Here is a 144,179-nt window from a genome sequence, read left to right as displayed (position 1 = left end):
TGCGATTGTGTTCCCACTTTATTTCCGCCGTTGTGTGTTCACCGTTGCTGGGTGGCGACTAGTTTGGTGGACACACATTGATTCTGTCTCTTTGCTCTCTCTCTTGGGGGCTATCTTGCCTTGCGTTGCTGCTTTTCGTACAATTTCCATCTGGCATTTGTGGCAGCGCAGAGGGTTTATTCCTCTGCACTCCACAGCTCCACCTGCCGGTGGGAATTCCCCTCTACTGGTGCTTGCACCAAAAGCTGGGTTCTAGTATCTTGACACGCTTGTGGAGGACCTCCGCAGTGTCAGCGCACATCTTTGTGTTCTGGCTCCTCGGATTTGACATTGTTAGCCGAATCTAAGAGTGAGACAGCGCTTCGGTTTTGCGAATCTGACTCTGAAACATCTTTGCTGGGTCCAGAGAAAGTTTCTCTGAGCCTGCCCTGTACCATGAATAACAATATGATGTCCAAGCACACTGACATTTGTGAGTCCCTTTCTTGTTCTGAGGAAAGTGCTGATTCTGCACCCTGTACTCTGGATGAGTTAAGATGGCCTTGTTTAGAGTCTCCTGCAGTGTCCCTAGAGGCTCGTCTAGGTATTGCCACTATACTCACCTGTTTTTCTGCAGTTTTGGAGTTGCAAGCTAGTTTGACTGCTACGCAGAATTCTGGGTGCAGCAAGATTGAAGTTAGGGAGTCAGTGTGTGTTCCAGCAAATCTTCCTGTACGTTCCGCTCATGATGATGAAATTCAGTCTCAGTTTATGGTGGAACCTTCCCTGGGACAGCTGCCCTGTCAACAAAATAAAGTTCCAGTTTTGCCCTGTAACATGGATAGTTCAGAATCCTTCTCAGAAAACTTGAAAAATGATGTTCCTGAAGTTTTGTCTGATGTTCTGGAGGTCTCTGAGTTACTCCCAAAGGGAGCAGAACTTGTAGGAGATGTCTCCTGCCTAGTGTTGGGCGAACACCTGGATGTTCGGGTTCGGGAAAGTTCGCCGAACATGGCCGCGATGTTCGGCATGTTCGGACTGAACCCCGAACTCCCCGAACATCCCGCTTTTGGGGGCCCTATGGGGTCGCAGGCATAAGGGGGGAGCATGCCCCGATCGCGGGGCCGAACAGGGGCCCTGTTCGGCCCTGTTCGGCGGCCATTTAGTAGTTCGGGGCGAACCCGAACTTAAAAGGCCGAACACCATCAGGTGTTCGGCCGAACGCGAACATCACCCGAACAGGGTGATGTTCTGCAGAACCCGAACAGTGGCGAACACTGTTCGCCCAACACTACTCCTGCCCCCCAAGTCCTTCTGAGGTGTTGCCCACTTCAGTAGGCATTGCTGTTGTGCTGACTACCTTTGCAGCTCTGGTGGAGCTTCATGCATGTGTAGTCAATGATGATATTGCAATCACAGAAATTTCTGAATTTGAGTCCGAGTCTTCTTTTGAAAGACCAGTGCCTGTAGCCTCTACTCGTGATGAATTTATGCCCGATCCTGGTTTTGGTTTTCTCGTGTCGGACTCTGAGGTTGGCAGTTCCCCATCATGTCCTGAGGTTTCTCCTGTGCTGGTGTACCCCAATGTGCTCTGTGACCCAGAAAGCCCAAGTGTGCCTCGGTTACCAGCATACTCAGATGCTTCCTCAGTGGAGATATGCTCTGATATGGCCTGCCTGGTCGCATGCCCAGAAGTGGTCCCGGAAAGTCATGATCTTGATGGGTGTCTGGGTAATTCTGAATCCAGAATAATCATTGGTTCCATAGGGGTTCTTGGCGGTTCTCCATGTGAGCCTGGTGAGCGTTCTGGCCTCTTGGGATCTCTGCAGAGCTCCAAAGGGTTTTGGGAGATTCCGGGAGAGATTTTGCTTGGTACCCTGGATAGTATCAACAGTAGTGTTGGGCGAACAGTGTTCGCCACTGTTCGGGTTCTGCTGAACATCACCCTGTTCGGGTGATGTTCGAGTTCGGCCGAACACCTAATGGTGTTCGGCCAAACCGTTCGGCCACATGGCCGAACTAATAGCGCATGGCCGAACGTTCCCCGAACGTTCGGCTAGCGCTGTGATTGGCCGAACGGGTCACGTGGTTCGGACCCGAACGCGCTCTGATTGGCCGAACGGTCACGTGGTTCGGGTAAATAAATACCCGAACCACGTCATTTCTCCGCCATTTGTCTGTGGGTTTAGCTTTGGGTAGGCAGGCAGGGTAGTTCTCTCTCCAGCCAGGCTAGCCAGGGTCCCCCCAGTCATTGTGTCGCTGCTGGGAACAGTAGTACACCGCTCACCCACCACTGTATAGCATTGTGCTCTGTGTCGCTGCTGGGAACAGTAGTACACCGCTCACCCAGCACTATATAGCATTGTGTTTACTGCCACTCTGTGTCGCTGCTGGGAATAGTGGTACACCGCTCACCCACCACTGTATAGCATTGTGCTCTGTGTCGCTGCTGGGAACAGTAGTACACCGCTCACCCAGCACTATATAGCATTGTGTTTGTAGCTTTGTGGTCCTTGGCATCAATAATTTGAAGTTTACCACTGCAATTAAACAAATCTGGATGTTTGTGGCCCCGCCCCATTTGAGAATTTGAACCCCAGTCACCCAATGACCGACTGTACCAGATTTCAGGCCTATGCCATTAACAGTGTAAGAATGGCAGCAATGTAAATATTACCCTTGAAAATCAATAGGTGAATTTTGATTGGCTGTTGTAAGCTCAACCCGCTTTCCTGAATATTTATCCCAGTCACCCAGTGGCCAACTGTGTCAAGTATGAGAAGCCTGCCATTAACATAGTAAGAATGGCTCCTGTTTATATTTCCGATGTAAAAAATATAGTTGTTAGCTCCGCCCACTTTTTAAAACCTCAGTGACCAAGTTTGTGAGCTTTGTGGTCCTTGGCATCAATAATGCAAATTTTCCCACTGAAATGAAACAAATCTGATTGTCTGTTTGTGGCTCCGCCCCCTTTTCAGAATGTGAACCCGTCACCCAATGGGCTCGATTCCCTAAAGCGTGATATCAGTTATCACGTATAAATGCTTTTCATGCACAAACCGCTGCGCGTGAAAAGTTTAGCATTTGCGTGATAAGTGTTATCGTGCATACGGCGTTGCGCTTCACGCGGTAACCGCGCTTTTTCACTTGATAAGTATAACGCTTTGCTCGTTAAGCAGATAGAGTTTGGTTGTGAAATCCACAATGGTGCTGTGAACACGTGAGTCTGCGTGATCTGCAGTGATATCACGTGAAAATGATACTTATCACGTGATATCCCGCCTTTGCGTGCAAAGTCATTTGTTATCGCGCGAAAAGCTTTACGCGCATCAAATTGCGCACAAAGCAGCTTATCACAGCCGTGATTGATAAGTGTTATCACAGCTTTGTGAATCAAGCCCAATGACCGACTGCAGCAAGTTTGAGGCCTTTGCCATTAAGAGTATACGAACGGCAGCAATGTAAATATTCCCCTTGAACTTTGATTGGCTGTTGTAGGCTCCACCCACTTTTCTGAATATTAACCACTTGAACACCGTAGCCTTACATCCCCCTAGAAGTGAACCGGCTATTTTTTTTACAATTTAGGCCAATGCAACTTTAAGGGCTCACTGCAGGGCTGTACAGCTGTTGGTTTCTGCCCACCAAGAGAGCTTTCTGTTGGTGGGCTCTGATCACTACTGCCCTGTTTGTTTGTTTTATTTATTTATTTATTTGTTTGTTTTACAAATTTGACTATATATATATTTTTTAATTCTGAACCCTCCATCCCCCCGCCAGCCGATCGCTCCTGATTCTCTGTAGGGGACAGCTGAGTATGGCTGTCTCCAGTACAGCACTGCCTTAGATTGCAGCGCTGTACATTGTAAATAGACGGTTTCGCCACCTAGGAGTCTGATACGGAGCTCGATCATTGAAGTGGAGATGTGTGCGCATCGGCGCACAATCTCCTGCAAAATCCCACCCCAGGACTTCACGCCAAATGGCGTTGAGCGGTCCTGGGGCTCTGCCGCATTCATGCCAATCGGTGTGGAGCAGTCGGGAAATGATTAATCCCAGTCACCCAGTGGCCAACGGTGTCAAGTTTGAGAATCCCGACATCAACAGTGTAAGAATGGCTGCAGTTTCTATTTTCTCATGTAAAAAATGTAGTTGTTGGCTTCGCCCACTTTTTCTGACCTTGACATGCAGTCATTTAATGACCAAGTTTATGAGCTTTGGGGCCCTTGGTATCAATCATTTGTATATTCACATAGAAATTAAACAAATCTGATTGGCTGTTTGTGGCTCCACCCCTTTTCCAGAATTTGAACCCCAGTCACCCAATGACCGACTGTACTAGTTTTGAGGCATTTGCTATTAACCATGTAAAAATGCAGGAATTTAAATATTCTCCTTGAATATCAACAGGTGAATTTTGATTGGCTATTGTAGGCTCCACCCACTTCCCCAAATATGAATCCCAGTCACCCAGTGACTAACTGTGCAAAGTTTGGGAACCCTGCGATTAACGGTGTAAGAATGGCTGCAGTTTATATTTTTCCCATAGAAATTCGTTTTTGGCTCTGCCCACTTTTTGTAACCTTGACACACAGTAACTCAATGACCAAGTCTGTGAGCTTTCAGGTTGCTGACATCAAAAATGTGTGAATGGAAGCAGTTTATCCACCAAAGAAATTTGATTGGCTGGCTCCGCCCCTTTAGTGAATTTAAACCCCAGTCACCCAATGACCATCTGTAGAAAGTTTGAAACCTCTGCCATTAACAGTGTAAGAATGGCAGCAGTTCAAATATTCCCCTTGAAAATCAATAGGTGAATTTTGATTGGCTGTTGTAAGCGCCACCCACTTTCCAGAATATTAATCCCAGTTACCGAGTGGCCAAGTGTTCCAAGTTTGAAAACCCTGCGTACAGTCTAAGAATTGCTGCAGTTTACATTTTCCCATTTAAAATGAATGGCTGAAAGTTAATTGTCTGTTTAATGCTCCGCCCACTTTTCCTGGATTTGTAACCTCGGTCACCAAGTGACCAACTGTGCCAAGTGTGGGGACTTCTGGCTTGATTACTGTGAGAATGGCAGCCTTTTACATTTTTTCCATTGACTTGAATGGGTGTAACGATCCGCTCAGCTGCCTGCGCAGGCAGGCAGCCTTTTGACCATTGTTCAGGTCTGCATTCTGCAGGTCTCTGGAGGAGAGACCTTTTGTCAGTTTGGCAGCTTGCTGCTGAGGGATTTGCATACATTTGTCATGCAGATTGCCTAACTATCTCCTTTTAAGGCGGGCAGTATAAAAGCTTTTCTGGCCCACCATGCTTTGCTGCTCATAGTTTGTTCCTGCTGGACTCACCTGCAGTGTCAGCCACTGCTATCTTAGTATAGTTAATTCTTGGGGAGTGCTCCTTCCATTCCTAGTTAGTGCAGTCAGTTTGTGTATAATTTGTACTGCCTATTCTGTCCTGTCTTGTCTGTCGCGATTGCGCTGTCGCCAGCGGCGGTTGATAGCGAATCGCTCTGTCTTGTTTGGATCGCACTAGCCTCTAGCGGTAGCAGCTGTGGATCCTTCTGATCTGAGTTCCTGGAGTGTAAGCTGGAGCAGCGGTTGCTACCGGCTACCTCATCTTATCTGTCTTGTTTAGATCGCACTAGCCGCTAGCGTTAGCGGCTGTGGATCTTTCTGATCTGTGTTCCTGCTTGGATCACACTTGCTCTGGCGGAAGAGCGGTGGATCCTTTCTGCCTAGTTCCTGTTTCTCGTTTGTCTGTCTTGTCTGATACGGGCGCTTGCTGTAGGCTCGGTGAGGTAACCGTTAAGCAAGCGTTCACGTTCTTTGTTTCGTGTTTGTCTGTCGGTGGTTAGTTAGGCGTGCTTGTCTCTGTTGTGCTTATCACGCGGAGACCGCGCATAAACACGTGCACTGTTGCGAATGAGTGCGGTGTTCGCGTTTAGTTAGCGTTTGTTATTTTCTTTATCATTCTCATTGTATTATTTGCTGTGCCTTTGCTCCTCTCGTGCTCTGTCCTGCTCAGTCTGGTATCACTATTTGGCAATCGCCATTCTTGCGATTGTGTTCCCACTTTATTTCCGCCGTTGTGTGTTCACCGTTGCTGGGTGGCGACTAGTTTGGTGGACACACATTGATTCTGTCTCTTTGCTCTCTCTCTTGGGGGCTATCTTGCCTTGCGTTGCTGCTTTTCGTACAATTTCCATCTGGCATTTGTGGCAGCGCAGAGGGTTTATTCCTCTGCACTCCACAGCTCCACCTGCCGGTGGGAATTCCCCTCTACTGGTGCTTGCACCAAAAGCTGGGTTCTAGTATCTTGACACGCTTGTGGAGGACCTCCGCAGTGTCAGCGCACATCTTTGTGTTCTGGCTCCTCGGATTTGACATTGTTAGCCGAATCTAAGAGTGAGACAGCGCTTCGGTTTTGCGAATCTGACTCTGAAACATCTTTGCTGGGTCCAGAGAAAGTTTCTCTGAGCCTGCCCTGTACCATGAATAACAATATGATGTCCAAGCACACTGACATTTGTGAGTCCCTTTCTTGTTCTGAGGAAAGTGCTGATTCTGCACCCTGTACTCTGGATGAGTTAAGATGGCCTTGTTTAGAGTCTCCTGCAGTGTCCCTAGAGGCTCGTCTAGGTATTGCCACTATACTCACCTGTTTTTCTGCAGTTTTGGAGTTGCAAGCTAGTTTGACTGCTACGCAGAATTCTGGGTGCAGCAAGATTGAAGTTAGGGAGTCAGTGTGTGTTCCAGCAAATCTTCCTGTACGTTCCGCTCATGATGATGAAATTCAGTCTCAGTTTATGGTGGAACCTTCCCTGGGACAGCTGCCCTGTCAACAAAATAAAGTTCCAGTTTTGCCCTGTAACATGGATAGTTCAGAATCCTTCTCAGAAAACTTGAAAAATGATGTTCCTGAAGTTTTGTCTGATGTTCTGGAGGTCTCTGAGTTACTCCCAAAGGGAGCAGAACTTGTAGGAGATGTCTCCTGCCTAGTGTTGGGCGAACACCTGGATGTTCGGGTTCGGGAAAGTTCGCCGAACATGGCCGCGATGTTCGGCATGTTCGGACTGAACCCCGAACTCCCCGAACATCCCGCTTTTGGGGGCCCTATGGGGTCGCAGGCATAAGGGGGGAGCATGCCCCGATCGCGGGGCCGAACAGGGGCCCTGTTCGGCCCTGTTCGGCGGCCATTTAGTAGTTCGGGGCGAACCCGAACTTAAAAGGCCGAACACCATCAGGTGTTCGGCCGAACGCGAACATCACCCGAACAGGGTGATGTTCTGCAGAACCCGAACAGTGGCGAACACTGTTCGCCCAACACTACTCCTGCCCCCCAAGTCCTTCTGAGGTGTTGCCCACTTCAGTAGGCATTGCTGTTGTGCTGACTACCTTTGCAGCTCTGGTGGAGCTTCATGCATGTGTAGTCAATGATGATATTGCAATCACAGAAATTTCTGAATTTGAGTCCGAGTCTTCTTTTGAAAGACCAGTGCCTGTAGCCTCTACTCGTGATGAATTTATGCCCGATCCTGGTTTTGGTTTTCTCGTGTCGGACTCTGAGGTTGGCAGTTCCCCATCATGTCCTGAGGTTTCTCCTGTGCTGGTGTACCCCAATGTGCTCTGTGACCCAGAAAGCCCAAGTGTGCCTCGGTTACCAGCATACTCAGATGCTTCCTCAGTGGAGATATGCTCTGATATGGCCTGCCTGGTCGCATGCCCAGAAGTGGTCCCGGAAAGTCATGATCTTGATGGGTGTCTGGGTAATTCTGAATCCAGAATAATCATTGGTTCCATAGGGGTTCTTGGCGGTTCTCCATGTGAGCCTGGTGAGCGTTCTGGCCTCTTGGGATCTCTGCAGAGCTCCAAAGGGTTTTGGGAGATTCCGGGAGAGATTTTGCTTGGTACCCTGGATAGTATCAACAGTAGTGTTGGGCGAACAGTGTTCGCCACTGTTCGGGTTCTGCTGAACATCACCCTGTTCGGGTGATGTTCGAGTTCGGCCGAACACCTAATGGTGTTCGGCCAAACCGTTCGGCCACATGGCCGAACTAATAGCGCATGGCCGAACGTTCCCCGAACGTTCGGCTAGCGCTGTGATTGGCCGAACGGGTCACGTGGTTCGGACCCGAACGCGCTCTGATTGGCCGAACGGTCACGTGGTTCGGGTAAATAAATACCCGAACCACGTCATTTCTCCGCCATTTGTCTGTGGGTTTAGCTTTGGGTAGGCAGGCAGGGTAGTTCTCTCTCCAGCCAGGCTAGCCAGGGTCCCCCCAGTCATTGTGTCGCTGCTGGGAACAGTAGTACACCGCTCACCCACCACTGTATAGCATTGTGCTCTGTGTCGCTGCTGGGAACAGTAGTACACCGCTCACCCAGCACTATATAGCATTGTGTTTACTGCCACTCTGTGTCGCTGCTGGGAATAGTGGTACACCGCTCACCCACCACTGTATAGCATTGTGCTCTGTGTCGCTGCTGGGAACAGTAGTACACCGCTCACCCAGCACTATATAGCATTGTGTTTACTGCCACTCTGTGTCTGCTGGGAACAGTAGTACACCGCTCACCCAGCACTATATAGCATTGTGTTTACTGCCACTCTGTGTCTGCTGGGAACAGTAGTACACCGCTCACCCGCCACTGTATAGCATTGTGCTCTGACTCCCTGCTGGGAATAGTGGTACACCGCTCACCCACCACTGTATAGCATTGTGCTCTGCCTCTGACTCGCTGCTGGGAACAGTAGTACACCGCTCACCCAGCACTATATAGCATTGTGTTTACTGCCACTCTGTGTCTGCTGGGAACAGTAGTACACCGCTCACCCGCCACTGTATAGCATTGTGCTCTGACTCGCTGCTGGGAACAGTAGTACACCGCTCACCCGCCACTGTATAGCATTGTGCTCTGTGTCGCTGCTGGGAATAGTGGTACACCTCTCACCCACCACTGTATAGCATTGTGCTCTGTGTCACTGCTGGGAATAGTGGTACACCGCTCACCCACCACTGTATAGCATTGCCATTGTGCTCTGACTCGCTGCTGGGAACAGTAGTACACCGCTCATCCACACTATATAGCATTGTGTTTACTGCCACTCTGTGTACACCGCTCACCCAGCACTATATAGCATTGTGTTTACTGCCACTCTGTGTCTGCTGGGAACAGTAGTACACCGCTCACCCGCCACTGTATAGCATTGTGCTCTGTGTCGCTGCTGGGAATACTGGTACACCGCTCACCCGCCACTGTATAGCATTGTGCTCTGTGTCGCTGCTGGGAATAGTGGTACACCACTCACCCACCACTGTATAGCATTGCCATTGTGCTCTGACTCGCTGCTGGGAACAGTAGTACACCGCTCATCCACACTATATAGCATTGTGTTTACTGCCACTCTGTGTACACCGCTCACCCAGCACTATATAGCATTGTGTTTACTGCCACTCTGTGTCTGCTGGGAACAGTAGTACACCGCTCACCCGCCACTGTATAGCATTGTGCTCTGTGTCGCTGCTGGCAATAGTGGTACACCGCTCACCCACCACTGTATAGCATTTCTGTACTGCCACTGGACTGCTGCCAGTCAGCGTGTACTTTAAAGATAAGTAAAATGAGGAAGAAATCCGGTGAAAGAGGGAGGGGCAAGGGAAGAGGTGTTTCCCCTGACGGTTCACGTACAGGCCACAGGGGAGCACCGAAGAAAACCCACTCAATACCGCCCATGTTGTCCAGGACAACAACCCTCACAAATCTAAAAGAACAGGACCAGATAATTACTTGGATGACCTCTCAAGCATCCAGCAGTGGGTTAAGCAGCACCAGCACATCACGCACGAGGTCCGAGTCCTCAGCCAGTTTCAAGGAGCCAGTGGGCACAAAACTGACACAACCGGCAGCAACACCACGCACACAACTGCCAGATAACCAGTCCAAAGAATTACCTCAGGACACAATGGGGTATTCACAGGAGCTATTCCCAGCCCAACAAACTTCCACCTTTCAAAGGTCAATGGAACAGCCAGAAATGTTGTGCCCGGATTCACAACCATTAACTGTGGGCAATGCACCGCGCACTGAAATGCAAGGCGAGTCCGAGGACTTTGAAACCCAAATCCCAGAGCAAGTTGGGCAGGAGGGGTTGCAATTGCAGGAGGTCGGCCGAGAAGATCTGGAAGACGACGTTGGAGTGAGCTGCGCAGAGGTTGTTCTGGGGAGCTCTACTCCACGGCGGCGGCCCCCCACAATGACATATGACAAGTTTGAGGAGATGGAAGAGGAGGGTATGGACAATGTGGACACAGACCCAGATTTTGTATGTGAAGGAGAACATCGCCATCGTAGCAGCACAGATGAGTCTGTTGAAGAACCCACTGCTGCACGAGTTCACCTTGTGCCACAAGGTGGGCGGCGCGAAATTTCAGGCACCACAAGCGTGGAAGTTCCTTTGAGACGCAAAAGAGGCGCAAACAGAAATCGCCAGCAAGGCAGGTGCTCCAAAGTCTGGGCTTTCTTTGAAGACTGCACTGAGGATGTTACCATGGCGATTTGCAAGGTGTGCAAGACCCGCCTGAGCAGGGGGAAAAGTATTAACAACCTCTCCACCACCAGCATGAGCCGCCACATGCTATCCAAACATCCCACTCTGTGGGCAAACGCGGCAGGACAGGGTACCAGCAACACTGCCTCCCTTGGGTTCACCAGACTCACCACCAGACCCGCCTCAGCAGCAGCAGTAGCCCAGCCATTGCGTGGTTCACAACATTCACAAACATCAGACGACGCTGACACTGTCACTTTCCGGACTAGTGATTTTGAGGTCTCCCAGTGTTCATCAAACACAACAACCAACAGCCCTTCAGTGTGCAGCCCTACGGTTCAGTTGTCTGTCTCGGAGATGTTTGAGCGCAAGAGGAAATTTCCAGCAAATGACCCCCGGGCCATGGCAGTAACAGCCAGCATAGCCAAGCTTCTGGCCTGCGAAATGCTGCCATATCGATTGGTGGAGACAAACAGCTTCAAGGGCATGATGTCAGTGGCCATCCCACGTTACGTGGTTCCCTGCCGCTACCACTTTGCGCGCTCTGCAGTGCCTGAGTTGCATGAGCACGTGGTCAGCAAAATAACCCGAAGCTTGAAGAATGCCATTGCCTGCAAGGTTCACCTCACCACTGACACCTGGACGAGTGCGTTCGGCCAGGGTCGATACATCTCCCTTACCGCGCACTGGGTGAACCTTGTGGAGCCTGGCAGCGATTCCTCACCTGCTACGGCGCGGGTGTTGCCCACGCCGCAAACAGCTGCACCGCCGTCCCTCCCACTGGATAACAACAGCAGCACCTACCTCTCTGACTCCTTCTCCTCCAACGCATCTCAAAGCTGTACCTCATCCGGAAACGCTAACCCAGCAGCAGTAGGATCGTGGAAGCAGTGCAGCACAGCTGTTGGCATGCGTCAGCAAGCGTTGCTGAAGCTGATCTGCCTTGGGGATAAGCAGCACACAGGGGAGGAATTTTGGAGGGGAATAAAGGAACAGACGGATTTGTGGCTGGCACCGCTGGACCTGAAACCGGGCATGGTTGTGTGTGATAATGGGAGTAATCTCATTCGCGCTTTAAGGTTGGCTAAGCTGACACACATCCCTTGCCTGGCGCACGTGATGAACCTAGTAGTTCAGCGGTTCCTGAAGACATACCCAGGCGTGGCCGATTTTCTGTTGAAGGTGCGACGAGTGGCCAAACATTGTAGAACTTCCAGTACTGCTTCGGGGGCACTCGCCAAGATGCAGGAGCGCTTCAATCTCCCCCACCATCGCTTGCTGTGTGATGTCCCTACGCGCTGGAATTCTACGCTGCACATGCCAGCCCGCTTTTGCGAGCAGAAGAGTGCAGTGGTCCAGTACATGACGGCGCAGTACCGAGGCGCATCCGGACAGCTGCCAAGCTTCTGTGGATCCGATTGGGCCAACATGTTGGACCTCTGCCAAGTCCTCCAAAATTTTGAGCAATCCACGTTGCTTGTGAGCAGTGACAACTCTTCAGTCAGCATTACCATACCACTGCTGTGTTTACTGAAGAGGTCAATGTTGAAAATCAAGGAAACAGCTGTCATGATGCAACAGGGGGGATCTGAAGGAGAAAACGATCAGCGTGATGGTACCAACATCAGGCCATCCGCCTCAGGAAACTCTGGCCCCAGCAGCTATGATGAAGAAGAGGAGGAGGAACAGCTGGAGTTGGAGCAGGAATTTCATGCCACCACTGACGAGGGCCAGAGCGGTGCACGTTGGACTTCCACAATTCAGCGCGAATGGTCAGCAGAAGCAGACCAGGAAGAAGGTGACGACTATGATGCATCAAAAAACAGAATTCTCACAACTGTCTCCTTTGCACATACAAAATAAACCACTTTAATATTGCCATAGCAGGGTATTACATCACTACTTTAAAAACAATTAAAATCACTTTGCAGCATAGCGCGCTCAATAGAACGCCACAAGCATTTCAAGCATTGCAGTTACTGTGTGTTGCGATCGCCCGGCGTTAACCTATGCAGAAAGCCCACACCACTGCAGCTGATCGCTTGTGGACTATCCACCACCTTATATATACACCCCACACTGTGGCATGCACCTGACCCTCCTCTATCTACAGGGGCAATGATATGTTACAAAGTTTCCATATCCTCATGAGGGCTTGTTGTACTCAACCAATTTCCTCTGCTTTACCCGAATTGAGGCAATTGCCACTTAAGGGAAACTCGCAGACACGACTCTTCTCATTCCTCCTAACAGATGATCTTATCACCACCTTTCCTCCTATGAACCGTGGGCTGTCCGAGTGGCTCCTATACTTGCACGCACTGAGCCTTTTGATCTGCAGCCTTCATACGGAGAGAGGGGTGCGCCGTCATCGGGAGTATGTTTCACTGTCCCCATGCAACGAGGGAGGTGCGCCAAGGATCTACAGCGTGGCTACCGCTGCGGCATCATGGGTTCTCCACCTGACGCTTCACTTCACGTGTAACGGTGGTGTAGAGCTATGCGTCCACTACGCCACACCCACCGACGTTTCGCCCCGCCTAGGGGCTTTCTCAAGGCACACGTTGCTTGTGAGCAGTGACAACTCTTCAGTCAGCATTACCATACCACTGCTGTGTTTACTGAAGAGGTCAATGTTGAAAATCAAGGAAACAGCTGTCATGATGCAACAGGGGGAACCTGAAGGAGAAAACGATCAGCGTGATGGTACCAACATCAGGCCATCCGCCTCAGGAAACGCTGGCCCCAGCAGCTATGACGAAGAAGAGGAGGAGGAACAGCTGGAGTTGGAGCAGGAATTTCATGCCACCACTAACGAGGGCCAGAGCGGTGCACGTTGGACTTCCACAATTCAGCGCGAATGGTCAGCAGAAGCAGACCAGGAAGAAGGTGACGACTATGATGCATCACAACAATCACAACGCCCACAAGAGGATGATGATGGTTCTGGCAGGACTCTGGCACACATGGCTCAATTCATGCTAGACTGCATTGAACGCGACCCACGCATTGTGCGCATTCAGGACAACACCAATTACTGGGTTTATACCCTTCTGGATCCACGGTACAAACACAATGTTCCAAAACTGATTGAAGAAAGAGTCAGACAGGTCAAAATGGAAGAATACCAGCAGGCCCTTGTGGAGACTTTAGAGAGGAGATTGACATCCTCCCCCTCCTCTAGCCAGTTGTATGCCAACAGACTGACTTCCGCAAACCCAGGACGACCAGGAGGGCAGCAAACAACACAAGCCGCAGCTAGTGCCCAAAAGGGAATGGTATCGGCAGTGTCCTTGGAGTGGGAAAATTTTCTGACACCCATGCAGCAGCCCACAGAACAGCAAGCGTGCACATCCACCTCCAACACCGATCGCCTGGAGAAGATGGTCAAGGACTACATGTCAGATGGCGTAGCTGTGTTGAACAATCCATATGCACCCTTCAACTATTGGGTATCGAAGCTAGACACCTGGCACGAACTGGCAATGTACGCAATAGAGGTGCTGGCTTGCCCGGCAGCCAGCGTTATGTCGGAACACTGTTTCAGTGCTGCCGGAGGCATCGTCACAGATCGGCGTATCCGCCTCTCCACAGAAAATGCAGACCGTCTGACTCAAATTAAAATGAATCAATCCTGGATTGGAAACGACTACGCAACACTCCAGGACCCCAACCAAGTAACATGAACAATGAACATCTGTGATGGGTTAGCGTTTCCGGTCCCTGTTTATTGAACCTCTCATCTGTATTACACTTATGACTGCATGGCGGCAAAAAGCATTGCTATATCCGCACGCTTTTTGTCCTCATGCAAGGCCTGGGTGGTTGCGTCTCAAAAAGCGTGGCCTTCTCCTCCTGCGCCTCCTCCTGTTCCATCACGTGTGCTGCTGCTGCTGGGTTAGCATTGCCGGTCCCTGTTTATTGAACCTCTCATCTGTATTACATTTATGACTGCATGGCGGCAAAAAGCATTGCTATATCCGCACGCTTTTTGTCCTCATGCAAGGCCTGGGTGGTTGCGTCTCAAAAAGCGTGGCCTTCTCCTCCTGCGCCTCCTCCTGTTCCATCACGTGTGCTGCTGCTGCTGCTGGGTTAGCGTTGCCGGTCCCTGTTTATTGAACCTCTCATCTGTATTACATTTATGACTGCATGGCGGCAAAAAGCATTGCTATATCCGCACGCTTTTTGTCCTCATGCAAGGCCTGGGTGGTTGCGTCTCAAAAAGCGTGGCCTTCTCCTCCTGCACCTCCTCCTGTTCCATCACGTGCGCTGCTGCTGGGTTAGCGTTTCCGGTCCCTGTTTATTGAACCTCTCATCTGTATTACATTTATGACTGCATGGCGGCAAAAAGCATTGCTATATCCGCACGCTTTTTGTCCTCATGCAAGGCCTGGGTTGTTGTGTCTCAAAAAGCGTGGCCTTCTCCTCCTGCGCCTCCTCCTGTTTCATCACGTGTGCTGCTGCTGCTGCTGCTGGGTTAGCGTTGCCGGTCCCTGTTTATTGAACCTCTCATCTGTATTACATTTATGACTGCATGGCGGCAAAAAGCATTGCTATATCCGCACGCTTTTTGTCCTCATGCAAGGCCTGGGTGGTTGCGTCTCAAAAAGCGTGGCCTTCTCCTCCTGCGCCTCCTCCTGTTCCATCACGTGTGCTGCTGCTGGGTTAGCGTTTCCGGTCCCTGTTTATTGAACCTCTCATCTGTATTACATTTATGACTGCATGGCGGCAAAAAGCATTGCTATATCCACACGCTTTTTGTCCTCATGCAAGGCCTGGGTTGTTGTGTCTGAAAAAGCGTGGCCTTCTCCTCCTGCGCCTCCTCCTGTTCCATCACGTGTGCTGCTGCTGGGTTAGCGTTTCCGGTCCCTGTTTATTGAACCTCTCATCTGTATTACATTTATGACTGCATGGCGGCAAAAAGCATTGCTATATCCGCACTCTTTTTGTCCTCATGCAAGGCCTGGGTTGTTGTGTCTCAAAAAGCGTGGCCTTCTCCTCCTGCGCCTCCTCCTGTTCCATCACGTGTGCTGCTGCTGCTGCTGGGTTAGCGTTGCCGGTCCCTGTTTATTGAACCTCTCATCTGTATTACATTTATGACTGCATGGCGGCAAAAAGCATTGCTATATCCGCACGCTTTTTGTCCTCATGCAAGGCCTGGGTGGTTGCGTCTCAAAAAGCGTGGCCTTCTCCTCCTGCGCCTCCTCCTGTTCCATCACGTGTGCTGCTGCTGGGTTAGCGTTTCCGGTCCCTGTTTATTGAACCTCTCATCTGTATTACATTTATGACTGCATGGCGGCAAAAAGCATTGCTATATCCGCACGCTTTTTGTCCTCAAGCAAGGCCTGGGTTGTTGTGTCTCAAAAAGCGTGGCCTTCTCCTCCTGCGCCTCCTCCTGTTCCATCACGTGTGCTGCTGCTGGGTTAGCGTTTCTGGTCCCTGTTTATTGAACCTCTCATCTGTATTACATTTATGACTGCATGGCAACAAAAAGCATGTTACCTGTGCAAAGAAACATGACATTTTCCGCATTTAAAAGACAGTTTTTCCTTTGAAACATTACAATACATTTTCTCAAAAACTATAAGCTCTTTTTCAAATATTTATTTTTCCTCTTGTACCCACTCCCAAGGTGCACATACCCTGCAAATTTGGGGTATGTAGCATGTAAGGAAGCTTTACAAAGCACGAACGTTCGGGTCCCCATTGACTTCCATTATGTTCGGAGTTCGGCGCGAACACCCGAACATCGCGGCCATGTTCGGCGAACGTTCGCGAACCCGAACATCCAGGTGTTCGCCCAACACTAATCAACAGTGGCTTTTGTGTTGTTAGGGACACTTCGAACAGGTATTGTGGCAGGTTTGGTATTTTCGGACGCTCTCTGGAAGGTGGTGGGTATTGTCTGGAGGGTGTCGATGGCTTCTTCTCTGGCATTCACAGTCCTGATGGGTGTTACGCTGAGACTTGTAGTACTGATGGGCATGTTTCGGTGGCTTCCGTTTCCGATGAGGTCGGTTTCGAGTGGACTGACTCTGGAATTGGGCCTTGTCGGGCTGTCCTGAACTTCATGAGTCTTTTGGTAACGCCAGTTTTGAAAGACGTCTGGAATCCGTCCCTAGAGGGGGGGGGGGGGGGGGGGGAGGGTACTGTAACGATCCGCTCAGCTGCCTGTGCAGGCAGGCAGCCTTTTGACCATTGTTCAGGTCTGCATTCTGCAGGTCTCTGGAGGAGAGACCTTTTGTCAGTTTGGCAGCTTGCTGCTGAGGAATTTGCATACATTTGTCATGCAGATTGCCTAACTATCTCCTTTGAAGGCGGGCAGTATAAAAGCTTTTCTGGCCCACAATGCTTTGCTGCTCATAGAGGTTTGTTCCTGCTGGACTCACCTGGAGTGTCAGCCACTGCTATCTTAGTATAGTTAATTCTTGACTAGTGCTCCTTCCATTCCTAGTTAGTGCAGTCAGTTTGTGTATAATTTGTACTGCCTATTCTGTCCTGTCTTGTCTGTCGCGATTGCGCTGTCGCCAGCGGCGGTTGATAGCGAATCGCTCTGTCTTGTTTGGATCGCACTAGCCTCTAGCGGTAGCGGCTGTGGATCCTTCTGATCTGAGTTCCTGGAGTGTAAGCTGGAGCAGCGGTTGCTACCGGCTACCTCATCTTATCTGTCTTGTTTAGATCGCACTAGCCGCTAGCGTTAGCGGCTGTGGATCTTTCTGATCTGTGTTCCTGCTTGGATCACACTTGCTCTGGCGGAAGAGCGGTGGATCCTTTCTGCCTAGTTCCTGTTTCTCGTTTGTCTGTCTTGTCTGATACGGGCGCTTGCTGTAGGCTCGGTGAGGTAACCGTTAAGCAAGCGTTCACGTTCTTTGTTTCGTGTTTGTCTGTCGGTGGTTAGTTAGGCGTGCTTGTCTCTGTTGTGCTTATCACGCGGAGACCGCGCAAAAACGCGTGCACTGTTGCGAATGAGTGCGGTGTTCGCGTTTAGTTAGCGTTTGTTATTTTCTTTATCATTCTCATTGTATTATTTACTGTGCCTTTGCTCCTCTCGTGCTCTGTCCTGCTCAGTCTGGTGTCACTATTTGGCAATCGCCATTCTTGCGATTGCGTTCCCACTTTATTTCCGCCGTTGTGTGTTCACCGTCGCTGGGTGGCGACTAGTTTGGTGGACACACATTGATTCTGTCTCTTTGCTCTCTCTCTTGGGGGCTATCTTGCCTTGCGTTGCTGCTTTTCGTACAATTTCCATCTGGCATTTGTGGCAGCGCAGAGGGTTTATTCCTCTGCACTCCACAGCTCCACCTGCCGGTGGGAATTCCCCTCTACTGGTGCTTGCACCAAAAGCTGGGTTCTAGTATCTTGACATGCTTGTGGAGGACCTCCGCAACACGGAGATATCCCACAATCGTTACATTGGGTTAAATCTTATTTGCTGTTTGTAGCTCTGCCCAGGTGTGCAGGGGGGACGCGAGACCCCCAGATTATATCATCCCAGGTAGTAAGGGATCTGTATACCAAGTTTCGTTGAAATCAGTCAAGCCGTTTTCGAGTGATCACAGCACACACATACACACATACATCCGATTTTATATATATATATATACTAGCTGATTGCCCGGCGTTGCCCGGGTATGTATTTGGCTGGTGTTGTTCTAACCCTAACACAAAATTGCTCAATGACCAAGTTTATGAGCTTTGCCTTCTTTGGCATCAATAATTTGCATTCAAATGAAAAAATCTGATTGGCTGTTTGTGGCTCCACTCACTTTTCTGAATTTGAACCCCAGTCACCCAATGACCAACTGTACCAGGTTTGAGGCCTCTGCCATTAACAGTGCAAGAATGGTAGCAATTAAATATTCCCCTTGAAAAGCAATAGGTGAAGTTTGATTCACTTTTGCAGGCTCCACCCACCTTTCTGAATATTAATCCCAGTCACCCAGTGACCAAGTGTGGCAAGTTTTAAAACCCTGCCATTAACAGTCTAAGAATGGCTGCAGTTTACATTTTCCCAGTGAAATTTGTATTTGTCTCCACCCACTGATGACCCGGCATTGCTCGTGTATTTGACTGGTGTTAGCTCCGCCCACTTTTTATAACCCTAACGCACAAACACTCCAAGTTTGTGAGCTTTGGAGTTCTTGGCATCAATAATTTGTATATTCCCATAGAAATTAAACAAATCAGATTGGCTATTTGTGGCTCCGCCCCTCTACAGCATTTGAACCCCAGTCACCCAATGACCAACTGTAGCAGGTTTGAGGCATCTGCTATTAACAGTGTAAAAATGGCAGCAATTTAAATATTCCACTTGAAAATCAACAGGTGAATTTTGATTGGCTATTATAGGCTCCACCCACTTCCCTGAATATTAATCTCAGTCACTCAGTGACCATCAGGGCAAAGTTTGGGAACCCTGAAATAAACAATGTAAGAAGGACTGCAGTTTATATTTTCCCAATGAAATTTGTTTTTGGCTCCGACCACTTGTTGTAACCTGGACACACAGTCATTACTCAATGACAAAGTTTGTGAGCTTCGGGGTCCTTGGCATCAATAATTTTTATTTTCCCATGAAATGAAACTAATGTGATTGACTGTTTGCGGCTCTGTACTCTTTTCTGAATTTGTGCCATTAACCGTGCAAGAATGGCAGCTATTTTAATATTCCCCTTGAAAATCAACAGGTGAATTTTGATTGGCTTTTTTAGGCTCCACCCACTTTCCTGAATATTAATCCCAGTCACCAGTAACCAGCTGTGCAAAGTTTGAGAACCCTGCCATTAACAGTGAAGAGGGGCTGCAGTTTACAATTTCCCAGAAAAATCTGTTTTTGACTCCACCCAAATTTTACTAACCTTGGCACACAGTCACTCAATGACCAAAGAAATCTTGCTGTTTTTGGCTCCGCCCCTTTAGTGAATTTGAACCGCAGTCACTGATCGACCGGCTGTAGCAGGTTTGAGGCCTCTGCCAGTAACAGTGTAATAATGGCTGCAGTTTCAATATTCCCATGGAAAATCAGTAGGTAAATTTTGATTGGCTCTTGTAGGCTTCACCTACTTTTCCAAATATTAATCCCAGTCACCCAGTGACCAACTGTGTCAAGTTTGAGAACCCTGCCATTAACAGTGTAAGAATAGCTGTAAAAAGTTACCGTAGTTGTTTTTGGCTCCGCCCACTATTTCTAACATTGACATACAGTCACTTAATGACCAAGTTTATGAGCTTTGGGGTCTTTGGCATTAATAAGTTGTATTTTACCATTAAATTTAAATAAATCTGATTGTTGCTTTTTGGCCCGCACCCTTTTCTGAATTTAAACCCCCGTCTCCCAGTGACTGATTGTACCAGATTTGAGGCCTCTGCCATTAAGAGTGTATGAATGGCAGCATTGTAATTATTCCCCTTGAAAATCAAAAGGTGAATTTTGATTGGCTTCTGTAGGCTCCACCCACTTTCCTGAATATTAGTCCCAGTCACCCAGTGGCCAACTGTGTCAAGTTTGAGAACCCTGCCAATAACAGAATGGCTGAAATCAATCTAACAAATCTGATTGGCTGTGTGTGGCTCCACCCCTTTACTGAATTTAGACCCCAGTCACCCAATGACAAACTGTATCAGGTTTGAGGTCTCTGCCCTTAACAGTGTAAGAATGGTAGCAATGTAAATATTCCCCTTGAAAATGAAAAGGTGAATTTTGATTGGCTGTTGTAGCCTCCACCCACATTCCAAAATGTTAATCTCATTCACCCAGTGACCAACTGTGCAAAGTTTGAGAACCCTGCCATTAACGGTGTAAGAATGGCTGCAGTTTATATTTTCTCAGTAAAATTTGTTTTTGGCTCCGCCCACTTTTTTGAAACCTTGACCCACAGTCACTCAGTGACCAAGTTTGTGAGCTTTCAGGTTCCTGGCATCGAAAATGTGTGAATGGAAGCAGTTTATCTACCAAGGAAATCTGATTGGCTGTTTGTGGCCCCACCCCTTTAGTGAATTTGGGCCCCAGTCACCCAATGACCGACTGTAGAAAGTTTGAAACCTCTGCCATTAACAGTGTAAGAATAGCTGCAGTTTAAATATTCCCCTTGAAAATCAATAGGTGAATTTTAATTGGCTGTTGTAGGCTCCATCCACTTTCTTGAATCTTAATCTCATTCACCCAGTGACCAAGTGTGCCAAGTTTGAGAACCCTACGATTAACAGTCTAAGAATGGCTGCAGTTTACAGTTTCCCATTTAAAATGATTGGAAGAAATTTGATTGGCTGTTTTATGCTCCGCCCACTTTTCCTGGATTTGCAACCTCTTTCACCAACTGACCAACTGTGCCAAGTGTGGGGACTCTGGCTTGATTACTGTGAGAATGGCAGCCTTTTACATTTTTCCCATTGACATGAATGGGTGAACTCTGATTTGCTGTTTGTAGCTCCGCCCAGGTGTGCAGGGGGGGCCGCGAGACCCCCAGAACATATCATCCCAGGTAGTAAGGGATCTGTATACCAAGTTTCGTTCAAATTGGTCAAGCCGTTTTCGAGTGATCGCGACACATACACACATACATCCGATTGTATCTATATATATAACAGTGTGTGTGTGTGTGTGTGTGTGTGTGTGTGTGCGTGCGTGCGTGCGTGTGTGTCGCGATCACGCGAAAACGGCTTGACTGGTTTGAACGAAACTTGGTACACAGATCCCTTACTACCTGGGATGATATGTTCTGGGGGTCTCGCGGCCCCCCTGCACACCTGGGCGGAGCTACAAACAGCAAATCAGATTCCACCCATTCAAGTCAATGGAAAAAATGTAAAAGGCTGCCATTCTCACAGTAATCAAGCCAGAGTCCCCACACATGGCACAGTTGGTCACTTGGTGACCGAGGTTACAAATCCAGGAAAAGTGGGCGGAGCATAAAACAGCCAATCAAATTTCAGCCGTTCATTTTAAATGGGAAAATGTAAACTGCAGCCATTCTTAGACTGTTAATCGCAGGGTTCTCAAACTTGCCACACTTGGTCACTGGGTGAATGTGATTAAGATTCAAGAAAATGGGTGAAGCCTACAACAGCCAATCAAAATTCACCTATTGATTTTCAAAAGGAATATTTAAAGTGCTGCTATTCTTACACTTTTAATGGCAGAGGCTTCAAACTTGCTACAGTCGGTCATTGGGTGACTGGGGTTCAAATTCACTAAAGGGGCGGGGCCACATACAGCCAATCAGATTTCCTTGGTGGATAAACTGCTTCCATTCACACATTTTTGATGCCAGGAAACTGACAGCTCACAAACTTGGTCATTGAGTGACTGTGTGTCAAGGTTACAAAAGTGGGCGGAGCCAAAACAACTTTTACTGGGAACATATAAACTGCAGCCATTCTTACACCGTTAATGGCAGGGTTCTCAAACTTTGCACAGTCTGTCATTGGGTGACAGATTAAGATTTTGGAAGGTGGATGGAGCCTATAAAAGCCAATAAAAATTCACCTTTTGATTCTCAAAGGGAATATTTCATCTGCTACCATTCTCTTATACTGTTAAAAGCAGATGCCTCAAACTTGGTACAGTTGGTCACTGGGTGACTAGGGTCCAAATTCAGGAAGGGGGCGGAGCCACAAACAGCCAGATTTGTTTATTTTTCAATGGGAATATACAAAGTATTGATACCAAGGACCCCAAAGCTGATAAACTTGATAATTGAGTGACTGTATGTCAAGGTTAGAAAAAGTGGGCGGTGCCAACACCTTCATTTTTTACATGGCAGGGTTCCCAAACTTTACACAATTGGCCACTGGGTGACTAGGATGAATATTCAGAAATGTGGGTGGAGCCTACAACAGCCAATCAAAATGTACCTATTGATTTTCAAGGGGAATATTCACATTGCTACCATTCTTACATTGTTAGTGGCAGAGGCCTCAAACCTGATACAGTCAGTCATTGGGTGACTGGGGTCCAAATTCACTAAAGGGGTGGAGCCAAAAACAGCCAATCAGATTTGTTAGATTGATTTCAGCCATTCTGTTATTGGCAGGGTTCTCAAACGTGACACAGTTGGCCACTGGGTGACTGGGACTAATATTCATAAAAGTGGGTGGAGCCTACAGCAGCAAATCAAAATTCACCTTTTGATTTTCAAGGGAAATGTTTACATTGCTGCCATTCAAGCACTCTTAATGGCAGAGGCCTAACATCTGCTACAGTCAGTCACTGGGAGACTGGGGTTTAAATTCTGAAGGGAGCGGGCCAAAAACAGCGAATCAGATTTATTTAATTTCAGTGGTAAAATGCAACTTATTGATGCCAAAGACCCCACAGCTCATAAACTTGGTCATTAAGTGACTGTATGTCAAGATTAGAAATAGTGGGCGGAGCCAAAAACAACTAACTTTTTACATGGGGAAATGTAAACTGCAGCTTTTCTTACACTGTTAATGGCAGGGTTCTCAAACTTCACACAGTTGGTCACTGGGTAATTAATATTCGGAAAAGTAGGTGGAGCCTACAAGAGCCAATCAAAATTCACCTATTGATTTTCAAGAGGAATATTGAACTGCAGCCATTCTCACACTGTTAATAGCAGAGGCCTCAAACCTGCTACAGTCGGTCGTTAAGTGTTTGGGGTTCAAATTCAGTAAAGGGGCGGAGCCAAAAACAGCCAGATTTCTTTGCTGGATAAACTGCTTCCATTAGCACAATTTTGATGCCAGGAACTCAAAAGCTCACAAACTTGGTCATTGAGTAGTGACTGTACGTCAAGGTTACAAAAAGTGGGTGGAGTTAAAAACAGATTTTTCTGGGAAATTGTAAACTGCAGCCCTTCTTCACTGTTAATGGCAGGGTTCTCAAACTTAGCATAGCTGGTTACTGGGTGACTGGGATTAATATTCAGAAAAGTTGGTGGAGCCTAAAAATGCCATTCAAAAATCACATGTCACTTTTCAAGGAGAATATTAAAATTGCTGCCATTCTTGCACTGTTAATGGCACAAGCCTCAAACCTGTTGGTCATTGGGTCACTGAGGTTCAAATTCAGAAAAGGGGACAGAGCCACAAACAGTGAATCAGATTTGTTTCATCTCATGGGAAAATACAAATTATTGATGCCAAGGACCCCAAAACTCACAAACTTGGGCATTGAGTAATGACTTTGTGTCCAGGTTACAAAAAGTGGGCGGAGCTAAAAACAAATTTCACTGGAAAAGTGTAAACTGCAGCCCTTCTTACACTGTTTATTTCAGGGTTCCCAAACTTTGCCCTGATGGTCACTGAGTGACTGAGATTAATATTCAGGGAAGTGGGTGGAGCCTATAATAGCCAATCAAAATTCACCTGTTGATTTTCAAGTGGAATATTTAAATTGCTGCCATTTTTACACTGTTAATAGCAGATGCCTCAAACCTGCTACAGTTGGTCATTGGGTGACTGGGGTTCAAATGCTAGAGAGGGGCGGAGCCACAAACAACCTATCTGATTTGTTTAATTTCTATGGGAATATACAAATTATTGATGCCAAGGACCCCAAAGCTCACAAACGTGGTCATTGAGTGTTTGTGTGTTAGGGTTAGAAAGTGGGCGGAGCCAACACCAGTCATATAAATACCCGGGCAACGCCGGGTCATCAGTGGGTGGAGACAAATACAAATTTCACTGGGAAAATGTAAACTGCATCCATTCTTACACTGTTAATGGCAGGGTTTTTTAAACTTTGCACAGTTGGTCACTGGGTGACTGGGATTAATATTCAGAAAAGTGGGTGGAGCCTACAAACGTGAATCAAACTTCACCTGTTGCTTTTCAAGGGGAATATTTAATTGCTACCATTCTTGCACTGTTACTGGCACAGGCCTCAAACCTGGTACAGTTGGTTATTGGGTGACTGGGGTTCAAATTCAGAAAAGGGGGTGGAGCCACACACAGCCAATCAGATTTGTTTCATTTCAATGCAGATTATTGATACCAAAGACCGCAAAGCTCACAAACTTGGTCAGTGAGTAATTGTGTGTTAGGGTTAGAAAAAGTAGGCGGAGCTAACACCAGCCAAATACATACCCGGGCAACGCCGGGCAATCAGCTAGTATATATATATATATAGATATAGATAGATAGATATATTTATCAATTTTTATGTGGTAACTATGGAAGACAGAGTGGGGGAGGTAAGGGGTTAATTTTAATGGTTATTTATAAGTGTATAATGAATGTAGGGTGTAATTTTACGATTTAGCCACTAGATGCCCCCCCCCCCCCCCCCCACACACACACTTTATCTTCCTGTGCATACAGTTAGTACACTAACAGAAAATAATGCATGTATGTGTCACTTTCTTCTTATGAGTGACCACGGCATCTCATTGATGCCGGGGGTCATTGATCACAGGCACTTAGATAAGTGAATGGGAATGCTCAGCGATGAGAATGTATGCACAATGGCGATCATGGCGGGAGACGTATATCTATTCCCCTGGAATGGGAACAGCCCTCCTGCGGGGCGTAGATATGTATATATACTGTCTTCTTCTCAGCAAACCTGAAGTGAGGAAACACATGTAGAGGGAAAGCTCTGGATGTCATAACACCTTCCTGGTCTTCAGTCCATCCTGGTGCTCCACCGCTGTCCTCCATTGAATTTCTGTGACTGGCTGTGTCTTCAGTACTCCTCAGGCAGCATTCAGCCCCTGAGTGCTTCTGAAGACAGCACATCCGTACGGCGCATGTGAAAACCTGCCCTGCACTCCTGCATGCACAGTATGGATGCATTCGTCTGCAGAAGTACTCAGGAGTGCAGAAGAGGTATAAGACCTAGCAGGTGGAAAAACTTCAACTGGAGACGGCACTGGAACGTTGGGATGGACCGAGGACTGGGAAGGCTAAGTGGCATCCAGAGCCTATCCTCTACATGGGTAAGTATCTAACCTGAAGTAAGTTGCCTCACTTCAGGATCACTCTGAACTTCACATTGTTGAGGTGACGCTGTAAATGAATATTTTGGTAATTGTAATATCCTGCGGGAATAGCACTTATTCTTGTATTGGCAAACTCCACCAAAAACTGCAGCAACGGCAATAAGACAACTGATGCCAACAGCTGTAGCAATTACTGCAACAGAGGGGCCATCATCAGGTTCTGAAAGAGAAACACAAAAGAAACATGGGGTGTGGTTATTATAATTATACATTCATACAGCATTGATATCGTCTGCAGTGATTTACAGAGAAAAATAAACAGTTTTCATTACTAACTGTCCCTCAGCTGGGCTCACAACCTGATGTCCCGCTTAAAGAGACACTGAAAAAAAAATGATGATATTATGATTTGTATGTGTAGTACAGCTAAGAAATAAAACATTAAGATAAGATACATCAGTCTAATTGTTTCCAATACAGGAAGAGTTAAGAAACTCCAGTTGTTATCTCTATGCAAACAAGCCATTAAGCTCTACGACTTTCAAAGTCGTGGAGAGGGCTGTTTTCTGACTTTTATTATGTCAACTGTTATTGAACTATTTACTTTTTCTCTGCTAGAGGAGAGGTCATTACTTCACAGACTGCTCTGAAAGACTCATTTTGAATGCTGAGTGTTGTGTAATCTGCACATATTATAGAATGATGCAATGTTAGAAAAAACACTATATACCTGAAAATAAAAATATGAGAATATTTTCTTTGCTGCTAATCTTCTAGTAATTATTCATAGTACACAACCAATTCATTATATCATATATTTTTTTCGCTTCAGTGTCTCTTTAAGACTAATGCTAGGTACACACGTTGCATTTTTGCATTTGATAGATGCGTTCGATTGATATCATCATGTCCGATATTACTTTTGATCGCTTCACCACTCTATTTCTCATAGAAGTGAATGGAAATTGATAAGAAAAGATAGGAGAATCGAGCAGGAAATCAAGCAGAAATCTGCTGTGAAATCGAATCTGCTGTGAAATCGTTGTGCAAACACAAACGATTGATTTCCATCTGAAATCAATCGTTCCCGTTGATTCCCGTCAAGCCGTCCGGGTGGAAGATTTTTCTTGATCGCCGGCGGGTCTGGAGTGCGTCGATAGCGGCGTTCGACTGCCCGATGACCGACGCAATACAGCGGCAATACATTACCTGCTCCGGCCGGCGCGAGTCCCCATTGTCACTGATGTCTTCTTCTCTGCTGGGTTCCGGATTCCGGACCGGCTGGCTTCACTTCCTGTCCCGGCAGTAAGTTTAAACAGTAGAGCGCCCTCTACTGTTTAAACTTCCCCGGACAGAAAGAAGGGAAGCCAGCTGGTCCGGTACCCAGCGGAAAACATCTGTGACAGCGGGGACTCGCGCCGGCCGGATAAGGTAATGTATCCGGGGGGGGGGGGGGGGGTTGGGGGTTTGGGGTGTGAAGGCAGCGGCAGCACCACCACCACAGATTGTGATAGGTTTTATGCTGAAATCGATTCACAATCTATTTGCAGTAAGGCAGCCATACGATCCCTCTCTGATCAGATTCGATCAGAGAGGGATCTATCTGTTGGTCGAATCTGATGGCAAATCGACCAGTGTATGGCCACCTTAACATGAATACAGAAACTGAAAGCAGAAGTCCACTGTTATTGTCTCACACTGCCCCCTAGTGACAAATGGCCATGAATACACATTACAGCAGTACTATTCAGCAGCAAGCAAATGTAACAAATAAGAAATAATACAAAAATAAAAAATGTGCTAAAATAAATTGGCCTAGAGCACTTGCAAGCCTCTAAATAAATTGGCTGCTAAAGGGTTAATAAAGTTGTTTAATTTTCACAATATTAATTTATAAATTATTTAGTCAGCATTTGCCCATTGTAAAATCTTTCCTCACCCCGATTTACAATGTGAAATTTATCACAGGAGGCAACACATTTACTGTTGGCAGGTGAATCACTGTGGAATGTTTGTTTTTTGCACACTCCAAAGCGGGGCTTAGAAATAATACCTGGTCTCCCAGAATGCTCTGACAGAGAATGCTGCATAGCTTAATTTCCCTGGAATCATGATTATTTCCTGATTTTAGTGTCTGAAAGCGGTGCAGTTTTTCACATGCTTTTAGACCCTAAAAATCATACCATTAGATAGATCTGCGGCAGCCGTGCACATTACTCGCCTCTCATGGATCCAGCTCGGTGTTACCGCTCTGAGCTGTGCATTTCCAGGTTCGAGCCTGACCCAGGGTTAGCGCTAAGGAGGTTAAAAGCCTAGGTTGTGAAATCACTTGAAGAGCAGGATTACTGTATTTTTTGGACTATAAGACTCACTTTTTCTCCCCCAAAAGTGGGGGGAAAAGTCACTGCACCTTATAGTCCAAATGTAGGGACTTCCTGACCTGTGATCGCCTACCAATACAAACCTCCAACCCGCCGCAATGTCGGGGACTCTCTGTACTGTGCCCATGCAGAGGAGGACACAGGGGGACAAATGGAAGACACAAGGAGGACACAAAGGGGCATAGAGGAAGGCACAAGGGGGACACAAAGGGGCATAGAGGAGGACACAAAGGGGCATAGAGGAGGACACAAAGGGGCATAGAGGAGGACACAAAGGGGCATAGAGGAAGACACAAAGGGGCATAGAGGAGGACACAAAGGGGACACAAAGGGGCATAGAGGAGGATACAAAGGGGACACAAAGGGGCATAGAGGAGGACACAAAGGGCCATAGAGGAGGATACAAAGGGGACACAAAGGGGTGTAGAGGAGGACACAAAGGGCCATAGAGGAGGATACAAAGGGGCATAGAGGAGGACACAGGGAGGACAGGGGAGGACATGGGGAGACACAATTGGGACAGAGGAAGACACAAGGGGGACACAGGGAGACACAGGAGGTACAAAGGGGGCATAATCCACAGGGTGCCCCATCATCATGGATGCACCAGGTTTAGTATATACAGTATATTTCCCCTGGTTTATGTCCTCTAAACCTAGGTGCATCTTATGGTCAGGGGTGTCTTATAGTCCGAAAAATATGGCATATACCAATTTACAGCAATATACTGTACTAGCCGACCCGCGTCGTAGCATACGCCGCATCTTCTATCTATCTAATAGAGTACGTGCCTCAACCTTGAAGCAAGAAGAATAAAGGTGGGTACACACATCAGATAAAAGTCTTTGGGAAATCAAAGATCACAGACCAATCTTACCACCCTTCATGTAGTATGAGAGCCATACCTACACAGTCTTTTCTATGGAGCTGAACTCTCCATCAGATAGAAATCTTTTGCAGATACTGATCTTTTGTGTCTGTACAGCATCTGTGTGTGCAGCATCTTGCAAAGATCAGTTCCTGCAAAAGATCAGTTCCTGCAAAAGATCAGTACCTACAAAATACATTCATAGTCTATATCTGCAGATCTCATACACACCTTGTTTAACGGACAATCATCTGCAGATCAGATCAACCAGAATGGATCTTTGGATCTGCAGATGATTGTCTGATCTGCAGATGAATGTCCGTCAAACAAGGTGTGTATTATGCTGGGCATACATGGTACATTTTCTACCGTGTAATCGAGCGCTTTCTTATTTTCCACTCGTTTCTTCTTTTGTCCTGCCCGCTGGTATCGAGCGCAGAATCGATCCGGCGGGGCATCGGACACGTCGGAAATTATCAATCAAGCCATCAGCGGCTCGATTACATGGTAGAAAACATACCGTGTATGCCCAGCATGAGATCTGCAGATATCATAGACTATGAATGCATTTTGCAGAAACTGATTTTTTGCAGGAACAGATCTTTTGCAGATACTGATCTGTTGCATGTGTACAGCATCTTTGTGTGCAGCATCTTGCACAAAATGTTATCTGATGGGGAGTTCAGCTCAATAGAATAGACTGTGTGGGTATGGCTCTCATACTACATGGAAGGGGGTAACATTGGTCTGTGATCTTTCATTTTCCAAAGACTTTTATCTGATGTGTGTACCCACCTTTAGGCTTTCCATTAGAAAATGTATGCGTGCTCAAACACCAAGTTTAACCCTAGCAAGTCTGGCTTTCCAAATCTGGCCTAATTGGCTATTAATGAGGCAATGCTCATGCAAATATGCATTTGCTTTCGCATGCCAAACTATGCAGGGTCAAAAAACCAATACTGCAAAGCGGTCGCCCTGCGAGAATAAGTTCATGCTACATTAGCACTATCCAGGAGCGCCACGGGGAGGATTCCCAATGCCCCCCTTTTTATACAACCGGGGGGACCGCAGGGTCCCAGGCTCTCTCACTGCCTGGGAACCACAGTGGCACCCCGGAGGGGGAGGCTGGGTGGCGCAGCCGACCCCCCCAAGTGTGGCCAGCGCCAGGGAGAGCCGTCCGCACCCACCTCCCAATATTAAAAACAGGCACTTACCTTAAAGTCCATTGCGTTCTGCTACATGCGCATTAATTTTCTCATGGAAAGCATTTTTTGCAGTTTGTATCCTTTGGAGGCAGGTGGTGGATGGCTTGCTCTGGTGGTGTGAGCCCTGGAGTGAGTAGTCTGCGCCTCTCCTCCCCCCCCCCTCTGGAGTGTTGTATGTGAGCCAGCCCTGAGCTCTAAAGCTTGGGGTGACCCATGCTTCACTCCTTTCTCATGCGGTGCCCCCAAGTTAATGCGCATGTAGCAGAACGCAATGGACGTTAAGGTAAGTGCCTGTTTCTAATATTGGGAGGTGGGTGCAGACGGCTCTCCCGGCACTGGCCACGCTTGGGGGGGGTCACCTGCACCACCTAGCCTCCCCCTCTGGGATGCCGTTGTGGTTCCCAGGCAGTGAGAGAGCCTGGGACCCGCGGTCCCCCCCGTTGTATAAAAAGGGGGCATTGGGAATACTCCCTGTGGCGCTCCTGGATAGTGCTAATGTAGCATGTAGCAGTTTCGCATCGAAAATCCCGTTTTCGTTTTTGGCGAATTTTCACGAAGATCTTCAGAAATATTTGCGTTTTCGACCAGCATCGAAAATTCATTGTATGCGGATGCTTATGCCCTTATGCGGAAAAATGTCCACAATAATCCGCATGGAAATTCAGTCTATGCGGAAGTTTATACGGAAAAATGTCCGCAATGATGCGCAAGAAACTTCTCTGAATGCGGACGCTAATGCCCTTATGCGGAAAATGTCAGCAATAATACGCAAGTAATGCGAAAATGACTGGCATTAGGCGAAAATTAACGCGAAAAAATTAGATGGAAAATTTGCTTGTCAAAATGAAATTAGGCGAAAATTCGGTAAAAATTTGTCGAAACAAATTTTTGCATTTTCGCTCATCACTGGCATGTAGCAGGGCGACCGCTTTGCGGTATTGGTTTTTTGACCCTGCATAGTTTTGCATGCAAAAGCAAATTTGCATTAGCATTGCCTCATGAATAGCCAATTAGGCCAGATTTGCAAAGCCAGACTTGCTAGGGTAGGCCTCTTTACCACGGACAGTTGATAGGCAGTAAAATGCCTCTCAAACTCTTACAACTGCTCACTACTGCCCGGTAACAGCTTGCTGCTGCCTGGTAACTGCTTGCTGCTGCCTGGTAACTGCTTGCTGCTGCCTGGTAACTGCTTGCTGCTGCCTGGTAACAGCTTGCTGAGCACACAGCTCAACAGTCCGTGGAAAAGAGGCCTTAAACTTGGTAATTGAGCACGCATAAATTTTCTCATGCAAAGTACTTCTTCTTCTTGCTCCAAGGTTGAGGCACTTAAGGTGCATACACACATCAGACTATAGTCTTTGGAAAATGAAAGATCGCAGACCAATCTTACCACCCTTCATGTAGTATGAGAGCCATACTCTACACAGTCTATTCTATGGAGCTGAACTCCCCATCAGAAAAAAATCTTTGCAAGATGCTGCACACACAGATGCTGTACAGACACAAAAGATCAGTATTTGCAAAAGTCCATTCCTGCAAATTGCAATGATAGTCTATGAGATCTGCAGATCATCATACACACATGATTTAACTGACATTCATCTGCAGATCAAGCAATCATCCGCAGATCTGAAAATCCATCCTGGTGGATCTGATCTGCAGATGAATGTGGCTAGAAACCCACTAGGAGAGCTTTTCTGAGCGCTTTGTGATTTGAAAAGCTCTAGCTAATGTAATGCTATGGGTGTGATCCCACTTGAGTGATGTGATTTTATAAAAATCCCCCATAGCATTGCATTACCAAGAGCTTTTTCAAATCACTCACGCTTACAAAGCGCTTCCAGTGGGTTTCTGGCCTGTCAGTTAAATCATGTGTGTATGATGATCTGCAGATCTCATAGACTATCATTGCAATTTGCAGGAATGGATTTTTGGCAGGAACAGATCTTTTGCAGCTACAGATCTTTTGAGTGTGTGCAGCATGTTTCTGTGCAGCATCTTGCAAAGATTTTTTCTGATGGGGAGTTCAACTCCATAGAAAAGACTGTGTAGAGTATGGCTCTCATACTACATGAAGGGTGGTAAGATTGGTCTGTGATCTTCCATTTTCCAAAGACTATGGTCTGATGTGTGTATGCACCTTTAGTCTATTATATATATATAGATAGGCATAGGAAGTGTTTCTGATGCTGAAAATAGGATAATTAATGTAAAAGTGAATATGCTGAATAATTTACATTCTACTATACAAATTTTGGATTGTGGGAGGAGACCGGAGCTCCGTGCATACATGAGGAGACTTCTGTCGCAAAATATACAGACTACTGTAAATCAGTCCTCACAAGTGAAAGTATTTAAAGTGTACCTGAGATGTTAGAAGATGCAGCATTTATACTTACCTGTGGCTTCCTCCAACCCCATGTATTTAATTTCCTCCCTCGCCGTCCTCCCTCGCTTCTCCGTTTTTCTACAATCTTTCCCGGTATGTCCAGTTCCCATTAGTGCTGCACATACCCTGCCGTGTCTCCATTGCACTCACCATCATTGGGAGCGTTCTCCACCTGAGTAGTTAGTACTGAGCAGGTGCAGAACACTCCCGGCTATGGGAAAATGATGGGAGCCCATGCATGGGCACTGCAACATGACTCACTGGGACTGGACATATTACCGGGCAAGATTGTTGAAGAATGGAGCCACCCGGGAGGATGGCGAGGAAGGCAACAGAATACATGGGCTGGAGGAAGCCACAGGTAAGTATAATTGCTGCATGTTCTAATGTCTCAGGTTTTCTTCAAATATCAGGTGTGAATAAGTGTCATCAGGGATGCTTGGATACCCCTGATCATGAATTTAAGTGATCATGATTCCAACTCCGCCCACTTCCAAACTGACTCATGATCATGATCAAAAATAGAAACGGATATACGATTTGAATGTCTCCAAAGCGAAGAAGAAAAGCCTGTTGGGCACCAGTCTCATGCTTCAGTGAATTTTAATCCAAGGAGGTACAGCAAGATAACATTAGAAACTGAACAAAGACGGCCTGACAGCCGTTTCGCAGGTTCCCCAGCTTCGTCAGATGCCACCTTTGGCCTTTCTAATGTTATCTTGCTGTACCTCCTTGGATTAAAATTCTCTGAGGCATGAGACTGGTGCCCGACTGGCTTTTCTTCTTCGCTTTGGATTGATGTCTTCTACTCAACAGTGGTGAGCACAGTCCTTGTATCTTCGGTATCAAAGTGCTTTTTCAATTAGCAACGGGTGCCAGTCGCCTCTCGTTCTCCTTTTGTTACGATTTGATTGTGGTTTCAAGTCGGATTTCAGCATTTACCTTGTGATCACGAATCGAAATCCCACTGACTTTAACGGTTAATAGCAAAGCCCCCTTACATGCTATCTCTGGTGCCTGGTGGTTCTCAAAACTATAAAGTCTTTTTAAATAAAAAAAATGTCCTCTTGTTCCCACAGTTCTTAACATATACTGCAAATTTGGTGTTTCTAGAATGTAAGGGGGCTTTGCTATTAACTGCTAAAGTCGCCAGATTTTAATGGGTTTCAAGCTCATAATTACGACCAACTTGTGATCACCATTCGAATTTCAAATGTAATCACGAGTGCATTTGAAAAGGGCATTCGTAATTGAAAATGATCACGAATGCCGATTTTGGCCTTGTGATAGCAAAAATCTGCTTTTCGAGTTAGGCCCCATACACACATCAGACCATAGTCTTTTGAAAATGAAAGATCACAGACCAATCTTACCACCCTTCATGTAGTATGAGAGCCATACTCTACACAGTCTTTTCTATGGAGCTGAACTCCACATCAGAAAAAAAATCTTTGCAAGATGCTGCACACACAGATGCTGTACAGACACAAAAGATCAGTATCTGCAAAAGATCTGTTCCTGCCAAAAATCCATTCCTGCAAATTGCAATGATAGTCTATGAGATCTGCAGATCATCATACACACATGATTTAACTGACATTCATCTGCAGATCAAGCAATCATCTGCAGATCTGGAAATCCATCCTGGTGGATCTGATCTGCAGATGAATGTCAGTTAAATCATGTGTGTATGATGATCTGCAGATCTCATAGACTATCATTGCAATTTGCAGGAATGGATTTTTGGCAGGAACAGATCTTTTGCAGCTACTGATCTTTTGTGTCTGTACAGCATCTGTGTGTGCTGCATCTTGCAAAGATTTTTTTCTGATGGGGAGTTTAGCTCCATAGAAAAGACTGTGAAGGTATGGCTCTCATACTACATGGAAGGGGGTAAAATTGGTCTGTGATCTTTCATTTTCAAAAGACTATGGTCTGATGTGTGTATGTGGCCTTAGTCGTGATCATGAGCTCATGATGAGCACCACTGAGTGCCAGCAATCCCACACATATACTGAAAACAATTAGTAGAATTAGCTTTAAACAAATGCAATGTACATACTATCAAGACAGACAGAAACCACATTCACAATTAGCTTCCCCCCCCACCATGTCACTCACCCCATGGGACAGTGAGGGGCTCCTCCAGGCTGCTGTACTCCACATGGCAGGAGTAAGTGTCGCCCTCCCTTGTTGGCACTTTCACGCTGACTCTGGTCTGATAGGTGCCGTCAGGATGGGGGAGGATGGGACTGGCTTCATCTGAAGGAATATGGTCCTCTCCATTCCTCACCCACTTCACATCCACAGCTCGGGGGTGAAACCCGTACGCCAGACACTGAAGTCTTGTCACCCCATCTGGCTGCTGACGGCCCCACACCTTCACCTCCGGCCGCACTGATGAGAGAGAGAACACAGTGAGGGGCTGCTGGGGGCACAGAAGGGGGTGCTGTCAGTGCTCTGTACTGACAGGAGAGAGAACACAGTGAGGAGCTGCTGGGGGCACAGAAGGGGGCGCTGTGTGTGCTCTGCACTGACAGGAGAGAGAACACAGTGAGGGGCTGCTGGGGGCACAGAAGGGGGCGCTGTGTGTGCTCTGCACTGACAGGAGAGAGAACACAGTGAGGATCTGCTGGTGGCACAGAAGGGGGCGCTGTGTGTGCTCTGCACTGACAGGAGAGAGAACACAGCGAAAATCTGTTGGGGGCACAGAAGGGGGCGCTGTGTGTGCTCTGCACTGACAGGAGAGAGAACACAGTGAGGATCTGCTGGGGGCACAGAAGGGGGCGCTGTGTGTGCTCTGCACTGACAGGAGAGAGAAAACAGTGAGGATCTGCTGGGGGCACAGAAGGGGGCACTGTGTGTACTCTGCACTGACAGGAGAGAGAACACAGTGAGGATCTGCTGGGGGAACAGAAGGGGGCGCTGTGTGTGCTCTGCACTGACAGGAGAGAGAACACAGTGAGGGGCTGCTGGGGGCACAGAAGGGGGCGCTGTGTGTGCTCTGCACTGACAGGAGAGAGAACACAGTGAGGGTCTGCTGGGGGCACAGAAGGGGGCGCTGTGTGTGCTCTGCACTGACAGGAGAGAGAATACAGTGAGGGTCTGCTGGGGGCACAGAAGGGGGCGCTGTGTGTGCTCTGCACTGACAGGAGAGAGAACACAGAGAGGATCTGCTGGGGGAACAGAAGGCGGTTGTGCTGTCACAACAGACGGCTCTTCTAATTTTCTGAAAATCCTTTTTACCTTTATGAAGCCAGGGCCATTTCTAATCTCTTTGTCACACTCAGGCAGGCAATCCTGTGTCATACATGATTATCGCATAGGCACTCCAACGGGGAGGTGAGAGCACAGCTTTTGCTGCGTTACACTGTGCATTACACACTGGACTGGGGGAGTATAGGAAGGGAACAAAAGGTGGATGAGAGCAGACATAAAGGAGGCAAAGGGGGCAGGGGCGTAGGAATAGGCCCTGCAGCCCCTGCGCCCGCGGGGGGGGGCCCGGCCCCCCCCCTGGGGCCCGCTCGGGGCCGTTTTGTGGGTGCTGGAGGGGTGGCAGCATGAGGGGAAAGCCTTGCCCACAGTCGGCGGGGAGAGGGGTAGTTCCCCCCTCTCCCTCACCTCGGGGCTCTCCCCTCTGCGCTCCCCTCCAGCTCGTAAGTGTCTGTGGGGCTGTGGTGGGCAGCGAGCGGCGGGCAGATACATACCTGCTTCCGTGCGTTCCATCGGAGACTTCTCCCTCTAGCGGCTGACGTCACTTCCGGAAGTGACGTCAGCCGCTAGAGGGAGAAGTCTCCGATGGAACGCACGGAAGCAGGTATGTATCTGCCCGCCGCTCGCTGCCCACCACAGCCCCCACAGACACTTACGAGCTGGAGGGGAGCGCAGAGGGGAGAGCCCCGAGGTGAGGGAGAGGGGGGAACTACCCCTCTCCCCGCCGACTGTGGGCAAGGCTTTCCCCTCATGCTGCCACCCCTCCAGCACCCCACAAAACGGCCGCGAGCGGGCCCGGGGGGGGGGGGGGGGGGCCCGCTCAGAAAATCTGCAGGGGGGGCCCGGTGGGGCCTAGTTACGCCCCTGAAAGGGGGGACAGAGTGAGGTCAACAGGGAGAAAGGCACAAAGGGAGACACAGAGGAACAGAAGGAGGCGGGGAAGGGGGGGGGGGGGGAGGATATATGATTGTGAGCTGATAAGACTTTCAACTACATATTTCAGCTCTAACCTGGTGCCAGCCTGTTGCTCAGCTAGATTGCTGCAGGAAGGATTTTATGGCTTGATTGTCTCAGGGGTGTAGCTAGAGACCATGGGGAGCACTGCAAAATTTTGGTTGGGGCCCCCCCCAAAAAAAAACACACAGCAGGTTTAGGTAGCCAGAGGTGGGGATGGCCCTGATTAGGAGAACTCGTGGAGAAGCGTGTGATCAGTTTGATCAGCTGATAGATTTGTAAGGTCCTGATTTGCAGTGATGACTTCCTGGTTTAACACATGACCAGGACCAGCAAATCATAGCCTTACAAATCAGCTGCTCAAACTGATCACATGCTTCTCCATGAGTTCTCATAAGCAGGGCCATGTCTAGCCAGAGGGCAGCTCATCAGTATAGGTAGTCAGAAGTGTTCCCCACTAAAGGTAGGCAGAGGTACTCACAATATCAGGTAGCCCCCAGTATGGGTAGTCAGGAGGGGACTCCAGTAATAGCGCCCCAGGGTAGGTAACCAAAGCCTTCCCCAGTATCAGGTATCCCCCAGTATGTGTAGTCAGAAGGGTCTCCAGCAATAGACCCCTGAATAGGGAACCAGAGCAGTCTCCAGTATTAGGTAGCTCCCACTATAGATAACTACTCTTTTTTACTCCGCTTGCACTACTCTGCATCTCAAGGGGTCCACTGAGGATCCCATTATCACCGGCTATTGCCACTGCCCCCCCCCCCCATACCCCCCCCCCCCCCCCCCCCCCCCGATGGTGTGGCTACAGACCCCATAGCAGTCACTATGCCACTGTCTCCTTTTTGGATAACACCACATTTCCTGTAGAAAGCTCTGAATTGTCATTCCTGACAGAAACAACAACAAAAAAAGAACTTAAGGGGAACTCTGGAGCAGGTCTTTTGGTGCCAATTTTTAATGAGAACGGCAAATCCATCACACAGTGTTCTAAAAGCAGGATATCACACTAGTGTGTGACGAGATAACGTACAGATAAATACACAAACAGTACAATGTGGAGTCTAGACCGGTCAGAACTTGTGCACAAGTTTTTAGTGATATCGAGGTACAAAGTTGTTAAGTTAAATCGTATTCAATTCAAGCAGGGTCATACACGTGTATCAGATGTCATTCGTATTGCAGGGGTGCAGCTAAGGTTTTTGTGGCCCCAAGCGGACTGTAGCAAGAGGCCCTATCCTGCGCCGCGGCGAAAAATGGGTGTGGTTATCCCGCATAAGTGGGTGTGGCCATGACATGTGGGTGGAGCAGGAGGGCGGATTGGGGCGGGGCTGTTTGCAGGGAAAAAATGGATGTTGGGGTGATTGAGGCGCGCGTAGCGCGCCGAAAGATGGGCGCGGCCATGACATTGTATGGGCGAAGCTTAACCGTAGCACAGCAAATATAGCCAACTATGACCATTAAATAATAAATGCAGCAACAGTTACCCCAGACACCAGAAAATAAAAACGCAATTTGGGCCACATTTCAGCAGAAATCAAACGCAATTAGGGCACATTTTCAGCCGAAATCAAACGCAATTAGGGCACATTTTCAGCAGAAATCAAACGCAATTAGGGCAGAGTTAAGCAGAAATCAAACGCAATTAGGGCCACATTTTCAGCAGATATCAAACGCAATTAGGGCCACATTTTCAGCAGATATCAAACGCAATTAGGGCACATTTTCAGCCGAAATCAAACGCAATTAGGGCACATTTTCAGCAGATATCAAACGCAATTAGGGCACAGTTCAGCAGAAATCAATCGCAATTAGGGCCACATTTTCAGCAGATATCAAACGCAATTAGGGCACAGTTCAGCAGAAATCAATCGCAATTAGGGCCACATTTTCAGCAGATATCAAACGCAATTAGGGCACAGTTCAGCAGAAATCAATCGCAATTAGGGCCACATTTTCAGCAGATATCAAACGCAATTAGGGCACAGTTCAGCAGAAATCAATCGCAACTAGGGCCACATTTTCAGCAGATATCAAACGCAATTAGGGCACAGTTCAGCAGAAATCAATCGCAATTAGGGCCACATTTTCAGCAGATATCAAACGCATTTAGGACACAGTTCAGCAGAAATCAATCGCAATTAGGGCCACATTTTCAGCAGATATCAAACGCAATTAGGGCACAGTTCAGCAGAAATCAATCGCAATTAGGGCTGCAAAAAGAAAAGAATTTACTCACCTGGCAGGCTGGCACTGGCAGAAGTCTTCTCTCCCCGTCTCCTCTCCCGGCCGGCTCCTCAGGCGCGCAGTTCCCACGGAGCTCCCTCCCTGGCTTCCTCCTCCAATCTCCCGCGCTGATTCATGCAGGGCTACGGGAAGATGGCCACCCGAAGCCCTGTACTGGAGACATAGTCTCCAGAGCAGGGCTTCGGCGGCGGCCATCTTCCTGTAGCCCTGCTCTGCCAGTGCCAGCCCCACGGGGCTGCGGGGAAAAAGTGACGTCACGCTGACGTCACGGAGCCGCCGAGGCCCCTAAGATCGTGAGGCCCCAAGCGACCGCTTGGTTCGCTTTATGCCTCGCGGCGCCCCTGTCGTATTGCAAGGATCAGACAGTAACAGAGTCAGGGACAGGCCAAGTCGGTAACGTAAATCAGATGGCAGCGGTACAGAAGGACTAGACTAGAGCGAGGTCAGGAAACAAGCAAGAGGTCGGTACACAGGAAAATATATACAGTGGGTTGCAAAAGTATTCGGCCCCCTTGAAGTTTTCCACATTTTGTCACATTACTGCCACAAACATGCATCGATTTTATTGGAATTCCACGTGAAAGACCAATACAAAGTGGTGTACACGTGAGAAGTGGATCGAAAATCATACATCATTGCAAGCATTTTTTACAAATAAATAACTGCAAAGTGGGGTGTGCGTAATTATTCGGCCCCCTGAGTCAATACTTTGTAGAACCACCTTTTGCTGCAATTACAGCTGCCAGTCGTTTAGGGTATGTCTCTACCAGCTTTGCACATCTAGAGACTGAAATCCTTGCCCATTCTTCTTTGCAAAACAGCTCCAGCTCAGTCAGATTAGATGGACAGCATTTGTGAACAGCAGTTTTCAGATCTTGCCACAGATTCTAGATTGGATTTAGATCTGGACTTTGATTGGGCCATTCTAACACATAGATATGTTTTGTTTTAAACCATTCCATTGTTGCCCTGGCTTTATGTTTAGGGTCATTGTCCTGCTGGAAGGTGAACCTCCGCCCCAGTCTCAAGTCTTTTGCAGTCTCCAAGAGGTTTTCTTCCAAGTTTGCCCTGTATTTGGCTCCATCCATCTTCCCATCAACTCTGACCAGCTTCCCTGTCCCTGATGAAGAGATGCACCCCCCGAGCATGATGCTGCCACTACCATATTTGACAGTGGGGATGGTGTGTTCAGAGTGATGTGCAGTGTTAGTTTTCCGCCACACATAGCGTTTTGCATTTTGGCCAAAAAGTTCCATTTTGGTCTCATCTGACCAGAGCACCTTCTTCCACATGGTTGCTGTTTCCCCCACATGGCTTGTGGCAAACTGCAAACGGGACTTCTTATGCTTTTCTGTTAACAATGCCTTTCTTCTTGCCACTCTTCCATAAAGGCCAACTTTGTACAGTGCATGACTAATACTTGTCCTATGGACAGAGTCTCCCACCTGAACTGTAGATCTCTGCAGCTCGTCCAGAGTCACCATGGGCCTCTTGACTGCATTTCTGATCAGCGCTCTCCTTGTTCGGCCTGTGAGTTTAGGTGGATGGCCTTGTCTTGGTAGGTTTACAGTTGTGCCATACTCCTTCCATTTCTGAATGATCGCTTGAACAGTGCTCCGTGGGATGTTCGAGGCTTTGGAAATCTTTTTGTAGCCTACGCCTGCTTTAAATTTCTCAATAACTTGATCCCTGACCTGTCTGGTGTGTTCTTTGGACTTCACGGTGTTGTTGCTCCCAATATTCTCTTAGACAACCTCTGAGGCCCTCACAGAGCAGCTGTATTTGTACTGACATTAGATTACACACAGGTGCACTCTATTTAGTCATTAGCACTCATCAGGCAATGTCTATAGGCAACTGACTGCACTCAGATCAAAGGGGGCCGAATAATTATGCACACACCACTTTGCAGTTATTTATTAGTAAAAAATGTTTGGAATCATGTATGATTTTCGTTCCACTTCTCATGTGTACACCACTTTGTATTGGTCTTTCATGTGGAATTCCAATAAAATTGATGCATGTTTGTGGCAGTAATATGACAAAATGTGGAAAACTTCAAGGGGGCCGAATACTTTTGCAACCCACTGTACAATAAGATTAACATCTTATTGCATATATTTTCCTGTGTACCGACCTCTTGCTTTCAATAATATCAGGAGGATATTACAAATGAATTACAATAATAATAATCAATACGAAAATAACAAACGACCGACTATCTGAAGTGCATATATATTGGTCGTCTACACAATATATTAATGTAGCTCAGAGTAGCTAGCTAGGCCAAGAACCAGCGAATTGATTAGTATCAAGACCAGTGAACAACTGAGAGCTCTGGCCTTATATACAGAAATGGTAATTCCTAAGCCCAGCCCCCAGGAGAGGTGTCAGCTGATGACATCACAGCTGACACCTTAGACACGCCTTCTCAGCCTGTAAAGGCTGCCCTGTCCTGCGCGCGGCCGTTCAGTCGCACTGTGCAGCCGTGGATGCCGGATCTCTGCCGCGGGAGTGCTGGGGATGCCTCCAGATGACGTTGGAGGGATGCCAGAGATGCCCTCAGAAGACGCCGGAGTGGAGGTCCTGCTGTCGGAGACGCCGCGGGACCCGCTGGAGAAAGGTAAGATAGTCACACAGGAATTGTAATGGAAAGGCATAGAGGGCAAAGGCAAGTGATGTCAGAGGGAGTTGCTTTTGAAAAGTGATTGATATCATCTTCCTCTTAGCACCAACGCCTGGGTGTGTTTTGAAGGGACTGAACATTCCAAGGGTGCATGTAAGTGGGAGGTGACATTACCTCCTCTAATACCCTCTCCTCAAAGGAGTATAGAAGGTTAGGATTGTCCACACTGAGCAGGGGTTAATATGTGGCAGTGCAAGAATGGCACAGGGCAGGGTGCTATGGGTGCCTCGCCCTGTGTGCCAAGTAGGTGCAATGAGGCCAGGGAAAAGTGAGGGTGGGGGGAGCTCGGAGAGAGAGGCAGGTGCCACAGTGTTGTGGTATGTTATACTATCTTTGGACCATCTTTAAAATTTAACAGAATTTTAACAGACCAATAGGAATCCTCATTGGTCTGTTAACAGACCAACAGGGGCACTGGAAGGAATTTTAACCACCCTGGCGTTCTATTAAATGCGCCAGGGTGGTGGCGCAGCACTAATTTTTGATTTTTTTTTAAATCATGTAGCTAGCCTAGCGCTAGCTACATGATTCCCCCCTCCCTGCGGCGTCCCCCCAGCTTCTCCGATCACCGCCGGTGTGAAGACCCGTCTGGAAATCCCGTTCTGAACGGGATTTCCTTTATGGCTTCCCTCGTCGCATGGCGACGATCGTGATGACGTCATCAACGTCGTGACAGCATCGGGAGTCCCAATCCACCCCTCAGCGCTGCCTGGCACTGATTGGCCAGGCTGCGGGGGGGGCCCTCTTTGGCGTCGGGTAGCGGCGGATCGGCGGTGAGGGGCGGTGATCGGAAGAAACACGCAGCAAGCAAAGTGCTTGCTGCTTGTTTTTTTTTTTTAAATTGTCAAAATCGGCCCAGCGGGGCCTGAGCGGCGCCCTCCGGCGGTCATTGACGAGCTGAGCTCATCAATAACGCCAAGGAGGTTAAAGATGCTTGTTATACTTAGTATAGCAAATCCAGGGCTTGGATCGACGTAAGTGGCGCTGTTTGTCGGTCATCACAGCAGGAATCAGCATGTGTGGCATTCTCCAATGTTCAAAGGTATTGAGAGAGAGGATATGGCGTAGGATCACGTCTGATGATACTGTCGTAAGAGTAACCAAAGGAAAGTACTTATGGTTAATTAAGTACATTAAAGCATTTTTTGTGGTTGAGTTTTTTTAGCTCTTTGTGGGAATGGGTAATGTCCCCTGGTGTTGGGATGGGAATCTAGGGGGCCCTCTTCTTAAAGGGGACTTCCAGATGCCACCATAAACCCCCCTCCCCAGGGCCTACACCCTCTCTCCTCCTGGGCACCAAATGGTGAGGATGAGCCCCTTGTCCATGTATGAAGACAAGGGCTCTGGAGGATACAAAGAGGCTTTGCTGCTCCTCTCTTCCCGGAGCACTCCCATACCATGGACCATGTGGGCTGGTATAGCTCAGGCTGTGAAGCTACATAGACCTTAGGGCTCGTTCAGACTATGCGCGCTGCCGTGCGCATTTTGCCAGCACGCAAGAACGGTAGAAGGGCATAGATAGCCCTTCTACCGTTCCCATTATATGCGCTATCGCACTGCTGCATGCATTTTTGGGAATCGCAGTGCAAATCCCATTCACTGTAGTGAATGGGATTTGCAGTGCAGCTCATAGTAGCACAGATGGCGTGTGATCGCATGCATTGTGTTCCGATCGCACAGCCATCTGCGCTAAATGAGGTGAACGAGACCTTAGAGGTTATAGTCTATGCCTTGTTTCCATCTGTGCACTTCTATCCCCTTCTGTCCGCTTTTTATCAGCACATCAACGTTACAGATTGATAAATGTTGCTGAAAAGTGGACAGAAGCGGACAGAAGCACACAGATGGAAACAAGGGTTAAAGTGAACCTAAAGTCAATGTAAAAAAATGAGATTTACTCACCTGGGGCTTCCCTCAGCCCCCCTGCAGCCGATTGGTGCCCTCGCAGCTCCGCTCCGATGGTCCAGGACCCGCCGGCGAACACTTCCGGTTTGGCCGTCGCCGGCCGACAGGCATGGGAACGCGAGTGATTCTTCGCGTTCCCAGCCTGTATATCGCCCCCTAGAGGTTGAAGAGGCTAGGTATGGGGAGCCTACATAATTTTTTTAATTTAAATTTTAGCGTTCAAATCGTAAGTCTAGTTGCCAGGGGATCCTTATACAGCAATATTGCAGTTGTACAGCAATCCCTGGCCAAAGCGTTGCAAGTTCCACCAGGTTTTCAAGTGGTCATTAGTCACTGCGTACTGACCACTAGAGATGGCGGCGGACAGTATTCTGCAAACTTCTGCTGTTCGCATTTGTGGCGAACAGCGAACATTTGGCGTGTTCGATTTGCCTCCTATACATTATCATTGAGCTAAACTTTAACCCCTTACCTCACAGTCAGCAGACACATGGCAGCCGATTAGCTAGCACCCAAATTTGATGTTCGCGATTTCTACTGACCACCTGGAAACCCCAGTATGAAATTCACTGATCTTTCTTTTGATACATGTAAATTTACTCTACTTTATCTGTCACTAGCTGATTGCCCAGCGTTGCCCGGGTATGTATGTGGCTGGTGTCGGCTCCACCCACTTTTTCTAACCCTAACACACAATTACTCAATGACCAAGTTTGTGAGCTTTGCGGTCTTTGGTATCAATAATCTGCATTGAAATGAAAAAATCTGATTAACTGTTTGAGGCTCCACCCCCTTTTCTGAATTTGAACCCCAGTCATCCAATGACCAACTGTACCAGGTTAACATTAACAGTGCAATAATGGTAGTAATTAAATATTCCCCTTGAAAAGCAATAGGTGAAGTTTGATTCACTTTTGTAGGCTCCACCCACTTTTCGACATAATAATCCCAGTCACCCAGTGACCAAGTGTGCAAAGTTTAAGAACCCTGCTATTAACAGTGTAAGAATGGCTGCAGTTTACATTTTCCAGTGAAATTTGTATTTGTCTCCAGCCACTGATGACCCGGCGTTGCCCGTGTAGGTATTTGACTGGTGTCGGCTTTGCCCACTTTTTCTAACCCTAACGCACAAACACTGAATTACCAAGTTTGTGAGCTTTGGGGTCTTTGGCATCAATAATTTGTATATTACCATAGAAATTAAACAAATCAGATTGGCTGTTTGTGGCCGCACCCCTCTCCAGCATTTGAACTCCAGTCACCCAATGACCAACTGTAGCAGGTTTGAGGCATCTGCTATTAACAGTGTAAAAATGGCAGCAATTTAAATATTCCCCTTGAAAATCAACAGGTGAATTTTGATAGGCTATTATAGGCTCCACCCACTTCCCTGAAAATTAATCTCAGTCACCCAGTGACCATGTGGGCAAAGTTTTGGAACCCTGCCATTAACAGTGTAAGAACGGCTGCAGTTTATATTTTCCCAGTGAAATTTGTTTTTGGCTCCACCCACTTTTTGTAACCTTGACACACAGTCACTCAATGACCAAGTTTGTGAGCTTTGGGGTCCATGGCATCAATAATTTGGATTTTCGCATGAAATGAAACAAATCTGATTCACTGTTTGTGGCTCTGTCCCCTTTTCTGAATTTAAACCCCAGTGACCCAATTACCAACTGTACCAGGTTTGAGTCTTGTGCCATTAACAGTGCAAGAATGGCAGCAATTTTAATATTTTCCTTGAAAAGCGACATGTGATTTTTGATTGGCATTTTTAGGCTCCACTCACTTTCCTGAATATTAATCCCAGTCACCCAGTAACCAGCTGTGCAAAGTTTGAGAGCCCTGTCATTAACAGTGAAGAAAGTCTGCAGTTTACAATTTCCCAGAAAAATCTGTTTTTAACTGCACCCACTTTTTGTAACCTGGACACACAGTCACTCAGTGATCAAGTTTGTGAGCTTTTGGGTTCCTGGCATCAAAATTGTGCTAATAGAAGCAGTTTATCCAGAAAAGAAATCTGGCAGTTTTGGCTCCGCCCCTTTACTGAATTTGAACCACAGACACTTAAAGTGAACCTCTGGACTAAAAATCTACTCAGCAGAACTGAAAAGGCTTGGTGTTTCTTTAACAGTTTCACAGCATCAGAACTTTCTTTTTCTTACCAAAGCATAATTTTTAGCTGCATTTTTAGCTAAGCTCCACTCACCAAAGAAAACTGCCTGGGCTTTTTTTCCCTGATGCTGTGCAAAGCATGATGGGATTTCCTATCTTTTTATTCATGTTGCCTAGCAACTGGAAGGGGTGATCAGCACACAGGACAGTTGGAACTGTGTCTCATGCTACCTGTCACCTCCTTTCAACCAAAAAGATGGCTGCCCTCATGAAATCAAACATTTGCCTGTTCTTTTAAAACAGGGTGGGTAAGAGATTATATTACCTATCTATTTTAATTAACATAAGTAATGTAACTTAATGAGACAGTATGTTTAGGTCCGTACACACACCGGACTGCAGGCAATGACGGGTCTGTCGTCACCTCCCGCTGGGCGGGTTTTCAGCAGACAGTCCGGCGTGTGTACAGTCTGTCGGCGGACTGATAAGGCTGTTTCTGAGCGATCCGCCGGGCATCATTAAGTTGCATTTTACCATTGAAATTAAACAAATCTGATTGGCTGTTTTTGGCCCACCCCCTGCAGAATTTAAACCCCAGTCTCCCAGTGACTGGCTGTACCAGATTTAAGGCCTCTGCCCAGGGGCGTAGCAATAGGGGGTGCAGAGGTAGCAACTGCATCGGGGCCCTTGGGCCAGAGGGGCCCCAAAGGGCCCTCCCTCAACTACAGTATTAGCTCTCTATTGATCCTGTGCTCATAACAATAACTTCTATAGATACTTTGAATAGTAGTAATCATTAACAAACTGTTCCCCATCCCCTTCTTGCAGCTCTGACACTGTATTTGCCATTGGCAGGTTTTGGTGTGCCGTATCAATTGTTATGTATAGAGTGCTTGGGGGGCCCCATTGTAAAACTTGCATCAGGGCCCACAGCTCCTTAGCTACGCCACTGCCTCTGCCATTAACAGTGCATGAATGGCAGCAATGTAAATATTCCCCTTGAAAATAAACAGGTGAATTTTGATTGGCTGCTGTAGGCTCCACCCACTTTCCTGAATATTAGTCCCAGTCACCCAGTGACCAACTGTGTCAAGTTTGAGAACCCTGCCAATAACAGAATGGCTGAAATCAATCTCACAAATCTGATTGGCTGTTTGTGTCTCCACCCCTTTAGTGAATTTGGACCCCAGTCACCCAATGACTGACTGTATCAGGTTTGAGGCCTCTGCCATTAACAGTGTAAGATTGGTAGCAATGTAAATATTCCCCTTGAAAATCAATAGGTGAATTTTGATTGGCTGTTGTAGGCTCCACCCACTTTTTGAATATTCATCTCAGTCACCCAGTGGCCAATTGTGTAAAGTTTGGGAACCCTGCCATGTAAAAAATTTAGTTGTTGGCACCGCCTACTTTTTCTAACCTTGACATACAGTCACTCAATTATCAAGTTTATCAGCTTTGGGGTCCTTGGTATCAATACTTTGTATATTCCTATTGAAAAATAAACAAATCTGGCTGTTTGTGGCTCCGCCCCCTTTCTGAATTTGAACCCTAGTCACCCAGTGACCAACTGTAGCAGGTTTGAGGCATCTGCTATTAACAGTATAAGAGAATGGTAGCAGCTTAAATATTCCCTTTAAAAATCAATAGGTGAATTTTGATTGGCTGTTGTAAGCTCCACCCACTTCCCTGAATGTTAATTCCAGTCACCCAGTGACCACATGTGCAAAGTTTAAGAACCCTGCCATTAACAGTGTAAGAATGGCTGCAGTTTATATTTTCCCAGTGAAATTTGTTTTTGGCTCCGCCCACTTTTTGTAACCTTGACACACAGTCACTCAATGACCAAGTTTGTGTGCTTTCAGGTTCCTGGCATCAAAAATGTGTGAATGGAAGCAGTTTATCCACCAAAGAAATCTGATTGGCTGTAGGTGGCCCCACTCCTTTAGTGAATTTGGACCCCAGTTACCCAATGACCAACTGTAGCAAGTCTGAAGCCTCTGCAATTAACAGTGTAAGAATAGCAGCAGTTTAAATATTCCCCTTGAAAATGAATAGGTGAATTTTTATTGGCTGTTGTAGGCTCCACCCACTTTCTTGAATCTTAATCGCATTCACTCAGCGACCAAGTGTGGCAAGTTTGAGAACCCTGCGATTAACAGTCTAAGAATGGCTGCAGTTTACATTTTCCCATTTAAAATGAATGCCTGAAATTTGATTGGCTGTTTTATGCTCCACCCACTTTTCCTGGATTTGTAACCTCGGTCACCAAGTGACCAACTGTGCCAAGTGTGGGGACTCTGGCTTGATTACTGTGAGAATGGCAGCCTTTTACATTTTTCCCATTGACTTGAATGGGTGAAATCTGATTCGCTGTTTGTAGCTCCTCCCAGGTGTGCAGGGGGGGGGGGCCGCGAGACCCCCAGAACATATCATCCCAGGTAGTAAGGGATCTGTGTACCAAGTTTCGTTCAAATCGGTCAAGCCGTTTTCGAGTGATCGCGGCACGCACGCACACACACACACACACACACATACACACACACATACATCCGATTTTATATATATATAGATTTATAAAAACTTTTTCTATCATACTTTTAAATTTGATTTTCTCACAAACTACAAGGTCTTTTTTGAACATTTCCCCCTTTTCCCCACTGTTCTACATTAGACACCTGCAAATTTGATGAATGTATGTATGGGGGCTTTCCTTCTAGCCGCAAAAGTTGGCGGCCATTGACTTTTATGTTAAACATGAACGCAAATTTTCATTCATGCAAAAGGCAAACAATCGTTTGTGAAACGTTCATGTAAACATGAATGTTTGTTCACGAGGAACTGCCAGTGAACATGTTTGTCTATCACTACCGGTGTATATATGATGTATACAGTGCATATACTGTATGCAGTGTTTATGTTGCACAGTCACCTCTCCTCTCCAGATCTTCTCTCCCATTGTTGATGTTTTTCTTCAGCCACTCAAAACAGGTATTCTCCAAATAATTCTTGTCTATCTCCCCCGCTCTGATGTCCGGTCTATTCAATCTCTGTGTGGTGAGCTGAGCCCCATGCATGACCGGGATGTACAGCCAGCTGTGTGTGTCCAGATACATGAAATCTCTGCCGTCATATCCGAACTGCTGATACACCGCAGTGCTGCCGTCATCTCTCAATTCACAGCCGTAAATCCCCTGCCCAATATGGATCCCTGCGGACAACACAGAACATGTTAGGGTGATGTAGATGGTGATAATATAGGGTGAGGGGCAAGTTTGGATTTACATCACAGGAGCCTATAGGCACAGATGTCCTGGCACCCTAGACTTTGCTCTCCATGAACCTACAAACCCTCACCGAATCACACCACAACTGCGCTGGCTGGTGCCACTTAGTATTAGGTAGCCAGAGAGGTATCCTCAATGTTAAAGAGACACTGAAGCGAAAAAGAAAATATGATATAGTGAATTGGTTGTGTACTATGAATAATTACTAGAAGATTAGCAGCAAAGAAAATATTCTCATACTTTTATTTTCAGGTATATAGTGTTTTTTCTAACATTGCATCATTCTATATTATGTGCAGATTACACAACACTCAGCATTCAAAATGAGTCTTTCAGAGCAGTCTGTGAAGTAATGACCTCTCCTCTAGCAGAGAAAAAGTAATTAGTCCAGGAACAGTTGAGATAATAAAAGTCAGATAACCGCCCTCTCCACGGCCAACTTAGTCGGAGAGCTTAATGGCTTGTTTGCATAGAGATAACAACTGGAGTTTCTCAACTCTTCCTGTACTGGAAACAATTACACTGATGTATCTGATCTTAATGTTTTATTTCTTAGCTGTGCTACACATACAAATCATAATATCATCATTTTTTTTTCGCTTCAGTGTCTCTTTAAGTAGCTAGAGGTTACCCAAAGTATTAGGTAGCTAGAGGTGACCCCAGTCGGGCATATGCAGAAGGGGGAGCTCTGGGTGCTCAGACACCCCTCTTTTTTATTTGAATGATGAAAAAGGCCCCTTCGGCCATGCAAAATAAGCCCTGCCCCTACCGCAATAAGCCCCACCCACTACCCACAGGTAACTCCTCCTCCAACCAGGACACTTGTTGAAAGGCAGCCCACGACAGGAGTCCTTCTCTAGCTAAGTGTGGGAGGAGGTAAGACGCTGATGGCCTTCCTCCTCACCACCCACAGTGACCTGTCCCTCCTCTCACATGCCTTTTGACCTCTCCCTCCTCCATCAGCACCCACACTGACTTTTCCCCTCCCCAGCATGCACAGGGACCTCTCCTGACAGGCACACTGACCTCTCCATCACACAGCACCCACAAGAACCTTTCCCTCCCCCAGCACCCACACTGACCTCTTCCTCCCCCAGAAGCACTTTTACTGTTCCCAGAACCCACAGGGACCTCTCCCAAGCACCCACAGGGACCTCTCCCTCCTCCTGCACCCTGCACAGTATTCACATTTTTCGAGTTTCAACTGTAAAAGGGGTTGAGAGTGGACACAAAAACTGCCTGACACTGCTATCAAGGAAAGGGGGACACGGTCTAATACTGCTTTTGCATAGAATTATACACATCATTTTTCACAATTGATTGGTACCCCTTTTCAAAATTTGAGCACCCCCCCTTTTGAGAACCCTCTGCACGGCCCTGCACCCAGTTGAAGGTAGATCTGGTCAGTGGAATGTTGAGAGTCGGGTGAGTAGCCTCTCATTTACACTCCACTCGGGACTGTGCATAGGGAAGAAGGGAGGGAGGCACTGGGGGGTGCCTTTCCATCATGAGGTGCCTGTAGGCATGTTCCTACAGTGCCTTATGGCTAATCCGGCCCTGGCGAGGGGGAGGGGACATATATTTCTATGGAATCTGTAGAGCATACCAAAGGCATAACTACAGGGAGCAGCTGATGGCAGGGGGGCCCAGAGCTGTAAGGGGTCCCAACTACTACTTCCCTATCTCTAAAAAAGGGGTCCATCTGTAGCTGACGCTGATATTAAGTATGTGTACTACTATGACAATTCAGTGTATTATCTTGTCTCAGGGCAGTGTTCAGCAATATTGTACAGCTTCCAGAATGTTAAAAGAGTTGTATTATATGTTTGCTAATGTTATACATACGTCTTATTGTGGATGGGCCCTTTAATGCTAAGTTGATCCCCAAGTCTCATGAGAACCACAGATCCAAGCCTCACTCTGGTATCTCTACTTGTCCATTGTGCTTACAGAGCCAAGCCTCACTCTGGTATCTCTACTTGTCCATTGAGCTTATAGAGCCAAGCCTCACTCTGGTATCTCTACTCATCCATTGAGCTTATAGAGCCAAGCCTCACTCTGGTATCTCTACTTATCCATTGACCTTACAGAGCCAAGCCTCACTCTGGTATCTCTACTCATCCATTGAGCTTATAGAGCCAAGCCTCACTCTGGTATCTCTACTCATCCATTGAGCTTATAGAGCCAAGCCTCACTCTGGTATCTCTACTCATCCATTGAGCTTATAGAGCCAAGCCTCACTCTGGTGTCTCTACTTATCCATTGAGCTTATAGAGCCAAGCCTCACTCTGGTATCTTTACTTGTCCATTGAGCTTATAGAGCCAAGCCTCACTCTGGTATCTCTACTTGTCCATTGAGCTTATAGAGCCAAGCCTCACTCTGGTATCTCTACTTGTCCATTGAGCTTATAGAGCCAAGCCTCACTTTGGTATCTCTACTCATCCATTGAGCTTATAGAGCCAAGCCTCACTCTGGTATCTCTACTCATCCATTGAGCTTTCAGAGCCAAGCCTCACTCTGGTATCTCTACTCATCCATTGAGCTTATAGAGCCAAGCCTCATTCTGGTATCTCTACTTATCCATTGAGCTTATAGAGCCAAGCCTCACTCTGGTATCTCTACTCATCCATTGAGCTTATAGAGCCAAGCCTCACTCTGGTATCTCTACTTATCCATTGAGCTTACAGAGCCAAGCCTCACTCTGGTATCTCTACTCATCCATTGAGCTTATAGAGCCAAGCCTCACTCTGGTATCTTTACTCATCCATTGAGTTTATAGAGCCAAGCCTCACTCTGGTATCTCTACTTATCCATTGAGTTTATAGAGCCAAGCCTCACTCTGGTATCTCTACTCATCCATTGAACTTATAGAGCCAAGCCTCACTCTGGTATCTCTACTCATCCATTGAGTTTATAGAGCCAAGCCTCATTCTGGTATCTCTACTCATCCATTGAGTTTATAGAGCCAAGCCTCACTCTGGTATCTCTACTCATCCATTGAACTTATAGAGCCAAGCCTCACTCTGGTATCTCTACTTATCCATTGAGCTTATAGAGCCAAGCCTCACTCTGGTATCTCTACTCATCCATTGAGCTTATAGAGCCAAGCCTCACTCTGGTATCTCTACTCATCCATTGAGCTTATAGAGCCAAGCCTCACTCTGGTATCTCAACTCATCCATTGAGTTTATAGAGCCAAGCCTCATTCTGGTATCTCTACTTATCCATTGAGCTTATAGAGCCAAGCCTCAATCTGGTGTCAGCATAAGACTGGACAGAGATAACCCACATTCTTCAGCTGGTCAGAGAGGTAAACACGGCACAGAACACATTTTATCTTTGTTTTGATGCAAATATCTGTGTTAAGAAGTATGAACAATGTGAAATGTTTAGATGTATTCATAATACATATGATGCCTGCACATGTATGATACAGTGTTGCCAACTCATCCCTTTAATTACTGACACATCTAAGTTATACAGGTTCTGGGGCTATTTGCACATAATCAGTGCCTTAACTGCATCTACCTAGCCACAAAACCTGTATAATTCATATGTGTCAGTAATTAAAGGGATGAGTTGGCAACACTGGTATGATAGAATGCCATGCTAAAAGCAAGCATTCTAATGGCTGAAACTAAAGGGCTTTATTGTTTATGTGCAGTTTTCACGGTGTGACAAGGTGTATTACTAGATTTGAAGATGTACCACAGTGTATGAAGATAAATCTGATAAATCAAGGTGTATGGTGCTTCGGAGTTCCATTATATTCCATGGTGATCCATGACAAAGAGGGAATAAATGAACAACTTGTAAAATCAGTATGAAGCGTGGACTCGTTTTGTGACCAGTGGTAGTTACACCATCCTTCAGATCAGATGTTTTTGTGACTACACTTGTTATGGGTGTGTAGATCATGATGGCCACACTTGTTTTATGACCCCTGTACTACTCACTTGTTCCAGCCGCTTGGTCTCCAGAAACATCTTCTCTTCTTCTCCACATCGGGTTTCTACCCCTAGTGTCTGAGAATCAGACACTAGGGAACTCTAGCGTCTGATTTATTCTCCGATGCTAGGAGAGAAGCCCCGAAGAGAAGATGTCTCCGCAGATCAAGCTGCTGGGACAAGTAAGTAATACTACCACCTGCTGCGCACCTCTCCTGGAGGGGTCTGGGGGACATCCGGGGCACCCCAGCCTAGATCCGTAGCACGTGCTATGGATCTTTAGTGATAATGACGCGCCTGTAAAGAAGGGATACGTTTGTACAGAAAGAAAGCTTTCTCTAATAAAGAAAAATGGTTCCTGAATTTAAATTCCAATCACAAGAGACCTTCCTGCAAATATTATATTTAGCTAGAAACTGGGCCGGATTTGCACTCTTTACCGCCCTAGGCCACTGTCACCAGCCACCCCCCTTCAGTATAGGTAGCAAGATGACACCTTCCCTCTAGTATAGGTAGCCTGTTGACCCCCCCAGTATAGCTAGCCAGATGACTCCTCCCCCTTTCCCTCCAGTATAGGTAGCCAGATGACTCCTCCCCCTTTCCCTCCAGTATATAATAATAATAATAATAATAATCCGAACATTTATATAGCGCTTTTCTCCTGTTGGACTCAAAGCGCTCAAGAGCTGCAGCCACTGGGACGCGCTCAGGAGGCCACCCTGCAGTGTTAGGGAGTCTTGCCTTGAACTCCTTACTGAATAGGTACTTGACCTAGCCAGGATTCGAACCCTGGTCTCCCATGTCAAAGGCAGAGCCCTTAACCAGTACTCTATTCAGCCACTGCTGGTGGTTGGTAGGTAGCCAGATGACTCCTCCCCCTTTTCCTCTAGTATAGGTCTCCAGATGACCCCTGCCCTGCCTTCTAGTATATGTAGCCAGATGACTCCTTCCCCCTTTCCCTCCAATATAGATAGCCAGATGACTCCCTTAATCCCTCCTTTTCCCACCCCCCACCTTTCAGTATTGGTAGCCAGCTCGCCTTTACACTGCAGCAGCCATCAGTGTCACTCATTTCTCTGCTCCTCTCCAGTGCAGAAGCTTCCTCTTCCTTTCCGTCTCCAATGCTGCCCAAGTCCATAGCCACCGGCCACAATGCAAACATGCACAGAGAGCAAGGTGGCAGCTGCACAGGCGGCTAGCAGCAGAGTACCGTGGTCAGGCGCTCGCCTGATCTCCTTGCATTGCAGCATTTGCATGCTTGCAAATGCTGCACCAGTTTAGCCTGCTGCTTTGGTGCTCTTACTCATGTGGCACCCTAGGCCATGGCCTAGGCGGCCTTGGCCTAAATCCGGCCCTGGCTAAGAATGGTCATAAAATTCCTTTATACAAAAATGTGTTTTAGCATTGGCTTACCTCCAGTATGGTTTAATGTCTACATCACTATCTTAACTACTTGCTGCATGCCGTGCAGTATATTCACGGCCCTTTAAAAAAGACAGGATGCAGCAGGGCCGTGAAAACAAGTCTGCAGCGGCATGCAGCCGCCGCTCGCTCCCGTTCGCGCGTGCGCGCGCACCGCCGTTACCGCCGCTTAGAGGGGAAGTTAATGAATGGGACCGCAGGTCCCATTCATAAATCTAAGTCCCCGATTCAATGAATACCAGCGTCTACGAGACGCCGGCATTCATTGTATCTTCCTGTGTTACACAGCCACGGATTACTTCCGATTCACGTGCTTACGTACGTGAATCGTAAATGACGACTGAGGACATCTTGTGGCCAAATAGTATATTGCACCAAAATTGCATTTTATTTAATAAAAATCCCCACACTGACTGATATAATTAACTATTTCCCTCCCACACCCTCCCATAATACCCAAACTTTTTTTTTTATTTATAAAAGGGGGAAAAAAATTTCATCAAAAAAAAAAATATATAGGGACTGAACTTTTTAAAAAATTATGTCAAGGCAGTATATTACTATTAATTTTTAATTTATGGGCTTGTAATTAGTGATGGACGCAAAATTGAAAAAATGCACCTTTATTTCCAAATGAAATATTGGCGCCATACATTGTACTAGGGAAATTTTTTGAACGTTGCAATAACCGGGATAAAAGGGCACATAAAATGTGTGGCTTTTATCCACAGTAGAATGTTTTATTTTAACACTATAATGGTCAAAAACGGAAAAATAATGCATTTTATAATTTTTTTTTCTTATTATTCATGTTAAAATGCATTTAGGATAAAATAATTCTTCGCATACTGTACCTCCTAAAGAAAGCCTAATTGGTGGCAAGAAAAACAAGATATAGATCATTACGCTGTGATTAGTAGTGATTAAGTTATTGGTAAAAGAAAGGGAGGAGCGCTGACAGGTGAAAATTGCTCTGGTCCACAAGAGGAAAAATGCCTCAGGTGTCAAGTGGTTAAAATCATTTCTTGAAATATGCCTCCGATCTTCATTTATTCTTGTCTGTGTCTCGAAGTATTCCAGCTCCAGTTTCTTCATCCATTCAGCCCTGGGAAGAGTCTGCTGGGTGTCACTGTTATAATAGGATATCTCCCGATCATCCAAATATCCCACGACAGAGAACTCAGGCAGCCCGGATCCTGGAGCTGAGACTATTATCTCATAATACCGCAGAGAGTGACTGTCTGAGGGGAGAGAGAGTGAGGTTTACCAATCACACCAGGGGTGCAGTTAGAAATCATGGAGCCCCATCAGGGCCACAGTCAGAAATGTCTGGGCCCCATACTGGGCAAACTTACTGGGCCCCTCTCACTCCCTCTGTCCCCTCTCCCCAAAAAAGCAGTTTTTCCCCATAAAGGAAACCTTGGGCTTGATTCATTAAGCTGCACAGTTAAAACAGCGCACCTTAAAGAGGAGCTGTTAGGTATAGGGTCTCAGAGAAAATAAACACATATATCAGTAGCTAAAGATTGGCTGTACTTACATTACATATGCATTTCACTGTCCACGTTTGGATTTCACAGAATTTTTATATAGTATATGCAGAGAATGATGCTCCTGACAGCCCATGGCAGGTTCCATGTTTGTGAAGCCAAATGTGTCGTCATGTCCTGCCTGCTTCCTGATCACAGAAAAGCTCTACTGAATAACACAGTGTGCAGTGAATATTAATTAGCCATGTGGCTAGGAACAATAGCGGACTCCTGCAGTGTACTCTGCCCTGAGATTTATCTGTGCTGTGGCTGGACTGAGTTAGAAGCTGCTGAAACTTGATCCCGTCTTCTCCTTAGCAGCCGAGGGGAGGGCCCCAGAATGCTTTGCAGTATGGAATGCGGCTTGCGTCCTCCTTAGGAGCTTAGCTTTGCTGATAAGCACACATCAAATGTAAGAGAGATTTTTATCTTTAGTAATGCCTTTTTGGCTTCTGTCTAAACTGTTTAACACAGGAGAATAGAGGTTTAAATTAGCTTCTGCAGCCTGACAGTTACTCTTTAACCACTTGAGGACCGTGGGCTTTACCCCCCCTTAAGGACCAGGCACTTTTTTTCCATTCAGACCACTGCAGCTTTCACGGTTTATTGCTCGCTCATACAACCTACCACCTAAATGAATTTTGGCTCCTTTTCTTGTCACTAATAAAGCTTTCTTTTGGTGCTATTTAATTGCTGCTGCGATTTTTACTTTTTATTATATTCATCAAAAAAGAAATGAATTTTGTCAAAAAAATTATTTTTTTAACTTTCTGTGCTGACATTTTTCAAATAAAGTAAAATTTCTGTATACATGCAGCACGAAAAATGTGGACAAACATGTTTTTGATTAACCACTTGAGGACCTAGGGCTTTCTACCCCTTAAGGACCGGCCACTTTTTTTCCATTCAGACCACTGCAGCTTTCACGGTTTATTGCTCGCTCATACAACCTACCACCTAAATGAATTTTGGCTCCTTTTCTTGTCACTAATAAAGCTTTCTTTTGGTGCTATTTAATTGCTCCTGCGATTTTTACTTTTTATTATATTCAGCAAAAAAGACATGAATTTTGGCAAAAAAATGATTTTTTTAACTTTCTGTGCTGACAGTTTTCAAATAAAGTAAAATTTCTGTATACATGCAGCGCGAAAAATGTGGACAAACATGTTTTTGATTAAAAAAAACCCATTCAGCGTATATTTATTGGTTTGGGTAAAAGTTATAGCGTTTACAAACTATGGTGCAAAAAGTGAATTTTCCCATTTTCAAGCATCTCTGACTTTTCTGACCCCCTGTCATGTTTCATGAGGGGCTAGAATTCCAGGATAGTATAAATACCCCCCAAATTACCCCATTTTGGAAAGAAGACATCCCAAAGTATTCACTGAGAGGCATAGTGAGTTCATAGAAGATATTAATTTTTGTCACAAGTAAGCGGAAAATGACACTTTGTGACACGAAAAAAAAAAAAAAAAAGTTTCCATTTCTTCTAACTTGCACCCTAAAAAAATGAAATCTGCCACGGACTCACCATGCCCCTCTCTGAATACCTTGAAGGGTCTACTTTCCAAAATGGGGTCATTTGTGGGGTGTGTTTACTGTCCTGACATTTTGGGGGGTGCTAAATTGTAAGCACCCCTGTAAAGCCTAAAGGTGCTCATTGGACTTTGGACCCCTTAGCGCAGTTAGGCTGCAAAAAAGTGCCACATATGTGGTATTGCCGTACTCAGGAGAAGTAGTATAATGTGTTTTGGGGTGTATTTTTACACATACCCATGCTGGGTGGGAGAAATATCTCTGTAAATGACAATTTGTTAATTTTTTTTACACACAATTGTCCATTTACAGAGTTATTTCTCCCACCCAGCATGGGTATGTGTAAAAATACACCCCAAAACACATTGTACTACTTCTCCTGAGTACGGCGATACCACATGTGTGGCACTTTTTTGCACCCTAACTGCGCTAAAGGGCCCAAAGTCCAATGAGTACCTTTAGGATTTCACAGGTCATTTTGCGGAATTTGATTTCCAGACTCCTCCTCACGGTTTAGGGCCCCTAAAATGCCAGGGCAGTATAGGAACCCCACAAATGACCCCATTTTAGAAAGAAGACACCCCAAGGTATTCCGTTAGGAGTATGGTGAGTTCATAGAAGATTTTATTTTTTGTCAAAAGTTAGCGGAAAATTGATTTGTATTGTTTTTTTCACAAAGTGTCATTTTCCGCTAACTTGTGACAAAAAATAAAATCTTCTATGAACTCACCATACTCCTAACGGAATACCTTGGGGTGTCTTCTTTCTAAAATAGGGTCATTTGTGGGGTTCCTATACTGCCCTGGCATTTTAGGGGCCCTAAACCGTGAGGAGTAGTCTGGAAATCAAATTCCGCAAAATGACCTGTGAAAGCCTAAAGGTGCTCATTGGACTTTGGGCCCTTTAGCGCAGTTAGGGTGCAAAAAAGTGCCACACATGTGGTATCGCCGTACTCGGGAGAAGTAGTACAATGTGTTTTGGGGTGTATTTTTACACATACCCATGCTGGGTGGGAGAAATATCTCTGTAAATGGACAATTGTGTGTAAAAAAATCAAAAGATTGTCATTTGCAGAGGTATTTCTCCCACCCAGCATGGGTATGTGTAAAAATACACCCCAAAACACATTGTACTACTTCTCCCGAGTACGGCAATACCACATGTGTGGCACTTTTTTGCACCCTAACTGCGCTAAAGGGCCCAAAGTCCAATGAGCACCTTTAGGCTTTCACAGGTCATTTTGCGGAATTTGATTTCCAGACTACTCCTCACGGTTTAGGGCCCCTAAAATGCCAGGGCAGTATAGGAACCCCACAAATGACCCCATTTTAGAAAGAAGACACCCCAAGGTATTCCGTTAGGAGTATGGTGAGTTCATAGAAGATTTTATTTTTTGTCACAAGTTAGCGGAAAATGACACTTTGTGAAAAAAACAATACAAATCAATTTTCCGCTAACTTTTGACAAAAAATAAAATCTTCTATGAACTCACCATACTCCTAACGGAATACCTTGGGGTGTCTTCTTTCTAAAATGGGGTCATTTGTGGGGTTCCTATACTGCCCTGGCATTTTAGGGGCCCTAAACCGTGAGGAGGAGTCTGGAAATCAAATTCCGCAAAATGACCTGTGAAATCCTAAAGGTACTCATTGGACTTTGGGCCCTTTAGCGCAGTTAGGGTGCAAAAAAGTGCCACACATGTGGTATCGCCGTACTCGGGAGAAGTAGTACAATGTGTTTTGGGGTGTATTTTTACACATACCCATGCTGGGTGGGAGAAATATCTCTGTAAATGGACAATTGTGTGTAAAAAAATCAAAAGATTGTCATTTGCAGAGGTATTTCTCCCACCCAGCATGGGTATGTGTAAAAATACACCCCAAAACACATTGTACTACTTCTCCCGAGTACGGCAATACCACATGTGTGGCACTTTTTTGCACCCTAACTGCGCTAAAGGGCCCAAAGTCCAATGAGCACCTTTAGGCTTTCACAGGTCATTTTGCGGAATTTGATTTCCAGACTACTCCTCACGGTTTAGGGCCCCTAAAATGCCAGGGCAGTATAGGAACCCCACAAGTGACCCCATTTTAGAAAGAAGACATCCCAAGGTATTCCGTTAGGAGTATGGTGAGTTCATAGAAGATTTTATTTTTTGTCACAAGTTAGCGGAAAATTGATTTGTATTGTTTTTTTCACAAAGTGTCATTTTCCGCTAACTTGTGACAAAAAATAAAATCTTCTATGAACTCACCATACTCCTAACGGAATACCTTGGGGTGTCTTCTTTCTAAAATGGGGTCATTTGTGGGGTTCCTATACTGCCCTGGCATTTTAGGGGCCCTAAACCGTGAGGAGGAGTCTGGAAATCAAATTCCGCAAAATGACCTGTGAAATCCTAAAGGTACTCATTGGACTTTGGGCCCTTTAGCGCAGTTAGGGTGCAAAAAAGTGCCACACATGTGGTATCGCCGTACTCGGGAGAAGTAGTACAATGTGTTTTGGGGTGTATTTTTACACATACCCATGCTGGGTGGGAGAAATAACTCTGTAAATGGACAATTGTGTGTAAAAAAATCAAAAGATTGTCATTTACAGAGGTATTTCTCCCACCCAGCATGGGTATGTGTAAAAATACACCCCAAAACACATTGTACTACTTCTCCCGAGTACGGCGATACCACATGTGTGGCACCTTTTTGCACCCTAACTGCGCTAAGGGGTCCAGAGTCCAATGAGTACCTTTAGGCTTTACAGGGGTGCTCAAAATTTAGCACCCCGCCCACTTGCCAGGACAGTTAACAAACCCCACAAATGACTCCATTTTGGAAAGAATACACAACAAGGTATTCCATGAGGGGAATGGTGAGGTCATTGAAAATTTTATTTTTTGTCACAAGTTAACGGAAAATGACACTTTGTTAAAAAAAAAAAAAATTCTGCTAACTTGTGACAAAAACTAAAATCTTTTATGAACTCACCGTGCACCTCACATAATACTTTAGGGTGTCCTCTTTCCAAAATGGGGTCATTTGTGGAGTCTGTCCTGGCATTTTAGGGTCTCTGCAATCATTACATGTATGGCCAGTATTAGGAGTTTCTGCTATACTCCTTATATTGGGTATACAAGTAATGCACTCTGGGCTGAAAGGAAAAATGAACGGCAAACATACCTTGCTCCACATCAATGGCAGATCTTCCTCCACATCAATGGCAGTGATAACCTCAGGAGAGAGACACCCCGTGCCACCCTGCACTCAGGGTGAGCCACCAACTTATGTGACTGGGCCTCAGAACTTTAGTATACAGCATTATGCCTGTAGGATACAGCAATATGCCTGCCAATAGAGATGACTCTGTGTGGCATTAAAGCATCATCATAGGCCCAAATCACATATAAACCGGGGGTGTCCACACTCAAGGGAAATTCAAACATGCCGTCTTATATCGCCAACCCAGGACAGATCAGCAATATCAAGCATGGAAACCGATCCTTCTTCCCATTTTTATGCTTACCCGTTTGGTCTTCAAGCTTACCTCTCCTCTCCCTGCGACAATGTGCGAAAGACCACTGAGTGTGTGCCTACTCCTGTGTCTGGAGTTCCCTAGGTTCTAATAGTGTACCTGCTCGTGGTACCTCTCAAAACACGGCCCTACGCATAGACCAGGCTGGTCAGGACAGCGGGGACAATAATAAACGGTGTCACTCCTTGTTCCAGCCCTGCTGCAGACACGGCAACGTTTTCTTCGGATGCGTTGACCTGGGGCACACGGAAGCTGATAGGCGTAATGCCTTCCATGCAGTCGGCTAGTTGCATCTGGGGGGGGGGCCTGGCACCTCCTGGATACAGGATGTCCATAATGATCTCTTCCTGAAATTGGAGGAAAGATCCAGTTCTCCCAGCCTTACTGTAGAGAACAAAGCTGTTGTAAACTGCCAATTGAATCAGATAAAAAGACACTTTCTTATACCAGCGTCTTGTTTTCCGGGTAACTAAATAGGGCGCTAACCTCTGGTCATTGAAGTCCACCCCTCCCATGTTGACATTATATTCGTGGACGACAAGGGGCTTTTCAATGACCGCAGTTGCCCGTTGAATTTGGACTGTCGTGTCTGTGTGAATGGTGGACAGAAAGTAAACGTCCCTCTTGTCCCTCCATTTCACCGCGAGCAGGTCTTCAGTACGCAAGGCGACCCTCTGCCCCCGTAAAAGTCTGGTGGTAACGAGCCGTTGGGGGAAGCCCTGGCGACTAGGCCGCGCAGTGCCACAGCATCAGATTCCTTCTAACTTTAAGTGCTGAAAGAGGGCCACACTTGTGTAATAATTGTCCACAAAAAGATGGTACCCCTTCTGGAACAAGGGTGACACCAAGTCCCACACAACCTTTCCACTGCTCCCCAGGTAGTCAGGGCATCCGACCGGCTCCAATTTTGAGTCTTTTCCCTCATAGACCCTAAAACGACATGTATAGCCTGTGGCCCTTTCACAGAGCTTATACAGTTTCACCCCATACCGGGCGCGCTTGCTTGGGATGTACTGTTTGATGCCAAGGCGCCCGGTAAAGCGTAAGAGGGACTCGTCTACGCAGATGTTCTGTTCAGGGATATAAGCATCTGCAAATGTTGATGACAGGTGGTCTATGAGGGGCCGAATTTTGTGGAGCCGGTCATAAGCAGGGTGGCCCTTTTCATGACAGGTTTTGTCGTCGTTGAAGTGCAGGAAGCGCAGGATGGACTCAAATCGTGTCCTGGACATGGCAGCAGGGTACAAGGGAACATGATTTACTGGGTTCGTAGACCAATACGACCGCAGTACATTCTGTTTCATTAGTCCCAAGTGAAGGATAAGGGCCAAAAAGATTTTAATGTCGGAAACTTGGACTGGTTTCCACCCGAAAGGCTGGGCATACATGCTCTCCGGGTGCTCGGTGATGAATTGTGTGGCTTTACGGTTGGTCTCAACCACAATTAAGTCCAAGAGAACCTGGGTGATGAACAGCTGCAAAAAGTCTAGGGCCGTTCCTAGATGAGCTGTCGCCACCTGGACTCCAGACTGGGCGGTGAAAGGGGGCACTACGGGTGCGGCGGAATCAGGGGATTGCCAATCTGGTTGTGCCAGCACCTCTGGGAGTCTATGGGTACTACGGGCCCGTCTTCTTGTTGGTGGCTGCGACGGGGGTACTACTGCACTTGCCACCGTACCAGTTTCAACTTCCATGCTGACGCTCACCACTTCGTCAGGGTCTACGGAAGCACTGGCACTAAGTCCAGGAGATGCTGCGCTGCTGGTGCCTGCCTCACCAAGAAAACTATCAACAGCGCTAGCACCACCCTGCTGCCCTTGAGGCGGATCCTGCGCCACCTGCGGTCTAACGACTTGGGGTCTGGTACGCCTGGCTCTAGCCGGGACCATAGCCTCGTCATCACTATCGGTCAGGGAACCACTGCTTTCTACAGGTTCAAAATCGGACCCGGAAGATTCGACGGATGATTCTTCCCAAAAGAACTCATCCGACTGGTCCATGTACCTGTATACCTCGTCATCGGAAAGCCCCCTTCTTGCCATTTTGGATTGCTAAATTTATGGGGTTTTCCTCCGAGACTACCCAGAAAAAAAGAGCACCTACCTAGCAAAAAGGGAGTATTTGAGAGGTATTGGGGTTGGTGGGAAGTGGGGTCTCAGAGGCAATCAAACAATCACGGGACAATCAAATCCAATTACAGCACAATCGACTCCAATCACAGCACAAGCAGATCTGATGCACTCGGAAGGTGATGGGGGGAGGGTGGGATTGGGTGTGGCGGGAAGTGGGGTCTCAGGCAATCAAACAATCACGGGGCAATCGAAGCCGATCACGGGACAATCAAATACAATTACAGCACAATCGACTCCAATCACAGCACAAGCAAATCTGATGCACTCGGAAGGTGGTGGTTGGAGGTGGTGGGGGGTGGGGTTGGGTGTGGTGGGGGGGAGGGTGGGGTTGGGTGTGGCGGGAAGTGGGGTCTCAGGCAATCAAACAATCACGGGGCAATCGAAGCCGATCACGGGACAATCAAATACAATTACAGCACAATCGACTCCAATCACAGCCCAATCAAATCTGATGCACTCGGAAGGTGATGGGGGAGGGTGGGATTGGGTGTGGCGGGAAGTGGGGTCTCAGGCAATCAAACAATCACGGGGCAATCGAAGCCGATCACGGGACAATCAAATACAATTACAGCACAATCGACTCCAATCACAGCCCAATCAAATCTGATGCACTCGGAAGGTGATGGGGGAGGGTGGGATTGGGTGTGGCGGGAAGTGGGGTCTCAGGCAATCAAACAATCACGGGGCAATCGAAGTCGATCACGGGACAATCAAATACAATTACAGCACAATCGACTCCAATCACAGCACAAGCAAATCTGATGCACTCGGAAGGTGGTGGTTGGAGGTGGTGGTGGGGGGGGGGGGTTGGGTGTGGTGGGGGGAGGGTGGGGTTGGGTGTGGCGGGAAGTGGGGTCTCAGGCAATCAAACAATCACGGGGCAATCGAAGCCGATCACGGGACAATCAAATACAATTACACCACAATTGAATACAAGCGCAGCACAATCGAATACAAGCGCAGCACAGTCAAATACAATGCACTTGGACGGTGATTAGGGGGGGGGGTCTGAGGGCGATTTGAGGGGATGGGGGGTTGATCAGGAGCCTGCACGGGGCAGACTGAGTCCTGATCTGATGAGAGGCAGACACAGGGGGTTACTGATCAAAGATCAGTTAGTGATTGCTGGGGAGGACAGATGTAAACAAACAGCAGGGGATGTAATCAGAAGGGGGGTACGAGGGCAATCGAGGGCCTGGGCAGGTGATCGGTTACCCCCGCGGGGCAGTTAGGGTCTGCTCTGATGGGTGGGGGTGCTGAGGGCTGATGGACAGGTGATAGACAGGTGATCAGAGGGGGATCAGAGGGGGATCAGAGGGTAATGTAGCTGTATACAAATGTATACAGTATACAGGGGGGTAGTCTGGGATGGGGTGTGGGGGTGATCTAAAGGTAGGGAGGGGGGATCAGGGGTGACTAGGAGGCAGTTAGGGACCTAAACTAAGGGGCAGCGTCGCTAGTTAGTGGCAGGTGGGGGGGGTGGGGGTTTTGCAGGGGTGCAAGGGTGCTGGGCAGGGGTCTGCTGGGGTGATCAGGGGGGGTATGAGGCCTGGGGTGGGTGATCAGGGAGGCTGTGGGCAAAATCAAGCTGCGTGCAGTGAGACTTACAAGTGCTTCCTCCTCGCTGGTGGTCTCTGGAACAATGAGACCACGAGGCGAGGAGGAAGCACGTATAAGGCACTTTGTTTACCTAACAAAGTGCCTTATACTCAGGGATTGGCTGATCCTGCGGATTCCTCCGCTCGCCGGCTCTGCTAAGTGGCCGGCGAGCGGAGACAAAATGCCCGTGCTTCGATCCCGGGCGGAGGATCGCGTCACGGATGACGCGATCGCTCCGCCCATGCCCTTAAATGGACCGCCGCCTCTGTGGGTGAGGCCGTCCTGCAGGGCTCCACTTCCCCGCCGCCCCTGTGTAGTGGGCGGTCGGGAAGTGGTTAAAAAAACCCATTCAGCCTATATTTATTGGTTTGGGTAAAAGTTATAGCGTTTACAAACTATGGTGCAAAAAGTGAATTTTCCCATTTTCCAGCATCTCTGACTTTTCTGACCACCTGACATGTTTCATGAGGGGCTAGAATTCCAGGATAGTATAAATACCCCCCAAATGACCCCATTTTGGAAAGAAGACATCCCAAAGTATTCACTGAGAGGCATAGTGAGTTCATAGAAGATATTATTTTTTGTCACAAGTAAGCGGAAAATGACACTTTGTGACAAAAAAAAAAGTTTCCATTTCTTCTAACTTGCGACAAAAAAAAAAATGAAATCTGCCACGGACTCACCATGCCCCTCTCTGAATACCTTGAAGTGTCTACTTTCCAAAATAGGGTCATTTGTGGGGTGTGTTTACTGTCCTGACATTTTGGGGGGTGCTAAATTGTAAGCACCCCTGTAAAGCCTAAAGGTGCTCATTGGACTTTGGGCCCCTTAGCGCAGTTAGGCTGCAAAAAAGTGCCACACATGTGGTATTGCCGTACTCAGGAGAAGTAGTATAATGTGTTTTGGGGTGTATTTTTACACATACCCATGCTGGGTGGGAGAAATATCTCTGTAAATGACAATTGTTTGATTTTTTTTTACACACAATTGTCCATTTACAGAGATATTTCTCCCACTCAGCATGGGTATGTGTAAAAATACACCCCAAAACACATTATACTACTTCTCCTGAGTACGGCGATACCATATGTGTGGCACTTTTTTGCACCCTAACTGCGCTAAGGGGCCCAAAGTCCAATGAGTACCTTTAGGATTTCACAGGTCATTTTTTTTTCAAGACTACTCCTCACGGTTTAGGGCCCCTAAAATGCCAGGGCAGTATAGGAACCCCACTAATGACCCCATTTTAGAAAGAAGACACCACAAGGTATTCCATTAGGAGTATGGTGAGTTCATAGAAGATTTTATTTTTTTGTCACAAGTTAGCGGAAATTGATTTGTATTGTTTTTTTTCACAAAGTGTCATTTTCCGCTAACTTGTGACAAAAAATAAAATCTTCTATGAACTCACCATACTCCTAACGGCTATACCTTTGGGTGTCTTCTTTCTAGAATGGGGTCATTTGTGGGGTTCCTATACTGCCCTGGCATTTTAGGGGCCCTAAACCGTGAGGAGTAGTCTTGAAACCAAATGTCGCAAAATGACCTGTGAAATCCTAAAGGTACTCATTGGACTTTGGGCCCCTTAGCGTACTTAGGGTGTAAAAAAGTGCCACACATGTGGTACCGCCGTACTCAGGAGAAGTAGTATAATGTGTTTTGGGGTGTATTTTTAAACATACCGATGCTGGGTGGGAGAAATATCTCTGTAAATGACAATTGTTTTTTACACAATGTCCATTTACAGAGAGATTTCTCCCACCCAGCATGGGTATGTGTAAAAATACACCCCAAAACACACTGTACCACATGTGTGACACTTTTTTGCAGCCTAGGTGCGCCAAGGGGCCCAACGTCCTATTCACAGGTCATTTTGAGGCATTTGTTTTCTAGACTACTTCTCACGGTTTAGGGCCCCTAAAATGCCAGGGCAGTATAGGAACCCCACAAGTGACCCCATTTTAGAAAGAAGACACCCCAAGGTATTCCGTTAGGTGTATGGCGAGTTCATAGAAGATTTTATTTTTTGTCACAAGTTAGTGAAAAATGACACTTTGTGAAAAAAAAACAATAAAAATCAATTTCCGCTAACTTTTGACAAAAAATAAAATCTTCTATGAACTCATCATACACCTAACAGAATAGCTTGGGGTGTCTTTTTTCTAAAATGGGGTCACTTGTGGGGTTCCTATACCGCCCTGGCATTTTACGGGCCCAAAACCGTGAGTAGTCTGGAAACCAAATGTCTCCAAATGACTGTTCAGGGGTATAAGCATCTGCAAATTTTGATGACAGGTGGTCTATGAGGGGGCAAATTTTGTGGAACCGGTCATAAGCAGGGTGGCCTTTTAGATGACAGGTTGTATTGGGCCTGATCTGATGGATAGGAGTGCTAGGGGGATGACAGGAGGTGATTGATGGGTGTCTCAGGGGGTGGTTAGAGGTAAAAATAGATGCAATCAATGCACTAGGGAGATGATCGGAAGGGGGTCTGAGGGGATCCGAGGGTTTGGCCGAGTGATCAGGAGCCCACACGGGGCAAATTAAGGCCTGATCTGATGGGTAGGTGTGCTAGGGGGTGACAGAGGTGATTGATGGGTGTCTCAAGGTGTGATTAGAGGGGGGGAATAGATGCAAGCAATGCACTGGCGAGGTGATCAGGGCTGGGGTCTGAGGGCGTTCTGAGGGTGTGGGCGGGTGATTGAGTGCCCTAGGGACAGATAGGGGTCTAATCTGATAGGTAGCAGTGACAGGGGGTGATTGATGGGTAATTAGTGGGTGTTTAGGGTAGAGAACAGATGTAAACAATGCACTTGGAGGTGAGCTGACGTCGGATCTGTGGGCGATCTATTGGTTGGGGTGGGTGATCAGATTGCCCGCAAGGGGCAGGTTAGGGGCTGATTGATGGGTGGCAGTGACAGGGGGTGATTGATGGGTGGCAGTGACAGGGGGTGATTGATGGGTGATTGACAGGTGATTGACAGTGATCAGTGGGTTATTACAGGGAAGAACAGATGTAAATATTGCACTGGCAAATTGATAAGGTGGGGTCTGAGGGCAATCTGAGCGTGTAGGCGGGTGATTGGGTGCCCGCAAGGGGCAGATTAGAGTCTGATCTGATGGGTAACAGTGACAGGTGGTGATAGGGGGTGATTGATGGGTGATTGATGGGTAATTAGTGGGTGTTTAGGGTAGAGAACAGATGTAAACACTGCACTTGGGAGGTGATCTGACGTCGGATCTGCGGGCGATCTATTGGTGTGGGTGGGTGATCAGATTGCCCGCAAGGGGCAGGTTAGGGGCTGATTGATGGGTGGCAGTGACAGGGGGTGATGGGTGATTGACAGGTGATTGACAGGTGATTGACAGGTGATCAGGGGGATAGATGCATACATTGCGCAGGGGGGGAGGGTCTGGGGGGGGGGGTCTGGGGAGAATCTGAGGGGTGGGGGGGTGATCAGGAGGGAGCAGGGGGCAGTTTAGGGCATAAAAAAAATAGCGTTGACAGATAGTGACAGGGAGTGATTGATGGGTGATTAGGGGGGTGATTGGGTGCAAGGGGTCTGGGGGGTGGGCAGGGGGGGTCTGAGGGATGCTGTGGGCGATCAGGGGCAGGGGGGGGGGGAAATCAGTGTGCATGGGTGCAGACTAGGGTGGCTGGAGCCTGCCCTGGTGGTCCCTCGGACACTGGGACCACCAGGGCAGGAGGCAGCCTGTATAATACACTTTGTATACATTACAAAGTGTATTATACACTTTGTATGCGGCGATCCGGGTGCTAGTAACCCGCCGGCGGGTTACAGCGCGAGGGGGGCGGAGCCAGTCGCCGGCGGCCGATCGCGTCACGAATGACGCGATCGCGCCGCCCATGCCCATAAAAGGACCGCCGCCATTTGTCTATACGGCGGCCCTTGCGGGGTCCACTTCCCGGCCGCCAATTGTATATACGGCGGTCGGGAAGTGGTTAATGTGAAGGCGTGGCCGCTAATGCATGCCTTACATAGCAGCGCTTACTGCTATGTAAGGAGCGTGTCTTCTAGGGCAGTAGTCCCCAACCTTTTCCGGCCCGGGGACCACTTTCTGAGCAAACTTTTCTCCGGGGAACGGCAGGGGTGGGGGGGTCTGGGGGAGGCGCGGGTGTTTGCGCGACCTAGTGGACAGTGTCGTGTGCAGCGGTTATGGGGGGAGGGGGGCTGGGGTGCGGCTGCATAGCTAGCATAGTTGCCCCAGTATGGCTAGTATAGTTACCCCAGTATAGCTAGTATAGTGCCCCTGTATAGCTAGTATAATGACCAGTATAGCTAGTATAGTCCCAGTAGGGATAGGTAGTGCCCCAGTATAGTGCCCAGTATGGGTAGGTAGTGCCCCAGTATACCCAGTAAAGTGCCCAGTATAGCTAGTATATTGCCCAGTATAGGTAGGTAGTGCCCAGTATAGCTAGTATAGTGCCCAGATAGCTAGTATAGTGCCCAGTATAGCTAGCATAGTGCCCAGTATGGTGCCCAGTATAGCTAGCATAGTGCCCAGTATAGGTAGGTAGTGCCCAGTATAGGTAGGTAGTACCCAGTATAGCTAGTATAGTGCCCAGTATAGTGCCCAGTATAGGTAGGTAGTGCCCCAGTATAGTGCCCAGTATAGCTAGTATAGTGCCCAGTATAGGTAGGTAGTGCCCAATATAGCTAGTATAGTGCCCAGTATAGCTTCCTAGTATGGGTAGGTAGTGCCCCTCCCCCCTCCGCTCCTATTACCTTATCATGAGCGGGCGGCCGCTTGTCCGATTAGATTCCCCCGTAGCCGCTCTCCTCAGTGGCATCTCCTATTACAGCAGCGCGCTCGGCGGCTGCTGTGATGAGCAGGAAGCGGTACAGCAGCTTCCTGTAGCGGCGATATGCATTCCTGCTCATCACAGCAGCCGCCGAGGGCGCTGCTGTAATAGGAGATGCCACTGAGGAGAGCGGCTACGGGGGAATCTAATCGGACAAGCGGCCACCCGCTCATGATAAGGTAACAGGAGCGGCGGGGAGGGGAGGAGCAAGAGGCCAGACCTGCCGCGGCCCGGTGGCACACCAGGCAACATCTCGCGGCACACTAGTGTGCCACGGAACAGTGGTTGAAAAACACTGTTCTAGGGCTGAGCTCTTGGATTCCGAATTTCGAGTTTGGCATCGGAATTGGGCAGTTCCGAGTACCGAATTCGGTTTTCCATTCAAGTCAATAGTGCCAAATTCCGCGGCTAATTGTGAAGCCCCCGTACATGCTATCATCACCAAATTTGGCAAGTATGTTAAGCAAAGGAGTAGGAACATGGAAAAAAAATTGTGAAAAGACCCTATAGTTTTTGAGAAAATCGATTTTAACCACTTGCCGACCGCCCACAGCCCATGGGCGGCGGCAAAGTGGACGCCTAAAGGACCGCAATACGCCTTCAGGCGGCGCGTCCTTTAGGCATGCCGGGGGAGCGATCGCGTCATTGATGACGCGCGCTTCCCCCGGCAACTGGCTCCGCCCACCCGCCGTAACATCCCGCCGGCCATACGGAAGCGCCGGCGGGATGTTAACCCCGCGATCGCCGCTACAAAGTGTATAATACACTTTGTAATGTATACAAAGTGTATTATACAGGCTGCCTCCTGCCCTGGTGGTCCCAGTGTCCGAGGGACCACCAGGGCAGGCTGCAGCCACCCTAGTCTGCACCCAAACACACTGATCTGCCCCCCCCGCCCACTGATCGCCCACAGCACCCCTCAGACCCCCCCTGCCCACCCCCCAGACCCCTGTTTGCACCCAATCACCCCCCTAATAACCCATCAATCACTCCCTGTCACTATCTGTCAACGCTATTTTTTTTTTTATCCCCCCCCCTGCCCCCTGCCCCCTCCTGATCACCCCCCCCACCCCTCAGATTCTCCCCAGACCCCCCCCCCCAGACCCCCCCCCCCTGTGTACTGTATGCATCTATCTTCCCTGATAACCTGTCAATCACCCGTCAATCACCCGTCAATCACCCATCAATCACCCATCAATCACCCCCTGTCACTGCCACCCAACAATCAGCCCCTAACCTGCCCCTTGCGGGCAATCTGATCACCCACCCACACCAATAGATCGCCCGCAGATCCGACATCAGATCACCTCCCAAATCCATTGTTTACATCTATTCTCTCCTCTAAACACCCACTAATTACCCATCAATCACCCATCAATCACCCCCTATCACCACCTGTCACTTTTAACTATCAGATCAGACCCTAATCTGCCCCTTGCGGGCACCCAATCACCCGCCAACACGCTCAGATTGCCCTCTGACCCCCCCTTATCAATTCGCCAGTGCATTAATTACATCTGTTCTTCCCTGTAATAACCCACTGATCACCTGTCAATCACCTGCCAATCACCTATCACCCATCAATCACCCCCTGTCACCCCCTGTCACTGCCACCCATCAATCAGTCCCTAACCTGCCCCTTGCGGGCAATCTGATCACCCACCCACACCCATTAGATCGCCCGCAAACCCGCCGTCAGATTACCTCCCAAATGTATTGTTTACATCTGTTATCTTCTCTAAACACCCACTAATTACCCATCAATCACCCATCAATCACCCCCTATCACCACCTGTCACTGTTACCTATCAGATCAGACCCTAGCTGCCCCTTGCGGGCACCCAATCACCCGCCCACACGCTCAGATTGCCCTCAGACCCCCCCCCCCCTTATCAATTCACCAGTGCATTAATTACATCTGTCCTTCCCTGTAATAACCCACTGATCACCTGTCAATCACCTGCCAATCACCTATCACCCATCAATCACCCCCTGTCACTGCCACCCAACAATCAGCCCCTAACCTGCCCCTTGCGGGCAAACTGATCACCCACCCACACCAATAGATCGCCCGCAGATCCGACATCAGATCACCACCCAAGCGCAGTGTTTCCATCTATTCTCTCCTCTAAACACTCACTAATTACCCATCAATCACCCATCAATCACCCCCTATCACCACCTGTCACTGTTACCCATCAGATCAGACCCTAATCTGCCCCTTGCGGGCACCCAATCACCCGCCTACACGCTCAGATTGCCCTCAGACCCCCCCTTATCAATTCGCCAGGGCATTATTTACATCTGTCCTTCCCTGTAATAACCCACTGATCACCTGTAAATCACCTGTCAATCACCCATCAATCACCCCCTGTCACTGCCACCCATCAATCACCCCTGTCACTGCCACCCATCAATCAGCCCCTAACCTGCCCCTTGCGGGCAAACTGATCACCCACCCACACCAATAGATCGCCCGCAGATCCGACATCAGATCACCACCCAAGCGCAGTGTTTCCATCTATTCTCTCCTCTAAACACCCACTAATTACCCATCAATCACCCCCTATCACCACCTGTCACTGTTACCCATCAGATCAGACCCTAATCTGCCCCTTGCGGGCACCCAATCACCCGCCTACACGCTCAGATTGCCCTCAGACCCCCCCTTATCAATTCGCCAGGGCATTATTTACATCTGTCCTTCCCTGTAATAACCCACTGATCACCTGTCAATCACCTATCAATCACCCATCAATCACCCCCTGTCACTGCCACCCATCAATCACCCGCTGTCACTGCCACCCATCAATCAGCCCCTAACCTGCCCCTTGCGGGCAATCTGATCACCCACCCACACCAATAGATCGCCCGCAGATCCGACGTCCGATCACCTCCCAAGTGCAGTGTTCACATCTGTTCTCTACCCTAAACACCCACTAATTACCCATCAATCACCCCCTGTCACTGCTACCTATCAGATTAGACCCCTATCTGCCCCTAGGGCACTCAATCACCCGCCCACACCCTCAGAATGCCCTCAGACCCCAGCCCTGATCACCTCGCCAGTGCATTGCTTGCATCTATTCCCCCCTCTAATCACACCTTGAGACACCCATCAATCACCTCCTGTCACCCCCTAGCACACCTACCCATCAGATCAGGCCCTAATTTGCCCCGTGTGGGCTCCTGATCACTCGGCCAAACCCTCAGATCCCCCTCAGACCCCCTTCCGATCACCTCCCCAGTGCATTGATTGCATCTATTTTCCCCTCTAACCACCCCCTGAGACACCCATCAATCACCTCCTGTCACCCCCCTAGCACTCCTATCCATCAGATCAGGCCCAATACAACCTGTCATCTAAAAGGCCACCCTGCTTATGACCGGTTCCACAAAATTCGCCCCCTCATAGACCACCTGTCATCAAAATTTGCAGATGCTTATACCCCTGAACAGTCATTTTGAGACATTTGGTTTCCAGACTACTCACGGTTTTGGGCCCGTAAAATGCCAGGGCGGTATAGGAACCCCACAAGTGACCCCATTTTAGAAAAAAAGACACCACAAGGTATTCTGTTAGGTGTATGACGAGTTCATAGAAGATTTTATTTTTTGTCAAAAGTTAGCGGAAATTGATTTTTATTGGTTTTTTTTCACAAAGTGTCATTTTTCACTAACTTGTGACAAAAAATAAAATCTTCTATGAACTCGCCATACACCTAACGGAATACCTTGGGGTGTCTTCTTTCTAAAATGGGGTCACTTGTGGGGTTCCTATACTGCCCTGGCATTTTAGGGGCCCTAAACCGCGAGGAGTAGTCTAGAAAACAAATGCCTCAAAATGACCCGTGAATAGGACGTTGGGCCCCTTAGCGCACCTAGGCTGCAAAAAAGTGTCACACATGTGGTACCGCCGTACTCAGGAAAAGTAGTATAATGTGTTTTGGGGTGTATTTTTACACATACCCATGCTGGGTGGGAGAAATTTCTATGTAAATGGTCAATTGTGTGTAAAACAAATCAAACAATTGTCATTTACAGAGATATTTCTCCCACTTAGCATGGGTATGTGTAAAAATACACCCCAAAACACATTATACTACTTCTCCTGAGTACGGCGGTACCACATGTGTGGCACTTTTTTACACCCTAAGTACGCTAAGGGGCCCAAAGTCCAATGAGTACCTTTAGGATTTCACAGGTCATTTTGCGACATTTGGTTTCAAGACTACTCCTCACGGTTTAGGGCCCCTAAAATGCCAGGGCAGTATAGTAACCCCACAAATGACCCCATTTTAGAAAGAAGACACCCCAAGGTATTCCGTTAGGAGTATGATGAGTTCATAGAAGATTTTATTTTTTGTCAAAAGTTAGCGGAAAATTGATTTTTATTGTTTTTTTCACAAAGTGTCATTTTCCACTAACTTGTGACAAAAAATAAAATCTTCTATGAACTCACCATACTCCTAACGGAATACCTTGGGGTGTCTTCTTTCTAAAATGGGGTCATTTGTGGGGTTCCTATACTGAACTGGCATTTTAGGGGCCCTAAACCGTGAGGAGTAGTCTGGAAATCAAATTTCGCAAAATGACCTGTGAAATCCTAAAGGTACTCATTGGACTTTGGGCCCTTTAGCGCAGTTAGGGTGCAAAAAAGTGCCACACATGTGGTATTGCTATACTCGGGAGAAGTAGTACAATGTGTTTTGGGGTGTATTTTTACACATACCCATGCTGGGTGGGAGAAATACCTCTGTAAATGACAATCTTTTGATTTTTTTACACACAATTGTCCATTTACAGAGTTATTTCTCCCACCCAGCATGGGTATGTGTAAAAATACACCCCAAAACACATTGTACTACTTCTCCCGAGTACGGCGATACCACATGTGTGGCACTTTTTTGCACTCTAACTGCGCTAAAGGTCCCAAAGTCCAATGAGTACCTTTAGGATTTCACAGGTCCTTTTGCGGAATTTGATTTCCAGACTACTCCTCACGGTTTAGGGCCCCTAAAATGCCAGTTCAGTATAGGAACCCCACAAATGACCCCATTTTAGAAAGAAGACACCTCAAGGTATTCCGTTAGGAGTATGGTGAGTTCATAGAAGATTTTATTTTTTGTCACAAGTTAGTGGAAAATGACACTTTGTGAAAAAAACAATAAAAATCAATTTTCCGCTAACTTTTGACAAAAAATAAAATCTTCTATGAACTCACCATACTCCTAACGGAATACCTTGGGGTGTCTTCTTTCTAAAATGGGGTCATTTGTGGGGTTCCTATACTGCCCTGGCATTTTAGGGGCCCTAAACCGTGAGGAGTAGTCTGGAAATCAAATTCCGCAAAATGACTTGTGAAATCCTAAAGGTACTCATTGGACTTTGGGCCCTTTAGCGCAGTTAGGGTGCAAAAAAGTGCCACACATGTGGTATCGCCGTACTCGGGAGAAGTAGTACAATGTGTTTTGGGGTGTATCTTTACACATACCCATGCTGGGTGGGAGAAATAACTCTGTAAATGGACAATTGTGTGTAAAAAAAATGAAAAAATTGTCATTTACAGAGATATTTCTCCCACCCAGCATGGGTATGTGTAAAAATACACCCCAAAACACATTCTACTACTTCTCTTGAGTACGGCAATACCACATGTGTGGCACTTTTTTGCAGCCTAACTGCGCTAAGGGGCCCAAAGTCCAATGAGCACCTTTAGGCTTTACAGGGGTGCTTACAAATTAGCACCCCCCAAAATGCGAGGACAGTAAACACACCCCACAAATGACCCCATTTTGGAAAGTAGACACTTCAAGGTATTCAGAGAGGGGCATGGTGAGTCCGTGGCAGATTTCATTTTTTTTTGTCGCAAGTTAGAAGAAATGGATTCTTTTTTTTTTTCTTTTTTTTGTCACAAAGTGTCATTTTCCGCTTACTTGTGACAAAAAATAATATCTTCTATGAACTCACTATGCCTCTCAGTGAATACTTTGGGATGTCTTCTTTCCAAAATGGGGTCATTTGGGGGGTATTTATACTATCCTGGAATTCTAGCCCCTCATGAAACATGACAGGGGGTCAGAAAAGTCATAGATGCTTGAAAATGGCAAAATTCACTTTTTGCACCATAGTTTGTAAACGCTATAACTTTTACCCAAACCAATAAATATACACTGAATGGTTTTTTTTTTATCAAAAACATGTTTGTCCACATTTTTCGCGCTGCATGTATACAGAAATTTTACTTTATTTGAAAATTGTCAGCACAGAAAGTTAAAAAAATCATTTTTTTGCCAAAATTCATGTCTTTTTTGATGAATATAATAAAAAGTAAAAATCGCAGGAGCAATCAAATAGCACCAAAAGAAAGCTTTATTAGTGACAAGAAAAGGAGCCAAAATTCATTTAGGTGGTAGGTTGTATGAGCGAGCAATAAACCGTGAAAGCTGCAGTGGTCTGAATGGAAAAAAAGTGGCCGGTCCTTAAGGGGTAGAAAGACTGTGGTCCTCAAGTGGTTAAAGTTTCATAGGAAAAATGTTTTTTAAACTGTGTAAAACAAAATGTTGCTTTCTTAAAACAGATAGAATTTGCGATAATTCAGGTATAAATATATACGACTATTTACTTACCGCCGACAATCGCGATTCCCCACCGTTTCCGTTCGCCATCGCTGCATCCCTGTTCTTCTGTGATCGGGGAATGAGAATCATCTATTCTCAGCCCCGATCACCATGCCATTATGAATAGTGTTGGGCGAACACCTAGATGTTCGGGTTCGCGAACGTTCGCCGAACATCGCCGCGATGTTCGGGTGTTCGCGCCGAACTCCGAACAAAATGGAAGTCAATGGGGACCCGAACTTTCGTGCTTTGTAAAGCTTCCTTACATGCTACATACCCCAAATTAGCAGGGTATGTGCACCTTGGGAGTGGGTACAAGAGGAAAAAAAATATTTGAAAAAGAGCTTATAGTTTTTGAGAAAATTGATTGTAAAGTTTCAAAGGAAAAACTGTCTTTTAAATAGGGATGGGACGAATCCACAATTTCTTCGAATCCGAATCCGGATCCGAATCTAAAAAGGTTCTCGAATATCTCGAACCTTTCGAATCCCGAATCTAACGAATCCTGCACATACGAATTGTGCGATCCGTGGTATAGTTGCCCGCAGTATAGGTAGCCAGGCATAGGTAGCGAGGTAAAGGTGCCTTCAGTATAGCTAGCTAGGTATGGGTGCCTTCAATATTGGTAGCTTTCAGTATAGGTAGCAAGGTATATGGGCCTTCAGTATAGGTAGCAGGGTATATGGGCCTTCAGTATAGGTAGCAGGGTATATGGGCCTTCAGTATAGGTAGCAGGGTATATGGGCCTTCAGTATAGGTAACAGGCCTTAAGTATAGGTAGGTATGTAGGTAGGTATAGGGGCCTTTAGGTAGGTAAAGGGACCTTCAGTATAGGTAGCAGGGTATAGGGCCTTAAGTATAGGTAGGTATGTAGGTAGGTATAGGGGCCTTTAGGTAGGTAGGTATAGGGGCCTTTAGGTAGGTAGGTAGGTAGGTAGGTACGTATAGGGGGCCTTTAGGTAGGTATAGTGGCCTGAAGGTAGGTAGGTAGGTATAGTGGCCGGTAGGTAGGTAGGTATAGTGTCCTGTAGGTAGGTAGGTAGTTAAAGGGACCTTCAGTATAGGTAGCAGGGTATAGGGCCTTAAGTATAGGTAGGTAGGTAGGTAGGTAGGTATAGGGGCCTTTAGGTAGGTAGGTAGGTACGTATAGTAGGCCTTTAGGTAGGTATAGTGGCCTGAAGGTAGGTAGGTAGGTATAGTGGCCGGTAGGTAGGTAGGTAGGTATAGTGTCCTGTAGGTAGGTAGGTAGTTAAAGGGACCTTCAGTATAGGTAGCAGGGTATAGGGCCTTAAGTATAGGTAGGTATGTAGGTAGGTAGGTATAGGGGCCTTTAGGTAGGTAGGTAGGTACGTATAGGGGGCCTTTAGGTAGGTATAGTGGCCTGAAGGTAGGTAGGTAGGTATAGTGGCCGGTAGGTAGGTAGGTAGGTATAGTGTCCTGTAGGTAGGTAGGTAGTTAAAGGGACCTTCAGTATAGGTAGCAGGGTATAGGGCCTTAAGTATAGGTAGGTATGTAGGTAGGTAGGTATAGGGGCCTTTAGGTAGGTAGGTATAGGGGCCTTTAGGTAGGTAGGCATGTATAGGGGGCCTTTAGGTTGGTAGGTAGGTATAGATGCCTGTAGGTAGGTATAGGGGCCTTTAGGTAGGTAGGTAGGTACATATAGGGGGCCTTTAGGTAGGTATAGGGGCCTGTAGGTAGGTAGGTATAGTGGCCGGTAGGTAGGTACGTATAGGGGGCCTTTAGGTAGGTATAGGGGCCTGTAGGTAGGTAGGTATAGTGGCCGGTAGGTAGGTACGTATAGGGGGCCTTTAGGTAGGTATAGGGGCCTGTAGGTAGGTAGGTATAGTGGCCGGTAGGTAGGTAGGTACGTATAGGGGGCCTTTAGGTAGGTATAGGGGCCTGTAGGTAGGTAGGTATAGTGGTAGGTAGGTAGGTGTCGCTCCCCCCCGTGCCTCCTCCGCTCACCCCCACGGCCTCCTCCGTCCCCCGTGCCTCCCCTCCTCCGTCCCCCGTGCCTCCCCTTGCATAGAAGTGAGCATTGGCTCACCTAACACCTCGCCGGGATTCCCTACCTGCCGCCAGCGCAGAGCCGCAGACCCGCAGACCTCTTGCTTCCTCCTCTGTTCCCCCTAGTGATCGGCATTTGCATACGCGTCATCACTGAAGCGTCGGGCGGTTACTAGAGAGAACAGAGGAGGAAACAAGAGGTCTGCGGGTCTGCGGCTCTGCGCTGGCGGCAGGTAGGGAATCCAGGGCAGGTTTTAGGTGAGCCAATGCTCACATCTATGCAAGGGACAAGCGGAGGAGGCGCGGAGGGGTCGGAAGAGGACGAGCGGGGGATCGGCGGTTGCGCGCGGGGATTCGGCGGATTCGTTAAGGGGGAAATGGCGTCGGGATTCGAATCCACGAATCTCGAATATTTCCCAATATTCGAGGGATTCGTGGATTCGCCGGATTCGTCGTCCCATCCCTACTTTTAAATGTGGAAAATGTCATGTTTCTTTGCACAGGTAACATGCTTTTTTTCGCCATGCAGTCATAAATGTAATACAGAGAAGAGGTTCCAGGAAAAGGGACCGGTAACACTAACCCAGCACCAGCAGCAGCACACGTGATGGAACAGGAGGAGGCGCAGGAGGAGAAGGCCACGCTTTGAGACACAACAACCCAGGCCTTGCATGAGGACAAGAAGCGTGCGGATAGCATGCTTTGTACCGCCATGCAGTCATAAATGTAATAAAGATAAGTGGTTCAATAAACAGGGACCACGCGGCAACGCTAACCCAGCAGCAGCAGACGTGATGGAACAGGAGGAGGCGCAGGAGGAGAAGGCCACGCTTTGTGAGACACAACAACCCAGGCCTTGCATGAGGACAAGAAGCGTGCGGATAGCATGCTTTGTACCGCCATGCAGTCATAAATGTAATAAAGATAAGTGGTTCAATAAACAGGGACCACGCGGCAACGCTAACCCAGCAGCAGCAGACGTGATGGAACAGGAGGAGGCGCAGGAGGAGAAGGCCACGCTTTGTGAGACACAACAACCCAGGCCTTGCATGAGGACAAGAAGCGTGCGGATAGCATGCTTTGTACCGCCATGCAGTCATAAATGTAATAAAGATAAGTGGTTCAATAAACAGGGACCACGCGGCAACGCTAACCCAGCAGCAGCAGACGTGATGGAACAGGAGCAGGCGCAGGAGGAGAAGGCCATGCTTTTTGAGACACAACAACCCAGGCCTTGCATGAGGACAAAAAGCGTGCGGATAGCATGCTTTGTACCGCCATGCAGTCATAAATGTAATAAAGATAAGAGGTTCCATAAACAGGGACCGGCAACGCTAACCCAGCAGCAGCAGCAGCACACGTGATGGAACAGGAGCAGGCGCAGGAGGAGAAGGCCATGCTTTTTGAGACACAACAACCCAGGCCTTGCATGAGGACAAAAAGCGTGCGGATATAGCAGCAATGCTTTTTGCCGCCATGCAGTCATAAATGTAATACAGATGAGAGGTTCAATAAACAGGGACCGGAAACGCTAAACCATCCCAGATGTTCATTGGTCATGTTACTTGGTTGGGGTCCTGGAGTGTTGCGTAGTCGTTTCCAATCCAGGATTGATTCATTTTAATTTGAGTCAGACGGTCTGCATTTTCTGTGGAGAGGCGGATACGCCGATCTGTGACGATGCCTCCGGCAGCACTGAAACAGCGTTCCGACATAACGCTGGCTGCCGGGCAAGCCAGCACCTCTATTGCGTACATTGCCAGTTCGTGCCAGGTGTCTAGCTTCATGCCCGGTTTCAGGTCCAGCGGTGCCAGCCACAAATCCGTCTGTTCCTTTATTCCCCTCCAAATTTCCTCCCCTGTGTGCTGCTTATCCCCAAGGCAGATCAGCTTCAGCAACGCTTGCTGACGCATGCCAACAGCTGTGCTGCACTGCTTCCACGATCCTACTGCTGCTGGTGCTGGGTTAGCGTTTCCGGATGAGGTACAGCTTTGAGATGCGTTGGAGGAGAAGGAGTCAGAGAGGTAGGTGCTGCTGTTGTTATCCAGTGGGAGGGACGGCGGTGCAGCTGTTTGCGGCATGGGCAACACCCGCGCCGTAGCAGGTGAGGAATCGCTGCCAGGCTCCACAAGGTTCACCCAGTGCGCGGTAAGGGAGATGTATCGACCCTGGCCGAACGCACTCGTCCAGGTGTCAGTGGTGAGGTGAACCTTGCAGGCAACGGCATTCTTCAAGCTTCGGGTTATTTTGCTGACCACGTGCTCATGCAACTCAGGCACTGCAGAGCGCGCAAAGTGGTAGCGGCTGGGAACCACGTAACGTGGGATGGCCACTGACATCATGCCCTTGAAGCTGTTTGTCTCCACCACTCGATATGGCAGCATTTCGCAGGCCAGAAGCTTGGCTATGCTGGCTGTTACTGCCACGGCCCGGGGGTCATTTGCTGGCAATTTCCTCTTGCGCTCAAACATCTCCGAGACAGACAACTGAACCGTAGGGCTGCACACCGAAGGGCTGTTGGTTGTTGTGTTTGATGAACACTGGGAGACCTCAAGAGCACTACTCCGGAAAGTGACAGTGTCAGCGTCGTCTGATGTTTGTGAATGTTGTGAACCACGCAATGGCTGGGCTACTGCTGCTGCTGAGGCGGGTCTGGTGGTGAGTCTGGTGAACCCAAGGGAGGCAGTGTTGCTGGTGGTACCCTGTCCTGCCGCGTTTGCCCACAGAGTGGGATGTTTGGATAGCATGTGGCGGCTCATGCTGGTGGTGGAGAGGTTGTTAATACTTTTCCCCCTGCTCAGGCGGGTCTTGCACACCTTGCAAATCGCCATGGTAACATCCTCAGTGCAGTCTTCAAAGAAAGCCCAGACTTTGGAGCACCTGCCTTGCTGGCGATTTCTGTTTGCGCCTCTTTTGCCTCTCACTTGAACTTACACGCTTGTGGTGCCTGAAATTGCGCGCCGCCTACCTTGTGGCACAAGGCGAACTCGTGCAGCAGTGGGTTCTTCAACAGACTCATCTGTGCTGCTGCTACGACGGCGATATTCTCGTTCACAAACAAAATCTGGGTCTATGTCCACATTGTCCATACCCTCCTCTTCCATCTCCTCAAACTCGTCATATGTCATTGTGGGGGGCCGCCGCCGTGGAGTAGAGCTCCCCAGAACAACCTCTGCGCAGCTCACTTCAACGTCGTCTGGTTATCTGGCAGTTGTGTGCGTGGTGTCGCTGCCGGTTGTGTCAGCTTTGTGCCCACTGGCTCCTTGTAACTGGCTGAGGACTCGGACCTCGTGCGTGATGTGCTGGTGCTGCTTAACCCACTGCTGGACGCTTGAGAGGTCATCCAAGTAATTATCTGGTCCTGTTCTTTTGGATCTGTGAGGGTGGTTGTCCTGGACAACATGGGCGGTATTGAGTGGGTTTTCTTGGGTACTCCCCTGTGGCCTGTACGTGAACCGTCAGGGGAAACACCTCTTCCCTTGCCCCTCCCTCTTTCACCGGATTTCTTCCTCATTTCACTTATCCTTAAAGTACACGCTGACTGGCAGCAGTACAGTGGCAGTACAGAAATGCTATACAGTGGTGGGTGAGCGGTGTACCACTATTGCCAGCAGCGACACAGAGCACAATGCTATACAGTGGCGGGTGAGCGGTGTACTACTGTTCCCAGCAGACACAGAGTGGCAGTAAACACAATGCTATATAGTGTGGCTGAGCCGTGTACACAGAGTGTCAGTAAACACAATGCTATATAGTCTGCTATATAGTCACCCCGAACGGGGTGATGTTCTGCAGAACCCGAACAGTGGCGAACACTGTTCGCCCAACACTACTGGGAACGCAGATTTTAGTACCTAAACACACGATACAACATGTTTTCCGGGGTCGGACTCTGAGGCACATACAGATGGTCCCGATCATCATCCTCATCATACAACTCTTCTCCTGAGTCTGACCCACCCACCACCTCTGCCACCCCAACATCCCCAGACACAGACCCCTCATCGTCCTCAACATTAACTTGGGATGCTGGCCTGAGCCAGACCTCCTCCTCCACATCAGGCCCCATCATCTCCTCAATGGCAGCCCTCATTAATCGCTCTGGCGACGGACCGATGGACACAACGTTCTCCTCCGGGGAGGGCTGCTGCTGACCACTGGCTGCTGGGGTGGATGTTATAGCTTGCGTGGGGCGTTGGCTGTTGCTGTTGTTGGGAGTGCTGCTCACAGCGGAGGTCTCTGAGGAACTCATGGTGAGCTCATATAGTGGTTGGTTGTGAGTGGAGTATTACTGATCCCAGCAATATACACACTGACTGGCAGAGTACGCAATGCTATATAGTGTGGCTGAGCGGTGTACACAGAGTGGCAGTACACACAATGCTATATAGTCTGGCTGAGCGGTGTACACAGAGTGGCAGTACACACAATGCTATATAGTCTGGCTGAGCGGTGTACACAGAGTGGCAGTAAACATTGCTATATAGTGTGGCTGAGCCGTGTACACAGAGTGGCAGTAAACAATGCTATATAGTCTGGCTGAGCCGTGTACACAGAGTGGCAGTACACACAATGCTATATAGTCTGGCTGAGCGGTGTACACAGAGTGGCAGTACACACAATGCTATATAGTCTGGCTGAGCGGTGTACACAGAGTGGCAGTAAACAATGCTATATAGTGTGGCTGAGCCGTGTACACAGAGTGGCAGTAAACAATGCTATATAGTCTGGCTGAGCCGTGTACACAGAGTGGCAGTAAACAATGCTATATAGTCTGGCTGAGCCGTGTACACAGAGTGGCAGTACACACAATGCTATATAGTCTGGCTGAGCGGTGTACACAGAGTGGCAGTAAACAATGCTATATAGTGTGGCTGAGCCGTGTACACAGAGTGGCAGTACACACAATGCTATATAGTCTGGCTGAGCGGTGAACACAGAGTGGCAGTAAACAATGCTATATAGTGTGGCTGAGCCGTGTACACAGAGTGGCAGTAAACAATGCTATATAGTCTGGCTGAGCGGTGTACACAGAGTGGCAGTACACACAATGCTATATAGTGTGGCTGAGCGAGGTACACAGTGGCAGTACACACAATGCTATATAGTGTGGCTGAGCGGTGTACACAGAGTGGCAGTAAACACAATGCTATATATAGCGTGGCTGAGCGAGGTACACAGTGGCAGTACACACAATGCTATATAGTCTGGCTGAGCGGTGTACACAGAGTGGCAGTAAACACAATGCTATATATAGCGTGGCTGAGCGAGGTACACAGTGGCAGTACACACAATGATATATAGTCTGGCTGAGCCGTGTACACAGAGTGGCAGTAAACAATGCTATATATATAGTGTACACAGAGCGAGGTACACAGTGGCAGTAAACAATGCTATATATAGTGTGGCTGAGCGAGCGGTGTACTACTGTTCCCAGCAGCGACACACAATGACTGGGGGGGGACCCTGGCTAGCGTGGCTGGAGAGCGAACTACCCTGCCTGCCTACCCAAAGCTAAACCCACAGAGAAATGGCGGAGATATGACGTGGTTCGGGTATTTATTTACCCGAGCCACGTGACCGTTCGGCCAATCAGAGCGTGTTCGGGTCCGAACCACGTGACCCGTTCGGCCAATCACAGCGCTAGCCGAACGTTCGGGGAACGTTCGGCCATGTGGCCGAACGGTTTGGCCGAGCACCATCAGGTGTTCGGTCGAACTCGAATATCACCCGAACAGGGTGATGTTCTGCAGAACCCGAACAGTGGCGAACACTGTTCGCCCAACACTAGTCAAGACCGAGGAGAGAATCTCCAGACCCGGTAGGCGATGCAGCACACCCATCACAGACAGCGCATTCATCTCAATAGAATCCTTCCCAGCAGCAGACACAGCAGCTACACAAGCCTTTATCAAGGACATTCTACTAACATTCCGTTCCTCCCTCATGGCAGACTTTTGCCTCACTTACTGCTAATATGCAAACAGAACTGGCTTCTCTGGGGAACAGAGTCAACATGACAGAAGATAAAATGGGAGAAGTGATCACTGAACATAACACTGTGGTAGACGGATCAGTGAATAATGGCGCACAGAGCCTATGCATAAAAATGGCGCCGCATTAAAAAGATACGCTTATCGCTATTTATCGTTAGTACTGTATAATAATGGCGCACAGGGAAAAAAGAAGAAAAACGGCACACACTAACGTTATTTATCAATAGTGGCACACACTAACGTTATTTATCAATAGTGGCACACACTAACGTTATTTATCAATAGTGCAGTTCATTTGCCAAACAGCAGACATTATTGCGCACAGTAACGTTATTTATCAATAGCACCCTACATAAGCCAAACTGCAGACGTTATTTAACTGCAAAAAGGTGATTGGATTTAATGTAACACTGTCAAGGTTAGGGTTAGGCACCATCAGGGGGGTCTTAGGGTTAGGCACCACCTGGGGTGTGGTTATGGTTAGGCACCACCTGGGTGGTGGTTAGGGTTAGGCACCACCAGGGGGGTGGTTAGGGTTAGGCACCACCAGGGGGGTGGTTAGGGTTAGGCACCACCAGGGGGGTCTTAGGGTTAGGCACCACCTGGGGGGTGGTTAGGGTTAGGCACCACCTGGGGGGTGGTTAGGGTTAGGCACCACCTGTGGGGTGGTTAGGGTTAGGCACCACCAGGGGGGTGGTTAGGGTTAGGCACCACCAGTGGGGTGGTTAGGGTTAGACACCACCAGGGGGGTCTTAGGGTTAGGCACCACCAGGGGGGTCTAAGGGTTAGGCACCATCAGGGGGGTCTTAGGGTTAGGCACCATCAGGGGGGTGGTTAGGGTTAGGCACCACCAGGGGGGGTTTAGGGGTTAGGCACCACCAGGGGGGTGGTTAGGGTTAGGCACCACCAGTGAGGTGGTTAGGGTTAGGCACCACCAGGGGGGTGGTTAGGGTTAGGCACCACTAGAAAGGTCTTAGGGTTAGGCACCACCAGGGGGGTCTTAGGGTTAGGCACCTTCAGGGGCGTTTTAGGGTTAGGCACCACCAGGGGGGGTTAGGGGTTAGGCACCACCAGGGGGGTTTAGGGGTTAGGGATAGGTACAGAGAGGGTTCTGTGTTAACGCTAAATAACAATAAGGCTTTAACGCTAAATAACAATAAGGCTTTAACGTTAAATAGCGATAAGTGGCAAACGGATTAGCGGCAACACCATGCTCCATTATTCGCAGGCTCCATTTTCAGATGGATCCGTGGTAGAAGCTTCAGCTGCCAATACCTCAGATATACAATGGCTGAAAGCCAAATCGGCTGACTTAGAGGACAGAAGTCGCCATAATAATCTAAAATTCAAACAAATTCAGACAGCAGATCTGAAACATTACCTGCAAAACCTTACTAAATCTGTCCTGCCTGACACCGCAGAAATCGAACCTGCTATTGACAGAGCCCATCGGCTCCCTAAACCCCCTCATCTAGCTGACTCTGTGCCTAGAGATGTGATTGCACGCTTTCTGTTCTTTCATGTAAAAGAGGGTCTTGTGATGGAAACTCGCAAAGCAGGCGGGCTGCCAGAGCCATACAATCATATCCACTTATATGCCGATCTGTCTGCTACTACTTTAAACCTTAGAAGAGACCTGCAACCTTTCACTAAGGCGCTCCAACATCTGAATATTCCATACAAATGGGGATTCCCCACGAAGCTCCTTTTCTCCTTTAAAAACAAACATTATTCTGTGACCAAAACAGAAGCAGGATTTAAACTGTTTAAACAACTACAGATCCAAGCACAACAAGCCCAGACACCACCTCGCCCTTCAACTAGAGCCAGCAAACTGACACCGGATTGGCGCAAACAAGGAAAACGCTGAGTAGCTTATGTCAGGGCCACTGGACTTTAAGAGTCGATCTGCAGTCTGCTTTCCTTTGCTGCCAGCAAAATTCCTTCTTTCTCCCCCCACCACTTTATGTGGGCCTGGAACTATGTCTCACATTACTTACTGAAGGCGTCTCTGCTGTCAATTGTGTTAAATCACCTGAGTTTTATTCTGTTATTAATGTTAAGGTTAATGTTATCTAGCTCTTCTATAACAAGTTCAATATTACAAGTTGTTATACTTCTGATTGTACTACTTGCTAGAGATGGGCCGAACCTCAGATTTTCGGTTCGCGAACGGTTCGGTTCGCGAAAAAGTTCGCGAACCGCAATAGACTTCAATGGGTAGGCGAACTTTGAAAAAATTCTACTGGCTGGAAAAATGATAGAAAACATGTTTCAACAGCTCTGATACCTGGAGGCCCACCTGATAGAGTGAAATACACATCACTGCTGGAGGACCCACCCTCCCTTCCTTCCTCCCTCCCTACTCCAAGCTAGGTCCTTATACCATCTAACTCAGTTGTCTGCCTACACTAATTAGTTATGGGACAGCTGCTACACACTCTGCTAGGGAGATTTTAATTAGCCTCCCTCCTACCCTTTTACCTATTCCCTCCTACCGGAGGGAGGAGGGTCTCTTCTGCCAGGGAATTATACTATTTTAAAAACCAGTATGCATCATACCATAGCTGGGAATCGAACACAGATCTCACTGTGTGATAGGCAAGTCACCCTAACCACTGTACCACTACAGTAGTAAGTGAAGCTGGCCTAAAATTCACCATTATGCTCAATGCAATAGAAACATTAGGTTGCTTAAAGGAGAACTGTAGTGAGAGGTATATGGAGGCTGCCATATTGATTTCCTTTTAAGCTATACCAGTTGCCTGGCAGCCCTGCTGATCTATTTGGCTGCAGTAGTGTGAATCACACCAGAAACAAGCATGCAGCTAATCTTGTCAGATCTTACAAAAATGTCAAACACCAGATCTGCTGCATGCTTGTTCAGGGTCTAGGGCTAAAAGTATTGGAGGCAGAGGATCTGCAGGATAGCCAGGTAACTGGTATTGCTTAAAAGGAAATCAATGGTAGCCTCCATATACCTTTCACTACAGTTCTCCTTTAAAGGGAACCTTAACTGAGAGTGATATGGATGTTTCCTGTAAACAATACCAGTTGCCTGGCAGTCCAGCTGATCTTTGTGACTGCAATAGTGGCTGAATCACACCCTGAAACAAGCATGCAGCTAATCCAGTCTGACTTCAGTCAGAGCACCTGATCTGCATGCTTGCTCAGGGGCTGTGGCTAAAAGTATTAGAGACACAGGATCAGCAGGCGATTCAGGCAACTGGTATTATTTTAAAAGGAAAAATCCATATCCTTCTCCGTTTAGGTTCCCTTTAAGGATTTGTAGCATAAAAGCCAACTCATATTGGCTGGGATTTGAACCTGGGTCTCACTGTGCGGTAGGCAAGCACACTAACCACTGTACCACTTCAGTAGTAACTGAAACTGGACTAAAATTTACCATTTATGCTCAATGCACCTGGGTCTCACTGTACTACCATTGTGTATGGTTTATGCTATGCCAGCTTTAGCATGTAGTGTGGTTCATGGTCTAGAGGGTAAGACAGATACCTACTACACACTGAGTCCTTGGTTCAAATCCCAGCTATGGTATATAAGCATGCTTTTCGAAAAGTACAAAGTATTGCAGTCACAAAGATCAGCTGGACTGCCAGGCAACTGGTATTGTTTACAGGAAACATCCATATCACTCTCAGTTAAGGTTCCCTTTAAAAGAGAACTGTAGTGAAAGGTATATGGAGGCTACCATATTGATTTCCTTTTAAGCAATACCAGTTACCTGGCTATCCTGCAGATCCTCTGCCTCCAATACTTTTAGCCCTAGACCCTGAACAAGCATGCAGCAGATCTGGTGTTTGACATTTTTGTAAGATCTGACAAGATTAGCTGCATGCTTGTTTCTGGTGTGATTCACACTACTGCAGCCAAATAGATCAGCAGGGCTGCCAGGCAACTGGTATAGCTTAAAAGGAAATCAATATGGCAGCCTCCATATACCTCTCACTACAGTTCTCCTTTAAGCAACCTAATGTTTCTATTGCATTGAGCATAAATGGTGAATTTTAGGCCAGCTTCACTTACTACTGTAGTGGTACAGTGGTTAGGGTGACTTGCCTATCACACAGTGAGATCTGTGTTCAATTCCCAGCTATGGTATGATGCATACTGGTTTTTAAAATAGTATAATTCCCTGGCAGAAGAGACCTTCCTCCCTCCGGTAGGAGGGAATAGGTAGAAGGGTAGGAGGGAGGAGGGAGGAAGCCCACAAGAGGCTAATTAAAATCTCCCTAGCAGAGTGTGTAGCAGCTGTCCCATAACTAATTAGTGTAGGCAGTCAAATGGTATAAGGACCTAGCTTGGAGGAGGAAGGATGGGCGGGTCCTGCAGCAGTGTGTTTGGCAATAACATGTCTGCTGACAGTGATATGGAGGCTCAAAGTTTTGCTCAATACAGCATTATGGGGCGAATCGAACTTCCGCAAAAGTTCGCCTGATTAAGGCGAACGCGAACCCCCAAAGTTCGCCTGGAACCGTTCGGCCCAACTCTACTACTTGCCCTCAAGAGGTTCAGACTCGTGTATGCTTACCGTAGCTTTAATGTATGCTCAGTTCAATACCTAAATCCTATTAATGCACTTTCTAAGTTGATATGCCTTTAAAAATTACTTCTTTGAATGTTCGGGGCCTAAACTCCCCATACAAGAGACATCTATTGTGGAAAGAAATCACAACACAGAAATCGCAAATTCTGTTTATTCAAGAGACCCACTTATTAGGGAAAGACACTCCCCTCTGCTCTAGCGGGAACTTCCCGCTAATTTACCACAGCACTTTTAAGAAAAAGAAAAGAGGTGTAATGATGGCATTTCACAAACAGTGGCGGCTCCAGGAATTTTTTTAGGGGGTGCTATGCAGGTGCTGGACCAATTTCCGGGGGAGCTGACGGCAAAAAATGGGTGTGGCTACAACCTGCGGCGCGGCGAAAAAATGGGGGTGGTCATGACCAGATGAGGGCAGGGCTAACTGTAATTTAAAGTGAACCCAGGGTGAGAGTGATATGGTGGCTGCCATATTTATTTCCTTTTAAACAATTCTAGTTGCCTGACAGCCCTGCTGATCTATTTGGCTGCAGTAGTGAACTGAATTACACCAGAAACAAGCATGCAGCTAATCTTGTCAGTTCTGACAATATTGTCAGAAACCCCTGACCTGCTGCATGCTTGTTCAGGGTCTATGGTTGAAAGAATTAGATGCAGAGGACCAACACGGCAGCCAGGCAGCTGGTATTGCTTAAAACGAGATAAATATGGCAGCCTCAATATTACTCTCACCTCGAGTTCCCTTTAAAAGTGCAACGCAAAGACAGAGGGCCCAAGTTTTGGTGACCCTTTCCCGAGAAAATTCACATAATTGTGCAGGTTTTCTCAAGAAAAGACAACTAATGTGAGCAGATTTGAACAAAAAACACGTCCAATAACCCCAACATGCACAATCGTTATCAGATATGACCCCAATATGCACAATCGTTATCAGATATGACCCCAATATGCACAATCGTTATCAGATATGACCCCAATATGTACAATCCTCAGCACATCTGACCACAATATGCACAATGCCCAGCAGATCTGACCACAATATGCACAATGCTCAGCAGTTCTGACCCCAATATGCACAATGCTCAGCAGTTCTGACCCCGATATGCACAATGCTCAGCAGTTCTGACCCCAATATGCACAATGCTCAGCAGTTCTGACCCCAATATGCACAATGCTCAGCAGTTCTGACCCCAATATGCACAATGCTCAGCAGTTCTGACCCCAATATGCACAATGCTCAGCAGTTCTGACCACAATCAGCAGCACCACCTGAAAAAGAAAAGAAAAACCCATTTACTCACCTAGTCAGAAGACCTCCTGTTCCGAGCTCCTCCTCTCCCGACCTCCTTGTGGCGCGCAGCTCCCACGATCCTCTTCCTTCACGTGACTTCCTGCCTGCAGCCTGCATTACCCGGCGAGCAGGGCTACGGGAAAATGGCCGCCCGAAGCCCTAGAGCAGGGCTTCAGGCGGCCATCTTACCGTAGCCCTGCTCTGCTGCTTTGGGCTGCCGCTGTGAACTGACTCGGCGAACTGACGGGTGCTTTGGAGCCTCCCTTTGCTGAATCTGTCATTTAGTTTGGCACTGTTATTGGCCTGAGGAAGCGGGCTCTGACCCACGAAACGCGTTGCCTGTGCTACTAATAAAAACCTTTGTAAAATACAAAGATTTTTTCGTCACTGAGGTAAGCCACCTCAAATTTATTTCCCGTTTTTAAACTGTTTTTAGATGCTTTTATTACACCAGGGCGCCTCTTATACCCTTATTGTGCAATTTTACCCCTAACCTTGATCTGAGAACTTGGAGAGATGTAGGCATTGAACACCTGCAAGACATTATAGACGAGGCACAAATCAAGACCTTTGCAAAACTAACCAGCCAATTCCCACTACCACAATACCAACTGTATACATACCATAGAATCTTCCATCTGTTTAAATCTCAAAAAATTTCCATTCCGACTCTCCCACCCTCCATCATAACAATGTTAAATTGCAAAGGCCCATTTTCAGGCGGTATCTCTATATGGTATAACTATCTCTGCCTAGATCAAACCCCCCCGCTGAACAAATACGCCTTAATATGGTCTGCAGATTTAGGCTGCAATATTACAGTCAATGAAAAACTCTATTATACCAGTGCATGCCTTTCCTCTGTACCTGTGTGATAGCACATTGTATTATTATTATTATTATTATAAATCCTAATAATAATAATAATAATAATAATAATACTACAGTGTGCTATCACACAGATACAGAGGAAAGGTATGCACTGGTATAATAGTGTGCTGTCACACATATACAATGAGAAGGTATGCACTGGTATAATAGAGTGTGCTACAAATCCCAGATGGCCTGGCTGGCAACTGTCTGTGGGCTGTATCTATATGCAGTGTCACCCACAAGACAGCTATGCTTTAGTAAGTTAAATCACAAATACAGTGAAAAGATATGCAATTGTATGGTAATACAGTGTGCTGCCAGTGGTAGGACTACAAATCCCAGTTGGCTTGGCTGGCAACTGTCTGTGGGCTCTATCTATGCAGTGTCACCCACACGACAGCTATTCTTTAGTAAGTTGAATCACAAATACAGTGGAAACATATGCATTGGTAATACAGAGTGTGCTGGACCTGGCACAGTACAGCAACTAGGCGCAGCTGCGACAGGACTGTATCTATGCCTGTCTGTGGTCACACACAAAAAAAAAAAACACATCAGAAGAATATTAGCTCTTAAAAGAGCTTTTGTGGGGTGCTTTCAGCAACAAAATTCAGTGAGGAGCAAGCTAACAGCCTTCCACTCATCTCTCTCCCTTCCACTCACTACAGCATCAGCAGACTGAGAACATGGCCGATGCTGCGGCATTTTATAGGGGGATGGGGGTCTGTGGGTGACTGCAGCCTGATTGGCTGTCATGTGTTTGCTGACTGTGATGTAGAGGGTCAAATTTTAGCCCAATGACGAGATATAGGAGGTGGGTCAAACGCGCTATGTATTCCCTACCCGCCGCAGGCGTGGGTAGCTGATATCTGCACAAACTACCTGCCAGGCGAACCGTTTGGGCCATCTTTAATGTAGATACGAGCCTACAGGCACCTGATGATGGAAAGGTGGCTCATTCCCCTACCTGAGTGCCACCCTCTATTCCTATGCAGAGTCCTGATGAGAGTGTACATGAGGGGTTACTCACCCTGCTCCAGGGGCGTAACAATAGACCCTGCAAGGGATGCCTCCGCAGGGGGGCCGTGGGGGGAAAAGTTTGAGAGACTGACAGCTAAGGGCATGGAGAGAAAAAACGTATTCTGCTCTCACACCATTGTTATATTGACTGCATGTGTCCACCACACAAATAAAGACTCATACACACTTTGGAATGTGTACACTGTCCCTGCTCCCTAGGGTTCGTAAAAAACATCTGTCTCTCACTGCTGCAAAGTTCTGATGACTTCATGTACAACCTTACAAACAAAGGAGTCACATTTTGAAAAAAAAGTTGTAGACTTTCCCTTTACAGCAATCACTCTGAAAGGATTCCTAGATTCTTATCACACACATTCTAATGACCTTATGGCCTCTGAATACTTTTACAACACAATGGAGTGGAGATTGATGTCTTACTGTTGCTGCTTCATTGGGAGTTTGTTGTCTCAATGAAGTCCAAGATCTTGTAATAACAGTGAATACTATATCTTATGTTTAGCATGTCATTGTTATTCCTCCATATAGCATGTGCTCTCATGTAGTAAAATAATACAGCTGTGTGTGTATGTGTATGTATGTACTGGGAGCAGAGCTGCAATGAGGGACTTGTCAGCTGCAAGGGGCTGGAAGAAGCTGTGCCCTTAAAGTGTACCTGAACTCAGAGCTTCCTCTCTCCTCTAAAAGATAAGCAACAGCATAATAACCTTTAAAGAAAAAACATTTATTTGTTGCTGGGCATTTATTTGTTACGCCGGATCGACTCCCGCCGCGTTTTCGCGCATCCCTGCCGGCGGCCAGATCGATTCCCGCTCGTCCACGCGAGCGCTCCTTATCTTCCGCTCGATACCCCACTATTGTCCGTCCGCGGGGATCGAGCGGGGTCATCGGGCCTATCGGAAATTATCAATCGAGCCATCAGCGGCTCGATTGATAAGCGGCCTGCCTGCCATGTATGCCTAGCATTACAGCTCATACAAATCCTGCAATAAATCTGCAGTTTCTCTACTTCCTGCTTTCATGGAAGCAGACATAGGGTTAACATCTTGTGTTTACAAATTAGCTGCTCTGCCGTGGTAGCAAGCTGACACAGCTGAGGATCACATTACATTTATGATTAGATTAGGACTGATTAGTCACAGTCCTGTAGATTGTAAGCCTTTGGGCAGGGTCCTTCTCCTTTTGTGTCCTACCTGATCTTGCACCTCCATTACTTTGAACCCATGCTATGCATCTGAGTGAACCTAACTTGCCTAATCTCCATGCTCCATCCAGTGTCTGACTAAGCATTACCTTGTATTCCTACTGTGCTGCGTGATCTGGTTTTCTTGTATTCCTGTATTGTCATATTGCTGTATGTCACCCCTAAATATTGTCTGTAACCTTAACTAATGTCCAGCGCTGCGTAATATGCTGGCACTTTATAAATACAATAAATTAATAAAATAATAGATGAGGATGAATTAAACAGGCTCTTCCGTCTAAATACACACAGGGGCATTTCTCTCTGTTTTCCTTATGTCTTGTGAAGAGTTCAGGTGCACTTTAATTTGCCATAGTGGCAGCCACTTTTTGCCTTTGTCTACTGTGTTTGAAAAACAATATATGCAGCACTTAGGTGTCATAAGTAATTAAAATGTTATGGCTGTATCAATTGTGATGAATGTCAAAAGTACCAGGAAAGTGAACTAGTATAATCTAAACTCGTATAATGATCCCTGTAATGCAGCTCTCCTGCTGCTGCTGTCACCTCTGGAGCACCGCCTTCCAAAATCCGCTCAGTTAGGTCGGACGGTCTATATCAATGTATTTGGGAAGGGTTTAAGAAACCTAGACGTGCCAAATGCAACTCCCTTCTAGGTTCAGTCAGGAACTTCCCAGCACCGCCATATATGGAATTGACTTCCTCACCCCTGGTAATCCCCTGTGACTTCCTGCTTATTATCTGTTTTTCCCCTTGCCTGCTAATAATAACTGTCAGTAAGTGACCTGACTTCATTTATACATTAATGAGATAAACAGTGGATGTCTATCAAGTTATCAGGACAACTTAATGCAATACATTAATGCTGATGAATCTATTCATGTTCCTGGCAAACAGGCTTGTGTTAATAATTAAGTATTGATAAAGATAGTCTTACCAAATCTTCTTGAGAAATACTGCGCTCCACTGGAAATACCACACTCACAAAGTCAGGGGATCGCAATTACAAAAGGTTCACTCCACCTCAATCAGTAGTACTTGGATTAATCACTGCGCATACTTCAATCCCTGTAGAATCATAAAATGCATATAGTGCCCACTGCCCAGTATTGATAAAGATAAACAAAACATTTCTAAAATACATAAAAACATTTTTAAAATGCGTGTTAAAAGAATAAAATATAAGAGAGAAGAGGGAGACTAAAGAGAATAAGTGTGTATGGAGAGCACCAGTATAGAAGAGTTGGGACAAAATTATACCTCAACAAGATCCAGTAGGAATGGCTGAATATTTGACACTAGATCATTGATGTTTCCCAATATAATATACATACAGTAGTTAATTACAAAATCATGAATCTTACACCAAGAGACAGTCTGTTATCACAGCACAAAGAAACCATCTTACCTGTCAGAGAGATGAGATGTCCTGCATCACCAAGAGACAGTGTGTTATCACAGTGCAAAGAAACCATCTTACCTGTCAGGAAGATGTGATGTCCTGTATCACCAAGAGACAGTGTGTTATCACAGTGCAAAAAACCATCTTACCTGTCAGGGAGACAATATGTCCTGCATCACAACACATCAGAAGGTACAGCTGTAACTATATGGGACAGAATATTCTTATCATTTTCCTATGCTTTTTCCCATACCTGTCTTTATGTCAAATATTTTACCAATGTTGTAGTAATCAGGAGGAGGCATATGACATTTGGCACCTTGTCCCGCATTGGTCCCCATACTGCGAGGGTTGTGAGTGGTGAGTTTTTGCTGCCTCTGCCCTTCTCACTACCGCAGTCCCCCCTCAGGTCCACCACATATGTGGTGGAGTGGGAGGTGTGGTTTGTCCGCAGTCTTAGGAGCTGTCACTTACCCCATGTGACTGTAACATTGGGAAGGAGGCGCATGGCCACCCAACTTATCCAATCCTGAGTTAGTTCCCCATCAGGTCTGGCTGGACCTGAATGATTATGATAGGCTGACTCACAATCTGTCTAGCTATATATTTGGAGAAGAGAAATGTACCATGTTTCCCCGAATTTAAAGTGAACCTCCGGACTAAAAATCGACTCAGCAGCACTGAAAAGGCTTGGTGTTTCTTTAACAGTTTCACAGCATCAGAACTTTGTTTCTCTTATACAAGCCTCATTTTTAGCTGCACAGAAGAAAACTGCCCGGGCATTTTTCCCCTGATGCTGTGCAAAGCATGATGGGATTTCTGATATTGTTGTTCTCATTCTGCTGTTTTGGTGCAATTTTTTTTTTACATTTTGAATTTGACATTTGAAGCCTAGGTGTGCAGCTGGGAGGGGTGATTAGCACACAGGACAGTTGGAACTGTGTCTCCTGCTCCCTGTCACCTCCTTTCAACCAAAAAGATGGCTGCCCCCATGACAAAGATGGCAGCCCCCATGAATCACAAACATTTGCCTGTTCTTTTAAAACAGGGTGGATAAAAAATGATATTACCTATCTATTCTAATTAACATAACTAATGTAACTTAATGACAGTATGTTTGTTTAGGCTGAAGTTCCCCTTTAAGACATCCCCTGAAAGTAAGACCTAATATATACTTTGAGTATGCTTGAAATATAAGACCTAACCCTAAAATAAGACCTAGTGGCTGTCAGACTGCATCGCCCTAAAAGAAGTCTTAAGCAGCAGACCTGTTCTCCCCCTACTGCCACAACCCTTCACCCCAACCCCCCCCCCCCCCCCCAGGCTGCCTGCAGGCTCTCTTTACCTCCCCCGCTGCTACGGCTCCTGTGGTAAAGGCATCTAATCTATCCAATAAGAGCGCTACCCTATACAGGAAGTACAACGCTTCCTGTATAGGTCAGCGCTATTACTGGATACATTAGCTGCCTTTACCACAGGTCACCGCTAATCTGCGATGTGTGAATTATACTGGGAGGGAACAGGAGGATGTGGATTATCTGCAGGAAGGGGCCAGGAGCGGTAGCAGCAAGGAGGTAAAGCAAGCCTGCGGGTGGCCGGGGGAGGGGGGGGGGGTTACGGGGAGAACAGGTCTGCCACTTCGGACTTCTTGTAGGAGGATCCGGACTTTCTGCAGCTGGGAGCCAGGTTCTGGAGCAGTGGAAGTAGCAAGGAGGGCAGGCGGGGGAGAGCAAGTCTACTGCTTAGGGCTTCCTTTAGGGGGATCCGCAGGTCTGACAGCCACTAGGGCTTATTTAGCAGGGAGCAGAAGGGAAATCTGCCTACATACACTAAAGGTGATGGTTACCCCCAGAATATATAAGACCTCCCCGAAAATAAGCCCTAGCACATTTTTTGAAGGGTAAATTAATATAAGACAGTGTCTTATTTTCGGGGAAACCTGGTATGCTTGTTTGAGGTGCAGCTAGACTTGAAAAAGGAATCTTTCTCCGAAACGTCAAGCTGTGTGTGCTGTGCTACTGAACCTGATTTGATGCAATAAAAAAAGAGCTTTGAATTTACTACACTGGGTGGTGCCAGTCTTCATCTACAATACCGTGAGAGCATCGGGAGTGTTGCTGGATCAGCTGAGGCACATCATATTGGACAATACAGGAGTGCTCCACCACCACTTTTCACTTACTTATAACACCTTAGTGACCGATACCTCGTTTTGTTTTTTGTCGGGGCAAACTAGACTTTTTCTGGGTGCTTTTCCCCTGAGGAATTGTTTTATTTCCTATGCATTTTCTCAGTTTTCACCTATTATTATTTTTAAAATAAAAATTGCTACTATAGATAATAAATAAAGATGGCCCAAACAGTTCTCCAGCGAGCACTATTCATGCTTTCTGCGAGCGGCGAGCACATGGCGCTATTACACCCGCCTCCATACATCATCGTTTGGCTAAACTTTTACCCCTTACACAGGGCAGTTTCTAGGCTAAATTGCACCCAGGGCGAGGGTGTCGAAAATGCACCCCCTTCCCCCCCACCCCGTGGACTCGGGAACCCTTACTCTTTAGGAACAGAAACACAGCCACAGGTCACAAGTAGATCTGCCTACTTACTGGTGACTAGAGATGTGGCGAACGGTTCCCGAACCGTTCGCCGGCGAACATCTCTAAATTCATGGGCCTCTTACTACTTCCGGGTCGCAATGACCCGGAGTAGTACGCCTGCGCTGCCCGGCGGAGCGCGTCCTAGATCGCGCTCCCGTTGCCGGGCACTCTCTGCGCATGAGCGTGACGTCATGAGTGATGTCACGCTCATGCGCAGAGAGTGCCCGGCAACAGGAGCGCGATCTAGGACGCGCTCTGCCGGGCAGCGCAGGCGTACTACTCCGGGTCATTGCGACCCGGAAGTAGTAAGAGGCCCAGAGAGGTTCGCCAGGCGAACTGTTCGGCCCAACTCTACTGGTGACCAGCCGCTCATCCAGGAGGAAGCAGGAAAACACCCAGGTGAGGAGAGCCTGGAAAGCCGACTCCTCCATGGGTGCCGCGCACTCACAGCCTGCGGTACCGCTACAAGACATCAGGGGCCATATGCAATTCCCTTTTTCACCTGAGTTTTCTCCTAGGAGATAATTTTTCATCTTCAATTTAAAATAACTTTCCAGCACTTTTCAACTTTAAATATTTTTAATAGTACTTTCTCACCTACTTTTTGAGTATTTTCTTGCTTACTGGTGGCTTAAAAGAAATTTTATTGGCAAGTTTAAAATTATCACCCAGGAGAAAACTCAGGTGAAAAAGTGAATTGCATATGGGCCCAGGTGTCATCACGTGGTGGTGACATGATGATGACTTGAAGTCTGATGCAGGCAGCCTAGGAGGAGTCAAGGAAGGTGATCGCGCTGGTAATCTTCTTTCTTCTTCCATTTGGCTGCACCGCACGTCACCAGCTCCCTAGCGGTAATGTCCTTTTGCCTGCGCCCCCCTTCATCTACTTGCTGGTTTGCGCCCAGTGCGGTCGCCCTGCCCGCACTGCCCAAGAAACGGCCCTGCCCTTACATCACAGTCAGCAGGCACATGGCAGCCAGTCAGCCTGCACTCCCTCATGGACCCCCCGCCCCCTATAAGAACGCACCTGTGCCCGCCATGTTCCAGTCTGTCTTCAGCTGGAATAGAGAGAGGAAGGGACAGACAGGGATGCTCAGCAGAGCTCGAATATTCGAGTAGCTCGAATATTCGAGCTCTTTTTCAGCTATTCGAGCTTGGTATTCGAGCTCGAATAGCTGCAGCTATTTGAATGGGCTATTCGAGTGAACTCGAATAGCCCACTCACTATTCGCGCTATTCGAGCAAACAGCGCTATTCGAGCTCGAATACCGAGCTCGAATAGCGTCACAGCCCAGATTGATGTCCTTAGAGCCAATCAGAGGGCTCCCAGGCCCTCTGACGGCAGCCAATCACAGAGGGGGACCCTGGCCAGCCCCTACCCTATAAATAGCGGCCGCCATGTTCGGTTTTTCCGTCCTTGCTTGACTTGTACAGAGAGAGATCTGCTCCTTTGTGCTTTGGCTTAGCAAGTGCTCTATTGTGGTCAATCACCTAGCATTTTTGCTCACATACACCTGCTATATACACCTATATTGTTTTTAGCTAGATAGAGATTGTATTTTAGTTAGTAGCTTGTGTGTTACATAGAGACAGCTGCTGCTGCAGGCAAGCTTACACAGCTTTAGACCTCAGGGCCTTGCCTGTGTGGGCAGCTGTCCTCCTGTCCTCTGTTAGTTTATTTCTCATCTATACCAGTGTTTCTGCTGTGTATTCTACCCTGTCTTGTCCTTTACTACTGAGTGATTATTGTATTTTGTAGTTATACTACTGTACTAGGGACACTCACTGTTACTGTTGTTCATAGCTCCTGCGTGTGTGTGTGCGTGCACTGTCTGTAGTGTACATACACAGTACACAGTATTCTCTTCTACTGAATTATCTGATTACTACTGAATCTGATTATTGTATTTTCTAGTTGTACTTACTGTACTAGGGACACTCAGTCACTTTTCATAGGCTAGCTCCTGCGTGTGTGTGTGCGTGCACTGTCTGTAGTGTACACACACTCTATTTCCTTCTACTGAATCTGATTTCTACTGATTATTGTATTTTCTAGTTAGTGTACTAGGGGACACACTCACTGTTCACTGTTCACACTTACTGATTACTGATTATTGTATTTTGTATTTGTACTGTACTAGTAATCACTTAGCGATCTAATCACTTAGTGATTAGTGTCACCTCACCCACCAACACACTCCATTAAAGTACCCCACTTTTTCACCCGCCCTTTTAAAAAACTTTTTTGTTTACGCCCAAAACATCTAAGATGTCTGGAAGTGGCAGCCAGTGCGGTTTGGGCAAGGGGAAGGGCAGCAAGGGAATCGGGAGGAGAGGGAGCAGCATTGTGGCAAGCCGCGCCACCATGCACAGTTCTGCAGCAGCAGCAGCTGCGTCAGTGGCTAACATTCCGCCTATAGCCACTGGCCGTGGACGCCTTGGGCGCCGCCCAGCAGGAGCATCTGCAACTCAAGCTGCACAGACACAGCAGCAGCAGCGTGTAGTACCTGCTCCTATTTTCCTCCAGCCGGGTCGGAAATGTCCCATTGAGGAAAAGGATGGAGCCACTGTGGTGCAACTGATGACGGAGGATGAGCAGCCCGCCATCAGCTCTGCATCTGAGGCCTCCACCCTCACCACCACCACCACCCCTGTTGGCAGCAGCCGTCCAGCAGGGCCTGGGGAGGAGGCCAGTTCACCGTCAGTTGGCGACCTGTAATTCAGCAGTCTTTTGACCCCAGGCATCATGAGTCAATTGACTGCTGTTGTTGGCGATTTTGAGGAGGAGATGCTGATGGGCACTTTGGGGGAGGAGGGATTGGACAGCAAGACTGTGGCGACAGTCAAGCAGCCCATCCATGCATCAGGAGAGGAGTTTGGGGGGTCATCATCCCAGCAGGACATGTTTCAGGAGGGGGAGGATGATGATGATGATGATGACAGGGTGACAGACAAAGACTGGGTGCCACCACCAGCACCTGGGCATGTCATCATCAGCAGCTCTGAGGAGGAGGAGGAGGATGCGCTTGTGGGCCTTGCAAGGAGGCACATCATTGCAAGCATTGGCAGCAGTAGGCAGGTCCCACAGCCTGCTGGTGTCTCAGGCTCAGCAGCAGCAGCAGCAGCATCTGCCAGTACCACCACCAGCCGCACCCAAGCCCCCCTCCCCAACCACCACAGGGAGACAGGCAGCAGCGGCTCCAGGCCGTAGGGGGGTTTTCTTGTCACCAATCTGGCAATTTTTCACCATGCCCACAGTTTACAGCAAGTACGCCACTTGCAACCACTGTCAGCGGAAGTTGAGCAGAGGTGCAGACCCCTTAAAGTTCAGCACCAGCTCTCTCATCAACCATCTTGCTGCTAAACATTACCACCAGCATGAGGAGTTCCAGAGGCTGAAGGCATCTGGTGCTGGCAGTGGCACCACACCCATCACTGCACAGCCTTCAGCAGCAGCAGCAGCAACAGCAGCCACCCGCCCTCCTGCTCCTCCAGCACCACCAGCAGGAGTGCAGAAACGCACTGCTCCTCCCCCCTCTGCAACTCCTGCCGCCGACACTGAGGCCTGTTCTGGCAGCCAGTCCTCAGTGGCCTCCTCTGCTGTCTCCGCTGATTCCCGTGCTAGCAAAAGGCGACGCCAGAGCCTTTTGAGTGAGTCCTTCCAGGGGGTGGTTAGGGCTCTGCCTCCCAGCAGCCGTCGCGTGCGGCAGCTGAACGGCTTGCTGGCACGGGCCATGTGCTCCCAACTCCTGCCGTACACGCTCGTGCAGGAGGGGAGCGACATGCGTGCGCTGCTTGCTTGTGCAGCCCCAGACTGGCAGCTCCCCAGCAGACACTTCTTTGCCCGCCAGGTCATGCCTGCACTGCACCGCTTTGTCATGGCCAATGTGGAGCGAGGGCTGGAGCACGCGGTTGGTGAAAGGGTCCACGTCACCATGGACTCCTGGAGCAGCCGCTTCGGGACAGGCCGCTACCTGTCCTTCACTGTCCACTGGGTCAGCTTGGTGGAAGGGGGTGAGGATGGGAGAGCAGCAGCGGGCACAGCAGCAGCAGCAACACAGTGGGTGGTGCCACCCCGCAGGGTCAGGGGAACTGCAGCAGGTTCCTCCGATCCTCTGCCATCCTCCGGCACACCTGGCCAAACCCCCCGCCTCAGCAGCAGCGTGAAGCCACGCCACTGCCAAGCGCTGCTGCAGTTGGTCAGCCTTGGGAAGACCAAACTGACGGTAACCCATGTGTTGGCCAAACTCCAGGAGCAGGAGAGGATTTGGCTGACCCCCAGAGGCCTCAGAGTCGGAGAGGTGGTGGCCGACAATGGGGCCAATCTGGTTGCCGCAATCGACAGGGGAAACCTGACCCACATCCCCTGTCTTGCCCACGTGCAGAACCTGGTGGTGCAGAAGTTCTTGCGCACCTACCAGGGGATGGGCGAACTGCTGGAAACGGCAAGGAATGTTGTGCGTCACTTCCGGCGCTCGCCTGCAGCCTCTGCGAGCCTGGAAGACGTGCAAAAGGAGCTGGAGCTGCCACGCCATCGGCTGATCCTTGACGTTCCAACTCGCTGGAACTCCACCCTGGCGATGTTGGAGCGTCTGGTTGAACAGAAGCACGCTGTCAACCAGTACCTTGCCCTGGCCACTGTGTCCGCCTCTCAGAAAAGGGACAAGACCAGCAACATCCCGTCCATCGTCCCCGATGACGACTGGGGGCACATGCAGCAGGTGTGCTTAGTGCTGGCTCCCTTTCTGCAGGCCACCAACATGGTGAGCAGGGACCATGCTATGGTGTGCGAGTGGGTGCCCCTGGTTTGTCTGCTGAACAGGGCCCTCGATGCTTTGCTGGAACAGGGAGCGGCAGCCTTGGCCCAGCAGGAGCGGCATGCAGCTGCACAGTCCACCTCTGAGGGGGAGGAGGAGGAGGAGGACTTGGTGGAGGTCCCTGACCTTGCTGCTGATGAGGGGGATCAGCACAGTGCAGCTGAGTTGGTGCGGGGGTGGAGAGAGGATGAGGCGGCAGAGGAGGAGGATGAGGACAGCACTGCCGTCGATGTGCCAGCACACGTGGCCCGCCTCTTCCCAATGGCAGCGCACATGCTGACTAGTGTTGGGCAAACACCTAGATGTTCGGGTTCGCGAACGTTCGCCGAACATCGCCGCGATGTTCGGGTGTTCGCGCCGAACTCCGAACATAATGGAAGTCAATGGGGACCCGAACTTTCGTGCTTTGTAAAGCTTCCTTACATGCTACATACCCCAAATTTGCAGGGTATGTGCACCTTGGGAGTGGGTACAAGAGGAAAAAAAAAATTTGAAAAAGAGCTTATAGTTTTTGAGAAAATTGATTGTAAAGTTTCAAAGGAAAAACTGTCTTTTAAATGTGGAAAATGTCATGTTTCTTTGCACAGGTAACATGCTTTTTGTCGCCATGCAGTCATAAATGTAATACAGAGAAGAGGTTCCAGGAAAAGGGACCGGTAACGCTAACCCAGCACCAGCAGCAGCACACGTGATGGAACAGGAGGAGGAGGCGCAGGAGGAGAAGGCCACGCTTTGAGACACAACAACCCAGGCCTTGCATGAGGACAAGAAGTGTGCGGATAGCATGCTTTTTACCGCCATGCAGTCATAAATGTAATAAAGATGAGAGGTTCCATAAACAGGGACCGGCAACGCTAAAACCCAGCAGCAGCAGCAGCACACGTGATGGAACAGGAGGAGGCGCAGGAGGAGAAGGCCATGCTTTGAGACACAACAACCCAGGCCTTGCAGGAGGACAAGAAGCGTGCGAACCTAAACACACGATACAACATGTTTTCCGGGGTCGGACTCTGAGGCACATACAGATGGTCCCGATCATCAGCCTCATCATACAACTCTTCTCCTGAGTCTGACCCACCCACCACCTCTGCCACCCCAACATCCCCAGACACAGACCCCTCATCGTCCTCAACATTAACTTGGGATGCTGGCCTGAGCCCGACCTCCTCCTCCACATCAGGCCCCATCATCTCCTCAATGGCAGCCCTCAATAATCGCTCTGGCGCCGGACCGATGGACACAACGTTCTCCTCCGGGGAGGGCTGCTGCTGACCACTGGCTGCTGGGGTGGATGTTATAGTTTGCATGGGGCGTTGGCTGTTGCTGTTGTTGGGAGTGCTGCTCACAGCGGAGGTCTCTGAGGAACTCATGGTGAGCTCATATAGTGGTTGACGTTGAGTGGAGTATTACTGATCCCAGCAATATACACACTGACTGGCAGAGTACGCAATGCTATATAGTGGTTGACGGTGAGTGAAGTACTACAGATACACAGTGACTGGCAGTACAATGGTATGGGTGGGTGAGCAGAGTACTAAAGATCCCAGCAATGCTATATAGTAATGGGGTGACTGAGTGAGCGGCAGTGTACTACTGTTCCCAGCAGACACAGAGTGGCAGTAAACACAATGCTATATAGTGTGGCTGAGCGAGCGGTGTACTACTGTTCCCAGCAGACACAGAGTGGCAGTAAACACAATGCTATATAGTGTGGCTGAGCAAGGTACAAAGAGTGGCAGTAAACACAATGCTATATAGTGTGGCTGAGCGAGCGGTGTTCTACTGTTCCCAGCAGACACAGAGTGGCAGTAAACACAATGCTATATAGTGTGGCTGAGCGAGCGGTGTACTACTGTTCCCACCAGACACAGAGTGGCAGTAAACACAATGCTATATAGTGTGGCTGAGCAAGGTACACAGAGTGGCAGTAAACACAATGCTATATAGTGTGGCTGAGCGAGCGGTGTAGTACTGTTCCCAGCAGACACAGAGTGGCAGTAAACACAATGCTATATAGTGTGGCTGAGCAAGGTACATAGAGTGGCAGTAAACACAATGCTATATAGTGTGGCTGAGCGAGCGTGGAAGTACTGTTCCCAGCAGACACAGAGTGGCAGTAAACAGAATGCTATATAGTGTGGCTGAGCGAGGTACACAGAGTGGCAGTAAACACAATGCTATATAGTGTGGCTGAGCGAGCGGTGTACTACTATTCCCAGCAGACACAGAGTGGCAGTAAACAGAATGCTATATAGTGTGGCTGAGCGAGGTACACAGAGTGGCAGTAAACACAATGCTATATAGTGTGGCTGAGCGAGCGGTGTACTACTATTCCCAGCAGCGACACAATGACTGGGGGGACCCTGGCTAGCATGGCTGGAGCGCGAACTACCCTGCCTGCCTACCCAAAGCTAAACCCACAGACAAATGGCGGAGATATGACGTGGTTCGGGTATTTATTTACCAGAACCACGTGACAGTTCGGCCAATCAGAGCGCGTTCGGGTCCGAACCACGTGACCCGTTCGGCCAATCACAGCACTAGCCGAACGTTCGGGGAACGTTCGGCCATGCGCTCTTAGTTCGGCCATGGCCGAACGGTTTGGCCGAACACCATCAGGTGTTCGGCCGAACTTGAACATCACCCGAACAGGGTGATGTTCTGCAGAACCCGAACAGTGGCGAACACTGTTCGCCCAACACTAATGCTGACGTGCCTGCGCAGGGACCCCAGGGTGATCCAGATGAAGCAGAGGGAGGACATCTGGATCAGCATGATGTTGGACCCGCGCCTCAAGGGGAAGTTGAGCCAGTTCCTGCCTCCTACAGGAGGAGACCCAGCGCAACAAATAAGGAGCTTGCAGCAGGCCCTTGTTGAGCGCTTGGAGGAAGCCTTCCCCCAGCCTTCCACCCCCACTGTCCAGCCAGCACAGAGGCAGCAGCAGGTGCCTGCATCCAGCAGCAAGTGCCCCACAGACCTGCTGTCTCTCAGCAACGAGCTCTACAGGACTGTAGAGGCTCCAGCAGTGACTAGAGAGGAGGTGCATGCAGCAGCATCCTCCTCCGGTCACAGCCAGCGCCTGACCCGCATGGTGGCTGACTACATGGGGTCCTACAGCGGGCTTGACAGCGATGCCCCTGTTGATCCCATGGAGTATTGGGTCAAGCGCCTGGAGATCTGGAGCGAGCCGGCGCAGTACGCCCTGGAAGTGCTGTCCTGTCCCCCTTCCAGCGTGCTATCCGAGCGCTGCTTCAGTGCAGCTGGTGGCGTGGTCACCGAGAAACGCTCACGTCTGTCTCACAAGTCTGTGGACAGACTGACGTTTCTCAAGATGAACCAGGCGTGGGTGGCAGGCGAGTTCCTGGCCCCTGTTGTCGGCAAGAGGGGGACATGAACTGGCTGACGGAACCATCGTTAATATGTATTGCCACCCTTTACCACCTCCTGGCTCCTGCTCACTACTAAGCCAGCCTGGTTCAGTTTGACTATTACGTCGCCTGTAGCCACACATTTTACACCTACAGTGGGCTGCTGTGTACTGCCCTTCTGCTATCTGTCTGTGTTTCCCACTGCCAGGGTACACAGATTTACCTTCTGCTGCCACTCTGCCACCAGCTATTACGTCCAACAATAGCTATATGTGTAATTTGCTGTAAAAAAAAAAAAGGTTTGATTTTTCTGAGGTGCCCGGGTTGAAAATTGTGTTGTCCCAGTTGTGTATTGGACACGATGTGGGCTGCACGACCGCTGTCTGGGACCTCCTGTTGTGTTTATTTACAGCCCTGGTATCACCGCTAGGTACCAGGGCTATTATGTCACGCTGCCTACCTGCTGCCACACTCACACTACTCCTCCATTCCTCCTGCTGCTGTCGGTCTGTGTTTCCCACTGCCAGGGTACACAGATTTACCTTCTGCTGCCACTCTGCCACCAGCTATTACGTCCAACAGTAGCTATATGTGTAATTTGCTGTAAAAAAAAAAAAAAAAAACATTAAAAAAAAAAAGGTTTAATTTTTCTGAGGTGCCCGGGTTGAAAACTGTGTTGTCCCAGTTGTGTATTGGACACGATGTGGGCTGCACGACCGCTGTCTGGGACCTCCTGTTGTGTTTATTTACAGCCCTGGTATCACCGCTAGGTACCAGGGCTATTATGTCACGCTGCCTACCTGCTGCCACACTCACACTACTCCTCCATTCCTCCTGCTGCTGTTGGTCTGTGTTTCCCACTGCCAGGGTACACAGATTTACCTTCTGCTGCCACTCTGCCACCAGCTATTACGTCCAACAATAGCTATATGTGTAATTTGCTGTAAAAAAAAAAAAAAAAAAAAAAACATTAAAAAAAAAAAGGTTTAATTTTTCTGAGGTGCCCGGGTTGAAAACTGTGTTGTCCCAGTTGTGTATTGGACACGATGTGGGCTGCACGACCGCTGTCTGGGACCTCCTGTTGTGTTTATTTACAGCCCTGGTATCACCGCTAGGTACCAGGGCTATTATGTCTCGCTGCCTACCTGCTGCCACACTCACACTACTCCTCCATTCCTCCTGTTGCTGCTGCTGTCGGTCTGTGTTTCCCACTGCCAGGGTACACAGATTTACCTTCTGAAACAATGGGACACAGCGCAAAGTTCAAAGAGTGGTGTGCAGCTACAAGGTGGGGGCGAGTCCCAAGTCCCAAAAGTAGAAATAAAAAACAACAGTATACCTAAGCGCACCAATGGACAATAGATGGCTTTTCCTGCGGGTGTGTTACTGCCTCAACAAGTCAGCCGGTGTAATAAGCATGAGGAGCGATACAGTACGTCTTCCAGCCGTGTGTGCGATAGATGGTACCTCTCTCTGTGTACAAATCTTGCTGTAATCCCGATATCCAGGAGCGCGATGCCGCTCTGCTCAGCGTGGATGGAAACTGACCATGTGATCCCCTGGTCAGCTGATGCCCGAACTTCCTGTTCCTCCTGGCTTCTCTGCGCTCCAACAGTGGCTCCGGTCCCAATGGCAGTGAAGGCAAACAGCGGCGCTTCCTGGCTGGGGGAAAAATGAGCAAACAATAGTGTACACTGTGCGCTTAAAGGAGCCACGCAGGGGGTTACCACTTACTGGATAAAAGCTTGTTTATTTGCACATAACAATCTGCAGCCTCACTTCCCGACTCGAGTTTCGAGATTTACCTTCTGCTGCCACTCTGCCACCAACTATTACGTGCAACAATAGCTATATGTGTATTTTTGCTGTAAAAATAATAAAAAAAAAACCATTAAAAAAAAAAAGTTTTAATTTTTGAGGTGCCCGGGTTGAAAACTGTGTTGTCCCAGTTGTGTATTGGACACGATATGGGCTGCACGACCGCTGTCTGGGACCTCCTGTTGTGTTTATTTACAGCCCTGGTATCACCGCTAGGTACCAGGGCTATTATGTCATGCTGCCTACCTGCTGCCACACTCACACTACTCCTCAATTCCTCCTGCTGCTGTCGGTCTGTGTTTCCCACTGCCAGGGTACACAGATTTACCTTCTGCTGCCACTCTGCCACCAGCTATTACGTCCAACAATAGCTATATGTGTAATTTGCTGTAAAAAAAAAAAAAAAACCATTAAAAATAAAAAGGTTTAATTTTTCTGAGGTGCCCGGGTTGAAAACTGTGTTGTCCCAGTTGTGTATTGGACACGATGTGGGCTGCACGACCGCTGTCTGGGACCTCCTGTTGTGTTTATTTACAGCCCTGGTATCACCGCTAGGTACCAGGGCTATTATGTCACGCTGCCTACCTGCTGCCACACTCACACTACTCCTCCATTCCTCCTGCTGCTGCTGCTGTCGGTCTGTGTTTCCCACTGCAAGGGTACACAGATTTACCTTCTGCTGCCACTCTGCCACCAGCTATTACGTCCAACAATAGCTATATGTGTAATTTGCTGTAAAAAAAAAAAAAAAAAAAACATAAAAAAAAAAAAAAGGTTTGATTTTTCTGAGGTGCCCGGGTTGAAAATTGTGTTGTCCCAGTTGTGTATTGGACACGATGTTGGCTGCACGACCGCTGTCTGGGACCTCCTGTTGTGTTTATTTACAGCCCTGGTATCACCGCTAGGTACCAGGGCTATTATGTCACGCTGCCTACCTGCTGCCACACTCACACTACTCCTCCATTCCTCCTGCTGCTGTCGGTCTGTGTTTCCCACTGCCAGGGTACACAGATTTACGTTCTGCTGCCACTCTGCCACCAGCTATTACGTCCAACAATAGCTATATGTGTAATTTGCTGTAAAAAAAAAAAAAAAAACCATTAAAAAAAAAAAGGTTTAATTTTTCTGAGGTGCCCGGGTTGAAAACTGTGTTGTCCCAGTTGTGTATTGGACACGATGTGGGCTGCACGACCGCTGTCTGGGACCTCCTGTTGTGTTTATTTACAGCCCTGGTATCACCGTTAGGTACCAGGGCTATTATGTCACGCTGCCTACCTGCTGCCACACTCACACTACTCCTCCATTCCTCCTGCTGCTGCTGGTGTTGGTCTGTGTTTCCCACTGCCAGGGTACACAGATTTACCTTCTGCTGCCACTCTGCCACCAGCTATTACGTCCAACAATAGCTATATGTGTAATTTGCTGTAAAAAAAAAAAAAGGTTTGAGTTTTCTGAGGTGCCCGGGTTGAAAACTGTGTTGTCCCAGTTGTGTATTGGACACGATGTGGGCTGCACGACCGCTGTCTGGGACCTCCTGTTGTGTTTATTTACAGCCCTGGTATCACCGCTAGGTACCAGGGCTATTATGTCACGCTGCCTACCTGCTGCCACACTCACACTACTCCTCCATTCCTCCTGCTGCTGTCGGTCTGTGTTTCCCACTGCCAGGGTACACAGATTTACCTTCTGCTGCCACTCTGCCACCAGCTATTACGTTCAACAATAGCTATATGTGTATTTTGTTGTAAAAAAAAAAAAAAAAAAACCATTAAAAAAAAAAGGTTTAATTTTTCTGAGGTGCCCGGGTTGAAAACTGTGTTGTCCCAGTTGTGTATTGGACACGATGTGGGCTGCACGACCGCTGTCTGGGACCACCTGTTGTGTTTATTTACAGCCCTGGTATCACCGCTAGGTACCAGGGCTATTATGTCACGCTGCCTACCTGCTGCCACACTCACACTACTCCTCCATTCCTCCTGCTGCTGCTGCTGTTGGTCTGTGTTTCCCACTGCCAGGGTACACAGATTTACCTTCTGAAACAATGGGACACAGCGCAAAGTTCAAAGAGTGGTGTGCAGCTTCAAGGTGGGGGCGAGTCCCAAGCCCCAAAAGTAGAAATAAAAAACAACAGTATACCTAAGCGCACCAATGGACAATAGATGGCTTTTCCTGCGGGTGTGTTACTGCCTCAACAAGTCAGCCGGTGTAATAAGCATGAGGAGCGATACAGTACCTCTTCCAGCCGTGTGTGCGATAGATTGTACCTCTCTCTGTGTACAAATCTTGCTGTAATCCCGATATCCAGGAGCGCGATGCCGCTCTGCTCAGCGTGGATGGAAACTGACCATGTGATCCCCTGGTCAGCTGATGCCCGAACTTCCTGTTCCTGGCTTCTCTGCGCTCCAACAGTGGCTCCGGTCCCAATGGCAGTGAAGGCAAACAGCGGCGCTTCCTGGCTGGGGGACAAATGAGCAAACAATAGTGTACACTGTGCGCTTTAAGGAGCCACGCAGCGGGTTACCACTTACTGGATAAAAGCTTGTTTATTTGCACATAACAATCTGCAGCCTCACTTCCCGACTCGAGTTTCGAGATTTACCTTCTGCTGCCACTCTGCCACCAGCTATTACGTCCAACAATAGCTATATGTGTATTTTGCTGTAAAGATAAAAAAAAAAAAACATTAAAAAAAAAAAGGTTTAATTTTTGAGGTGCCCGGGTTGAAAACTGTGTTGTCCCAGTTGTGTATTGGACACGATGTGGGCTGCACGACCGCTGTCTGGGACCTCCTGTTGTGTTTATTTACAGCCCTGGTATCACCGCTAGGTACCAGGGCTATTATGTCACGCTGCCTACCTGCTGCCACACTCACACTACTCCTCCATTCCTCTTGCTGCTGTCGGTCTGTGTTTCCCACTGCCAGGGTACACAGATTTACCTTCTGCTGCCACTCTGCCACCAGCTATTACGTCCAACAATAGCTATATGTGTAATTTGCTGTAAAAAAAACAAAAAAACAAACAAAAAAATAAAAGATTTAATTTTTTTGAGGTGCCCGGGGTTGAAAACTGTGTTGTCCCAGTTGTGTATTGGACACGATGTGGGCTGCACGACCGCTGTCTGGGACCTCCTGTTGTGTTTATTTACAGCCCTGGTATCACCGCTAGGTACCAGGGCTATTATGTCACGCTGCCTACCCTCTGCCACACTCACACTACTCCTCCATTCCTCCAGCTGCTGCTGCTGTCGGTCTGTGTTTCCCAAAGCCAGGGTACACAGATTTACCTTCTGCTGCCACTCTGCCACCAGCTATTACGTCCAACAATAGCTATGTCTGTAATTTGCGAAAAAAAAAAAAACATTAAAAAAAAAAAAAAGGTTTGATTTTTCTGAGGTGCCAGGGTTGAAAACTGTGTTGTCCCAGTTGTGTATTGGACACGATGTGGGCTGCACGACCGCTGTCTGGGACCTCCTGTTGTGTTTATTTACAGCCCTGGTATCACCGCTAGGTACCAGGGCTATTATGTCACGCTGCCACACTCACACTACTCCTCCATTCCTCCTGCTGCTGTCGGTCTGTGTTTTCCACTGCCAGGGTACACAGATTTACCTTCTGCTGCCACTCTGCCACCAGCTATTACGTCCAACAATAGCTATATGTGTATTTTGCTGTAAAAAAAACCAAAAAAAAACAAACATTAAAAAAAAAAAGGTTTAATTTCTCTGAGGTGCCCGGGTTGAAAACTGTGTTGTCCCAGTTGTGTATTGGACAAGATGTGGGCTGCACGACCGCTGTCTGGGACCTCCTGTTGTGTTTATTTACAGCCCTGGTATCACCGCTAGGTACCAGGGCTATTATGTCACGCTGCCTACCTGCTGCCACACTCACACTACTCCTCCATTCCTCCTGCTGCTGCTGCTGTCGGTCTGTGTTTCCCACTGCCAGGGTACACAGATTTACCTTCTGCTGCCACTCTGCCACCAGCTATTACGTCCAACAATAGCTATATGTGTATTTTGCTGTAAAAAAAAACAAAAAAAAAACAAACATTAAAAAAAAAAAGGTTTAATTTCTCTGAGGTGCCCGGGTTGAAAACTGTGTTGTCCCAGTTGTGTATTGGACAAGATGTGGGCTGCACGACCGCTGTCTGGGACCTCCTGTTGTGTTTATTTACAGCCCTGGTATCACCGCTAGGTACCAGGGCTATTATGTCACGCTGCCTACCTGCTGCCACACTCACAATACTCCTCCATTCCTCCTGCTGCTGCTGCTGTCGGTCTGTGTTTCCCACTGCCAGGGTACACAGATTTACCTTCTGCTGCCACTCTGCCACCAGCTATTACGTCCAACAATAGCTATATGTGTATTTTGCTGTAAAAAAAAAAAAAAAAACATAAAAAAAAAAAGGTTTAATTTTTCTGAGGTGCCCGGGTTGAAAACTGTGTTGTCCCAGTTGTGTATTGGACACGATGTGGGCTGCACGACCGCTGTCTGGGACCACCTGTTGTGTTTATTTACAGCCCTGGTATCACCGCTAGGTACCAGGGCTATTATGTCACGCTGCCTACCTGCTGCCACACTTACACTATTCCTCAATTCCTCCTGCTGCTGTCGGTCTGTGTTTCCCACTGCCAGGGTACACAGATTTACCTTCTGCTGCCACTCTGCCACCAGCTATTACGTCCAACAATAGCTACATGTGTAATTTGCTGTAAAAAAAAAAAAAACATAAAAAAAAAAAAAAGGTTTAATTTTTCTGAGGTGCCCGGGTTGAAAACTGTGTTGTCCCAGTTGTGTATTGGACACGATGTGGGCTGCAGGACCGCTGTCTGGGACCTCCTGTTGTGTTTATTTACAGCCCTGGTATCACCGCTAGGTACCAGGGTTATTATGTCACGCTGCCTACCTGCTGCCACACTCACACTACTCCTCCATTCCTCCTGCTGCTGCTGCTGTCGGTCTGTGTTTCCCACTGCCAGGGTACACAGATTTACCTTCTGCTGCCTACCTGCTGCCACACTCATACTACTCCTCCATTCCTCCTGCTGCTGTCGGTCTGTGTTTCCCACTGCCAGGGTACACAGATTTACCTTCTGCTGCCACTCTGCCACCAGCTATTACGTCCAACAATAGCTATATGTGTATTTTGCTGTAAAAATAAAAAAAAAAAAACCATTAAAAAAAAAATGTTTAATTTTTGAGGTGCCCGGGTTGAAAACTGTGTTGTCCCAGTTGTGTATTGGACACAATGTGGGCTGCACGACCGCTGTCTGGGACCTCCTGTTGTGTTTATTTACAGCCCTGGTATCACCGCTAGGTACCAGGGCTATTATGTCATGCTGCCTACCTGCTGCCACACTCACACTATTCCTCAATTCCTCCTGCTGCTGTCGGTCTGTGTTTCCCACTGCCAGGGTACACAGATTTACCTTCTGCTGCCACTCTGCCACCAGCTATTACGTCCAACAATAGCTATATGTGTAATTTGCTGTAAAAAAAAAAAAAACATAAAAAAAAAAAAAGGTTTAATTTTTCTGAGGTGCCCGGGTTGAAAACTGTGTTGTCCCAGTTGTGTATTGGACACGATGTGGGCTGCACGACCGCTGTCTGGGACCTCCTGTTGTGTTTATTTACAGCCCTGGTATCACCGCTAGGTACCAGGGCTATTATGTCACGCTGCCTACCTGCTGCCACACTCACACTACTCCTCCATTCCTCCTGCTGCTGCTGCTGTCGGTCTGTGTTTCCCACTGCCAGGGTACACAGATCTACCTTCTGCTGCCACTCTGCCACCAGCTATTACGTCCAACAATAGCTATGTGTGTAATTTGCGGAAAAAAAAAAAAAAAAACATTAAAAAAAAAAAAAGGTTTGATTTTTCTGAGGTGCCAGGGTTGAAAACTGTGTTGTCCCAGTTGTGTATTGGACACGATGTGGGCTGCACGACCGCTGTCTGGGACCTCCTGTTGTGTTTATTTACAGCCCTGGTATCACCGCTAGGTACCAGGGCTATTATGTCACGCTGCCTACCTGCTGCCACACTCACACTACTCCTCCATTCCTCCTGCTGCTGCTGCTGTCGGTCTGTGTTTCCCACTGCCAGGGTACACAGATTTACCTTCTGCTGCCACTCTGCCACCAGCTATTACGTCCAACAATAGCTATATGTGTATTTTGCTGTAAAAAAAAAAAAAAAAACATTAAAAAAAAAAGGTTTAATTTTTCTGAGGTGCCCGGGTTGAAAACTGTGTTGTCCCAGTTGTGTATTGGACACGATGTGGGCTGCACGACCGCTGTCTGGGACCTCCTGTTGTGTTTATTTACAGCCCTGGTATCACCGCTAGGTACCAGGGCTATTATGTCACGCTGCCTACCTGCTGCCACACTTACACTATTCCTCAATTCCTCCTGCTGCTGTCGGTCTGTGTTTCCCACTGCCAGGGTACACAGATTTACCTTCTGCTGCCACTCTGCCACCAGCTATTACGTCCAACAATAGCTATATGTGTAATTTGCTGTAAAAAAAAAAAAACATAAAAAAAAAAAAAAAGGTTTAATTTTTCTGAGGTGCCCGTGTTGAAAACTGTGTTGTCCCAGCTGTGTATTGGACACGATGTGGGCTGCACGACCGCTGTCTGGGACCTCCTGTTGTGTTTATTTACAGCCCTGGTATCACCGCTAGGTACCAGGGTTATTATGTCACGCTGCCTACCTGCTGCCACACTCACACTACTCCTCCATTCCTCCTGCTGCTGCTGCTGTCGGTCTGTGTTTCCCACTGCCAGGGTACACAGATTTACCTTCTGCTGCCTACCTGCTGCCACACTCATACTACTCCTCCATTCCTCCTGCTGCTGTCGGTCTGTGTTTCCCACTGCCAGGGTACACAGATTTACCTTCTGCTGCCACTCTGCCACCAGCTATTACGTCCAACAATAGCTATATGTGTATTTTGCTGTAAAAAAAAAAAAAAAAACCATTAAAAAAAAAAAGGTTTAATTTTTGAGGTGCCCGGGTTGAAAACTGTGTTGTCCCAGTTGTGTATTGGACACAATGTGGGCTGCACGACCGCTGTCTGGGACCTCCTGTTGTGTTTATTTACAGCCCTGGTATCACCGCTAGGTACCAGGGCTATTATGTCACGCTGCCTACCTGCTGCCACACTCACACTATTCCTCAATTCCTCCTGCTGCTGTCGGTCTGTGTTTCCCACTGCCAGGGTACACAGATTTACCTTCTGCTGCCACTCTGCCACCAGCTATTACGTCCAACAATAGCTATATGTGTAATTTGCTGTAAAAAAAAAAAAAAACATAAAAAAAAAAAAAGGTTTAATTTTTCTGAGGTGCCCGGGTTGAAAACTGTGTTGTCCCAGTTGTGTATTGGACACGATGTGGGCTGCACGACCGCTGTCTGGGACCTCCTGTTGTGTTTATTTACAGCCCTGGTATCACCGCTAGGTACCAGGGCTATTATGTCACGCTGCCTACCTGCTGCCACACTCACACTACTCCTCCATTCCTCCTGCTGCTGCTGCTGTCGGTCTGTGTTTCCCACTGCCAGGGTACACAGATTTACCTTCTGCTGCCACTCTGCCACCAGCTATTACGTCCAACAATAGCTATGTGTGTAATTTGCGGAAAAAAAAAAAAAAAAAATTAAAAAAAAAAAAAGGTTTGATTTTTCTGAGGTGCCAGGGTTGAAAACTGTGCTGTCCCAGTTGTGTATTGGACACGATGTGGGCTGCACGACCGCTGTCTGGGACCTCCTGTTGTGTTTATTTACAGCCCTGGTATCACCGCTAGGTACCAGGGCTATTATGTCACGCTGCCTACCTGCTGCCACACTCACACTACTCCTCCATTCCTCCTGCTGCTGTCGGTCTGTGTTTCCCACTGCCAGGGTACACATATTTACCTTCTGCTGCCACTCTGCCACCAGCTATTACTTCCAACAATAGCTATATGTGTATTTTGCTGTAAAAAAAAAAAAAAAAAAAAAAAAAACATTAAAAAAAAAAGGTTTAATTTCTCTGAGGTGCCCGGGTTGAAAACTGTGTTGTCCCAGTTGTGTATTGGACAAGATGTGGGCTGCACGACCGCTGTCTGGGACCTCCTGTTGTGTTTATTTACAGCCCTGGTATCACCGCTAGGTACCAGGGCTATTATGTCACGCTGCCTACCTGCTGCCACACTCACACTACTCCTCCATTCCTCCTGCTGCTGCTGCTGTCGGTCTGTGTTTCCCACTGCCAGGGTACACAGATTTACCTTCTGCTGCCACTCTGCCACCAGCTATTACGTTCAACAATAGCTATATGTGTATTTTGCTGTAAAAAAAAAAAAAAAAAACCATTAAAAAAAAAAGGTTTAATTTTTCTGAGGTGCCCGGGTTGAAAACTGTGTTGTCCCAGTTGTGTATTGGACACGATGTGGGCTGCACGACCGCTGTCTGGGACCACCTGTTGTGTTTATTTACAGCCCTGGTATCACCGCTAGGTACCAGGGCTATTATGTCACGCTGCCTACCTGCTGCCACACTCACACTACTCCTCCATTCCTCCTGCTGCTGCTGCTGTCGGTCTGTGTTTCCCACTGCCAGGGTACACAGATTTACCTTCTGAAACAATGGGACACAGCGCAAAGTTCAAAGAGTGGTGTGCAGCTTCAAGGTGGGGGCGAGTCCCAAGCCCCAAAAGTAGAAATAAAAAACAACAGTATACCTAAGCGCACCAATGGACAATAGATGGCTTTTCCTGCGGGTGTGTTACTGCCTCAACAAGTCAGCCGGTGTAATAAGCATGAGGAGCGATACAGTACCTCTTCCAGCCGTGTGTGCGATAGATTGTACCTCTCTCTGTGTACAAATCTTGCTGTAATCCCGATATCCAGGAGCGCGATGCCGCTCTGCTCAGCGTGGATGGAAACTGACCATGTGATCCCCTGGTCAGCTGATGCCCGAACTTCCTGTTCCTGGCTTCTCTGCGCTCCAACAGTGGCTCCGGTCCCAATGGCAGTGAAGGCAAACAGCGGCGCTTCCTGGCTGGGGGACAAATGAGCAAACAATAGTGTACACTGTGCGCTTAAAGGAGCCACGCAGGGGGTTACCACTTACTGGATAAAAGCTTGTTTATTTGCACATAACAATCTGCAGCCTCACTTCCCGACTCGAGTTTCGAGATTTACCTTCTGCTGCCACTCTGCCACCAGCTATTACGTCCAACAATAGCTATATGTGTATTTTGCTGTAAAAATATAAAAAAAAAACATTAAAAAAAAAAGGTTTAATTTTTGAGGTGCCCGGGTTGAAAACTGTGTTGTCCCAGTTGTGTATTGGACACGATGTGGGCTGCACGACCGCTGTCTGGGACCTCCTGTTGTGTTTATTTACAGCCCTGGTATCACCGCTAGGTACCAGGGCTATTATGTCACGCTGCCTACCTGCTGCCACACTCACACTATTCCTCAATTCCTCCTGCTGCTGTCGGTCTGTGTTTCCCACTGCCAGGGTACACAGATTTACCTTCTGCTGCCACTCTGCCACCAGCTATTACGTCCAACAATAGCTATATGTGTAACTTGCTGTAAAAAAAAAAAAAACATAAAAAAAAAAAAAAAGGTTTAATTTTTCTGAGGTGCCCGAGTTGAAAACTGTGTTGTCCCAGTTGTGTATTGGACACGATGTGGGCTGCACGACCGCTGTCTGGGACCTCCTGTTGTGTTTATTTACAGCCCTGGTATCACCGCTAGGTACCAGGGCTATTATGTCACGCTGCCTACCTGCTGCCACACTCACACTACTCCTCCATTCCTCCTGCTGCTGCTGCTGTTGGTCTGTGTTTCCCACTGCCAGGGTACACAGATTTACCTTCTGCTGCCACTCTGCCACCAGCTATTACGTCCAACAATAGCTATATGTGTAATTTGCTGTAAAAAAAAAAAAAAAAATCCATTAAAAAAAAAAAGGTTTAATTTTTCTGAGGTGCCCGGGTTGAAAACTGTGTTGTCCCAGTTGTGTATTGGACACGATGTGGGCTGCACGACCGCTGTCTGGGACCTCCTGTTGTGTTTATTTACAGCCCTGGTATCACCGCTAGGTACCAGGGCTATTATGTCACGCTGCCTACCTGCTGCCACACTCACACTACTCCTCCATTCCTCCTGCTGCTGCTGCTGCTGTCGGTCTGTGTTTCCCACTGCCAGGGTACACAGATTTACCTTCTGCTGCCACTCTGCCACCAGCTATTACGTCCAACAATAGCTATATGTGTAATTTGCTGTAAAAAAAAAAAAAAAAAAAAACCATTAAAAAAAAAAAAGGTTTGATCTTTCTGAGGTGCCCGGGTTGAAAACTGTGTTGTCCCAGTTGTGTATTGGACACGATGTGGTCTGCACGACCGCTGTCTGGGACCTCCTGTTGTGTTTATTTACAGCCCTGGTATCACCGCTAGGTACCAGGGCTATTATGTCACGCTGCCTACCTGCTGCCACACTCATACTACTCCTCCATTCCTCCTGCTGCTGTCGGTCTGTGTTTCCCACTGCCAGGGTACACAGATTTACCTTCTGCAGCCACTCTGCCACCAGCTATTACGTCCAACAATAGCTATATGTGTAATTTGCTGTAAAAAAATAAAAAAAAACATTAAAAAAAAAAAAGGTTTAATTTTTCTGAGGTGCCCGGGTTGAAAACTGTGTTGTCCCAGTTGTGTATTGGACACGATGTGGGCTGCACGACCGCTGTCTGGGACCACCTGTTGTGTTTATTTACAGCCCTGGTATCACCGCTAGGTACCAGGGCTATTATGTCACGCTGCCTACCTGCTGCCACACTCACACTACTCCTCCATTCCTCCTGCTGCTGCTGCTGTCGGTCTGTGTTTCCCACTGCCAGGGTACACAGAATTACCTTCTGATACAGTGGGATACAGCGCAAAGTTCAAAGAGTGGTGTGCAGCTTCAAGGTGGGGGCGAGTCCCAAGCCCCAAAAGTAGAAATAAAAAACAACAGTATACCTAAGCGCACCAATGGACAATAGATGGCTTTTCCTGCGGGTGTGTTACTGCCTCAACAAGTCAGCCGGTGTAATAAGCATGAGGAGCGATACAGTACCTCTTCCAGCCGTGTGTGCGATAGATTGTACCTCTCTCTGTGTACAAATCTTGCTGTAATCCCGATATCCAGGAGCGCGATGCCGCTCTGCTCAGCGTGGATGGAAACTGACCATGTGATCCCCTGGTCAGCTGATGCCCGAACTTCCTGTTCCTGGCTTCTCTGCGCTCCAACAGTGGCTCCGGTCCCAATGGCAGTGAAGGCAAACAGCGGCGCTTCCTGGCTGGGGGACAAATGAGCAAACAATAGTGTACACTGTGCGCTTAAAGGAGCCACGCAGGGGGTTACCACTTACTGGATAAAAGCTTGTTTATTTGCACATAACAATCTGCAGCCTCACTTCCCGACTCGAGTTTCGAGATTTACCTTCTGCTGCCACCCTGCCACCAGCTATTACGTCCAACAATAGCTATATGTGTATTTTGCTGTAAAAATAAAAAAAAAAAAACCATTAAAAAAAAAAAAGGTTTAATTTTTGAGGTGCCCGGGTTGAAAACTGTGTTGTCCCAGTTGTGTATTGGACACGATGTGGGCTGCACGACCGCTGTCTGGGACCTCCTGTTGTGTTTATTTAAAGCCCTGGTATTGTTATGATCATGTCTGCAGCGTTTACTGCTGGCTGCAGTGGTATTGTAACCCAAGCAGTTCTGATGTCATTACATGCATTTTCTTGCATAGTTTGGTTTGCACTTAAACTAGTTGCTGATTCCATCTGCAGTCACTCTGAAATTAATGACAGTTTAACATGCTCTTGTGTAAACAAACATTGTCTGCTGCAGTGGAGGGGCAGTCCCTTTCCTGCAGGCTGCATATCATTGTCTGCCTTTTCCTGCTATCAGCCTGTGATTAATTACCATTCACTTGTGTGGGAATCTGCAGGTCTGCTCCCATTGGATGACCTCAGTATAAAGAACTGCTTCCTGCAATGTCTCATGGGCTATCATAGTCTCAGACTCTATCTGTTACTCTGCTCGTGCCCCACCTCGTTCCTGGTCCGTGTGGACTGCGCTGACTCCTGCGAAGGGGTCAGCGAGTCCTCCTAGTTCTGCTCTTGTTCTAGAAGTTGTTACTTGCTTGTCTTGTGTCATATATTGGTTCATCGCCAATATATACGCATACTTGCGCATTTTGTTATTTTCCTTGTATCCGTGTTACGTTGATATATCAGTGTTGCTGATATATACGTACACGAACTGTTTATTCCCTGTGTTCAGTTAGTCAGCTTTCCAGCACGTTTTGGTAGTTTGCGCGTATCGTGAACACCCGTGCTGAGCTAGTTATCCTGTTCCTGGTCCTGTTTGTGGATTGCGTTCATCTCTGCGAAGAGATAACGAATCCTTCTGAATCCTGTTCCTGGTCCTGTTTGTGGATTGCGTTCATCTCTGCGAAGAGATAGCGAATCCTTCTGAGTCCTGTTCCCTGTATTACTTCAGTCTTAGTCAGAGTTCCTGCTTATGTCATATATCGGTTCATTGCCAATATATACATACGTTAGTCAGACGTTACGAATAGTTTCATTGATAGCTGTAATTGTAATACGCTAGGAAAACATACTTATTGTATATTTATCTGTGTTACGCTCATCTATCTCGATCCTGCTATTTCCTGTCTCTCCTGTCCTGTCTTTGTGAGGCACGCCATCGCCGCAACGCATTGGCTGCCTCATTCCAGTCTGTCTGGTTTTGGACGCTTGCTGTCGCTAAGTAATCGCTGGCTGGCAGGCGTTCATTCTGTCTACCTGTCCTGGTCTCCTCAGTCCTGGTTTATGCGCTCAGCGCTACTTTGCGCTGAGACGTTATTACGAAAGTGTTTGTGGCTGTTCGGATCTGCACCGGCTCTGTGCACCACAATCTCCTATTGGAGTCATTCCTCTCCTCCACTAAACTGGGGATATCCTGATCCCTTGTGCTGGTGTGTGTACCTCCTTCACGTCAGCTTATGTGTTGTATGCTGACTGTGGAGATTACACCTCCAAGCGTGACATTATGATAGCCCCATTACCAATCCCTATTGTGGGGGGAATTTTCAGAAATTATGACACTGTTTGTCAGGGGTCCTGCTCTTTTAAAAAATTTGAAAAGCTTGGTCCTGAAGTTACAGACAAATTTATATCAGAATTGGTTAAAGTTCTGGCCAATCCCGACTTTCGGGCTTCTGCAATTTCTACCTGGTCTGATTGGATCGTTTGTGCTCTTTTTAAGGGCAAACTTTTTGATTGGGCAATCGATGTCTTAGATCACACTCAGTTTAGACAAAGTCCTTTGCAATTTATAGCTTTTGTAATTCACAATTGGTTGCGCATAGATCCATTGCCTTTTCCTCTTAATGAACTCCTGGCAGCAGGCCAATCAGCTGCTCCTTCAATTGCTTGCAAGAATGAGCAGCAAGCAGAAAGTGTTACTGATAATTTTCCTGCAGCTTTGAATAAATCACCAAAAACCGCAAGGTCAAAGGCAAAACGCAAACGTTCTAAGAAACGTGTCCAATCTGCAGAATCGTTACGTTTAGCGACTGCGCATCAGACCTGCAATGAGATTCTGCCATTAACAGATAATGAAATGCAATTGTCTTTCAGGGGAGTTAAATGGACTTATGAAACTACTAATGAACTTTCATCACTGGCTAGGGAAAATAAAGATTTTTGTTTAAAAGAATTATCTGAGTATGATTATGAGGATATATTACAGAGTATTGAACAAATCAATCTATTCGTGCAGCAAGAGAAATTTGCATACACTACAGTCCAACACTTGCTACAGGTATTGGAAATCCTTAGGAATAAGAAATCTGCCAATCGCCTGTTAAATAATCCAATGTATGTTTCTGCCAAAACCACATTTGCAAACTGTGATCTGCCTGTTAAATATGCATGGGATCCTCCATTTGAGAAAGGAGAGATTGAAGCCCTGGTCTATGAATGGAAGAAAGATGCAAGTTCATTTTGTCAGTTTTACAGTGCAAAAAGTGAATTAGTATTGAATGCATGCATTAAGTCTGCCTATAACCTAATAAAAACTGGTGTGTGTGGGTATGACTTTGTGGCTCCATTGATCGATGTGTGGAGAATGATTCTGGACGATTTTTATGCGATTCAATCAGTTGATACCAGGGAAGACACACTGTCAAGTGGAGATTGTTCCACTTCCTCAGTTCCTGAGGACTCGCCTGCTTCAGCACCTTTGGCTGATTCAGCGAGTGATTCAGAGCTCCTTTTGTGTGAAATTGAAGTTCCTGTAATTCCACCCTGTACCATGGATAACTCAGTGTTACTTCCCAGTAAGACAGAAATTACCTGTGTTAATAAAGTTCAACTCCTGTCTGATCCAGCAGATGCCAATAAATGCACTACATCAGTTTCTGAGTCCCAGCAATCCTGTCCAGAAATCTCAGAACCCCAGCATCTGAATTTTCCAATTTCACAATTGAATGGTGATTTAGATGCGCAAACATTGTGTTTTGATCTTCCTGTTTCTACACCTCACTCTAGTTTCAGGAATAACCCAGAGCGTCTGCTATGTGAATCCGAAATCGCAGAATTATTACCGTGTTCAGAAAATGTTCCAGTGAACTTGCCCTGTACCATGAATTGTGCAGTAGATCTCTCCAATGAAACTCAGGTCACAGAATCATTATGCTGTCCAGCAGGTGCTTCCATGGTTTTGCCCTGCAATATGGACTGTTCAGTGATCCTGTCCAGTGAAGCTGTGGTCACAGAGTCTTATGCTTCACCCAGTACTTTGGATACTTCAAACCCTCTAGCAAAAGACTCTGAGGCACTGCTTACCTCAGTGGGTGTTGCAGCAATATTCACTTGTTTAGCAGCTGTCTTAGAATTAAAGTCCACTCTAAATAAACTTGATGAATCTTTGTCTAAGGAAGCAGAAGCCATTGAAATATTGTCCTCGTCAGCAAGTGTGTTAGATACCTTGCCCTGTACACAGTCTGATTTAACCAATGTTGTTGAGTCCCTCTCCAGTGTTGTAACAGCCGAGGAACTCCAGCTCTGTCCTCTGAATGTTTTAAAGGTCTTGCCCTGTAACATGGATAATTCTGACTCGCTGGAAAAAATAATAGAAATCTCAGAATTTCAGTCCGGGTTAATGAGTGTTTCTGAAACCCAGCCCTGTATCCTGGAAAATTCTGGTTCTCTGTCCGGTGTGGCAGAAGTTCCAGTGTCCCCTTTCTGTCCAGTGAGTTACTCAGTTTTGCCTAGTTCAGTGGGGATTGCTGCACTACTGACTTGTTTTGCAGCCCTTCATGAGCTCCAATCCAGTGTATTTGATGAGTCTCTGTCTAGTCCAGAAGAAGTTATGGGAACCCTGTCTAGTTCGGTGCATACATCAGAAGATTTGTCCTGTCTTGTAAATGCCCCTGAACATGATTTGTTAATAACCTTGCTGGAATTAGAGACATCTAAGTCTGATCCTGCATTTTTTAGTGAGAATCCAGTAACTGTGAAGTCTAGTCATGATGATTTTTTTTTGCCCAGTCCTGGTTTCGGTCCTGCCTTGACTGACTTTGAGATTCGCAGTTCCTTGACATGCCCAAAAGTCTCTCTTGTGCCGGTGTGCCCAGATGTGCTTCGTATGCCAGAGTGCCCAAGTGTGTCTGTGTTGGCGTGCTCACACGCTTCCCTAGTGGAGACATGTTCTGATGTTGCCGGTTGGCCTGCATGCCCGGAGATGGTTCTGGTCCCTAAAAACCCTGATCTTGATGTTTGTCCTTGTGACCCTGACTCTAGAGTTGCCCTGGGTTCCATAGGGGTTCTTGATGGTTCTCCATGTGAGCCTAAGGGGCGTTCTGACCTGTGGGGATCTCTTTGGAGCTTCCAGGTGTTCTGGGAGATCTCTGAGGAAACTTGTCCTGGTACCTTGGACTGGTTCAACTGTGGGTTTTGTGTTGGTAGGGACAGTTCCGGTGGGCATTGCAAAGGCTTTGGCGTTTTTGGACAGTCCCGGGAAGGCGGTGGGTATCGCTCAGAGAGTTTCTGGGTTTTTTTTTCTGGAAGTCGTGGTTCTGATGGGTGTCACACTGAGGCTTGTAGTGCTGACGGGCATGGTTCTGTAGGTTCTGGTTCTGATGGGTCCAGTCTTGTGGGGCCTGATTCTGGAATTTGGTCTTACCGGGCTGTCCCGGTCATCATGAATTATCAGTCAGATTGTTTCAGTTTTGAAAAGCGTCTGGTATCCGCTTTTAAGGGGGGGGGTTATGTTATGATCATGTCTGCAGCGTTTACTGCTGGCTGCAGTGGTATTGTAACCCAAGCAGTTCTGATGTCATTACATGCATTTTCTTGCATAGTTTGGTTTGCACTTAAACTAGTTGCTGATTCCATCTGCAGTCACTCTGAAATTAATGACAGTTTAACATGCTCTTGTGTAAACAAACATTGTCTGCTGCAGTGGAGGGGCAGTCCCTTTCCTGCAGGCTGCATATCATTGTCTGCCTTTTCCTGCTATCAGCCTGTGATTAATTACCATTCACTTGTGTGGGAATCTGCAGGTCTGCTCCCATTGGATGACCTCAGTATAAAGAACTGCTTCCTGCAATGTCTCATGGGCTATCATAGTCTCAGACTCTATCTGTTACTCTGCTCGTGCCCCACCTCGTTCCTGGTCCGTGTGGACTGCGCTGACTCCTGCGAAGGGGTCAGCGAGTCCTCCTAGTTCTGCTCTTGTTCTAGAAGTTGTTACTTGCTTGTCTTGTGTCATATATTGGTTCATCGCCAATATATACGCATACTTGCGCATTTTGTTATTTTCCTTGTATCCGTGTTACGTTGATATATCAGTGTTGCTGATATATACGTACACGAACTGTTTATTCCCTGTGTTCAGTTAGTCAGCTTTCCAGCACGTTTTGGTAGTTTGCGCGTATCGTGAACACCCGTGCTGAGCTAGTTATCCTGTTCCTGGTCCTGTTTGTGGATTGCGTTCATCTCTGCGAAGAGATAACGAATCCTTCTGAATCCTGTTCCTGGTCCTGTTTGTGGATTGCGTTCATCTCTGCGAAGAGATAGCGAATCCTTCTGAGTCCTGTTCCCTGTATTACTTCAGTCTTAGTCAGAGTTCCTGCTTATGTCATATATCGGTTCATTGCCAATATATACATACGTTAGTCAGACGTTACGAATAGTTTCATTGATAGCTGTAATTGTAATACGCTAGGAAAACATACTTATTGTATATTTATCTGTGTTACGCTCATCTATCTCGATCCTGCTATTTCCTGTCTCTCCTGTCCTGTCTTTGTGAGGCACGCCATCGCCGCAACGCATTGGCTGCCTCATTCCAGTCTGTCTGGTTTTGGACGCTTGCTGTCGCTAAGTAATCGCTGGCTGGCAGGCGTTCATTCTGTCTACCTGTCCTGGTCTCCTCAGTCCTGGTTTATGCGCTCAGCGCTACTTTGCGCTGAGACGTTATTACGAAAGTGTTTGTGGCTGTTCGGATCTGCACCGGCTCTGTGCACCACAATCTCCTATTGGAGTCATTCCTCTCCTCCACTAAACTGGGGATATCCTGATCCCTTGTGCTGGTGTGTGTACCTCCTTCACGTCAGCTTATGTGTTGTATGCTGACTGTGGAGATTACACCTCCAAGCGTGACAGGTATCACCGCTAGGTACCAGGGCTATTATGTCACGCTGCCTACCTGCTGCCACACTCACACTATTCCTCAATTCCTCCTGCTGCTGTCGGTCTGTGTTTCCCACTGCCAGGGTACACAGATTTACCTTCTGCTGCCACTCTGCCACCAGCTATTACGTCCAACAATAGCTATATGTGTAATTTGCTGTAAAAAAAAAAAAAACATAAAAAAAAAAAAGGTTTAATTTTTCTGAGGTGCCCGAGTTGAAAACTGTGTTGTCCCAGTTGTGTATTGGACACGATGTGGGCTGCACGACCGCTGTCTGGGACCTCCTGTTGTGTTTATTTACAGCCCTGGTATCACCGCTAGGTACCAGGGCTATTATGTCACGCTGCCTACCTGCTGCCACACTCACACTACTCCTCCATTCCTCCTGCTGCTGCTGCTGTTGGTCTGTGTTTCCCACTGCCAGGGTACACAGATTTACCTTCTGCTGCCACTCTGCCACCAGCTATTACGTCCAACAATAGCTATATGTGTAATTTGCTGTAAAAAAAAAAAAAAAAAACCATTAAAAAAAAAGGTTTAATTTTTCTGAGGTGCCCGGGTTGAAAACTGTGTTGTCCCAGTTGTGTATTGGACACGATGTGGGCTGTACGACCGCTGTCTGGGACCTCCTGTTGTTTTTATTTACAGCCCTGGTATCACCGCTAGGTACCAGGGCTATTATGTCTCGCTGCCTACCTGCTGCCACACTCACACTACTCCTCCATTCCTCCTGCTGCTGCTGCTGCTGTCGGTCTGTGTTTCCCACTGCCAGGGTACACAGATTTACCTTCTGCTGCCACTCTGCCACCAGCTATTACGTCCAACAATAGCTATATGTGTATTTTGCTGTAAAAAAAAAAAAACATTAAAAAAAAAAAGGTTTAATTTTTCTGAGGTGCCCGGGTTGAAAACTGTGTTGTCCCAGTTGTGTATTGGACACGATGTGGGCTGCACGACCGCTGTCTGGGACCTCCTGTTGTGTTTATTTACAGCCCTGGTATCACCGCTAGGTACCAGGGCTATTATGTCACGCTGCCTACCTGCTGCCACACTCACACTACTCCTCCATTCCTCCTGCTGCTGCTGCTGCTGTCGGTCTGTGTTTCCCACTGCCAGGGTACACAGATTTACCTTCTGCTGCCACTCTGCCACCAGCTATTACGTCCAACAATAGCTATATGTGTAATTTGCTGTAAAAAAAAAAAAAAAAAAACATTAAAAAAAAAAAGGTTTGATTTTTCTGAGGTGCCCGGGTTGAAAACTGTGTTGTCCCAGTTGTGTATTGGACACGATGTGGTCTGCACGACCGCTGTCTGGGACCTCCTGTTGTGTTTATTTACAGCCCTGGTATCACCGCTAGGTACCAGGGCTATTATGTCACGCTGCCTACCTGCTGCCACACTCATACTACTCCTCCATTCCTCCTGCTGCTGTCGGTCTGTGTTTCCCACTGCCAGGGTACACAGATTTACCTTCTGCTGCCACTCTGCCACAAGCTATTACGTCCAACAATAGCTATATGTGTAATTTGCTGTAAAAAAATAAAGAAAAACATTAAAAAAAAAAAAAGGTTTAATATTTCTGAGGTGCCCGGGTTGAAAACTGTGTTGTCCCAGTTGTGTATTGGACACGATGTGGGCTGCACGACCGCTGTCTGGGGCCTCCTGTTGTGTTTATTTACAGCCCTGGTATCACCTCTAGGTACCAGGGCTATTATGTCACACTGCCTACCTGCTGCCACACTCACACTACTCCTCCATTCCTCCTGCTGCTGCTGCTGTCGGTCTGTGTTTCCCACTGCCAGGGTACACAGATTTACCTTCTGCTGCCACTCTGCCACCAGCTATTACGTCCAACAATAGCTATATGTGTATTTTGCTGTAAAAATTTTAAAAAAAAAACATTAAAAAAAAAAGGTTTAATTTTTCTGAGGTGCCCGGGTTGAAAACTGTGTTGTCCCAGTTGTGTATTGGACACGATGTGGGCTGCACGACCGCTGTCTGGGGCCTCCTGTTGTGTTTATTTACAGCCCTGGTATCACCTCTAGGTACCAGGGCTATTATGTCACACTGCCTACCTGCTGCCACACTCACACTACTCCTCCATTCCTCCTGCTGCTGCTGCTGTCGGTCTGTGTTTCCCACTGCCAGGGTACACAGATTTACCTTCTGCTGCCACTCTGCCACCAGCTATTACGTCCAACAATAGCTATATGTGTATTTTGCTGTAAAAAAAAAAAAAAAACATTTAAAAAAAAAAGGTTTAATTTTTCTGAGGTACCCGGGTTGAAAACTGTGTTGTCCCAGTTGTGTATTGGACACGATGTTGGCTGCACGACCGCTGTCTGGGACCTCCTGTTGTGTTTATTTACAGCCCTGGTATCACCGCTAGGTACCAGGGCTATTATGTCACGCTGCCTACCTGCTGCCACACTCACACTACTCCTCAATTCCTCCTGCTGCTGTCGGTCTGTGTTTCGCACTGCCAGGGTACACAGATTTACCTTCTGCTGCCACTCTGCCACCAGCTATTACGTCCAACAATAGCTATATGTGTAATTTGCTGTAAAAAAAAAAAAAAAAACCATAAAAAAAAAAGGTTTAATTTTTCTGAGGTGCCCGGGTTGAAAACTGTGTTGTCCCAGTTGTGTACTGGACACGATGTGGGCTGCACGACCGCTGTCTGGGACCTCCTGTTGTGTTTATTTACAGCCCTGGTATCAACGCTAGGTACCAGGGCTATTATGTCACGCTGCCTACCTGCTGCCACACTCACACTACTCCTCCATTCCTCCTGCTGCTGCTGCTGTCGGTCTGTGTTTCCCACTGCCAGGGTACACAGATTAACCTTCTGCTGCCACTCTGCCACCAGCTATTACGTCCAACAATAGCTATATGTGTAATTTGCTGTAAAAAAAAATAAAAAAAACATTAAAAAAAAAAGGTTTGATTTTTCTGAGGTGCCCGGGTTGAAAACTGTGTTGTCCCAGTTGTGTATTTGACACGATGTGGGCTGCACGACCGCTGTCTGGGACCTCCTGTTGTGTTTATTTACAGCCCTGGTATCACCGCTAGGTACCAGGGCTATTATGTCACGCTGCCTACCTGCTGCCACACTCACACTACTCCTCCATTCCTCCTGCTGCTGTCGGTCTGTGTTTCCCAATGCCAGGGTACACAGATTTACCTTCTGCTGCCACTCTGCCACCAGCTATTACGTCCAACAATAGCTATATGTGTAATTTGCTGTAAAAAAAAAAATTAAAAAAACAAAAAAAAAAAAAGATTTAATTTTTCTGAGGTGCCCGGGGTTGAAAACTGTGTTGTCCCAGTTGTGTATTGGACACGATGTGGGCTGCACGACCGCTGTCTGGGACCTCCTGTTCTGTTTATTTACAGCCCTGGTATCACCGCTAGGTACCAGAGCTATTATGTCACGCTGCCTACCTGCTGCCACACTCACACTACTCCTCCATTCCTCCTGCTGCTGCTGCTGTTGGTCTGTGTTTCCCACTGCCAGGGTACACAGATTTACCTTCTGCTGCCACTCTGCCACCAGCTATTACTTCCAACAATAGCTATATGTGTAATTTGCTGTAAAAAAAAAAAAAAAAAAACATTAAAAAAAAAAAAGGTTTAATTTTTCTGAGGTGCCCAGGTTGAAAACTGTGTTGTCCCAGTTGTGTATTGGACACGATGTGGGCTGCACGACCGCTGTCTGGGCCCTCCTGTTGTGTTTATTTACAGCCCTGGTATCACCGCTAGGTACCAGGGCTATTATGTCACGCTGCCTACCTGCTGCCACACTCACACTACTCCTCCATTCCTCCTGCTGCTGCTGCTGTCGGTCTGTGTTTCCCACTGCCAGGGTACACAGATTTACCTTCTGCTGCCACTCTGCCACCAGCTATTACGTCCAACAATAGCTATATGTGTATTTTGCTGTAAAAAAAAAAAAAAAAAAAAAAACATTAAAAAAAAAAGGTTTAATTTTTCTGAGGTGCCCGCGTTGAAAACTGTGTTGTCCCAGTTGTGTATTGGACACGATGTGAGCTGCACGACCGCTGTATGGGACCTCCTGTTGTGTTTATTTACAGCCCTGGTATCACCGCTAGGTACCAGGGCTATTATGTCACGCTGCCTACCTGCTGCCACACTCACACTACTCCTCCATTCCTCCTGCTGCTGCTGCTGTCGGTCTGTGTTTCCCACTGCCAGGGTACACAGATTTACCTTCTGCTGCCACTCTGCCACCAGCTATTACGTCCAACAATAGCTATATGTGTAATTTGCTGTAAAAAAAAAAAAAAAAAACCATTAAAAAAAAAGGTTTAATTTTTCTGAGGTGCCCGGGTTGAAAACTGTGTTGTCCCAGTTGTGTATTGGACACGATGTGGGCTGTACGACCGCTGTCTGGGACCTCCTGTTGTTTTTATTTACAGCCCTGGTATCACCGCTAGGTACCAGGGCTATTATGTCTCGCTGCCTACCTGCTGCCACACTCACACTACTCCTCCATTCCTCCTGCTGCTGCTGCTGCTGTCGGTCTGTGTTTCCCACTGCCAGGGTACACAGATTTACCTTCTGCTGCCACTCTGCCACCAGCTATTACGTCCAACAATAGCTATATGTGTATTTTGCTGTAAAAAAAAAAAAACATTAAAAAAAAAAAAAGGTTTAATTTTTCTGAGGTGCCCGGGTTGAAAACTGTGTTGTCCCAGTTGTGTATTGGACACGATGTGGGCTGCACGACCGCTGTCTGGGACCTCCTGTTGTGTTTATTTACAGCCCTGGTATCACCGCTAGGTACCAGGGCTATTATGTCACGCTGCCTACCTGCTGCCACACTCACACTACTCCTCCATTCCTCCTGCTGCTGCTGCTGCTGTCGGTCTGTGTTTCCCACTGCCAGGGTACACAGATTTACCTTCTGCTGCCACTCTGCCACCAGCTATTACGTCCAACAATAGCTATATGTGTAATTTGCTGTAAAAAAAAAAAAAAAAAAACATTAAAAAAAAAAAGGTTTGATTTTTCTGAGGTGCCCGGGTTGAAAACTGTGTTGTCCCAGTTGTGTATTGGACACGATGTGGTCTGCACGACCGCTGTCTGGGACCTCCTGTTGTGTTTATTTACAGCCCTGGTATCACCGCTAGGTACCAGGGCTATTATGTCACGCTGCCTACCTGCTGCCACACTCATACTACTCCTCCATTCCTCCTGCTGCTGTCGGTCTGTGTTTCCCACTGCCAGGGTACACAGATTTACCTTCTGCTGCCACTCTGCCACAAGCTATTACGTCCAACAATAGCTATATGTGTAATTTGCTGTAAAAAAATAAAGAAAAACATTAAAAAAAAAAAAAGGTTTAATATTTCTGAGGTGCCCGGGTTGAAAACTGTGTTGTCCCAGTTGTGTATTGGACACGATGTGGGCTGCACGACCGCTGTCTGGGACCTCCTGTTGTGTTTATTTACAGCCCTGGTATCACCGCTAGGTACCAGAGCTATTATGTCACGCTGCCTACCTGCTGCCACACTCACACTACTCCTCCATTCCTCCTGCTGCTGCTGATGTCGGTCTGTGTTTCCCACTGCCAGGATACACAGATTTACCTTCTGCTGCCACTCTGCCACCAGCTATTACGTCCAACAATAGCTATATGTGTATTTTGCTGTAAAAATTTAAAAAAAAAAACATTAAAAAAAAAAGGTTTAATTTTTCTGAGGTGCCCGGGTTGAAAACTGTGTTGTCCCAGTTGTGTATTGGACACGATGTGGGCTGCACGACCGCTGTCTGGGGCCTCCTGTTGTGTTTATTTACAGCCCTGGTATCACCTCTAGGTACCAGGGCTATTATGTCACACTGCCTACCTGCTGCCACACTCACACTACTCCTCCATTCCTCCTGCTGCTGCTGCTGTCGGTCTGTGTTTCCCACTGCCAGGGTACACAGATTTACCTTCTGCTGCCACTCTGCCACCAGCTATTACGTCCAACAATAGCTATATGTGTATTTTGCTGTAAAAAAAAAAAAAAAACATTTAAAAAAAAAAAGGTTTAATTTTTCTGAGGTACCCGGGTTGAAAACTGTGTTGTCCCAGTTGTGTATTGGACACGATGTTGGCTGCACGACCGCTGTCTGGGACCTCCTGTTGTGTTTATTTACAGCCCTGGTATCACCGCTAGGTACCAGGGCTATTATGTCACGCTGCCTACCTGCTGCCACACTCACACTACTCCTCAATTCCTCCTGCTGCTGTCGGTCTGTGTTTCGCACTGCCAGGGTACACAGATTTACCTTCTGCTGCCACTCTGCCACCAGCTATTACGTCCAACAATAGCTATATGTGTAATTTGCTGTAAAAAAAAAAAAAAAAACCATAAAAAAAAAGGTTTAATTTTTCTGAGGTGCCCGGGTTGAAAACTGTGTTGTCCCAGTTGTGTACTGGACACGATGTGGGCTGCACGACCGCTGTCTGGGACCTCCTGTTGTGTTTATTTACAGCCCTGGTATCAACGCTAGGTACCAGGGCTATTATGTCACGCTGCCTACCTGCTGCCACACTCACACTACTCCTCCATTCCTCCTGCTGCTGTCGGTCTGTGTTTCCCACTGCCAGGGTACACAGATTAACCTTCTGCTGCCACTCTGCCACCAGCTATTACGTCCAACAATAGCTATATGTGTAATTTGCTGTAAAAAAAAAATAAAAAAAACATTAAAAAAAAAAAAGGTTTAATTTTTCTGAGGTGCCCGGGTTGAAAACTGTGTTGTCCCAGTTGTGTATTGGACACGATGTGGGCTGCACGACCGCTGTCTGGGACCTCCTGTTGTGTTTATTTACAGCCCTGGTATCACCGCTAGGTACCAGGGCTATTATGTCACGCTGCCAACCTGCTGCCACACTCACACTACTCCTCCATTCCTCCTGCTGCTGCTGCTGTCAGTCTGTGTTTCCCACTGCCAGGGTACACAGATTTACCTTCTGCTGCCACTCTGCCACCAGCTATTACATCCAACAATAGCTATATGTGTAATTTGCTGTAAAAAAAAAAAAAGGTTTCATTTTTCTGAGGTGCCCGGGTTGAAAACTGTGTTGTCCCAGTTGTGTATTTGACACGATGTGGGCTGCACGACCGCTGTCTGGGACCTCCTGTTGTGTTTATTTACAGCCCTGGTATCACCGCTAGGTACCAGGGCTATTATGTCACGCTGCCTACCTGCTGCCACACTCACACTACTCCTCCATTCCTCCTGCTGCTGTCGGTCTGTGTTTCCCAATGCCAGGGTACACAGATTTACCTTCTGCTGCCACTCTGCCACCAGCTATTACGTCCAACAATAGCTATATGTGTAATTTGCTGTAAAAAAAAAATTAAAAAAACAAAAAAAAAAAAAGATTTAATTTTTCTGAGGTGCCCGGGGTTGAAAACTGTGTTGTCCCAGTTGTGTATTGGACACGATGTGAGCTGCACGACCGCTGTATGGGACCTCCTGTTGTGTTTATTTACAGCCCTGGTATCACCGCTAGGTACCAGGGCTATTATGTCACGCTGCCTACCTGCTGCCACACTCACACTACTCCTCCATTCCTCCTGCTGCTGCTGCTGTCGGTCTGTGTTTCCCACTGCCAGGGTACACAGATTTACCTTCTGAAACGATGGGACACAGCGCAAAGTTCAAAGAGTGGTGTGCAGCTACAAGGTGGGGGCGAGTCCCAAGCCCCAAAAGTAGAAATAAAAAACAACAGTATACCTAAGCGCACCAATGGACAATAGATGGCTTTTCCTGCCGGTGTGTTACTGCCTCAACAAGTCAGCCGGTGTAATAAGCATGAGGAGCGATACAGTACCTCTTCCAGCCGTGTGTGCGATAGATGGTACCTCTCTCTGTGTACAAATCTTGCTGTAATCCCGATATCCAGGAGCGCGATGCCACTCTGCTCAGCGTGGATGGAAACTGACCATGTGATCCCCTGGTCAGCTGATGCCCGAACTTCCTGTTCCTGGCTTCTCTGCGCTCCAACAGTGGCTCCGGTCCCAATGGCAGTGAAGGCAAACAGCGGCGCTTCCTGGCTGGGCGACAAATGAGCAAACAATAGTGTACTCTGTGCGCTTTAAGGAGCCACGCAGCGGGTTACCACTTACTGGATAAAAGCTTGTTTATTTGCACATAACAATCTGCAGCCTCACTTCCCGACTCGAGTTTCGAGATTTACCTTCTGCTGCCACTCTGCCACCAGCTATTACGTCCAACAATAGCTATATGTGTATTTTGCTGTAAAGATAAAAAAAAAAAAACATTAAAAAAAAAAAGGTTTAATTTTTGAGGTGCCCGGGTTGAAAACTGTGTTGTCCCAGTTGTGTATTGGACACGATGTGGGCTGCACGACCGCTGTCTGGGACCTCCTGTTGTGTTTATTTACAGCCCTGGTATCACCGCTAGGTACCAGGGCTATTATGTCACGCTGCCTACCTGCTGCCACACTCACACTACTCCTCCATTCCTCCTGCTGCTGTCGGTCTGTGTTTCCCACTGCCAGGGTACACAGATTTACCTTCTGCTGCCACTCTGCCACCAGCTATTACGTCTAACAATAGCTATATGTGTAATTTGCTGTAAAAAAAAATAACAAAAAAAAAAATAAAAAAAAAAGGTTTAATTTTTCTGAGGTGCCCGGGTTGAAAACTGTGTTGTCCCGGTTGTGTACTGGACACGATGTGGGCTGCACGACCGCTGTCTGGGACCTCCTGTTGTGTTTATTTACAGCCCTGGTATCACCGCTAGGTACCAGGGCTATTATGTCACGCTGCCTACCTGCTGCCACACTCACACTACTCCTCCATTCCTCCTGCTGCTGTCGGTCTGTGTTTCCCACTGCCAGGGTACACAGATTTACCTTCTGCTGCCACTCTGCCACCAGCTATTACGTCCAACAATAGCTATATGTGTAATTTGCTGTAAAAAAAAAAAAACAAAAAAAAAACATAAAAAAAAAAGGTTTAATTTTTCTGAGGTGCCCGGGTTGAAAACTTTGTTGTCCCAGTTGTGTATTGGACACGATGTGGGCTGCACGACCGCTGTCTGGGACCTCCTGTTGTTTTTAATTCCAGCCCTGGTATCACCGCTAGGTACCAGGGCTATTATGTCTTGCTGCCACACTCACACTACTCCTCCATTCCTCCTGCTGCTGCTGCTGTCGGTCTGTGTTTCCCACTGCCAGGGTACACAGATTTACCTTCTGCTGCCACTCTGCCACCAGCTATTACGTCCAACAATAGCTATATGTGTAATTTGCTGTAAAAAAAAAAAAAAAAAAAAACATTAAAAAAAAAAAAGGTTTGATTTTTCTGAGGTGCCCGGGTTGAAAACTGTGTTGTCCCAGTTGTGTATTGGACACGATGTGGTCTGCACGACCGCTGTCTGGGACCTCCTGTTGTGTTTATTTACAGCCCTGGTATCACCGCTAGGTACCAGGGCTATTATGTCACGCTGCCTACCTGCTGCCACACTCATACTACTCCTCCATTCCTCCTGCTGCTGTCGGTCTGTGTTTCCCACTGCCAGGGTACACAGATTTACCTTCTGCTGCCACTCTGCCACCAGCTATTACGTCCAACAATAGCTATATGTGTAATTTGCTGTAAAAAAATAAAAAAAAACATTAAAAAAAAAAAAGGTTTAATTTTTCTGAGGTGCCCGGGTTGAAAACTGTGTTGTCCCAGTTGTGTATTGGACACGATGTGGGCTGCACGACCGCTGTCTGGGACCACCTGTTGTGTTTATTTACAGCCCTGGTATCACCGCTAGGTACCAGGGCTATTATGTCACGCTGCCTACCTGCTGCCACACTCACACTACTCCTCCATTCCTCCTGCTGCTGCTGCTGTCGGTCTGTGTTTCCCACTGCCAGGGTACACAGATTTACCTTCTGAAACAATGGGACACAGCGCAAAGTTCAAAGAGTGGTGTGCAGCTTCAAGGTGGGGGCGAGTCCCAAGCCCCAAAAGTAGAAATAAAAAACAACAGTATACCTAAGCGCACCAATGGACAATAGATGGCTTTTCCTGCGGGTGTGTTACTGCCTCAACAAGTCAGCCGGTGTAATAAGCATGAGGAGCGATACAGTACCTCTTCCAGCCGTGTGTGCGATAGATGGTACTTCTCTCTGTGTACAAATCTTGCTGTAATCCCGATATCCAGGAGCGCGATGCCGCTCTGCTCAGCGTGGATGGAAACTGACCATGTGATCCCCTGGTCAGCTGATGCCCGAACTTCCTGTTCCTGGCTTCTCTGCGCTCCAACAGTGGCTCCGGTCCCAATGGCAGTGAAGGCAAACAGCGGCGCTTCCTGGCTGGGGGACAAATGAGCAAACAATAGTGTACACTGTGCGCTTAAAGGAGCCACGCAGGGGGTTACCACTTACTGGATAAAAGCTTGTTTATTTGCACATAACAATCTGCAGCCTCACTTCCCGACTCGAGTTTCGAGATTTACCTTCTGCTGCCACTCTGCCACCAGCTATTACGTCCAACAATAGCTATATGTGTATTTTGCTGTAAAAAAAAAAAAAAAAAAAACCATTAAAAAAAAAAGGTTTAATTTTTGAGGTGCCCGGGTTGAAAACTGTGTTGTCCCAGTTGTGTATTGGACACGATGTGGTCTGCACGACCGCTGTCTGGGACCTCCTGTTGTGTTTATTTACAGCCCTGGTATCACCGCTAGGTACCAGGGCTATTATGTCACGCTGCCTACCTGCTGCCACACTCACACTATTCCTCAATTCCTCCTGCTGCTGTTGGTCTGTGTTTCCCACTGCCAGGGTACACAGATTTACCTTCTGCTGCCACTCTGCCACCAGCTATTACGTCCAACAATAGCTATATGTGTATTTTGCTGTAAAAAAAAAAAAAAAAAAAAAAAACATTAAAAAAAAAAAGGTTTCATTTCTCTGAGGTGCCCGGGTTGAAAACTGTGTTGTCCCAGTTGTGTATTGGACACGATGTGGTCTGCACGACCGCTGTCTGGGACCTCCTGTTGTGTTTATTTACAGCCCTGGTATCACCGCTAGGTACCAGGGCTATTATGTCACGCTGCCTACCTGCTGCCACACTCACACTACTCCTCCATTCCTCCTGCTGCTGCTGCTGTCGGTCTGTGTTTCCCACTGCAAGGGTACACAGATTTACCTTCTGCTGCCACTCTGCCACCAGCTATTACGTCCAACAATAGCTATATGTGTAATTTGCTGTAAAAAAAAAAAAAAAAACATTAAAAAAAAAAAAGGTTTGATTTTTCTGAGGTGCCCGGGTTGAAAATTGTGTTGTCCCAGTTGTGTATTGGACACGATGTTGGCTGCACGACCGCTGTCTGGGACCTCCTGTTGTGTTTATTTACAGCCCTGGTATCACCGCTAGGTACCAGGGCTATTATGTCACGCTGCCTACCTGCTGCCACACTCACACTACTCCTCCATTCCTCCTGCTGCTGCTGGTGTCGGTCTGTGTTTCCCACTGCCAGGGTACACAGATTTACCTTCTGCTGCCACTCTGCCACCAGCTATTACGTCCAACAATAGCTATATGTGTAATTTGCTGTAAAAAAAAAAAAGGTTTGAGTTTTCTGAGGTGCCCGGGTTGAAAACTGTGTTGTCCCAGTTGTGTATTGGACACGATGTGGGCTGCACGACCGCTGTCTGGGACCTCCTGTTGTGTTTATTTACAGCCCTGGTATCACCGCTAGGTACCAGGGCTATTATGTCACGCTGCCTACCTGCTGCCACACTCACACTACTCCTCCATTCCTCCTGCTGCTGCTGCTGTCGGTCTGTGTTTCCCAAAGCCAGGGTACACAGATTTACCTTCTGCTGCCACTCTGCCACCAGCTATTACGTCCAACAATAGCTATGTGTGTAATTTGCGGAAAAAAAAAAAAACATTAAAAAAAAAAAAGGTTTGATTTTTCTGAGGTGCCAGGGTTGAAAACTGTGTTGTCCCAGTTGTGTATTGGACACGATGTGGGCTGCACGACCGCTGTCTGGGACATCCTGTTGTGTTTATTTACAGCCCTGGTATCACCGTTAGGTACCAGGGCTATTATGTCACGCTGCCTACCTGCTGCCACACTCACACTACTCCTCCATTCCTCCTGCTGCTGCTGGTGTCGGTCTGTGTTTCCCACTGCCAGGGTACACAGATTTACCTTCTGCTGCCACTCTGCCACCAGCTATTACGTCCAACAATAGCTATATGTGTAATTTGCTGTAAAAAAAAAAAAGGTTTGAGTTTTCTGAGGTGCCCGGGTTGAAAACTGTGTTGTCCCAGTTGTGTATTGGACACGATGTGGTCTGCACGACCGCTGTCTGGGACCTCCTGTTGTGTTTATTTACAGCCCTGGTATCACCGCTAGGTACCAGGGCTATTATGTCACGCTGCCTACCTGCTGCCACACTCACACTATTCCTCAATTCCTCCTGCTGCTGTCGGTCTGTGTTTCCCACTGCCAGGGTACACAGATTTACCTTCTGCTGCCACTCTGCCACCAGCTATTACGTCCAACAATAGCTATATGTGTAATTTGCTGTAAAAAAAAAAAAAACAAAAAAAAAAAAAAAAAGGTTTAATTTTTCTGAGGTGCCCGGGTTGAAAACTGTGTTGTCCCAGTTGTGTATTGGACACGATGTGGGCTGCACGACCGCTGTCTGGGACCTCCTGTTGTGTTTATTTACAGCCCTGGTATCACCGCTAGGTACCAGGGCTATTATGTCACGCTGCCTACCTGCTGCCACACTCACACTACTCCTCCATTCCTCCTGCTGCTGCTGCTGTCGGTCTGTGTTTCCCACTGCCAGGGTACACAGATTTACCTTCTGCTGCCACTCTGCCACCAGCTATTACGTCCAACAATAGCTATGTGTGTAATTTGCGGAAAAAAAAAAAAAACATTAAAAAAAAAAAAAGGTTTGATTTTTCTGAGGTGCCAGGGTTGAAAACTGTGTTGTCCCAGTTGTGTATTGGACACGATGTGGGCTGCACGACCGCTGTCTGGGACCTCCTGTTGTGTTTATTTACAGCCCTGGTATCACCGCTAGGTACCAGGGCTATTATGTCACGCTGCCTACCTGCTGCCACACTCACACTACTCCTCCATTCCTCCTGCTGCTGTTGGTCTGTGTTTCCCACTGCCAGGGTACACAGATTTACCTTCTGCTGCCACTCTGCCACCAGCTATTACGTCCAACAATAGCTATATGTGTATTTTGCTGTAAAAAAAAAAAAAAAACATTAAAAAAAAAAAGGTTTAATTTCTCTGAGGTGCCCGGGTTGAAAACTGTGTTGTCCCAGTTGTGTATTGGACACGATGTGGTCTGCACGACCGCTGTCTGGGACCTCCTGTTGTGTTTATTTACAGCCCTGGTATCACCACTAGGTACCAGGGCTATTATGTCACGCTGCCTACCTGCTGCCACACTCACACTACTCCTCCATTCCTCCTGCTGCTGCTGCTGTCGGTCTGTGTTTCCCACTGCAAGGGTACACAGATTTACCTTCTGCTGCCACTCTGCCACCAGCTATTACGTCCAACAATAGCTATATGTGTAATTTGCTGTAAAAAAAAAAAAAAAAAACATTAAAAAAAAAAAAGGTTTGATTTTTCTGAGGTGCCCGGGTTGAAAATTGTGTTGTCCCAGTTGTGTATTGGACACGATGTTGGCTGCACGACCGCTGTCTGGGACCTCCTGTTGTGTTTATTTACAGCCCTGGTATCACCGCTAGGTACCAGGGCTATTATGTCGCGCTGCCTACCTGCTGCCACACTCACACTACTCCTCCATTCCTCCTGCTGCTGTCGGTCTGTGTTTCCCACTGCCAGGGTACACAGATTTACCTTCTGCTGCCACTCTGCCACCAGCTATTACGTCCAACAATAGCTATATGTGTAATTTGCTGTAAAAAAAAAAAAAAAAAAAAAACATTAAAAAAAAAAAAGATTTAATTTTTCTGAGGTGCCCGGGGTTGAAAACTGTGTTGTCCCAGTTGTGTATTGGACACGATTTGGGCTGCACGACCGCTGTCTGGGACCTCCTGTTGTGTTTATTTACAGCCCTGGTATCACCGCTAGGTACCAGGGCTATTATGTCACGCTGCCTACCTGCTGCCACACTCACACTACTCCTCCATTCCTCCTGCTGCTGCTGCTGTCGGTCTGTGTTTCCCAAAGCCAGGGTACACAGATTTACCTTCTGAAACAATGGGACACAGCGCAAAGTTCAAAGAGTGGTGTGCAGCTTCAAGGTGGGGGCGAGTCCCAAGCCCCAAAAGTAGAAATAAAAAACAACAGTATACCTAAGCGCACCAATGGACAATAGATGGCTTTTCCTGCGGGTGTGCTACTGCCTCAACAAGTCAGCCGGTGTAATAAGCATGAGGAGCGATACAGTACCTCTTCCAGCCGTGTGTGCGATAGATGGTACCTCTCTCTGTGTACAAATCTTGCTGTAATCCCGATATCCAGGAGCGCGATGCCGCTCTGCTCAGCGTGGATGGAAACTGACCATGTGATCCCCTGGTCAGCTGATGCCCGAACTTCCTGTTCCTGGCTTCTCTGCGCTCCAACAGTGGCTCCGGTCCCAATGGCAGTGAAGGCAAACAGCGGCGCTTCGTGGCTGGGGGACAAATGAGCAAACAATAGTGTACACTGTGCGCTTAAAGGAGCCACGCAGGGGGTTACCACTTACTGGATAAAAGCTTGTTTATTTGCACATAACAATCTGCAGCCTCACTTCCCGACTCGAGTTTCGAGATTTACCTTCTGCTGCCACTCTGCCACCAGCTATTACGTCCAACAATAGCTATATGTGTATTTTGCTGTAAAAAAAAAAAAAAAAAAACCATTAAAAAAAAAAAAGGTTTAATTTTTGAGGTGCCCGGGTTGAAAACTGTGTTGTCCCATTTGTGTATTGGACACGATGTGGGCTGCACGACCGCTGTCTGGGACCTCCTGTTGTGTTTATTTACAGCCCTGGTATCACCGCTAGGTACCAGGGCTATTATGTCACGCTGCCTACCTGCTGCCACACTCACACTATTCCTCAATTCCTCCTGCTGCTGTCGGTCTGTGTTTCCCACTGCCAGGGTACACAGATTTACCTTCTGCTGCCACTCTGCCACCAGCTATTACGTCCAACAATAGCTATATGTGTAATTTGCTGTAAAAAAAAAAAACATAAAAAAAAAAAAAAAAGGTTTAATTTTTCTGAGGTGCCCGGGTTGAAAACTGTGTTGTCCCAGTTGTGTATTGGACACGATGTGGGCTGCAAGACCGCTGTCTGGGACCTCCTGTTGTGTTTATTTACAGCCCTGGTATCACCGCTAGGTACCAGGGCTATTATGTCACGCTGCCTACCTGCTGCCACACTCACACTACTCCTCCATTCCTCCTGCTGCTGTTGGTCTGTGTTTCCCACTGCCAGGGTACACAGATTTACCTTCTGCTGCCACTCTGCCACCAGCTATTACGTCCAACAATAGCTATATGTGTAATTTGCTGTAAAAAAAAAAAAGGTTTGAGTTTTCTGAGGTGCCCGGGTTGAAAACTGTGTTGTCCCAGTTGTGTATTGGACACGATGTGGTCTGCACGACCGCTGTCTGGGACCTCCTGTTGTGTTTATTTACAGCCCTGGTATCACCGCTAGGTACCAGGGCTATTATGTCACGCTGCCTACCTGCTGCCACACTCACACTACTCCTCCATTCCTCCTGCTGCTGTCGGTCTGTGTTTCCCACTGCCAGGGTACACAGATTTTCCTTCTGCTGCCACTCTGCCACCAGCTATTACGTCCAACAATAGCTATATGTGTAATTTGCTGTAAAAAAAAAAAAGATTTAATTTTTCTGAGGTGCCCGGGGTTGAAAACTGTGTTGTCCCAGTTGTGTATTGGACACGATGTGGGCTGCACGACCGCTGTCTGGGACCTCCTGTTGTGTTTATTTACAGCCCTGGTATCACCGCTAGGTACCAGGGCTATTATGTCACGCTGCCTACCTGCTGCCACACTCACACTACTCCTCCATTCCTCCTGCTGCTGCTGCTGTCGGTCTGTGTTTCCCACTGCAAGGGTACACAGATTTACCTTCTGCTGCCACTCTGCCACCAGCTATTACGTCCAACAATAGCTATATGTGTAATTTGCTGTAAAAAAAAAAAAAAACATTAAAAAAAAAAAAAGGTTTGATTTTTCTGAGGTGCCCGGGTTGAAAATTGTGTTGTCCCAGTTGTGTATTGGACACGATGTGGGCTGCACGACCGCTGTCTGGGACCTCCTGTTGTGTTTATTTACAGCCCTGGTATCACCGCTAGGTACCAGGGCTATTATGTCACGCTGCCTACCTGCTGCCACACTCACACTACTCCTCCATTCCTCCTGCTGCTGCTGGTGTCGGTCTGTGTTTCCCACTGCCAGGGTACACAGATTTACCTTCTGCTGCCACTCTGCCACCAGCTATTACGTCCAACAATAGCTATATGTGTAATTTGCTGTAAAAAAAGAAAAGGTTTGAGTTTTCTGAGGTGCCCGGGTTGAAAACTGTGTTGTCCCAGTTGTGTATTGGACACGATGTGGGCTGCACGACCGCTGTCTGGGACCTCCTGTTGTGTTTATTTACAGCCCTGGTATCACCGCTAGGTACCAGGGCTATTATGTCACGCTGCCTACCTGCTGCCACACTCACACTACTCCTCCATTCCTCCTGCTGCTGTCGGTCTGTGTTTCCCACTGCCAGGGTACACAGATTTACCTTCTGCTGCCACTCTGCCACCAGCTATTAAGTCCAACAATAGCTATATGTGTAATTTGCTGTAAAAAAAAAAAAAAAAAAAAACATTAAAAAAAAAAAAAAGATTTAATTTTTCTGAGGTGCCCGGGGTTGAAAACTGTGTTGTCCCAGTTGTGTATTGGACACGATGTGGGCTGCACGACCGCTGTCTGGGACCTCCTGTTGTGTTTATTTACAGCCCTGGTATCACCGCTAGGTACCAGGGCTATTATGTCACGCTGCCTACCTGCTGCCACACTCACACTACTCCTCCATTCCTCCTGCTGCTGCTGCTGTCGGTCTGTGTTTCCCAAAGCCAGGGTACACAGATTTACCTTCTGCTGCCACTCTGCCACCAGCTATTACGTCCAACAATAGCTATGTGTGTAATTTGCGGGAAAAAAAAAAAAACATTAAAAAAAAAAAAAGGTTTGATTTTTCTGAGGTGCCAGGGTTGAAAACTGTGTTGTCCCAGTTGTGTATTGGACACGATGTGGGCTGCACGACCGCTGTCTGGGACCTCCTGTTGTGTTTATTTACAGCCCTGGTATCACCGCTAGGAACCAGGGCTATTATGTCACACTGCCTACCTGCTGCCACACTCACACTACTCCTCCATTCCTCCTGCTGCTGTCGGTCTGTGTTTCCCACTGCCAGGGTACACAGATTTACCTTCTGCTGCCACTCTGCCACCAGCTATTACGTCCAACAATAGCTATATGTGTATTTTGCTGTAAAAAAAAAAAAAAAAAAACCATTAAAAAAAAAAGGTTTAATTTTTCTGAGGTGCCCGGGTTGAAAACTGTGTTGTCCCAGTTGTGTATTGGACACAATGTGGGCTGCACGACCGCTGTCTGGGACCACCTGTTGTGTTTTTTTACAGCCCTGGTATCACCGCTAGGTACCAGGGCTATTATGTCACGCTGCCTACCTGCTGCCACACTCACACTACTCCTCCATTCCTCCTGCTGCTGCTGTTGTCGGTCTGTGTTTCCCACTGCCAGGGTACACAGATTTACCTTCTGAAACAATGGGACACAGCGCAAAGTTCAAAGAGTGGTGTGCAGCTTCAAGGTGGGGGCGAGTCCCAAGCCCCAAAAGTAGAAATAAAAAACAACAGTATACCTAAGCGCACCAATGGACAATAGATGGCTTTTCCTGCGGGTGTGTTACTGCCTCAACAAGTCAGCCGGTGTAATAAGCATGAGGAGCGATACAGTACCTCTTCCAGCCGTGTGTGCAATAGATGGTACCTCTCTCTGTGTACAAATCTTGCTGTAATCCCGATATCCAGGAGCGCGATGCCGCTCTGCTCAGCGTGGATGGAAACTGACCATGTGATCCCCTGGTCAGCTGATGCCCGAACTTCCTGTTCCTGGCTTCTCTGCGCTCCAACAGTGGCTCCGGTCCCAATGGCAGTGAAGGCAAACAGCGGCGCTTCCTGGCTGGGGGACAAATGAGCAAACAATAGCGTACACTGTGCGCTTAAAGGAGCCACGCAGGGGGTTACCACTTACTGGATAAAAGCTTGTTTATTTGCACATAACAATCTGCAGCCTCACTTCCCGACTCGAGTTTCGAGATTTACCTTCTGCTGCCACTCTGCCACCAGCTATTACATCCAACAATAGCTATATGTGTATTTTGCTGTAAAAATAAAAAAAAAAAACCATTAAAAAAAAAAAAGGTTTAATTTTTGAGGTGCCCGGGTTGAAAACTGTGTTGTCCCAGTTGTGTATTGGACACGATGTGGGCTGCACGACCGCTGTCTGGGACCTCCTGTTGTGTTTATTTACAGCCCTGGTATCACCGCTAGGTACCAGGGCTATTATGTCACGCTGCCTACCTGCTGCCACACTCACACTACTCCTCCATTCCTCCTGCTGCTGCTGCTGTCGGTCTGTGTTTCCCACTGCAAGGGTACACAGATTTACCTTCTGCTGCCACTCTGCCACCAGCTATTACGTCCAACAATAGCTATATGTGTAATTTGCTGTAAAAAAAAAAAAAAAAACATAAAAAAAAAAAAAGGTTTGATTTTTCTGAGGTGCCCGGGTTGAAAATTGTGTTGTCCCAGTTGTGTATTGGACACGATGTTGGCTGCACGACCGCTGTCTGGGACCTCCTGTTGTGTTTATTTACAGCCCTGGTATCACCGCTAGGTACCAGGGCTATTATGTCACGCTGCCTACCTGCTGCCACACTCACACTACTCCTCCATTCCTCCTGCTGCTGCTGGTGTCGGTCTGTGTTTCCCACTGCCAGGGTACACAGATTTACCTTCTGCTGCCACTCTGCCACCAGCTATTACGTCCAACAATAGCTATATGTGTAATTTGCTGTAAAAAAAAAAAAGGTTTGAGTTTTCTGAGGTGCCCGGGTTGAAAACTGTGTTGTCCCAGTTGTGTATTGGACACGATGTGGGCTGCACGACCGCTGTCTGGGACCTCCTGTTGTGTTTATTTACAGCCCTGGTATCACCGCTAGGTACCAGGGCTATTATGTCACGCTGCCTACCTGCTGCCACACTCACACTACTCCTCCATTCCTCCTGCTGCTGTCGGTCTGTGTTTCCCACTGCCAGGGTACACAGATTTACCTTCTGCTGCCACTCTGCCACCAGCTATTACGTCCAACAATAGCTATATGTGTAATTTGCCGTAAAAAAAAAAAAAAAAAAAACATAAAAAAAAAAAAAAAAAGATTTAATTCTTCTGAGGTGCCCGGGGTTGAAAACTGTGTTGTCCCAGTTGTGTATTGGACACGATGTGGGCTGCACGACCGCTGTCTGGGACCTCCTGTTGTGTTTATTTACAGCCCTG

At 47.5% G+C, this 144,179-nt stretch overlaps 1 protein-coding gene across 1 annotated transcript; it reads right to left on the bottom strand.

The window, feature by feature from the left end:
• Positions 1 to 25,272: 25,272 nt before the first annotated feature.
• On the bottom strand, positions 25,273 to 94,532 carry LOC137527281 (major histocompatibility complex class I-related gene protein-like). The gene is made up of 7 exons (XM_068247790.1): positions 94,445 to 94,532; positions 94,341 to 94,361; positions 94,198 to 94,290; positions 55,010 to 55,291; positions 48,326 to 48,604; positions 34,398 to 34,673; positions 25,273 to 25,653 (listed from the first exon to the last, which is right to left on the bottom strand). Exons 1-7 carry the CDS (start codon positions 94,530 to 94,532, stop codon positions 25,439 to 25,441), a joined length of 1,254 nt encoding a protein of 417 aa, XP_068103891.1. The 3' UTR covers positions 25,273 to 25,438.
• Between the last annotated feature and the right edge of the window lie 49,647 nt (positions 94,533 to 144,179).

The sequence above is a fragment of the Hyperolius riggenbachi genome, chromosome 8 (genome assembly GCF_040937935.1).
Source record: "Hyperolius riggenbachi isolate aHypRig1 chromosome 8, aHypRig1.pri, whole genome shotgun sequence".
NCBI lineage: Eukaryota > Metazoa > Chordata > Amphibia > Anura > Hyperoliidae > Hyperolius > Hyperolius riggenbachi.
This window is presented reverse-complemented; position numbering and strand designations above follow the sequence as displayed.

Bases quoted from the DNA above. Each gene is read 5' to 3' on its own strand.
- LOC137527281 (XM_068247790.1), bottom strand. From the start codon at position 94,532: ATGGGGACCAATGCGGGACAAGGTGCCAAATGTCATATGCCTCCTCCT. The intron at 94,291-94,340 runs GTAAGATGGTTT...TTGGTGATACAG, and splicing joins ACATATTGTCTCCCTGACAG to GACATCACATCTTCCTGACA. The intron at 48,605-55,009 runs GTCAGCGCTCCT...TGTTGTCCGCAG, and splicing joins GACCAGAGCAATTTTCACCT to GGATCCATATTGGGCAGGGG.